The sequence below is a fragment of the Ammospiza nelsoni genome, chromosome 6 (genome assembly GCF_027579445.1).
Source record: "Ammospiza nelsoni isolate bAmmNel1 chromosome 6, bAmmNel1.pri, whole genome shotgun sequence".
In the NCBI taxonomy this organism is placed as follows: domain Eukaryota; kingdom Metazoa; phylum Chordata; class Aves; order Passeriformes; family Passerellidae; genus Ammospiza; species Ammospiza nelsoni.
The window spans coordinates 24,175,759-24,319,584 of NC_080638.1; the positions used below are offsets into that span (position 1 = coordinate 24,175,759).

Here is a 143,826-nt window from a genome sequence, read left to right on the forward strand (position 1 = left end):
AGTGTAGATTTGGGATATTTCCTTACTGAAGTAGTGTGTTCCAGCAGAAAGTGGCACATGACCCAAATGTCCTCTGTCAACGAGAAAGCCCAGTACGGTTTTGAAAAGGCACATGGGACTGGAGAACGCAGATGCGTTGGAAAGCAGGCTGGTGGCAGCTCATGGGAACAAGTGTTGCACAGGTAGATGATGGCTGAGGTGCTCCCCATGCCCTCTCCGCCGGGAGAAGCTCCCATCCCATCCCATGCCATGCCATCCCATGCCATCTCTGTGGGGAGACCCCCGCGGGCCGGGTCTCGCTGCACGCCCGCCCTCCGGCCGCGAGAGGGCGCTGGGCGGGCGGGGCCGCTGGGCGGGCGGGGCCGCGCGTGCGCACCGGCGGGGGCGGGCCGGGGGCGGCGGTGCGGGCGGGCCCCGCGCGGAGCGGCCGGGGCGGGCGGGGCGCGGCCGGGCGGCCCCGGCGACTGCGGGCGGCGGTGAGTGCGGGCGGCGGGGGCGGCCTGTGCGGTTCCGGCGGGTGGGCGGAGAGCAGGGGCTGCGGGGGCCACAGCGGGGTGGCGGCCCGGCTGCTGCCGGCCGGGTTCCGTGCTGGCTTGGGCCCGCCCGCCGCGTCGCTCGGAAGGCGGCCCGTCCCGTCCCGTCCCGTCCCGTCCCGTCCCGTCCCGTCCCGTCCCGTTCAGTCCCTCGGCCCTTGCGGCCCGTCACGCTGTTGCCGCCTCTGTGTGTGCTGCGTCTTGCTCCCGTTACTTCCCGCACCCCAAGCCCGTACGGCTTGTGCCGTGCTTGCAGCTGCCCAGGCGGATTGTTGCTGTGTGAGAGGGAAGGTTTCCGTGCATGGAGGGGTGCCTTCCATTGAGGGCTCTTCCAGCCGGGCTCCGGGCTGGACAGGTTTGAAATGCTCGCTGCAGAGTGTCATCACGTAGCTGGTTCTGGTGCTGGGTCAGAATGAGGAATAAAGGACGTGGTTAACAGTCGGAAGCATATGGGAAGTTTTTAGTTGTAAAGCTGACTGTAATGTAGCATTCTGGCTTCTGTCCTGATAACAGCATGACACGTGTATTGCCTTGCACAGGAGATTTTAGAGGCTTCCTCCAGAATCAGATTGTGGCCATAAAGTGATGAGAAGAGCCGTTAAAAGTGGAATGTTTATTAGCATCTGAGATTATTTTAGTGCTACTGTGTGTAAGTACAGTCAAGTCATGCATTAGCCACCCCATCCTAACAGTCTTTTGTTAAGAACACAAAATAAACATAATTCAATTTGTTGCATCTTTTGATTAATAATGAAATTAATGCTTTTGTTCATTTATACTTATTTTATTCATATTTGATGTCTGCTGGATAGTTGACATGTCAGACTTACTTTATAGCTCACAGAGCAAGAAAACATCCCATTTTTCCAAAAGAAAAACACATAATTATACCATTCACATTCTTTTTCTGGAAAACATGCTTACTACTCTTCAAAAGTTCTCATTATGGAGAATTCAGGTTGAATTTACTTATTATTGAAAGTTTTAGCTGAAAACCTAAGCAAGTTGTTGCTTGCTGATTTTTCAGTCTGTAGTAAATGTAAATTGTCTTTTGCAGGAACTACAATTCTTTGTGTAGGAGCTTGTAAGAAATATCGAAGATGACAGTAGTTCGTGATACTTTATATTACATCATGTTTTTCATTTCAGCTGTAGTTCAGGCTGTAGTGAACTGATTAAATGCTTTTCTCAGTGTGGCTGCAGTGGCAGCTCATAGAACACTTTTGTGCCCCACAAGGCACATTTACAAAGATGACAAATCAATTCGTTTTTCTTGCCAGAAGTAGTTTGCCATCATTTTAATCAGATATGGTGGGACTCCTATGAAATTCTGTTTAGAAGCACCTTTACCTTAGAAACAGTATCATGGTCCTACGTTGTGTGTGATGCCCCGTTATAAGCCCTTTGTAGGTATCCAGGTTGTTTCTCCTGTAGATAAGCATTTTGTTTTTTTATTAGCATTGCCTCTGACTATGCTTTGTTGTAGGCATAGTGGGACTTATGAGGCCTCACCACTTCTGCAGTGTCTGAGATTTCCTCTCCCTCTCTCTGCCCAAGCTGTGCCTTTTTCTGGCCAGCGGTTGTTGATTGGCCCTCATCATTTCATTCGAGCCAGGCCCAGCAGATCAGCCTCAGCTGGTGCCTGCCAAGTGGCAGGCCTGCTTGGCATCCTGTGTTCCAGTGGGACTCATGAGCATCTGAAGAAAGCCTACTTCAATCTGCTGAGGCAAAGACCCTTTCCTGAAAGGAGTAACTGCATCTTTCTCTGCATTGTGGTAACTGTGTCTCTATTGTAGAGTTCCTCCTAAAACCTCTCTCTCTGTTTTATAGTGACAAGAGATAATTGGTGCCATTATGTGTGCCTCGGCCAAATACAACACCCGGGGTCCAGCCCTCATCCCAAGGATGAAAACCAAGCACCGCATCTATTACATCACTCTCTTTTCCATAGTTCTGCTTGGCCTCATTGCCACAGGAATGTTCCAGTTCTGGCCTCACTCCATTGAATCATCCAGTGACTGGACCGTTGAAAAGCGCAGTGTCCATGATGTGCCTGTGGTCAAGCTTCCTGCCGATAGCCCCATTCCTGAGCGGGGAGACCTCAGCTGCAGGATGCACACCTGCTTCGATGTCTACAGGTGTGGCTTCAATCCCAAGAACAAAATCAAAGTGTACATCTATTCACTGAAAAAGTATGTGGATGAGTATGGGACGTTGGTGAGCAACACCATTTCCAGGGAGTACAATGAGCTGCTGACGGCCATCTCTGACAGCGAATTCTACACAGACGATGTCAACCGGGCCTGCCTTTTTGTGCCATCCATAGATGTCCTCAATCAGAACGCCCTCCGGATCAAAGAGACAGCTCAGGCTTTGGCACAGCTATCCAGGTATGTGCTGAAACTTCAGTGTGTGAATGTGAAGAACACAAAGTGAAAAAAGTGAGTCTAATGCAGGAGGGGAGAACGCAGTGAGTTAATGCCAGCAGTAGGCTTTGACAGAACTTGTCTCTATGTAGAGAACACCTTTCTAACTGCAGTTTATTTCTTCTTTTGCTGTAGGTGGGATCGAGGCACAAATCATTTGCTCTTCAATATGCTGCCTGGAGGGCCACCGGATTATAACACTGCCCTAGATGTTCCTAGAGATAGGTATGTGTTGTGCTGTGTGGTGGACAGATCTGGGTTTAAGTGCCACTGAAGAAGCAACAAGCTCAGAAGGGCAATTGGTAGCAAAGGAGATGTGCTCCTTAAACTTTGCAAAGATAGACTATGACTTGCTTGCTTCTCAAAAAAGGAAAGTAAAGCCTTGTATAGAAGAGGTATTTACTTTTGAAATTTGATAGTTTAGCCCCATCCTTAAATTTATAAGGGATGTGGCTGATAGTTTGCTTTTAACTCTTGGACTTGCTATAAAGTTGGAGAACCATGATCTGGTGTGTAACTGATTATGAATGCTTTACAGAATGTTCCATTTGATGCAAATTAGAAATTCAAAGATGACTGTAGCAGCAGCTTTCTAATAGAAGTCAGGTTCTTCAGGGATATTTTAAAGCAGCTGCTCTGCTTGACAAAACTATGCTGAATTTCAATAGTTTTTGTTGTCTTAATAATTAGACTATATTAGTAATTGAACAAGTGCTCTTAGTTATTCTCTGGCAAGTGTGCTTTAAAAATATTTACCAGGAACTTAAAAGGCATACATTCTGAGCTCAATTTTCACTTGCAGGGTAGTTTAGTTTTGGAAGAGGAAAGGAGGTTGCAAGGCAAAGAAAATTGGAATTAGAGCAAGGCGATACTGTTGCTGAATGTTTCTAATATGTCAGCCTGTGTGTGCTTAGTTCTGCTGAGTTAGGTCCATTGTGACCAGGGCTTTTCCTGAAGGTCAAACTTAACTTTCTTCTGCCAAATGTTAATAAAATCTTTCCTGAGATATGGGATCTTTGCTAAGATGGTGGTCTGTGAAGTGTATCTTGTTTTCTTTTCAGCAAAGACAATTTAAAACATCCTCCCGTACCAGAACAGATTTTTTTCCTGCACATGTTTAAACAGTAAATTTCCTCATTGTAATTACATCACTGTGAAATATGTGTAAGTTTTTTCCTCCTCTGTATGAAACATGCTATATGTATGGATTAACCTGGAGAGGGCAGTCGTGCATCAGTCTCCTGCAGACAAGTCTGTTAATCTGTTAGTAAATACTTGAATTTGTTACCTTAGATTTATACTTAAGGAAAATTTTCATTTGACAGTGGCATGGACTGCATGCTTATGGATACGTGTGTCTATCAAAGAATTGAATATATTAACTGAAAGTAGTAGATATGCTACAGAACTTTTTATTTTTACTTTTTGATCTCAAATCTCTGTTTACATTTGGCCTTGCATGCCTTGGCTTAGCAGGCAGGAAGCCTATTATTTTGGTAGGTGTTTCTCCTAAGTATTTGTCATGCTAACATGGAAAACTGAGTAATTTAAGTAAAAAACTGAAGTCTTTTTTGGCATTCAGCTGATGTAGTTTGCCAATCTGACTCAGTCCACAGCTGTATGATCATGAGCTGTAATACATTAGAGAGGCAATAACAGTGCTTGGGATGGAAGAAAAAAAAGGATATTCCTTTTTGTAGGCAGTCAGCAGTTGGGCTGTTTGATGTACAGAACCTATTCTACAGGTCACAGGTATGAAGACAAGGGACCTGTGAAAGAAGTTGGGAGTGTGGACCTAGTCCTGGGGAGGCCTGAGGGTGCAGTGTGAGCTTTCAGTATGATTTTAGAGACCTTTGGAGTTCTTAGTTCATGTCTAACAGAACAAGCAACGTGGGTGTGTTTCCTTAATTTGAGAATATTTAAAGGTGTTAGGAATGGGTACACCTATGAAAGACAATTGTTTGTAGCATCACAGGGTGAGAAGCTGCTGGCCAAAATAAAGGCATGCTGGCATGGTTCAGTTGGTTTTCAATGACTTCTCTGAACTCTACCATGACAACTCTAGAAAGACTGCATTTGTGGGAGTTTGTGGATCACTTGTGAAATCCACAGGTAATATTTGTGTAGTTTGCACAGGAGTGTGGCCTGCCTTCTAATCAACATGTCTGAGACAGTTGAACTGTAGTGGATCATGAAGTTTAATAAACTTGTGTTCCAATCACTTGCTGCAGAATGTTGATTCAGATAAAGTAAGACCTTATACACAGGGGAGCAGTTCAGTTATATAATAATTTTACATCTGGAAAAATTCTTGGCTAAGATACTTCACTAAGGGGTTGTTTGTTTATTAAATCTTTAAATCCAATTTCCAAAGGCAGTGTAAAAGTGCTTTATTCCATAATTTCAAAGGTGAAATTTTGCCTTGTGGGCATGGAGTTTATGTTGCTAGTATTAGCTGCCGTTTACATTTGTAATCTCCTGCCATAAAACCTAAAAGATAAGCTCTATATTGTCTGTTAATTAGTGCTGTTGGATTCAGTACAATGATGAGGTTGAAAGGATTTCTTTTGCAGAGAAATTCTGGTGCTGTAGAATTGAATTTATGAACTAAGATACTTTTTATTTATTTCTGTTTCAGTCCGTGAATTGGGTTCAGTGCCTTGTGAAGTTTGGCAGAAAGCTACTGCAGATGGCATTGGACAGAAACATTTAGAGTACAGGCCAGCTGGAGCACTTCATGGAGAGAAAGAAGGATCAATATTTGAAAAGTGGTGAAAAGTTGCTCAGGGACAGTCATTCCTTGCTGATCAGTGCAATTTAAAGATTATTTGTCTTGAGTACATTAGGAGTTAATATCCCTACTCTCTTAACGCACTGTACAATGAAAATCCAAGTGGAGTTACTTAACTGGTGTTGGTTCCCTGTGGATTTATTTAGGTAAAAGTCTGCATGACACACATCTGCTTTCTCAAGGCTGATGAGGTGCTGTCGTGTTTTCACTGGATCCTATTAAGACAATCTGGTTCTGGTTTCCCAGTTTGGGAGGAGGGGGTGTAAAAAAGAGAAGGGAGATATAAACTGCAAGAACAGTAACACTCAAGCTAATTTTTTTTTCTCTCTTCGTGTAACTGAATTAATATGGATAAGATATAGAACATGCAGCTTCCACTGTGAGACCTAGTCATAGCACTGTTGTACATGTCACCAAAAGCAGGGGGATGGGGGACATTGGAAAGAAATTAGAAATTATTTGGAACCTAAACTCAGCATGTACTTAATTTATCATCTGGTTCTCAAGTTGATTTTTGTTCCTATCATAGTTTGTGTTCCGAATGAAGAGTCACATTTATGGCAAAGTGTGATCATGGTGTTTGAGCACTGAACAATTGTGCTGCAGGTCAGAGCAGGAAGTGAAGTATCTGTGGGCCATCTGATGGGGATTAGAACAGGCACAACATACTGGTGTTCATCCTGAGTGTCTTGTTCTGATGGGAAAAATCTTGGGTGATAATTCGGTATGATGGTAATCTCTTGTCTAACATTTGTGGAAAACTGCTTTTCCAAACACCTTACCAAGGATTTCATTCAGTGATATCTGAAAACAAGAATAGTAGCTAATGGATTGTTGGTGACTCTTCCAGTCTCATGCTGACATTTTGTTCCTGTGTGTGTCCTGATTACTGAGACCTGTGCCTGCTCTGACCTGAGCTGTGACAGTAAGGCTTCTCAGTGTAATCATAGCTGCAACAATGGGTACAGCTCCTCGAGATCATTTCTTTAGTGCCTTGTCTAGTAATGTATTTGTGTCCTGCTCCTTTCCACAGAGAAGGAGACAAACTGGAATTGAGAAATATGGTACCTCAAGCAGAACCAGTATCCCAGAAGCAGCTAAAAGTATAGCACACCCTCCTGTTGAGTGGCAAAGGACTGAAAGTTTGATCAGCTCTTTGAGAAGTCTCACAAAAGAAGCTGAATCTGGGCTTCTTTTGGAACTAGGATGATGTGTTCCTGATGCCACCTGGTCACTGGACATGAAATGACAATGGAAAAACTGTTGTCCTGTACTAGCATATTTCAAAGAGGCTTGGTTTGTGATAGGAGATAGTAGCAAACTTTTTTTTTTCTGGAATTCTGCATGATATATTGCTTTCTTCTATACATATTGTTCTCTTTTGTTTCTTAAAGCACTTCTGTGTGGCAAAAGGTTGTCCCATCTAGGAAAAGGCGCTATGCAGGTCATCCTTTTGGAAGGTTGAATTGCATTTTAATTTATCAGTCCTTGATTTTTGCCTTGCTGTCTAGAATATAGTGTCACAAGCAACCTCTCCTGTTGGAACTTAGTGTCATAACATACAGATTTCTTGTTTTCATGTTTTCTATTTATAGAATTTTTGTGTAATATAAAAATGAAATAAATTTCACTATTACGATAACTTTGAAAATACAGTTGCAAATAATTTCCATCCTGAGACATCCGAAGTCACTATAAGATGCTAAAATACTCTACTGTGATTTGTATCTGAAATACAGCTTGTCTCAAACAATTTGAAAGTTGTGCTATACCCAATTTTAGTACAGGCATCAAGGAATATCTTAACTAGTACAAATAACTCAGAATGTGTTTCTTCAGATTAAAATTGTCTTAGGATATGTAAACTTGGAAATTGCAACAATAACAGCAATATATTAATTTCCCTATATTAATGCAAAAATGGTCCATTCCTCAGTGATCCTACACAATTGTAAGCACTCTGTTAGAATGCTTACAATTACACGATCCAATTTAGCAGTAAACCAAGATGACAAAAACTAAAGTCAGCCTAAAACCAACATGAAAACATGCCACTGACAAATGCTGGGGGAAAAGCTTGTCTCGGAGCACGTGCCTTCTTGTTCTGGCAATGACAAGCAGTGAATCACTGGAGTTTGAATGTTATACATTGTCAGTTTAAACTTTCTTGTATTTTCCAGAGCTCTGTTGGCTGGTGGAGGCTTCTCCACTTGGACTTACCGGCAAGGCTACGATGTCAGCATTCCTGTTTACAGCCCATTGTCAGCAGAAGTGGATCTGCCAGAAAGAGGACCAGGGTAAAATAATACCCATGAATTGTGCAAAGTATATTCAATATTATAGTCAATTCAATATCATATTTCATATTGGTGATTGTGAAATATAAATATAGCTAATAACTTTATGGTGAGCTTGGGCAATTTTGTGTTGTTTTTAACAGCTCTTGCTGTTAAAATAGATGATGCTTTCAATGCTGATGGTTCCAGTGGTGATAGTTCAATTGTCAACTGCTCCCTCTAATAGCTTTATACTTTTCTTATATTGTGGTGCCCAAAACTGTGCAGAGGACTCAGAGTGGAGCAGTCCCCTCCTTTGACCAGCTGCCTGATGCACTCCAGGACATGGCTGGCCACCCTGGCTGCCAGGGCACTGCTGACTCATATTCAGCTTGCCATTGACTAGGACCCCCAGGTCTCTTTCCACAGGGCTGCTCTCCAGCCTCTCGTTTCCCAGTCTGTCCATACATCCAGGTTTGCCCTGTCCCAGGTACAGCCTGACATTTGTCTTTGTTAAACTTCATACTGTTGGTGATTGCCCAGCCCTTTGATTTGTTGCAATCTCTCTGCAGGGCTTCTCTGCCTTCAAGAGAGCCAAGAGCTCCTCCCAGTTTTTTGTTGTTGACAAACTTATTTAGTATCCCTTCCAGTCCCGTGTCCAAGTTGTTTATGAAGATGTGGAAGAGCTCAGGCCCTAGGCTGGAGCCCTGAGGAACCCCACTGTGACTGGTTGGCTGCCTGATGTAACACCCACCATTTGCACCTGACCTGTCATTGAGCTCATAAAAAAGAAGGACAAAAACTTGTATGTGTGATTATGGGAATACATACATCTGGAGCTTAGAATACTGATTTGATTTGTTTCTTTTTTTAAAGTAATGGAGTAAGAGATAAACACAAACAACACAACCCTCCCCTACCTGAACCTTGTAGTTGGAAATAAAGCAAGACAGTTGGGAAATAAAGCACTGATTTTCTAAGAACATGTAATTAGCCATTGAAATTAACTATCCTGGCAATGGTGGCTTCTCTAATCTGTTCATGTCTTCAGAATAAGAGGAGGTAGAGGTTTGGAAGACATGCTTTAACTGGTTATGGAAGGTTCTTTTTATATTTCATAAATCTTCTAATTACACAGCTGGAAAAGTTCCACTGTAACAAGGTCTTACTCTATTATGGTTTAAAAGATGAGCAGACAGAGGCAGTGGGGATCAGTGATCTGTCTGCTCATTGTCAACATCAAGTTTACAAATGTAGAAGCTTTAGGTCCTTTTCTTCTTACAGTGTTCTGAAGAGAATATGAATTTTCAAAATGGAAAACTGATTGAAATGGTGCACCCTGTGTTGGACACAAAAGTTATCAGTCTTTGGGTTCAGTTGTCTTTTCTGGTAAGGGCAGTGCTCCTGCTGTTGCTCTTGGCTGCTTCAAGTACAGTAATGCAGTCAGTTAGGACAAACTTGTGCAGCAGTGGTTTACTTTGCTCACACCCTTTGTGTCCCTGCTTTGTGATGCCTTGGACCAGGCCAGCGAGTGGCATCTGGTTGCATCCCAGCTGATTGTTCGTAGGTCTCAGGTGTCACTACATTGTGACACAGAGTGAAAGCAAGCTTTTTGTTTCTGTCTGGGGAGCAGAAATGTGATGATAGGCTCCAGCATGTACAGAGCCAGTTGTAAAGAGAGAAGCAGTCATATTGTTCATGTCCATGTAGTCAGATAAACTCTGTGTCTCGTTTTGGGTCGAATAAGAGAAGTAGGTCCTGTGTTCAGTAAAGGTTTTGGAGATTCCGTTTCTCAAAACTGGTTTGTTTTTTTTTTTTTAATAGTGTTGGGCAGCCTGGTGTCCGGAGTGCCATCCAGTGGCCACTCAGCGTTACTAGTGAGACGGGTTCCCAGCCTCGACTGCTTTTTGCAGGAGGGATGGGATGGGGACACACCGCCCAGAATCCAGGCTTGCTTGGGATAAACCTTTTCATCACACTGTGTTAGTGTGTTGTTTCTTGGGAGATGGCCTGTTCTTTCCTTTGTAGCAATGTTTGATAAGCTAGATTTTGAGTGTCATAGAGTGATGACAGTTTCAAGGCAAAATTTGCTTTTAAACGTGTACACAAACAGACCTTTTTTTTTTTTAGCTGGTTATATGCATTTATTATCACTCATCTGTATCATTATTTCCTTTTTTTAAGGCCTCTTACAGAGCTGAACTGAGGGGGTTTGATTTACTTGCCTTTTTATTTGGATTGCTTAAAATCCACTTCTGCTGGTAGCAAGTTGGTAGCAGAGCAGCTGGAGACTTGTGAGAAAGAATGTTTAAAAAAAATACTATGCATCTGTTAATTGGAGCAACTAGAGTGACCAGCATGAAAATGAGTAGAAGAGGTGAGAAGAGCAGCAGGAGAGGTCTGACTTTATAAAGTGTGTATGTTTGTGTGTTTTCAGAGCTGTAAATTAAAGATAGCATCACATGGAGTAAAACTGGAACCCTAAGTACAGGCCTCGTGCTTCCTGTGTTCTTTTGGCAGCATGAGGGCACTCACTCACTATATGTGTTCCTTTCACTGGGGAGTGGTTGGAGCAGTCTGACTTCAGCTGACCTGTTTTAAAAGAAAACCCAAGTAGATGAGTATAACAATTATATTACATGCTATTTTCCAGTATTAGTATAACTTTTTTAAGCAGCAAGTGCCTAATTTTAGTTGTATTCCTGTATGGTTTACTTCCAGTGTTTTTAAACATGTCAGTATTTAAAATGTTCAGCACATTTTAAATATTCATGGTTTTAGAGCATGGTATGAGTTGAGAGTGTATGAGATAACATACACCATATGGACCTTCAACTTTTCATTGGAAGTGTTGCCTTTATATTGCCCCAAGGGATAGAACTGAATCACAGTTAAAAAGATGAGCTTGTGCTATTGCTGCTGTCACCATATCAAGACTAAATAAGCTAAATACTAAATACTGAGTTGTTAGCTCAGCATCTTTTCTCAAGTAAAATTCATGAGAACATATATGGGAGGAGAAACTAGAAGCACTCAGCACTCAGTGTCCTATCTACTTTGTTTTAGTACACAAACACCAAACAAAAGTACAAACAATCCTGGCATCAGTAGCAGGCTGATTTAAAATGAAGCTAAATAATGTTTCTCTAAGTTTGTGTAGAAGTTATAATGCAGGTGCCTATTCTAATGCAATAAGCATTCTTACCAAGTACAAATAAATTCAGAATTGTAAATGATGTTGAGCCACTTGCTATCCCAGACTTTATTATATTTCATCATTACCCTTTCCAGTGTTGTCTGAAAATCTGGTCTTGGCAGCATATCCACATTTAGTAAATCTTGTTCTGCTTCTCCAGAATGGAGGGAAATGTGTTCTTGAGATCTTGGAAGTAAACTTGCAGTGCAGTCAGGTGACCTGGCTGTGTGTTTTCAGCCCTCGCAGGTATTTCATTCTCTCATCTCAGATGGCTCTGCACCCAGAGTACCGCCTGGAGCTGGAGGCTCTTCAGGCTGAGAATGGGGAGTCAGTGCTGGTCCTGGACAAATGCTCAAACCTGTCAGATGGAGTCCCTGCCGTTCGCAAGCGCTGCTACAAGAATCAAGTCTTTGATTATCCTCAGGTGCTTCAGGTAAGGCTGTCTGTCCTGCAGACTCCCCTTCCCAGCAGTGTCTGTTTTAGCTGTGATTCTGTTCCTCTTTAGCAGTGGTAGGGTACTTCCTTGTATTTAATTAGTATGCTGGATATCTTTTAAAACTGCATAATTTGTTATGTTAGCTTGAGTATTATGTCCTAACTTCATCCTTATTTTTAAGAGGGCCAAAAACGATGTGCTCAAACTTATATGTAGACTATGATTATATGAGACTGGTCATGGTGGTTTAGTAACACAAGACAGTGTTATGTAAACTTAAAAAAATTACACAGAGGATGCTGTCAAATCCAACAGCAATGGGATGCTAAAATGGAGGAAGGGAAGGAAAAACTTTTAGAGGCAGATAAAGTTGCTCACTTCAAAACTGGAGAGGAACATTGGAATCTACATCTTCCAAAACAGCTGACAAAAGGGCTTTCAGCAGGCATGAATTTGTAATTAATTTCTCAGCTATGACAATCCAGGCCTTGCTAGATGAAGCTTGGAGCTGAAGATGGCTTTGTCAATTGGATAGAAGGTTAAAATTAACTCTACTTACATGTAACACTCTTGCTGTTTAGAGTTAGTCAGATTACATTTTTTGTATGCAGCTTAGTAGTTAAATTGTACAAAACTATCTGTGTAGATATGACAGACTGAGCTAGAAGGCTTGTCAGCATGCAGCTATGAAAACATCTAGGTGAAATGTGTTTCATGGCCTTGGCCCAACTTCCAGAGGCCTTTTGATGTGTCAGTGAAGATAAAACTAGATAGTGTTCTCAGACCCTTGTGTCTCTTGGCAGTTCACTAGCAGAGGTGCTTTGGCATGCAGTGTGGTGAAGTGAGTTATGCCATAGGCCACTGTGCTCTGTCTGTGGCCACCAGCATATAATCTGTCTTTGAACTTCAGCAAATGATGGTAAAATAACAAACAAGCTGAGGAAAGCCAAAGTTTCCACCCCTCCTGTTATGTTTTGTAGGAAATATGTTTAAAATTCCATGTGGAGGAGGAGGAGAGGGAGGAAAGGGTCACTATGAGTCCTAAACTTTGAGTAAAAAAAAAAAAAAACTTGTTTGCTTTATTTCTTTAAATACAGATTGAATTGCTAAAGGATGGCAAGTCAGGCAATCTCTATCTTGCTATATATGATTTTATAACTCAGAAGAGAGCTGGCACATGCCGAGATTGTTAAAATACTTTCCCCTGCATTTCCCTTTGGAATGTCTGGCTGATAACAGTGGTGATGTGAGGAGATGTATTTATAGTAACCTTTGTCTAGACAGGAAAAATGGTTATCTGGGCAGATGAGCATGTGTGTCCACATCTGGGCTTTTTTTTTTCCTTTTTTGTCTCTCCCAGACCTTACTAGTCTCTTCCACCTGCTACTGTGTGATCTAGTGAGTCAATGGTTAAAATGTGTGTTCATTTTCTCTGCTCCTTCCCTTCCCCACACCCTTCTTTTCCTTCTCTTCCTGTCTAAGAGTGGGGGAAGGGGGACTGGGATCACAGTTCATCCTTTCCAGCACTGCCTTTACAGATGTCTTACTAGACAGACTCTTGGACTTCTGGGTTGTTAATGCTTCCTGTTTGCAGTCTTCTCTTGGATGAGATTTTCAAGGCTCTTCGTGCTCTATGGGTATGAACACAGGTCTTATGATTGCATCAGGAGACAAGTGAAGAGCCAGCAAAGCCCCTTGTATTTCCTAGTTCCATCTTGATGTTTTGCTGCCCTGCTGAGCATTCTGGCTCCTTCAGGCCATGGAACACAAGCTGGAAAGATGTTTTCTTATCTGTGGGAATCTCTGTATCAACTTTATAATTTTTCTTTCTTAAACTTAGGGATAATACTGACTTGAGATTTTCCCTGTTGTGTAGCTGAACTCTACTAGCATTTGGTTTGAGACCTTGAATCTGTAGCAAGATTCCTCAGTGGCAGTGAGAACCAAAGTCCCTAAATACAGGGTGAGGGCAACATAGTCAAGAAGTCTCTGCTGGAGGTTAAACTCAGTGCACTTTGTCTTGTTTGTTGTGGACATGAGTAAATGTCCACATTATACTCTTCTCTGTGACAACTTTTTTATCTTTGAAGCTCCTTTCCTTCTGCCCTCATTCCTTTAGAATAAGTAGCATTGATAGAGTCAATCTTTCCTTGTAGATTTCCTTTCAAGGTAAGTAATCATCCTTTATTTACCACTGGAAGTGCACTGCCCAAGACTGAACCCTGCTCTGAGTTTTGTTACTGTGAAGAGTAAGTGAATCCTTCAGATTTCTTCAATTGTACATCTTTTTGGGCTCTAATATTACCTGTGAATGGAGTGGTTTGTTTTTTCAACAGTACCACATTTCTATCCCATGAATACCTTTTATTTTCCTGTTCTTTTGTAGGAAATGTCCTCTTCTGCAAAGTGCAAATCTTAGCCAGTTACTTCATGTTTTGTATTTGTGCAGTTTGCTATTTTTCTCTAGGTGTTGAATTCTATATGCATCAGTATTTCTTAGGTGATTTATGCATATGATGTCAAAGTCTAATCCTGGTATCCATTATACCTGCTAATCCCACAAAATCATAGGTAATGTGAGCTTTAATAAGTATGGCCTTAATTCTGCTACTCAGTTAACTGAGGGACACATTGAATGCTGTTGTACTTAAAAAAGATTACTTGGTCCATCACTGTTTTATTTGTGAGCCACTGCTACCTACTTTATACTTGGAGTTCTGTAACTGGAGTTTTTGCAACTGTGGAGCCTGTAAGGGCTTTATCTAGCCCTGATTTCTTAATTTGCATGGGAAAATGCTGCCAAACATGTCAAGTGAGTTGAGATATGAAATCTGATACTTCCTCACTATCCATAGAGCTGCACTGCCTTATAACAAAAGAAAATTAAGTTGTCTCCATACTGTTTATACTCAAATAAGTTTATCTTAATTGTTGTTCATCTTGTTGTGGCAGACCTTTGAAATGTTTGAAACTTATTTTTCTCCTTGAGTTTTCTCAACTGAATTTTAAAGTTTGGCCATTAAAATAAAGCACAGAATTGTCCTACCAGTCCATTTCTCATTCCTCCACTTGTGATATTTTTCCTAGCCTCTGGAAGATAAAATTGTAAAATTATTTTGAATTAGCTAATAATTCAGAATATATTGATTGCACAGAGCAACTTGGTTTTCCTTTTGACTTGTTTTTTTGTTGTTTTTTTTTTAATGAAAGGAAGGGCAGGAAAACATAATGCATATATACATACACACACATAATGCAAATATAACATTTCCTTTTTTTCCTCATCTGTGTGTCATTTGTTGACAGGAGTCTACGTTCTGTGTTGTTCTACGTGGAGCCCGCCTGGGACAGGCAGTGCTGAGTGATGTTCTTCAAGCTGGCTGTGTCCCAGTCATCATTGCTGACTCCTACATTTTACCTTTCTCTGAGGTTCTGGACTGGAAGAGGTCTGTGCCCTCACTGTTGTACATTGAACCACTGCCTGGGATACTTCACTGCCTCAGTGATTTGAATCAAATCTGTGCGATAAGTCAAGTGTACTGTGGGTTACAGGAAATGAAATACAGAGGAAGATGCACACTGTCTTTGCTCTTGATCTATTATGTATCAAAAATAGGAGAGGAAAATAAATGAGGCTGATATGACAGAGCATTTGAATAGCTTGTAGCCCATCATTTTTTCTTCTAAAACAGATTTGCTGTATAATCTTGTGCTTGAATTCAATGAGGACTGGTTTCCATTCAGGCTCTTTTAAGGAAAATATATACTAAATATTGCATCACAGAAATGCAAATTTTCTGTATTGCACTATGATTCCTAAGTTTATATGAGATGGAAAGATATCGTTACTTTGTTACTGAGTACACTGCTAGGAGTTTAGATTGTTTTTCTATGCACTGTGCCCAGTTATATGGTCTTGGGATAGGGATAATATGTACAAAAATTATTTGGTTTATTTTTAACACTGTATATGCTATTACTGTTTGATTATTGTCAGCAAGTCAGTGGCAATCCAGAGATGAGAATTCAAGATTTCTGAATCTCTGTCCCTTCCATAGTTATTTGATTGTCTGGACAGATCAGTCTACAGACTTTGGTGGCATTATCTTTGGGCAGACTGGCTGGTGTTGGGAAGGAACTGCTGTGGAGTATTTTGTTACACTGAAAGAAAACTGCTTCTTTTTGCTTGTGTTTTTTGAATATGTCTTGTTAAAATAGGACAAGATTCTGGATTGGAAAAGCAGTCTTCTAATGAAAATTTCTTCTGGAAAACTTCTTTCAGTGTAGAATTTCTTTCTTCTCACCTTGCCATATGTTTTCTTTCCTTTGCTTGTAGGGCCTCTGTTGTCATCCCTGAAGAGAAGATGCCTGAAATGTACAGTATTCTGCAAAGCATCCCTCAGCGACAGATTGAAGAGATGCAAAGACAGGTAAAGCAATGTACCATGGTCAAATTATTGTCCTTGCTTTACTCTTGGGGTGTAGGTTCATACACCTGCCTTGTTCTGAAAGCTTTGGAATGCAGAAATATCCACTGTACTCTCATGATAATATTTTTATTATTTGACCCTGTTCTTTCTTTGTGCTAAACATCTGCATTTGGCATCACTTTTCAGTGGGATGGAAGCTCTCCCTGAGTGTACTGCCTACTGACCTCTATTAACATATTTCTGATGAAATCATGCTGTATATTTGTTTTTCTACATGGTATTTAAATGGTAGTAAAGAAGTTCAAGAGTCTGTGTTTATTTCAAAGGAACCTTTGGTTTGTATAAAAATTTTAGTCACTTAAAATGTGAGGGGAGCATTAAGTCCAAAATATTTTCAATATTTTATCTACATTGACAATTTCTCTGAGAGAGAGAGATTTTTCTTATTTGATGACTGCAAGAGCTGAGACCCTGAATTGTCAGGCCAGCAAAGAAGATATTAACATGTAATGTGCACTTGTATCTAGGATATTTCATCCTTGACATCTTAGTGTACTTGAGCATATATTGTCACCAGGCAAGATAGTACTCTTATCATTGCCTCAGTTCCTCATCAGGAAAATCATAGAGGAAGTAAGAGCTAGGTATTTAAGGAAAAAGTAAACCATCTGATTTCAAGTGACTTTTCAAGATGCATGGAATTTCTGTAGTCAAATTTCTGCAAGAACTGTGAAGTCATGTGTCTGAAATTCGCTTACACAACCTTAGTGACAAAGTGGTCCTTTGCATGGTCCTTGTAAAAAGTGACCCAAGACATTTTTTCAGAATGTAGCCTACAACAGTCTAGTTATTTCTACTTAGGCAGTGCTGAAAACTGCACAGTGTATATTAATAATAATACATGGGGAGAAAATAGATTCTCAAATTTAGATGCAGATATCTTTCATACCTGAATTTTGTTGCCAGCTTCACTTCATTCTGTTCTGAGTCTGCAAATACCACAGCAGCCATCAGGGGTCTCCTTTCTCTTTAGTGCCTTCACACAAATGAGCCATTTTGATGGGGCCTGCTGGCAGCACCAATGTGCCACCAAAACCAGGAGGTGAGAAAGTAACCTTGGTGTTACAACTCCTAGAGATGTGATTTTTGGTTTAGAGATGTCAGCGCTAGGGAATTTTGCCTAATAAACCTTTAAAAATCATATTAATAGTCTGTCAAAGTGTGCAATAATTTTCTTGTTGACTATTTCACTGATAATGCAAAATAATAATTTCAGGATAGTGTTCTCCAGCTATGGACAATGCACATGACATTATTGACACCTTAAACTCTAAAGTAGGAAATCAGGCAACTCATTTGTAAAAAAAAAAAAAAAAAAGCCAACAAAATAAAGACAAAGGAGCAACCCCCCTAAACATTCACAACAAAACAAACCAACAATAACCCCCTTAATTTGGGTTATATATACATTATCTATATTACCTGTAACTGTAAAATTAACCTAAAATAGATGATATTTTAGTGCTCACAGTACAGATATAGTCTCTGTTCAGAGGGAGTTTTTGTTGGACTATGCATGGTTTGCAATAGTCATTGTCACTGGGTTAAAATATCACTGAACATCATTGGAAAGTGTGATTCTATTGACTGATTGACTGAAGGTGTGATGTGTTTTTCTAAAGCTTCTTCTCACATCTTCTTGCTTTTATTGTGTGTTTTGATAGTGAAAGTAACAGGATGAAATCACAAGGAATTAATCTTTATAATTTTATCTCTGTGTACTGAGGATACTTAAACATGTTATCCATACATTTCATGTCCTGTCAGCTTCATTTACAAGGCAAAATCCCTGTGTGTCTCTGAAATTCCCTTGCTGAAAGGTGTTCTGTGTTCTAGCCACCTAGAATGGTGAAAAGTACTAAATGACTGAAACTGTGGGGACTACCAGTAACCTGACATGTATGGTTGAGATAATTTTTTCTAGGCAAATAGAACAAATCCTTGCTCTGAGTTTCTCCTTGCTGAAAGATGCATTTATCATATCTATCAGACTTTTTGGGTCTGATAACTTTTGTGGGATTGGAGCCTTGCTGTCCAACTGCATTGGTTTCAGTTGTTATCTTATGATATAATTCTTATCCTTATTTGGAAAAAATCAAAATTAAAACAAACATTACTGTAAATGTTAGCTTGCCAGTTTTCTTTGTTGATTACTTTGTACTTTTTCCAGTGTTTTATCACCGGAGATTCTCTGGAGATCATACATCAAGCTTAAAATGTAGACATAAACATATAAGCACACCTGTATATAATTTTTTCAAGTTGAATATATACCTGTATATAATTTTTTCTAGGTGTGTGCTTGTAAACATATAAGCACACACTTACAGATACCTGTATATAATTTTTTTCAGCTTGTCTGCTTTTAATGAGTAAAATTTTCTCTATGCATATTTTTTTCTTTGTTTCTGGAGGTACTTATAGCTATACATCAGCTGGGTATAGAAGGGAAGTTTTGTAGAGAGAAGTCATTACATTTAAGTTATATAAGAACTCATATTTGAAAGTGTGTTCTTTCAGTTTGCACACTTGTCATGGACATCACATAATACTGTCATGAAGAGGATAAAATACAGGAGTTTCAATTTTGGAGACATCTGCTAGGATCAGGGGCTGGTATGACCCCAGCTGTGATTTCCTACAACACAATTCTGTTTTGCTCAACTTTTTATCAGACAGTACATGGTATAAACTGGGAAAGAGATTAATTGGTTTGAGCAGAGCTTGAGTGTGGGAAATCAAAATTAATTCTACTGTCCTACATCATCCCTGATTGCACTGAGATCTCTGGAGATCAGCTATATTAACTTATGCTTTTATTGTCAAACTTGCAGAACGGTTTGCACTCGACAATTACCAGTCCAGTTTCCTGTCTGTCCTCACAAAAGGGAATAGTTTCTATGCTTGTAGCCTGATCTGCACAATTGTAAAAAATTGATACGTATTTTCAATACTCCAGGTACAGCCTCTGTCCCTGAAAACCAGATTTTCACATACAATAATATATAATAAATATAGTAATAATAGTTCTTATTATTATTTTGACCATCAAAACCAACCTCTGCTGATTGAGCTGCTAAAATTAATAGCAGTCTGGATAAAACTTATGTATCTCTGGGATTGCTGTCTTATCTGTTTTCTACAGTAACGTTGTCATTCTCATTTTCTTTGAAGCTTCCTTGATCCACCCCCCTCTCACAAATAGTTCCATATGGAGTCTGAAACACTGGCAGAAGTGCCCAGGGGCAAGTTGATAAGCAGCTTAGCTGCACAGGCTTGATGCTGCATCCTATGCTTTCATTTTATCTGCACCTCTAACCAGCATCCAGGTAATAGCAAAGTTCTAGAAGTGGAGGGGAAGAAGTAGATATAACGGGCCTGTATGATAGAGAGTAAAATTTGAATTTTTCTCTTGCCCCTGCAGAGTGAAATAGATAAAAGAAAAAAAGCTAAACAAAACTTTGCTGGTATTACCTTGTCTCACTCCTTGTACTTTTTCCCTTGCAACAGGTTTTGGTTTTTTTGTTGTTTGTTTTTATTTTTTAAGGTTTTGCTTTGGAAACCTTTTCGTCTCTGGAAACATGTTTCAGCACTGTAGTTGATGCATAAATGTCTTTAGTAGTGTGAAAGTTTTCCTCAGCTTATATCTCAGCCACTGTGCTTTTTTCACCCTCTTTTTGTGAGGTGAATCTGTCTATACAAATAGACAGGCATTTGTAAGTACTTATCTTCACTTAATACCAACATACTTAGAACTCTTTTAGCATGGACAGACTCACTAAGGCACAGAATCAGAAGTACTATGTAGTGGGAATAGAAGACTCATTCTTCTGTTTATTTAGGTATTCTTACTCTCTGCAGAGATTTTAGGTAAGGAGTTTGTTTTCAAAATGTGGCTTTGTGTGCCTGTTCCTTTTTGACGTTGTAACATTCCCCATCTCCCAGAAATAAAACTTCTGGATTCAAATCTGTTCTGGAAGATTGGATGACTGTGTGTGCTCTGATGGCACAAGGATGATGAGCTGGTGTTCTCAAGTGTGGGAATTCTTTTCATCCTGGTTTTCTAGGGAAATGTGTATGATCACATACAGTGTGCATGCTGATTTCTCTTCTGATTTCTGATAGTGCCCAATTTCAACTAAAGTTACAGAGAAGTGGAGAGGTTGGAGATAAGAAATTCCCTGAATTTCTTATCTGGGCACCTGTGTAGGAGTTAAGTACCCAAGAATAGCATGGCCTTTTAAGAGAAACTTTGCGGCTTGAGCTAACAGTTATAGAAAACCATTTGCATTTATCCATTATGAGTTGTCTGCTTTGGGAAAGGTTTTATTTGGAACTGGCACACCTTAGGCCACAGAAATTCAGGTACAAAATGGCCAAATGATAGAGTGATAAATTAAATTCAGTATACAAAGGGGTATATGCAATTTAAAACAGGCTTCTCATAGGCAGTTTTGGCCTCTTAACTAGCTGCAATCACTTGGAAAAGAGTTCTTAAGAACTGTAATAAATAGTTATGTGAAAGTATAAATTCCATAGTCAGTTATGTTAAAAAAATACAAAGAATTTTTAGCAAAGAGAGAACAAGATGGAAAATACTCTGCCACCATGTAAATCTGTTGTATGTCTGCACCATGAATACAGTCTGTAGTTATGGTACTCCCATCTTGAAAGTTATGTAATAGAACAAATGTGATCAAAAGTTTCAAGAGGAGACTGATGAAATAGTGTAACACTCTTCATCTTTAAAATAAATGATTGGTGATGATGAAGCAGGAATATAATACAGAACTAAAAAATAAGAAGGTAATGAAAAAGTGACTGGATGTGACTGTACATTGTTGAATACAATTTCATTTGATGTCTCACAGTACTTTTATTATTTGGAATCTCGTCTAAAAAAAAGGAGATGATCTCACAGAACTAAAAAGTAGTCTATGAGAATCACTGCTTCATAATTTTGTGTGAGTGAAGGGGTTTTATTGACATATAAGGCAGAATGAAGAAATCCAGAGAAGGAAAATCTGTCAGAGATGAATGCAAAGATATACCCTCTGGCTTAAAAGTTCCTGCACTGCAGACTTCTGGAAGCTGGAGAGTACTTTGAGGAAGTGGTGGCTTATGCCTGCTGTGTCTGTGGGAGGGGGATTCCTGAGGTACCTGCTGTGGAGCTTGGTATGGGAACACAAGGCCATTTGGTCAGACCTGGCAGCTTCAGGACTCATGTTTACAAAAGACTTGAGTATTATATTGCCTTGTGTAATAACATTGTCAGATAATCAGTGGGTTTTAAAATGCATCTTCACTAGCTGCCAAACACTTCAGTGGGACACTATTGAAAGTGATGTATAGTTTCCTTCTTTGGGTGAATGTGTAATTTACTTTCCTGAAGCCCCACAAGGTACCCTCTCAAATAGCTGGCCACATACCATTTTTGCTTTTCACTAATTAAAGTTTCAGATAATCACAGCCTCTTGTGTTTTTTAGCGTGAGTGGACAATTGAAGGCTAAAACAGGATGTTAATTCAGGGTAAAATTTGTGGATAGAAAACATGTAGTTTGCAGTGTTTGTTCCCACAGTTAGAATACCTGGACAAGCTGTTGTAGTTTTTCTTGGGCAGATCCCATGTGCCTCGGCCCTGAACTGAGGAGAAGTTCAGAGTCCAGGTCAAACAGAGCTGAAGACACAAGCATAAATCAATGACTTGTTTTAGTGCCACGTTAAAACAACATGAGTGGCTGGCTTTTCCGACCCTCCTCCCTTTCATTTAATGTGCTTCTTTGGCTCTTCTTTAAAGAGGGCTCTGTAGAGTAATTTCAACTCTTATCAGCTTGCTGACAGCTATATGAGTCTTTCTGTTGGCTCCAGGCAATCACTGCCAGCGTGTGAAACATCCCATTCTTGCAGTGAAATGGTCTTGGATAGAGTTAAAGCAAATGGGTGGTGGAGTTTTCCTGTGGGTGGTGCAGCTTACATGAAAGAGATGGGATTTAGTTCTTGTTAACCAATTAAACAGAAATTCATTTCAATATCTGGACACTAGATGCTCTTTGAACATACTTAGGCTTTTACAAGTCCTTTTAATGAGAATATTAAATGTACAGCTGCAGTTTTTTCCCTGACAGGGGACAGCTTCTGTCTCTGGGTTCTGTAGAATCATCATTATCAAATTTAAGAAAACTTTCATCTGTCTGCCATTTGTAGCATTTTAAGGAGTGTGACTGCAGAGCCTAACCCTGCTTTAATCCTCCCAGAGTGCTTCAGTGAAGCTCTGGGTCCCCCATAAATGTCAGGCCTGGACAATTTGCCATCTTATCAGATGCAGTGAAGTTAGTTCCAGCCTTCTCACCCCTCCCCCAGAGGAAAGATTTGTTGCTGCAAACAGCAAAGGAAAGAAAAAAACTTTTTCCTGGCTTACTGCCAGGATCACCATGGGAGTTGTAGAATCCTTGGCATTTATATATGAGACCTTCATTGCTCCCCTCTCCCTTCAGTTGTTGCAGAGAGTATCCTTATCCTAGATTTTTTTTCTTCTTGTCTGTCCTGCCTTGTTGTTTTTCAGAATGAAGAAAACTGTCTTCGTGGCATCTCTGAGAAAGAGCTCTGAAATTTGAGACCAATCAGCACCTCTATGTACCATTTTTAAAGGATACATTTGGGTTGCTTTTGTATCTACATTGGCAAATTCTAAACAGTAAAAGGTTAAACTTTACTGTAAGAGGAAAATTATGCTATTCTGAGACAATTTTATTTTCGTTTTCAGATTAGATTTTAAGAATCTGTGCTTTAAGAGTCTGTATCACGTTGCATAGTGGATTTTTGGATACCCTTTGCAGATTGCTATACACAACTTGAATAGACTACAGATAAATCAGATGATTCAGAAACTGGAAAGGCATGTACTTTTAGAAAGAATATTTGAAATTATTCTGTCATGCACATGAAGCAGTTAGCTGCAGACAAATGGATGATTAAGCATGATCTCCTGGTGTTGGACTCTTTCTTTGTTACTGTATGCTTTCCCTCTGCTGCTGTATAGTCTGTACCACATCACATTCCTTATCAAAGCTGCTTGCTTTGTTTGCCCCCTTTAATTGTTGAAAGTATTACAACTTTAGCATTTATCTATATAGCATAAATACACTTCATGGCTGTAGTAGTTTGCATGTGAGTATATTAAATAGAATAGTAAATACACCTTGGTCTTGTATCCATTTTACTGAATGTAATTAACTTATACAAGGTCAAATCATAATATTAATAATGGAATTTAGAAATCTAGATCCTGTTTTAATGACTGTATCAAATGTATGTTACAGTACAGTAGGAACATCTGGCTTTTAAACTAGAAAGGTCTTACATTTTCTATAGAAACAATTTGCTGACAGATCATCTTCAGCCATCTTTTCCTTTAATCTTTGTCTGTAAATTATGCAGATATATTGAATAGTTTCTTAGATGCCTGGAGGTAGGAAAATTATGAGTCTTTTTTCTTTTTTGCAAACTGAATAGTGGGCTGTGTTAGGAATATACTGTAGTGTCCCTTGGCTTTCAAATGCTGTAATTTGTGTCTGGGGTTTGGCTTCTTCATTTTCCTTTTTTTTTTTTTTTTCCATTGGGAACAATTTTGAATGCTCTTTAGAAATTAAAGTGGCAGCTGGCATTAGTTGTCATTGAATTCTGGTGACTTAGCTCTGTAGAGATGCTATGAGCAGAAGGATTGTAGAGGGTGTGCGTATTCCAGGATGCTAATGTTGGTAAGGAATCATGGATAGAAATTTGGTTTCATATAGTAGAGAATAGAATGCTATTCCAGATGTTTACCAAGAAGAAACAAGAATAAATAAATAACTCTTTTTGATGTCTTTCAGTGATTTTTGTCATGTTAATTTATTTTCAATCCTGTTTCATTGTGGTGTGACTACCACATACTATTATCACAACCTGCAGTTAATATTCACCTTTCCCATTTCATCAGATAGCCATACAGCCATGTGCACTTTGAGCCATGAAGGATGAGGTATTTTTATATAGCTCAAGCTAAGATCAGTTATTTTTAAGATGTGGAGGAAGAAAGCAGTGCCATGTCCTAAATGGAATTTTTCCAGTAGATATGGAAAAACCTGCATGACTGCCAGTCCTTCAGATTTATCCTCTGAGAAGTCAGTAAGATGTATTTGTATTCAAGCAACGCTGGCAGTAATGTCTGTGGTTAAAGTTGTCCAGTGTTGAGAACTGTGTGTATGGGGGTATGTGTGTTGTGTTTGTGCTTATATAAAACAGAGCTGTATAGCTTACAGGAAACTGAGCAAAACATGCCTTCATCAAAAGGGCGAGTTCTTCCTGGTATGGAGCTTAAGCTCTGAAATTGAGGTATGTGCTGATTTTTGACAGCTATAATATAGTGGTAACCTTACCTAGATTTTTTTTTTTTCATCCTTCAAAAAGCTGTCCTTTCATGTGTGTGATTGGCACTGGGCTTGGTTTGTGTTTAGCTTCTCTAATCAAGGTAATTTAAGCTTCTATTCTCCCAGCATTAGTACAGCAGTCATGGGAAATCTCAAACAAGCCAGATCTTATTGCAGCAGTTGACACAAATAAAAGCAGTTGTGCTTTTATTTATTTATTTTTGATGCTGGATGCTGATTAAAAGTTTCCAAGCATCCTTTAGCTATGCTATAAAGCCAACCAGCAGAGAGCAGGGCAGCTGCCGAGGAAGGGAGATGCTGGTGGACACAGGACAAGATCACAGTGGGAAGCATCAGTGTGTATAACTCAGAAAGCTGGGAAAGGTGTAAACAGATCCCCAATTTATCTATAGGGTGGGCTCTCCAAACACTGTTTTATTGGCCAGTGGCTCCTGCTTTACTAACCTCTAACCTCAGCAGTACTCAGAGGTGCTGCCCACCAGCCAGCCTTGTCTTTGAACCTCCCTTGGCTCCTGCCACCTCAAAGACTTGCAGTCAGATTCCTGTGTTTTGCTTGGGACCTCACCTCTCAGCAGGATGCCTGCAGCAGGGAAAACTGATCTACCCTGAGAACATAGACATATTTGAAGGCAATACCCCTAGGAATAGAAACCTATTGCTTTCAGTTTCAGGAGCTGTCTGTCACTTGTCAAGAAATGTGGATAAAACATCTTCCCACCCCCCAACTTCTGGGCATGCAGTATTTGAATGTTCCCTGCAATTACATACATTTATATTTGTTTTCTGTTGTTTTCCTGTTGAGTCAGTGATAGCACAATTCTAGCTCACTGTAGGTCTGGTTTTATGTTGAGTGTGTTGGGAACAAACATCTTAATAAGGATGATCCAGGTTCAATTATTTTTGACTACTCCCCATATTAGGTGTGCCTGCCACTTCCTTTACAGTAGTGGCCTGGTGAAATTGGAGTGATTACAGAGCCATGCAAACTCCTGGAAACTGGAGGGATGAGAGTGGGCTATTTTTTGTGTTTTTACATCATTATTGATGACTATGTAGATATAATGGCTTATCTGGAGGCTAGAGTAGTATCTATTTCTCTTTTTCAGCTGTGTTATTTCTATGGTGTCAACACATGCCATTTGCTTGTAAATAGCAAGACAAACTGAAAGCCCTTTGGGATCAAAGGGAATTCAGAAAATGGTAGTAATATTTTAATATCACGTTTTAAAAGCTGTAAATGCTGCATAAAATTTTGGGATTTTGTTTGGTTGCGGGGTTTTTTTGAGTTTTGTTGTTTTTTCCTCTCATCCTGCTGCTTTCTTTGCTGGCTCTGTCTCCACACTTTGTAACAGTATTCCCAGCCACAGCTGAGAATGGGGTGGGTTCCTTGCTGCTCATAGTGCTGGTAGCTGTTTGTTGGCTCCATAACTGAAAAGTATTTTGACCATAGATTTGTAGGGTGCCAGGACAGTAAGTCAGGTTTCCTGGCTGGTGCAATGTTGCCTTCTGCATAAGAGTTGCTAAGTTGACATACTCATTAATCAAAGAAGCAGATTGAGGTGCAGAAATATATGGAGGGAGGAGAGAGCACCAGTGCCAGGTGATATTTTTATCTATTCAAGTCTTGTGTTCTCGCTATTTTTAGAATTAAGTTGCTATTACTAGGACAAGGAATAGCGGAAATCTGTATTTTAAGGGTAAAGATAACGCAGGATTTCAAAACTACATAAAAGTTGCCATTTAGTGAGAGAGAATGAGAGCTCTTTTATTGAAAGTACCTTCTTTTGTGTCATGTATTTAAGCAGAAGAAGGCTCTTCATGAGAAGATTAAAACCTTAGAAACACCAAAGCAAGGAAGCTTCCAAAACCCACCACCCCTAAAACAATTCAAAAAACTCCTCAAACTCCCAAAGTTATGTATGTAAAAGTATGGAAGAAAGAGTGAAAATGTTAACTTTAACAGATAAGGTACTAAGAATTGTTCTTGTATATGCATGGTATGTGTTGTATGTATGGATTACGATGATTGATGTGATTCTTTTCAAAGCACCAAAGAGGAGAATCTGAGGAAGGCTGCTGTGCAAGAAGCCTAGTTTTAATATCTGAGCTTGCGCTCAGATTTTCTTTTAACTTTTTCTTTTAACTCTTCTAAGAGTCAGCAAGTAGTCTCCAGCAATAAAACTGAGAGTGAGTAGAAGTGAGTTATTCCCAAGTGGCTGCTATCTGAAGGGTAAGATTAGCATTTCGAACTCTGACCTCTGTCCCCTTATGAATTGGCAGCTTCAAAAAGAAAAAGGAAAAAAGGAAATTTGGATAATGGAAATATTCAGTTTTCACTCTGTTGTATCTGAAGGAGGCAAATGTACTTGTTTCATAGCTGAAATTACTGCAGCAGAGAATATTGAGCCAAAGAATTAAATCAACTTACTGCTTCACTTTTGAAGACACTGTTTTTGAAGCTGAATTACAATAAAAAACAGCACCATGAAAAGTCTGTCTAGAATCTCTTTCTTAAAATATTTAACTGTAACGATACAAATTATTGATTTGTTTGCTCATACTGCTGAAGTGTCCTGTAATTAAGGAATATTCCTCTATAGGCTACTCATATAATTTGTATAAGTTAAATAGAAGAATTGAGTGCTTTCAGAGCTTTACTTGAGAATTGTGCATAAGTCAGTAACATGGAATGAAAGTTCAGAAATAATATTGAAATAATGATGTCAGATTACATTAGGAGCAAACCTTAGTTAACTGGAAACAACAGTGTGTGCCCTGCATTGTTCTACTGTTCATTCCTTTTTTCCCTTGCAGAGGAGCCTCTGGTTTGAGGTTCAGATAACCCCGATGCTGAATTATGGATTAGTCTTTATCTGAAGTGATCATGGGCCTCCAAAACTTCAATTCCTTGCCTATCTCCATTTTTAGCTTTAGAGGTGACATGTTGTTACTCTGAACACTCTTTATATACTGTCTGCACTACTGCTTTTCTTGGATAGGTCTGCAGTGAGAAACAGATGCAACACAGTCAGTTTAGGTTGAATTTGAAAGATGCTTTTAATCGGATATTCTATAAAAACGTGAAAATCAGAAAACTTTTCAGTTTCAGGCAATTTAGCATGATTTTACCAGTATTTAATTGATTTAATGGATTAGCTTTTAAAATTCTTACATAATCCATGTATGGGGACAAGAAACTAATTTTTACTTGCAATTTCTAAAGAGTTTACCTGCAGTTTCGTGTAATTTTGCTGGCACCCTAAAAGTAAGATAACTTTTCAGAGCACAGCTCTCTTACTGTTTTTCATGGGCTGAGAGTTGTTTTTGAAAAATGTAACCTAGATTTGTGTAGCCTGGATTTGCATTTCAAGTCCTCATCCCTCTCTAGGAAGAATGAGACTACTTCAGGTCACTATTGAAAACAGAACTTTAAGGGAAAGAAGGACCACGGCCTACAGCTAGTCACTTATTTTGTCCTCTCCTGATCCATTACTAAGAGAGGAATGGATTTATTGGAAGTTATTTTAAGGTACCAGAGGTCTAAATGTCTGTCTGAATAACCCTATTTTTTCCTGCACTGATTACCAAGAATAAGCCAACCTGCCTTAGGTTGAATGTGATCGAGTGATATCACCAAGGGTCCTAAACCAATCAAGCACTTTTTTTTAATCCCAAAATATTACAATTTTTTAGAAACAACAAAATAATGTTTAATTCTTAATAGTATACAGTCTTCTGAGGCTTTCTGGTAAGCCTGTATAAAAAACCTAAACATATCACTGGTTTTAGCTGATACAAACTGGTATCATCTCTGCTGGAGAACTGCTTACTAAAAGTACTATGTGTGATCAGCAAGGAAACTGTTGAAGCAGGGAACCAGATGTAGGAACAATAAAACTGTACAGAAAGAGGGTGCAAATTACAATTCATCAGCAGAAAAATGTGGGAACTTGGGGCTATAAGTTCCTCAGTCTAAACCCAAAATTTATCTTGAGAAACTTTTTCTGAAATGCATATTGCTCCAAAAGAGTAATTTACCTTCAGTCCCCTTTTGCACAGGAGGTCAGTAGGGCTCTTGAAGCTCAGGTTTACTATTGGACTATTATATAACATCAGCTATATTAATATGCATCTTGAGTATAGGGCAAACATACAAAAATTCAATTTATCTTGAACCTCAGTAGCCCATTTAATTCTGCTGCCCAATGGCAATAGTTTGGGGGCAGGGGAGGTTGCCTGGGACCAGTCTTAGTAGTTTACTTGATATAATAATGTGCTGTGTCTCAGTAACTTAAAATATGTTTGTTTATATTACAATAATGCATAAAACTTTAGCAGGCCTTGTGGATGCACTTCCATGTCCAGAGCTGTCAGATGCACAGCTGAGCTGTAGATATTTACTGTAATATCTTTGTATCCCTGTTGAAGGTACATGTTTTAGCAAAGGGTTACTGCAGCCAGTTACTTCAGTTACTTAGCTAAATATTTTATTAATTTAAAGTTTCTATTTACAAATAATAAGAGAAGATAAAGTTAATGGGGTTTTTTCTATTCTTCTATCCATCCCAAAATTTGAAAGGTTTAGAGTGGTTAAGTCTCATAGCATCTCTTTGAGGTCAATATTACACATACTGCTGAGATGCTGAAGTAGAAGCAAGAAATCTAATAAATGCCAAACTTTTATCTGTAAATAAGTAACAGAACCAGGATTAAAAGTAAGATCACCAAGTTTCCAGGCCATTGCTGTTGCAGCAGGTAGGCCACACTCTTTTGCTTGCATAGACTTCTCCAATCCAGCTGGGAGTAAAAGCCAGGAACACCAAGAGCCATTAAGAAGGGAAAGCATTTAAGTAGAGTCACCATAGGTGGTGTGAAAATGGTTGTATTTCAAGGCCTTGTAAACCCTTTCAAGGCATTTTGGAAGCACTGAACTGTTGCAGTGGGGCAGAATCTCACAGCATCATGGCGCCTGACCTAAAAGTTGAGAAAAGTGGTGGTTTATGGGCAGTTAAATTTTACTACTCTTTTGCGAATTTTTTTCCCCCTCTTGCTACTTTTATGAACTCCCACCAAATCATGGGCTGTGAAAAGCCAGAAGGCTAGAAAGTTCCTTTCATGGACTGTTTTGCCCTTGATCTAAATGTTAAAGAAGATAGTTCTTTGCTTACCTTATGCCCAGTGGTTTTTTTTGTCAAAAACCAATCGAAAGATTTACATTGATCTGTCTTGCACTCCACACCAGAGCACCATTAATGGCATTAAAATTAGAACTTATAAACATTATATGAATGAACTCTGTAACCTGATGCTATGTGGGCTTGTAAAGAGCTAATAAAGAGATGCTAGTCCCCCAAGTGTGTTTATTTCTAAGGAAAATAACACCTTACCTAAATAAATGTTACTTTCTATGAGTAGGCTGCCCGTTGCTACATGCTGCTGCCTGATGCTTGGTATGAAAATAAGTTCAAATGCTCCCTTCCCAAGCTCTTGCCTGTGCTGGTATGTACTGAATATTGGCAGTTTAGTTTCTTCATAGTCTGAACTAAATCCTGGAACTGAAAACAAGTGGAATTGAACTTTTGGGTTGGATGCTTGCTTGCTTGGTTTAAGGAACAGCTGTCTTGCAGATATTGCTAATCTTTCTCAAGGTGTGCATGTGTATTTGTAGAGATAAATTGGTAACACTATATTACGTTAAGAAATTTTGGCCTTCACAGAAAGTGGTGGGTTTTCATGGCTGATTTGATGAGGATGTAGCAGTTGGAAGTGGGGCAGGAGGAAAGAAGAAAGGAAGGGCAACAACTTAGAACTGCTTACTGGCATGCCCATGTTTGTGAACTTAGTCTGCAGTGCTCACTGCTTGGCGAGAGAAGAGAATTTGGTCTCCGATTCCTTCAGTCTTTGGCTTCCATAATGAAGTTGTCATGGCTTTGTTAAATTTACTGCAGAAAGTGAATTCAAATGAACTAATTTCATGGGCAATCTATTGTGTAATGAGAACTTCCAGTCACTTCCAACCCACTGAGCAACCCGATAAGATAATGTATTTCTCATTGTCAATCAAGTTGTATGGTATGCTTGATTTGACTCTTCAAAGCATTGGTAAAACTGTTTTCAAAAGTAATGCTTTTCTGTCTTTCATTTTTGATCTATCCTAGATCTTCTATTTATCCAGAAATTTAGAAGGAGAAGAGAAATTGGATTTCTTCTTTCAGTTTTCAATTCCTTGTAAACCATAATGGTTAATGTACATTGATCTTTTGTTGTCTTGGCAAACAAAGTACAAAGCAGATGTTTGATTTCTGTTAACCACGTAGGTTGCCCATGGCCTAAGCAATATTTAGGTGTATACAAAGTTAGTTTTCTGTACAAGTCTGTGTGATTCCTAAGAAAAATCTGGAAACTTCATCAGCAATATTTAGGTGTATACAAAGTTAGTTTTCTGTACAAGTCTGTGTGATTCCTAAGAAAAATCTGGAAACTTCATCAAAGAGTACTAGAAACTAATTTCAGTTCAAGTTGAAAGGAGGAGTCTGACTTCATCATAGTTGTAGTCTTGTGTAATCAATTCTATGTGAAAGCCAAGGTCTGGACTTACGGATTGTTTATTTCAAGATCCTGAAAGGAGTTCAGGTAGCTCTAATTAGTGCATTACAATTACCATACCTTAAAAACATTGCTTAGTGTATTAAAGTTACTCTTGAATTTCCTGGATTCGTAGATAGAAAAAAGAGGAACAGAGAGCTCATTAAAGCTGTGTAAGAACAATAAGAAAGTTGGCATAAGAGTCTGGAACAGAAACCTTTTCCTTTTGTTGTTCTTACTCTCCCATATCACAAATGTGTTCATGGGATTTCTATCTCCTCTATTTCTTACATTCCAACATAAGATTTTCAGCCTCACCAAGCAGAGTAGAAAATAGATTTCAAATGGAATCAACATATATCTTCCCAATAGAAAACTTTCCCAAAATATTTAGTAACTCAGCATGTGGAGCAGCAGACACTAGCAAGCCATGTTAATCAGTTCTGCTTTATAAAAGCAAACAAGGTGGGGAGGAAGTAATGAGACCCTGAAACATCTGTTTGGGGACTTCAAATCCCCTTAGAAGGTTTTGAGTTCTGCCTTAAAGAAACACAACACCAAAAATATTACAACTAACTGTGGGAACATTTTATGGCTCTTTACAAAAAATTAATTACATAAATATTAGTCTATAAAACACAAATTCCCTCTGCCCCCTTCTCCAGATTTGCTTCAGGTATAAAGGTGTAATCTTCCCTGACATTACAAGCATTCTTTAAGTAAAGAGAAGCTAGATCAGAGCCATCCTACTTTTGCTGAAGAAAGAAAACCATATTTGATTTTTATGAAGTTAGATAGCAATAGATATTGTGGTATTAATAAACAGTCTTAGAACATTATAGGAATCCTGTCATTTAATGACAATGGAATACATAATCCTGTATTTCACACTATTAATAGTTACTTAATTGCTTATAAAGTTGTATGCTAAAAGGCTACATAGTTTCTCCTTCCTACTTAGTGCTGCTTGCAGCAATTGTTCTAAACTGTTGTCTATCATGAAAATAAAATTTAGAATCCTTTTTGTTTAGCATACTTGAAAAAGGAAATTACTGTTGTGGTCCATTTTAATTCTTGATCTGCTTCTGGTTTTCTTTTTAGATAGTTTGCTGTTTTGATAATATATTTTTCTTCAGGGATAGGATATGGGGAAAGAAATACTAATGCTTTTGCTTAGCATGTGGTGTTTGCTTTATTGTCTTTTTAGTTATTCTTACCCTTTTATGTAATTCTTCTGCTTTTACACTTGAATGTGGAAGTAATTTTGTTCCGTGTTCCTGGTAATCAGCCTGTTATCCAGCTGTTAAGTGCTATCAGGGAGAGAAATAAGGGGAGGGAAGTAATTCTATTCTAAACTGAAGTTGCTTTGCACTCTCTCTGGATGACAACCTCCAGAGTAGTGTCATTTTGGACATACCCATCACTCTATGCATGGGTGTCCAAACTCTATGCATGGGTGTCATGGGTGAGTTAAAATTTAACTCTATGCAGTTAAATTTTGAAATAGCCTGAAATAGTCACAGTTACGGCTGTTTGCACAGTAAACGTAGTACTTCAGAGAGCAAACACCTCTTTCCTGGTTTATTTTTAAATTGTAACATGGATTTTTCTCATCTTAAATATTTGCAGAAATTCTACTGAATCTGTTTTACTAATTTAATTTTTTTTACTCACAGAGTAGAATTCTAGGGCTGGTGGTTCAGCAGCAAGACTGTAGTCCTAAACCCCATATCTTACACTCTGAGTAAAGTACAGGGTAGCATAAACATGAATATGTGCAAGTTTGTGCTTATAATCTTTCCTCTATACTGTTATTTAGTCTAGGAATATCCAAAAGAAAGTGTAAATGCAGGAATCACTATGTGTCTTCTGTTAAAAAGTACTGACCTTCAGAGTGAGATCATTTGGCATTTGTTAAAAACAGATAAACAAGAGTTATTTTTGGTCAATCCTAAGATCTGTACCTCCAGAAACTTGGTGTTCTTTCAGTAATTGAATAAGGTAAATAATATGGTAACTAAATAAGGTAAATATTATTTAATATTTTCATAGCATGCTATTTAAACTGCTAAACTCTAGACCCTTTTTTGCTATTTAAGAAATCTGTAGCAAGAATAAAATAGCATTTGCCCAAATTTGTGTATTGTCTTCAGCTGTGTCCTGACTCGGAAAACTTCTAAAGTTTCCAATTAAAGAAAAAGTGCATTTATTTTAATTGCTCTACCTTCTAAAAGCAAACACATACTCTTATAGCTGGTGATTCACCATAGGGAGATTGCAAATGAAATTAATTTCTTGAGACTTCAGTGTGCTGCAGTTTCCTGAAGAAAAGTAAGATTGAAAAAAATATCTTTTGGGCCAGAACTCTTGACCTACGTGGTTTGGTTAAGCATGTTTCCTTCTGGGTTGGATAGGGACCTACGGGATCATTTGATAGTTCCAGGGATTGAAAAAGTATGTTTACATCTCTTAACAGAGAGTCAGATAAGTCAGCATTTTCATTTCCAAACCTCTGCTTTTCTTCTGTAATTCCTGTCATACACAGAAACTGGGACAAGAGGAAAACTTGTATGGGGCCTTAGTTTTGGAGCAACTCATCTGTGAAATTCGGAGCACCTGTGTATAACAATCTCAGGCTTCATTTCACCAGCTTTACACTGTGCTAGAAATTAGCCTGGATTAACAATTGTAATAAATTGGCATGTACATGTATATTTCTGTGTAAAAATAATGATCATTTACTTGTATAAATAATATTAGGTCTCTTGGAAGCTATTAGTCTGGTAGGTTTTGTGAATATGGAAATTCTCTATCTGATCAAGTGTTTTAACATCTAATATTGATGTTAAAAATAGACTTTTAAGTTCTGCCTTTCAGGCAGAGTGCTTTTATTTGACTATTTAACTGTACTGTGGATTCCTTTACCTTAGAAAAAATGGAGTATAGGTAACTTATTTTTTTCTATGGTCAAAATGCTTTTGACATTTTTCAGAATGAAAATGTATGATCTAAGTGTGAAAGTACTTGATTCCTTCAAATATTTTCATTCTGTTTAATCTCTTGCAAAATAATGCTGCTGCTGCTTTTTATTGGCTGTGAGTCCTTTTAAGGGGTGGAGTTGAGTTTGAAGCCTTCAGGCATTATGGAAATACTCTATCTACAATAAACATGCCTCCTAATTTAATTTCCACCTGACATGTAGACTGCATGGAACAGATTGTGCATGGCAAGCCAAAATTGATTATTAAGCACTGGATCTGGCAGTGTGAAAGTGAATTTTATTTTCTTTACAGGCAAGGTGGTTCTGGGAAGCATATTTTCGATCGATGAAAGCAATTGCTCTCGCTACTCTTCAGATTATCAATGATAGAATTTACCCATATGCTGCCATTTCTTATGAAGAGTGGAATGATCCCCCAGCTGTGGTAAGCAAATTCATTTGATTTACTCATAAAACAAATTGTGGTTTTGGTTTTTTTTTTCTTGTATAAAAGGTGTGTGCGCTATGAAACTCGGTAATAATTCTGTGTCTGACTTTGTGTGTGTATGTGTTGTGCTGGTAACTTGCACAGATGAAGCTAATATATTTTATGACAACTGGCAAAATAACTAGCAGTTTTATGTCCTGGCACAAAGATGAGAACTTTTAACTTTTGCTATTGCACACATTAAATTGCTTCCCTGTTTAGATTTTTTTTTTCCTTGATGCACACATGCGCACACACACACACACACATGCTTTATTTTTATTTAATTCAGAGAGAGTTTGGAGCACTGTATATATTTGGACATAGTCTGTATAATGCAGAGAAAATAGTGGAAATGCTGAAGATCTCAAAAAATCTGGGGGAATATTTCATATAATTCTGTTGAAATAGCTAATTTTTCTTATGCCTAAAATTTTCTCTATGTTACTTCTTAACAATTTCTCTAATACAGAAACTGATGATCAAAGTTTTACTGGATTTTTTTTTTTTTGCCTGTTCTTGGTTTAATTTAAAGTTTCACTGGTTGAACTCACTTCTGTTAAGAAAAAACAGTGCAGTATTAATTAACCTCCTGCACCAAGCAGCTGGTTCTGATTTTTTACTATATAAAAGCCTGTAGATAATTTTCACTCATAATCAGTTAATTTTCTCTGTGTCAAAATATAAAAAATAGTTTTGTTTTACTAATAAAACCAAACTTGTTAACTGTCTTGCTTTATGATAGTTTAGAACAAGAAAGCTGGGTAGGAGTATTGGGTAGGAGTAAAGTGGGTTTTACTTGAAACTTTTCAGACCCATGGAGTGTGAACAGTTGCTGATGAAGAGTTAGAAGCTCATTGCTGTGTTTCAGAAGTTCTGTTTCCATTGCCAAGCCAAAGGCATTAATAATCTCCTCTTGTCCTTTCTCAGAGAGGAAATGTGGCCCTGATCAGTATTAAGGGAAAATTAATCTGCACAAGTGTGTACTCGACAAGAAGGGAATCAGAATATCTTAACACCTTTACAATTATGGTAGCAGAGCCAAGCACCTTTAAACATGCTTAGTAAAATGAAGAAAATGCTTTAAGGATTACTGAGGGAACCTAAAAACATATCCTGGATTCTCTCCTATACTTTTTTTTTAAATGCCCTAGTCACAGTCTCAAAATTGTCTTCTTGTTGGGCAGTAATAATCTGCTTGAGCCTGTGTCTCATCTAGCTCCTGCGTAATATCCACTCTTAGCACTGTTACAATTTCTAGTCAGCCTGGATGAAACATTATAGTTGGAAGGACTTAAATATGTACATTTGAGGTAGCAGAAAATGGCAGCTGTATCCTCTAACTTTGATAAGAAGGCAAAGTAACTAATGTCCTTTTTGTTTACAAGAAAATTGTGGTATTCTTTTTTCAATAAACTCATGACTGAAGTTTTTAAAGAAAATTATTTCAGTCTCGGGGCTAGGATATAGCTAATTGTTAAAATAACTCACAGTATTTTGCATAAGCAAAATAATGTGAGTTAACATTAATACCACAGTGAAAATTGTGAGTAACTTTCATAAATTCTTGTGTTACTGGCCAGAACTAACTTCCAGAACTTGCCATTGTATTCTGCCTTCAAGGTCACCTGAGTGCAGCCAGTTCCTTTAGCTCTGCCTGTTGCTCCATGTGGTGTTGTGGTCAGTAGGGATTAGGTACAATACTCTTCTGTACGCTTTTGTTCCTGTTACCTGTCTTCCATAGGAACACAAAGGTGTAGGGTGTGTAGAAGAGGTGCAGAGGTGCAATCACTGTTTCAAGGGCTTACTGAAATTAGCCAGACATTACTTTAATCAGTACAAGGCTGCTCAGATCCCTGTGCTCTGGATAGTGAGGTTTTGAAAATGAGAGCACAGATTTGCCTATGGAATATCTATACAGGAGAATGCCAGCTTTAAGGAATTTGTGCATTTAATTGCTAGGACAAATTCAGCTGTATAACAGAAAGAAGAGCTTGCTGTGCAAGTTCATTATGCAGAGAAGGATACTTAGAAAGAACTTTTGGCCATGATTTCTTACCTGCCCTCTTCCTTGGTTTGAGGTGGGAATTTTTTGTGTGTAATTTTGCTTAGTAATTCACAGAATCCTGGGAAGTAATAGAAGAAGTTTGGTAAGATGTCCTGGTTCCTAATTGTTGTGCTGTTCAATTGTTACAACTGCTTCGTGTGTTAGACAAAGCAGTATAACCATTATTTCTACTTAGACAATTAGAATGGCTCATAACTCTCCAAGGTGCACATTATACTTTGCATTTTGTTGAAGTATGGTAGCTTCATGTGTTTGCTTCCAGAACACCCAAAGTAGTCCTGCACTCTTCTACAGTTGGGTCACAGTTTCCTCTTTCATGTGCAACCTTTTTTTTTGATATTTCTATTTCACTTGTGGTGAACTAACCAAAATAATATTCCTTATATAAAACTTAGCAGGCAAGAAAAAAAAAAAGAGTGGTGGCGTGTGCAAGGGAGGGACTGCGTGGCTTGAAGGCTGCTTAACTTGGCATTACTCTGACTTATATTGGCTCAAAATATTAGTAAGACTGTTGCCTGAGTATCTTCACCAGAGTGTCCATGCAGCAGTGGTACAGGAGGGTGTTTTTCCAGGAGGGAGTTTGCAGTATGCAGAAGATAAATGCATATACAGTTAATTCCATACTTAGTATATTGCACAGGGGAAGTGATCCAAGCAGTTTTATGTGTTTTTATGGGCTGACTGAAGACTGTTGGCCTTTCTCAAGCAAAAAAAAAGTAATAAAGTGGGTTATTTTTCTACTTATTCACTGTCCTATTGAGGAAATGGAAGACTAGTAGCATATAACATGCTAGTATGTTATGGAATAATACTTTGAATAAAAATGCATTATGACATATTTCTTCCTTTTAATGAAGAGGAGCAAATGATACTTTTGGGGCCTGAAATTGATTCCGGTACTACTGGAGCCCTTTACATCCCAGACAGTCTTTTGATGCAGGCATGGAAGTTTAATGTCTTTTATATTTTTTGGCCCAACCATTAACCATTAGGCAGAGGCAATCAGTTACATCCAAGTAAGCCAGAAAATGAGTGATTCTACAGTGTGCATTTTGATGGTTACCAGTTTGGGCTGGATTAGAAATAATGACTTGGGCTTGAGATGTGATCTGTTACCTTCAATTAAGTACTTTGTTATGCTCTAATAGAGGTAAATTACTTCCTCACTTATGCTCCGTTGTAGATTGCTGAAATTCTCCTCTTTGCCTTATACCTCACTAATACGTATGGGTTTCTGAAAAATGAGTAAGACAGGTTTTTTCAGAATTCTTCAGCTGCTTTTGCTGAAATTCTTTCAAGCCTGTTTATAATGCAGACCTATGAAACATTAGATGGTTTTTTTGTCAGGGGCTGCTTTTGAGCTCTGACCTTGGATGATACAGACCAGAGCTTAATAATCACTTGAGAATATCAGTATGTGAACAATAAACATACCAGATTTCATTTCTTCCAGTGAGGCAGAAAACAGCACCATCATTTGGTGTAAGCTAAAATAGCAGAGTTGTCTTAGTGCCCAGAATGCCATTCATTTAGCAAAGCCTAAGAAGAATGTTAATTTACAGAATACTTTGTGGGTCCTGCCAATTACTAGGAACTTGACACTTGTTAAAAAAATAAACTATTCCTAACTTCTTTGACTAATATTTTATAGTCCTCGGTCTACAGATAGTGCTACTGTTATAACTATGCTTCCTTCTTAGTTCTGTTTGTCATCTCCAAAGCATTAAGCAAATATTAGCATACACTTTTTTATCTACCTGTAAATGAGAGCAAGCTAGCACATTTCTGGGCAGTGCATATTTGGTATTTTTTCCATTGAACACTATTAGATTTCTGTTTCTGCTGTATTTTCCAGCTACTTGTGTGATGGTTTCAATCAGCTGGATCAAATCTTGCTTTATTTATTATATTAGAAGATATGTATTTTTAAAATATTAAATAAAATTCAGTTTATTGATGGCTTTTTTTGGTGTTGGTATTATGGACTGGTTGAACGTCCCACACGTATTCAGATGTAAACATTGGTATTTTTATGTGAGTGTGAAACATGATTTAACAGTTGGTTCTTTAATTTACCTGCCCAGAGTTAGGGTACTTTTCTTACACAGTGGATTATTCTACACTAGGTAGAAGTTCCTGTATATCTTGTGGCTAATTTTTTATGTGAGGAGGGTTTAAGATCTTCATTGAAATATGAAATGATGGCCACTCAACTTTGTAATGCTGTTGGGTGTAAGAGCTTTGGTTGGCTCTGGACAAATAGGGAGGGTTAATTCCTTTGGGTTTGCCCTGTGACCACTTGAGGATGGGAAGCATGATGAAATACTTTCTCAAAGTATTGAACAGAAACTTACCATAAATAATTGGAGGAAAATAGAATAAATCAAGGCTTTTTTTGGTCTGGTAATTCATAATTGAAACCATGTTGAGGTTAGATTGATTTTAAGAACAACCCAGCTGAAAAAGCCTTAACCACAGTGGCAGGGGATATATCTCTGTTTTGCTTAGATGTGTAGGACTGCTCAGCTACTAAGTTCAGCACACTGCTTTCCTTACCTCTGTGTTTTTAAAAGACGGTGAATTGTTGTTCAGACTATATGGTTTCAGTAATAGGTAGTTTACAACAAGCAGGCTAGATGTTGAAAATAAAATAGGTGGGAAAGCTCACTGTCTTGTTCATGGGAGCAGTGAAATTTTATTTTTCTTAAGTGCTGTTGCTGAGTTTTCCCACTAAATGATAGCTGGGAGGTTCTTGATTCTTCTTTTATATGGAACATCTTACACAGCCTTGTTTTCCCAAAGACCATTCTGTGATGTAGTTCCTAATGTGTCTACTGTTCCTTTCCTCAAGTCTCTTTCAGTGGTGAACAACCAGTTAAGAAGTTTTGGGACAGGACTGAGTCTTTGTTACCTCTGATGTTTTACCAGTATTTCTGAGGCTCCATAGAATTTAAATATTAAGATTGTCCATTTCTCAGTCCAGCTGTATGTGTTCGTTGATGCTGTGGAGCTCCCACCTCTCTCCCTTCTGTACCCTGCTAAGAACGGTCTGTTATAACCTTCTCTGCTAAGTTTAACCTGAAGACTCTACCTCAAATCCAGCCTGAAGCCTCCCATGTCATGAGAATTCAGCTCCCTTAGTGCATCATGCCTAATGTATTTATTTTTCCTAAAGTAGTATCAGGTTGTTTTTGATGACCAAAAGGGAGGACAATATTTGATTGTAAAGGAAGGTGCCTTGTTTCTAAGGCATTATCACACATGCACACTTGTAGAAAGCATGCACAGGACAGCTGCATTAGTCTGAATCTTTTTGTATATACAGAACCCTTCCTGACTTCTCCCTTCTTCCATCTTCAGGCTATTCCCAAGCTCTCACTGTCACTCACATTCCAGTACTCTGGATTTTCATAGGAACTGCAAAGAGCTGTCAGACAACTGAGACTGCGAGACTTAAGTGACATGAAATTACTCTTAGGAAACTAACATTTCAATTTGATCCTTTTTGCCCATAAAAATGATTCACAGCAAGTAACCTATTAATCTTGGATTAATTATCCTGGCTCTTCTAATGATATTAGCTGGGAGGGTGATGGTGAAGGGTTGTCTTATCTGTAGCTGAGTGTCAGCACTTTGTCAAAGAAAGGTGATGGATGCTCAATCTACTGTTGCTGTTTGCTCTCCTCTCTGAGAGTGAAAGTTCCTGTGAATTTCCATCAAGAATGTTAATAAAGATGGGAATAGAGCAAATGTGCCTTCATCGCTTGGTTGTTTGAGCAGTGACTGGGAGAACCCATCCCTATGTCATTAGCCATTTCATGCTTTGCTGCCGTAATGGAGATTTAATTAGGTTGCTGTTGTATTAATTGCCTGTATGGTTTTCTTTTCCCAAGCAGAAATCTGGAAGACTTTAGCAAATTATGGAGGCTTGAATTTGCCTGATTTCCTGCAGAAAGTGGGGTCAATAGGTCTCAGACTGTAGACGCACTCTTCAGGCAGGCAGCAGGGGGTTGGCTCTTAATGGCACTTGAGAGATGCTTAATTGCCTTTTTGAAATGTTTTTCTCAAATGAGAGGCATGGTTCTCCCATCCATTAGTGTGTGTCTACAGGCTTTTCCCTCCCTCCACCATCCTTTAGTAAGTGCAGAAGCAAAGCCTCCTTTAAAGTTGCTTTATTTTCCTAAGTTATGACCAGCAGGGGAGAATTTTCATGCCTTTCTGAAAGTAGTAGAAGTTGGGATTTAAGGAATGTACCTAAAATTTAACTTTAAAAGAGGAATTCATGACCATTTTAGATACATGTGCACGTGCTTGCACACAAATGCATGATATATTTCTTTCTGTAAGTACCTAAAATAGTCTTAGATTATGGAAAAGGAATAATGCTTTTCAAAATATATGATAGCAAGCAATTTGTTAGGAAGTGCTGTGGACAAAGAGAAAACATTTCTAGAAAAACTTCAAATGGGAGCCATCAATCTAGGTAGCAATTTTCACCCGTAAGTAATAAATAGAACATTGTCTGCAGATGGCTCTACCAGTTATTTCTTCTTGTAGGACAGAAACATAATATTTTCTTGGCACTCTGATTATGATGTTAAACCTCTGTTTCAAGTATTAATGAAAAGAGGTTTCTGAGACTTGTGGTAAGAAGCTGCTTGACATTACCAAGGTCATTCAGATAATAAGTCTTGGGGTGGGGGTTGTGTGGAAACAAGTCTGTAGTCAAGCTTTAATGAGGTGGATTATGCTCTGGTAACATTTAGATTGTGAATTGCTGTAGGAATTATTGGAGCTACAGCAAAATCAGAGGGCTGTCCCCATCTGCCACTAGTCATCTTGTACAACTAGCAAAGTATGTACAAAAGCTTTAATTTTAGAACATGTAATAATCTGAAAGCAGATTTTTCTCAGCACATAGCAGTTGCTGAAGTAATGGATGTATATTTTCCGAATTACTGAGTGTGATTTCACTGGTAACCATGTCCCTTTCAAGAACCAAAGTTCCATATTGTACTGTTACTGTTCTTACATTATCCTATTACTCCTCTTGGGTAAAAACTCAAACTTTGTGTTTTCCATTAGGATCCTCACAAAGAGTTTAAGATGAATGCTGCTTTTACCAGACCTGATAAAATGTGTGTAGCTGAAGACCAGTCTGTCTTTTCAACTACTTCAGGAAGTCTACTGAAACATATTACTCCTACTGACAGGTCCTTGCCTGGAGCATACTCTTAGACTATCCTGGAGAAAAGAGTGTGCCAGTGCTGTGCTTAACTTTTCTGCCTCACATATTTATCCCCTCTTCAATTTTGATTTGTTCATAGAAGGAAATCATATTCACATCCTTCTTTTTTCTTCTTTACCAAAATGTTGTGATGTCTTTCAGTAAATAGGCTCTTTATCCTCCTCGTCCTTGAAGTCATTGTAGAGATGTCTAACCATTAAACATGAGGAATGTGATTGTTGAGTGTATAAAGTTAACAAAGACTAAATAGGGAAACAGAAAATTTCAACGTTTACTTCCTACAAATGTGGCCTTGTAACTGAGTCTGTAAAACTTGCTTTACTCTGATACAAGCAGGCCTATGGTATGAGTTTAGCTGGAGAATTTCACAGTATTTCTGTAAACTGCTGGCACTTGCTAACCTCTTACAAGTCTTCATAGTTTTTACAGGCTAGGATTCAAAACTTCCTTGCAAAACAGCATCATTCAGTTTCTGCTTTCCCAACTCCCCTTTTCACCTTGTCCCAAAGGGCTTGGTTTTTCCCTTTGCTTCTCTGTCCGACCCCTGATTGGAACGTCAGTTGGAATGGAAAATTTGAGACTAAAATGCTGGTGTTTTCATTCTGTCAGATGGTCCCTTTACTGCTTCTTCTCCCATGTTGTCAGCTCCAAAGGGGGTTGGCACATTCAGTGGGAATGTAGTTGTCTGTCTTGTCTCTTGCCATCTGGGCTGACTTCCCTATGCTGTGTATTGAAGTAAGATCTTTAAAGTCTCAAAAGGGATGCTCTAGTTAAAATTCACAAGGAGCAGATAACTCTGAAATTCATTTTTGAATCTCATATATTTTAATTTTTCTTTTAATGTAATAGGTGGGATTTCTCCACCATTGACCAAACTTTGTGGAAACTCGTACGTTGCTCCTCTTTGTACCTGCTTTTTCCCTTTTTGTTTGGGTGCACATTTTATGCCAAGCTTAAGGGTTTGTTCCTTTGCTTTTGTTGTTGTTTAACACTTTTCACTCTGAAATTGTAGTGCTGATTAAGTTTCCCTTTTTTTATTGAGTCCTGACTCTAAATATAAATATCTTGAAATAGTGATTAGTAAATGAGAATTGAACCATGCTGGCTGGGCTCAGTTTGCCTTGGTTTTCCTTCTCCACAAATCTATTTACCTCTTCCACTTTAGTTTTTGCCTTAATCTCTATCTGGTTGCAAAATTACAGTCAGACATAAATGAAAATTTAAATAAGGAAGAGATTGGAATAAAGGTTTTGAGAAATTGCCAAAGTCAGAATTGGAGAATTGCCTGATCTGAGCAAATTACAAATCTGATGGTTAGGGTCTGGCTATATGAATTAGTCCCTGTTGTGATAATTTACCTTAAACAAATTGCTTTACTGTTTTCTTGTCTTCCTTCACAGAAATGGAGCAGTGTGAGCAACCCACTCTTCCTTCCACTGATCCCACCTCAGTCCCAAGGTTTCACAGCCGTGGTTCTGACCTATGACCGAGTGGAGAGCCTTTTCCGAGTTATCACCGAGGTGTCCAAAGTGCCCAGTCTATCCAAATTGTTGGTAGTCTGGAACAACCAGAATAAGAATCCACCAGAAGGTAAAAACCCGTGGAAGGGATGGTGGAGGAAGGTGAAACTGGGCATAGCATATCTATTGACACCTGTTACAGAATGACCTCTCTTCTACATGATTTATATTCAAGAAGTATTTCATGGTTCTTTCAAAATAATTGGTTGGGATTTTTTGTGACAAAGTGTTTGAAAGTAAAGTAAGAGAAAGCAAAGTAGATAACAAGAACAAAAGCATACCAGTGGTTGTGTTGCTAACTTCTGAATCAAAAGTTATATAGTATTGCAGAAACATTTCTGTCCTCAACATTTTTAGAGGGAGTAGTAAGGAGAAGCTTATTTTTGATCTGTCAATACTTGCTTTTATTTCTTTGTAGACAGACTTTTGTCACAGTGTATATACTGCTGCTACTGGACTGTTTCTAGAGCAAATGTGGTTCAAAGCAAAGTAGTTTGGATGCTTGGAGCTATAAAATAAGTGAATATGTTGATTGATTGAGAAATGAAATGAAAATTTGGGTCATTTCAGGTGTCCAGAACGGAGTCTCCATATCACTAGAATATCATGTGAAAATGCTAATGCTTGCCCAGTAAGACAATACATAAGTGCCTATTTTAAACTATTTCTGTTTCCAATACATTCAGTATACTGTGCTGCTCTCTGTAGTATGTGAGTGAGTCTGGTGTCATCTGCATGGTTTTTGAATTGTTTTTAATATGTGGTTATTTTAAAATGAGGACTCATTCACAGGGATTTTCCCGAGTTATTTATATGTGTAGATTTTTGGAATGAGGTTTGATTTCAAAGGTATATTAATTACTCCAGTGTGAATTCAATGCTGTAAATCTCTCAATTATTTTGTTTTCAGTAGCTGAGGTGTACTTTGCCAGCCTGGCATACTGCTGTACTCTATCCCCTTGAACCAGGTCTTAATCTCAGTCTGCCCAGTCCTCACAGCTTGCTGCCTACATTTTCAAACCAAAGATCCCTATCCCATGTTTTTTTGTCTCCTTCTATGCAATGTCATTGTACACTCCATGGGCTGCTCTGTGTCCAACCAACTCCCTTCTTTCCCATCTTAGGCTGCCTGCCTCCTGACACCGTGCTGCTCCTAATCTGTTCCCAGGTCCTCAGCTCGAAACGCATGTCCTGACATTAGTGAATTCCATTATGAAATCACCATGGAATAAATGGGAGGTCTTGCCCCATGTAAGGGACACTAGCTAGGCTTGGCCTTTGGTAATCCTCTCCAGTGCTAGACAGACTCTCCAACACTGCTCATTTTATTTCTGTGCTTACTGTACTTACCTTCCCTAGGGCGACTTTCTCCAAGGTCTGAACACCAGTACTAAAATCCTGAGTATTGTGCTGGGCAATTAAAGCCTCCTCATTCTGGATTAAATATTGTAGCTATAGTAGCTGAAATGAAACTGGTTCCCATGTGCTGTGCATATGGATCTGTCATTCTCATCTGAAAATGTGGTGATTTTGTGGGACAAGAAATGTTGCCTTCTAGGAATACGTTCAAAAGAAATGTTGTATCGTGGATTCTTCTGAAGCAAATTAAGTGTGTTGTTAGGACTCTTCACTTTATAATTCTCTTTCCAGAGGCTTCAACTGCTGCTTTGTTCTACTCTTCAAGGTTAGTTATTCTTCATAGCAGCAAGATGCAACATAGAAATTAATCCCTGACCACTTGTCTCAATTTACCATCTCCTAAGAGCTGCTTAGAGCCAAGCTATTGCTACCATTCACTTGGCTCATTTGCCATTTTGGCAACTTGCTGCAGTTGGAAGCAGAATAACTTTATTGCTTACTTTAAAAAGTGTTCTTTATTACTTCTGGGCTAAATACCTCAAGTTTAGTCATATTTTAAATGTTTTGCAACCCTTTAGAGTAAAAATTGTAGTGTATAAATTGATAGCAACAGGAATTTTTGAAGTAAGCAGTTATTTTCTAAAAGAAAAAAAGCTTAGTGATATATACATTTATGTGATCGAGTGTGGGTGGATTCAACCCAAATGAATTGTTTTCACATTTCCTTCAAGTGAGTCTGAGATACAGGAGAGCTGAAGCAAATAGATCATTAAAATGACCTTTTCAATAATTGTTTTCATCCTGAAAATCAAAGTGTGTTTGATTTTTTTCTGCCTCTATTACCCCTAAGTTATAAACTAGTTAAAAAAAACCCAACCTGTAGAACTTAAAATTGTGGACTTGAGAGCACAGTTGAAAGCATAAGCAGTTTTGTCCTTGCATTAGCCTAAGCATTGCATTGAAGCGAATAACTATTTGTTTTTAGTGTCCCTTTTCCCTTTATTGCTGTTATAATCATTGTAATCTCTTGGCCCATGGCTAGAGAGAGGTCAGTTTGATTAAATGAACTTGTTTTATTCCAGATCCATGCAGGGCATTCCACTTGGCTCTTCAGCCAGTCTCTCGTTCAGTCTGTCTATTAGTGATCCTAATCCTCGGACTTCAAAGCTTCTGCTGTTTATAGCCTGTTAAAGCCAGGAAGTTTCTGATGGATTAGAACAAGGAATGAGTTTGAAGTTTGTAATGTGCACCACTGTCACTGATAAAGTCTAGTTTATTACCCTACAGTAGTATCTGCACTTTTATGGCTATTCATTTTTAATTGGTTGTAGTAAAGCAGAGGTGCTTAACCTTCTAGAGCATCAGGTGCTTTATTTCTTGGTCCTTTCCACGTAAGAGACATGTTTCAGTACAGAAGCAGATCTTGGCATTTGTCATTGCAGCTTTTCATGTCTTCGTTTTGTTTTGCATGTGTAAGTGGGAGGGCTGAGTGAAGAACATCCAAATTGCCTTCCTTAGTGCGTATGTGTGCTAAATTGCAAATTGGGCTTAGGTTTCCTGGGATGCAGCTGGCAAAGTGCCACACAAGTGACATGTGGCCTATCCTTTCTTTCCTCTGTCATCACCAGAAAATTATTATAACTGAAAATACCATTATTATCAAAACAATATGATATGCATTTGCAATAGTGCCTTTATGTAATGATACGACTTAGGAGGAAAACTGGGTGAAAATTATATACTCTAAAAATTGTACAAAATTTAAGATCATGGAGTCACAGGTGGTCACTGCCATCAGTAGTGCTGAGCATCCCAACTAAGAGGTTGTAGCTGATTTCAGCTGCTGTGCAGTGGTAACAAGTGTGGGGAGTGTGCAAGGTGTCTGGAAACAAACTCTTTTCAAACCTAAACCTTTCAGGGCAGATGCAGCTCTGATGCAACAGAATTTTTTTGATATGTTGGCTGGTAAAAAAGGTAAGCAGGTAAGAGGGCAATGGATTAATTACTTGACTGGAAAGTTTTCAACCAAGTAATGTGAAAAATATAAAATTGGAGAACTACATGTATGTGAGTGGGTTAGATATCAGTAGTAATTTTAAGATTGTTTTTTGCTTAGCCTTAAGAGTTTGCAAGGGTGATTTTTTTTAACCTAATGTCTGAGAGCTGTCTGTGGAAGTCTGAACTGATGGTTCTGTGTTTTCTTTAGAATCAGTGAAAAGAAACAAGATGAACTATGACAAACACAGATGTCTTGTGCAAAGACAACAAAGTTTGAAGTTTACGCTACATTTTTGATGGTAAAAATATTGAATCTTATATGTGAAATAGCAGAAAGAAAATATCACATACAGTGATGATTCTACTTTGGAACCTTAAAATATTATAGAATCAGCTTGTTATCTTAAGTACTCAATGCATTTAGGGACGTGATCTCTGCTCAGTGTCTTTGGCTGAGTTTTGATTATTTTCTGTGCCGTGACTTGTATGCAAGAAGCCCATCAATGCAGCAGTAATGTCAGTAGGCCCATAACTGTGTGTATAATACTAATAAAAATAGTAAAAGCCTTGAAATACTAGAGGAAAAAAATCTATTTTTTCCCGTCACAATGGATCAATTAAAATAAACATTGTGGTCTAAGTGCCTGCCGCTGGGAATATTTTGTAGAAATTATGATTTTCTCCATCAGCCAAATATTTTTTCCTTTCATTTGTGTTTTTTCTAAATTGCTAGTTCTGAAATTCAAGAAAATAGTCTGTAATAGAAATTCCCACCAATATTTGTTTCAGACAAGTGAAGAAACCACTTTGTCTACCACATAAATAATATTATAATGTAAAAATCTGTTACTGTTAGTAAAGATGCAACAAGCTAGAAATCATGTGTGATGGACTGATTCCTTTGGTTGTATTATAAAAATGAAAAATGTATTTTAAAGAGTGTGTATTTTCTGTTTAGTTGTGGATCCTGGAGCTAAGTTGCTATAAACTTCTTATAGTATTACTGAAATAATAATCTTTGTATTTCTATTTGATGCTGTTAATGGACAACATTGATATAAACTGTTGGGGCTAAAGAAAGTGAGTATCCTTTGGATTGCTGTACCTTAAGGAAGTATTATCTAAAAACAAATTAATAAAAACAACTGCAGTGACAGGTTTGGGATTTTTTTGAATACTGTGCCTTTGGAACTCAGCACTGGTTTTTTAACCCAGGAATGGATTTTTTAACTTCTAAGTTTTTAATTAATTTGGCTTCTTGATGATGGACTTAATGCCATTTTCCTTGATTAGCTAGAGAATTAATTCATGATGATTTTAGTCTTCCATAAGGCATATTACAAGCATTTTGCAATACTGCTTCCTAGGGAAATCTGGAAAGTTAGCCTATCAAACTGATCTTAAAATACTGGGCTCTTGTGTCCTAGAACCAAATGTTCTGTTTTGTTATACACAAGAGAAATTCTATGGATTTCTGTAGAACAATATAAACACTTTATTGTGAGTAGAATGCACCTGTTTTGAGTTCTAAACAGACTTTTTCACTCAGCCATAATGAAAGGAATTCTGATAATAAGTAGATCTGCCATGCCTGATGTTGCTTCCGACAATTTTTTTAAACTTCATACTCCGGCAAAATTCTGCCATTCTGTATCAGAGACTGAAAAAGTGTTAATTAGGTTTCATCAGCAACGTTCAATTAGCTACATTCATGCCAACTACTATGGACTAGCTAGAATAAGCATCAGATGAGAGCTTGTACAAAAGTTCAGGTATGAGTATTGGTTATGCTGTATGGGATTCTGTGCAACTGCAAGTACAAACACAGCATGTTTAGAGATGTTTTCTGCCAGTTTTTTATCAGTCTTTGTTTACCTTGCAAAATTTCTGGAAGGGTTTTTCCTTTTTATATTTCCAAATGGACTCCATAGAAGTTTTGAGAAGTGAGAGCGTTATATGAATTAATGTTCTGGACCCAGATTATCACTAGTCATGAGATATTCTTAGCTGTTATTGAGGCAGTAAAGCAGAAAAAAAAAATGTTTGTACAAATGTCTTTGTATGAGTCATCAAAATGCCATGATTTTAGCCAGTAAGTGGATTTTTAAAAATTTGTTATATTGGTTTTCATACTGACAGGCATTCAGTTCTTTCCATCAGGAGTGTATGCTGTGTTTCCAGTTCCTCATTATCCTTACCTGCTGCTTCCAATTGCAAATGCAACAAACCATCTGCATTCAAGTATTACTTGCTATTTTTTGAACTTGATACTACTTAGAAGTGGTGTCCCAAGAATAGTGGTTAGCTCTGTACAGCTGCTGTACTGATTCTCATTTTTCCTACGCTGAGTGTTGAAACTGGGAATGGATGATAAGTATGCAGAGCAAGTAATTCCCTTTGTAAATACACTTCTGTCTGCTGACAAGATCAGCAATAATGTTTGGGCTGCAAAAGGACTTGCTGAGATGTTATTAGCTTCCCAGTTTCTCAGAAGCAGGGATACAGAGAATGGTACTATTTTACAACATGATGATGTGACCTGGCTCTGGCTGGGAAAGGGTTAATTTTTGCAGCCTGTACCACCTCACTATTCTGTACTACCTCTCTCAGTTCGAGGGAAAGGGAGTCTCTTCCAAGGAGAAGGGCTTCCTTCTGGTGGAAAAAACTTGCTGGGAGGAGCTGTCTGGTATTGTCTGTTGTTGGGTTTTCTTCCATGAGAATAGTTTCTTTTCCTGTACCCTGTTGTTAGTAGGTTGCCACTACTGTTCATTTTAGCTCATTGCTGTTTGCAGTAAGTTGCTTTTACCTCAACCTGTGATCTTTGCCTTTTGTGCCTCCAATTCTCCTCCTCTCCATCCTCCTGCAGCAGGTAGGGGGAAGGGAAAGAGGGAGAGAGTTGTGTGGTTTGGAAAGTCTTGGTGGGGTACTGAACTGGGGAGCACCATTCCCAAACCATGGCACAGTGCCATTTCTCTTTGAAAAGAAATAATACATTCCATGGAAATATTGCACTCTATTATTTTTAATGATCCCCCTTTTATGTATGATGTAACAGTTCATTCAGTATTGAAAACAGGGCTGGATTTCAGACTAAGAAATCATTTTTTATATATGAACAGTGTGCAAGCTTAGTTACATTTTCATTACAAACATCTGATCACAAGCCTAGGGAGGTGTGGAAAGTGAGAGAGGTTTTTTGTGAGAGGGTATTCCTTTAGGTTATAATGAAATTGCCTCTTTCTCATGAGTGTCCTCCCTTCTCTTATCTGCATGTCTCATGTGATTCACTGGCAGCTGTAGCTGAGAAACACATAATTAGAAGATGGGATTTTTTGCTGCTCTTTTATATGGGAGTGTTTTAACTGCAAATGTAACTATGGCACCTTTTTATCCTACAGTTTAAATCATCTTGAAATCATGCTTGAAAATTTTGCTGTGAGATTTGGACTTGCAGGACCTGTGGGCTGGCCAGAATCACCACCATGTATGGGTTGTTAGGGTCTGTAAGCCCATTAGAAGAGGGAGCTGCATTGGACAAAGTTGGGAAACTGATGATTTTGTGTTGAGAGGACCACACACTGTTTCTATGGGCTTCTCTAGCAATCAGTGCATCAGTAGTCCTAAATAGCAGATAATTCCAATCGTGACCTGAGTCATTACCAGAGAGCAAGTGTAAGTGTTATTCACTCTACTCCTGATTGTTTCAGTATGACACACAATAGGAGATGCCTGTCATTCTCTTCAGAATCCTTACATACATAGACTTGTATTCACTCCAGAGAGCTCTAATTCCATAATTTGCTTCTATTTTCAGTTGCATCACAGAGTCCTCACTGATTTTTAAAAAGTAAGAGTAGTCCCCAGTCCAAACATGCATTTTTATTTTTGTACAAAGGATCTTGTGCCATGATGTAAGATTCTTAAGCTTCTTTTGTGTTTGTCATACTCTATTGTATGTCTGACTGTAAGAATACAGCCTGTGCTTTTACCTTGGTTATAACAAAATCTTATAAACTGAGAATTTCCTCCATATATGTTTTGCTAGTGCTGAAGTTTCTCAGAACTTTCCAAGCAGTTTCTGTAAATTCAAAGTCTGATATTACAGAAGTGGCAAACCTTTTTCTAATTGCTCTTTAAATACATATACTTTTCTTTTGTGGTCCTTTAAAATAAATATTGGCAATTTTAACCTTCCTGATAGATTCTAAAACTTTGACTTCTGAAGTGACTGTTGTCTTTTTTATATATGTATTTCTTTTGGAGTTCCTGTGGCAGAGCTAATTTGTAATACTTGGATCTCTCACTGGAGCCTGCTGTCCTTTATGATAGCAAATTTTGCCAGGGTTGCCATTTGTTACCCAGGTGCCATTTTGTCCTAACATCTCCCATGTGCTTCCACCTCTGTAGGGGCAGCAGGCTCCAGTATCAAGTCAGCCTCTAGGCAGCAAGTAGCCTTGTGCATTTTGCATGCTGCAGAGTAACTGGTACCCTGATGTCTTATTCAGAGTTTCTCCAAAATGCTTGTATTTTCTTTTCATTAATCTAAGGCTAAATTCAGAAACTTTATATTATGTTTCTCAAAGCACAAATATTTGACAGTAACATACCCGTTGTTGAGAACTGGTCATTTTGAGAGACTTTCCAAGACCTTAGTAAATCATGTGGATTTAAGAGGATTTGCTGACATCTGAGATGCGTGCTGATTATAATTAGATTACATCTTCATTTTTCATACACTTTTCATTTTTTTTTTCTTCTCTAACTATTTTTTATGCAAGTGACATGTCTGTTAGTAAGCTATCAAATAGTTGATTTTTCAGAAGAGCTGGAAGTTTAATACTTACATACATGCTTGTTTTTCCAAATTATTATTTTTTGATCCTAGTGATTTTTCAGTTTCAATTTCTGTTTCAATCTATTCCTGCACTTTGTTGCAATTTGGTTGTCATTTTTTTTTCAAAATGTAGCAGACACAAAAAGAATAGAAGGCTGAATAAAAGAATGCTTAACATGTACCAAATGTAAACTTTGATGCTACACATAAATACAAATTTACAAATTCATGCCTACATATGACACTTCTGATTGCAGCTGAAACACTTGTAACAGTATTTTTGGGATCGTTCAGGCTGCATAAAGTTATTTTATACTAATTCTGGGGTTACATTTGGATAATTATAGGCAATTATCCAAAGGTCTTTAAGAAGCCTGCAAACATTACACAGTCTGTAGTTCTTATGAGGCAATGACATCTGTCTCTGTGAGGTACCTGTAAGTGTCTGTTATCATTTATAAAATGGCACTTGCACATTGTATGCTAAACCAGTAAGAAAGCAGTGAGTGAAATCAAGAATACTAATTTGCAATAATCACTTCCAGTCATTCAATGCTACTGCCTCCTAAGGTTACAATGACTAGGAAGCTGAAAATTTCAGAATGTCACTGGTCTCCTACTGGAATCATCATTTCAGATTGTGATTCCTGCAGGGCTTTTAAAGACCTTATGGTGGGTGCTGAGAATAAAATGAGCTTGTAATGCTGTAACTGGAATCAATGCTCCATTTCTGTAGTGGCCCCAAGGAGCTTGCTGTATGTCCCCAGCTGGTGGCTGACTGTGACTCCCCTGGAGTCCATCAGTGATGGGATTGAATCCTTCCAGCTGACTGCTGGTCAATATCACAAACCACTCAAACGTGCTAGGGCTAATGCCTTGCGCCTTCTAGTAGAAAGACAAGGGTTGAGTGAAACAGGACAAGAACATGCATACGTGTCAAATAAAGGCCATGGTCTACAAGACCACACAGATAAAAGTAGATTTTACAGACATGGTTTCAAACTTACAGGAAAAACCTTGGGGTAGGAAACTGAATACTGAATACAGATTTGGCCAGTAAATATCACAACGTGTTTCTTTTTTTTTTTTCTTTTTTTTTTTTTTTTGGCCACCCATGCCTGCCAATCCTTTCTAAAATACAGCTCCAAGAAAAACTGACTTTTGAAGACTTTCTGTGGTTTGGAAATACTGCTTTGTTTTCCTGAGTGAAGTAGTGTTCAGACTCTGGTGTCTTTTAGCAGTGTGCAGATTTGTGAGGTTTTTGAGTATTGTGTGAGCTGTTAAGTCTGAGAGGCCCAGTGGTGATGGAGATGGACACTTCTTCCTGAGAGCAAATTTTACTTGTGCATGTGGGAATGAAGCAGCTTCTCCTCTTCTCTGGTACTCTTCCTACTGCAACAGACTGACAGTGGAAAGAGTGCAGAACTGTCTTGGAGGCAGACCTGATTCAAGGTGATAATGGAAGTGAAAGTGTGTGCACATAATTGTATCCTATTATTTCTGGTGTTTGTCAGCCAGCATTCTTCAGATCCTTCTGTTGAGAACAATTCCAGAATATGACCATATGCTGTTGTTTAAAAACTTAAACCATTTCCTTAGGTTAGGATTTCTCTTTATTTTTGTCCTTACAGTGGCTTTTTTCATTGACACCTGTTTTAACTTCCACTTTTTATTCTCAGAACACAAAAACAAGGATCTTATTTCCTTATGCTCTTTTCTGAATTTCTGTATTTGCTCCCCATGTCCTAGTAGTTTGATTCAAACTTCCTATTTTTTCCTGGTGACAGTCAACCATCTTACTGTTCATGGAGTTTGAGGCAGAAGGTGCAGTAAGACCATCTGGGTTGACCTGTGTGTCATAAGTCACCACATTGCCTTTCTTTTCAGTCCAGTGACTTCAAACTTGACTGCATCTTCTATAATAATACCCAGCCTTGTTGAAAGACAAGATGTACAGAACCAATTGCTATCCTTTTAAACTTTTGCCAGAGGTTAACCACTGTTGCTATTAAAAATGTGTGCCTTATTTATACTTTGAATTTGTCTGGCTTTAGATTCCAGTCATTGTTTTTTGTTATGTCTTTCTCCAATTTGTTGGAGGTACATGTCATTTTACTTCTTGTGTAGGTGCTTGTTAAACTTGTTAAGCAAATCTACTTTTTGTTCATTCTTTTAGTAAACTAAACAGATTGATTTGCATGTTCTACTAAAAGGCATTTTCTCCTGACCTCACATAACTCATGTGATTCTTTCTCTACCATTTTCAGTGTTTTAACATGGTTTGAAATATAAAAGCGCCAGAATGAAACAGTATTTTAGCTCTGTCTTTCTGTGTCTGCATATAGGTAAAATTGTCCTGCCCTTTGCCCTGACTTCTTACTACATACCCATCTATACGTACAAAAATTATATAAATCCATTCTGCTGCAGCAGCATGCTGAGAACTAGTGTCTGCTCTATCCTGTTAATCCTTTTCAGAAGCTGTTTTTAGGGAGAAAGTTGCCTTGGTCCTAGTGTTTAATTGTGTCTCAAAAGTGTCAGTGTGTTTTTTGTTCAAATGCACCTAGTTTTACTAAGCAGTCCTGTCATATAGAGTTCAGTAAGCTCTGTGTGACTTTATTGTGCTCACTGTTTTTCATGTCTCCAGGCTTTGTGTCACTTGCAAACTGCACTGAAAATTTATATATATTTCAGACATGAAAATGCCAGTGCCTTCAGGCCCAGTATCAGTTCCTCTAGACTCCACTTACCACAGAATCAGAGAATGGCTAAGCTTGGAAAGGACTTCTGGAGATCAGGTGTCCAGTTCCCCTCTCAAGCAGGAACATGCGCTCTTCAAGAGCAGAGATTTCATTACGTCATTGGGCAGCCTTGTTAGTGCTCAGTCACACTCACTCTGGAAGGGTCTCCCCTGATGTTTGGAGGGAGCCTCCAATGTTTCAGTTTGTGCCATTGCCTCTGGTCCTTTTACTGGCCACCAGTGAAGGGAGTCTGGTTCTCTCTTCTTTGCATCTTCCCTTCAGGTATTTGTTCATAGTGGTGAGACCTTCCTTGAGCCTTCTCTAGACTAAATAGCCACAGCAGTTTCAGCTTTTTTTTTTTGTAGGGAAGATGCTCCAGTGCCATCATTACCTTTGTGGTTCTTTCCTGAACTCTCTCCAGTTTGCCCATGTCTCTCTTGCTTTTAATTAAAATACATTTTCACAAACAGTTGCTTTTGGGATGCATCATACTGTAATGACTACTGTTAACCTTTGTGCTAGAAATTGTGCATGGTTATATGCATTTGGAATGAATGTTTAATATTCAGACCTTCCGTTTCCTTTAGCTTGGTGCTCTATATTTACACCTATAGTTATTCTTTTGTAGGAATAGAATAGGGTTTTGAAAATTTTTGAATATATGTAGAAGCTGTTAACATGACACTTAAGGTGCTACATGTTAAACACATAGGAAAAAATAGAAATGATACCATAGTATTAATTGGTAGGGTGAATTTGATCCAGTTTTGTATCTGTGGGGGGCTCTGTTGCCATTTAAATCCTCATCTGACTTGTGAATTTAATGGTTGTGTACTCCAGTGCTCTATTCTACTTGGATGAATGCTATAGGGCACAAGTTAGAATCCATTTGTATTTATCTAGTTTTAAATTATCACTGTAACTTAGGACTTTGAAGATGAAAGAAATTGTTGAGACACAGAATCTACTCCTTAGCAATAGTCAATAGTGCTAAACATTTAATTAATATAATAATTTCTTTTTTTGCTTAGCCCTTGATAGAACTAACATTCTTAATCAAATTATTTATGATCCTAGACTTCCAGTCAGTGATTGCATACTGCAGCTTCAAATTATTTTAGTTGCAGTTGAGTGAAGTATCTTTTCACACTGTGTGCCCTGAACCAATATGTATTATCCCTGCACTTGCTCTGCGCGTGTTGCAAGTTGCTGTTTGGGGCAAGCTATCCTCTGTGTAGCTGCCCATGAAGCTCTTTGTTGAGAGATACAGAGGGAAATGCAGCTGAACTTCTGTCTCTTGCCTTCGTTGCTCTCATGTTTGCCAAACCGAAACTGCTGTAAATTCACCATTAAGAAACATTTGTTTAGGAGCAAAGAAGAAAAGAGTAAAAAGCAGCTAAGATGGATATGCATATTCAGAAGTAAAGTATAACATTGAATTCTATTTCTTTCAATTTTTCTCTTTAGATTCCCTCTGGCCAAAGATTCGTGTTCCCCTGAAAGTTGTTAGGACTGCAGAAAACAAACTTAGCAACCGCTTCTTCCCTTATGACGAGATTGAAACGGAAGCAGTGCTGGCTATTGATGATGATATCATTATGCTAACTTCAGATGAACTCCAGTTTGGCTATGAGGTAAGAGAATTGGTTTTCCCCTGTCTCCTAGGCCATCCACTGCAACATTGCATATAAAGTGGAGGAAGCACTGTGCAGTCTGTTGATTCAGATTGTTGCTCCTCTCTTTACTACAAGAGTTCAATGCTGACTGAAACAGTTTTCCAGATAGTCATTTCTTTATTGAAAAACCTGCCAGCTAAGAGGTTTTCAGTAACTGGCACAGGAGTGCAAAAGACTCCAGAAAATGTAATGGAATAAGTGTAAGGGAAGCAGTCTGAAGACTGAGCTGCATTCTTCTTAACTTCAGATAAATCAGAAATGCTAGGCAAGGGAACATGTCTTTATGGGCAAGACAAGTTTCAGAGATTAAGTGTTGGGAACAGAGGAGGGGGACCATGTCCTGGGGACATGCCGAAGTAAGGTGAAGTGCAGTGAAAGGAAGAACTGAAGAATTTCAAGGAGGTGACACATGGATCATGTGCTTGAAATGGCAAAGCTTCAGCAGCTGCTCTTGTGATGAGGGTATGGACAAAAAGAGAGCTTGTCCAAATCAGTTACCCATGGCAGTACAAAGAAGTGACAGTCTTCCTAGCTACTTGAATTGTTTGTTAAAAGTACACTTGAAGCAACACTGTTGGCTTCCTTCTAAAACTCTGTTTTGAATTAGCTAATTTTTTGTCTTCCATTTGTATTTGAGTGTATAACTGTCCATAATCATTACTGTTATATGTGCATATTTAAGATAAAGATGCTCTATTTGTAAACAAATCAGAAACATTAGAAAATGTAATACCATACTTTAAGAAAACTTTGAATTATTTAGTCACACCTGTACATGCATTATCAACAGCAAAACAACACTGGGCTTCCTAAGTGAGAGCTAGAACATGATACTGTTACCCAAGTTGAATGAAATTATGAAAACTGCTTCTCTGAGGTGGAGAAAGCTAGTGAAATGTGATAGTTGTCCAATTTTTAGCAATCTTAAGTGCAGTTAATACAAGATGATATTTTTAAAAAATACGTTGAATGTATTTCTTTAGCGTATGTACATGTGGGGTGAAATATTGCTCTTTCTCCCTCTTGAGTAAAAGAGACTGTTAGCAAGTAAAAAGCTTTTGGACTCCAGAAATGTCTTGTGATGATGTAGGTATGCTGAAGTAATAACAAAGATGTTAAGTAGTGGAGACAGAGGTTTCATCTATCATGTGTGTTTCCAGAAAGGAAACTTTCCTTGCCAGGTTAAGAGTAGTGAGTTAATACATGAAGTGTGAAAGATGGAAGGAAGAGAAGACATCTGAAGGAAGGGGATTTTGGCTACACAGACCTTCTCTATACTTTGTTGTCTACACTGAATGTTTTAAGCACTGTACTGCAACAGCAGAGCTTACTTTTGCCTTTGTTGGTGCTTATAACTACTAGTTCTGAGAGTGATCTGATGGGATGAAACATAGCAGATCCATAATGTGCATGCTGCATAAACCCTTGCTCCATTTGCAATTTAACTTCCCTTTTCATAAAGCTGTCTCAAAGTGCCTAAGAGTAAGGAGTGACTTAAAGTCACCTAAATGACTGTGTAAGTAGTTCTGCTATTGGCAGAGCAGGTTTGAAGGGCTTTGAAGCAAAGATTCAAACTGCAGCTGAGTTCCAGCTGTGTCAGCCAGAAGTCATGTGAAGCAGAACCCTGGTTTTTTGTGTGTCTGAACTGTTGATTTTAACACCCTCAGTGGATAATATTTGTAACATCACATGTATTGAGTCTGGTCACACCAGAAAGGAATTATCCTCATGAAAAACAAAAATAAGGCAAAGAAAACTTGATGTGAATTCCCCTGTGGTTGGTGTAACTAGGGGATAGTCAGGACCTGAAACTGTTTGTCTCCTAGGATTAAGTCCAACAGGTCTAGAAATTTGATTATGCTGGCTCATTTATTGGCCTTATGGCCATGTGCCTTGGTTGCAGGGACTATTTGAGTAACAGTCCTTATATTCTGTGTGTGAATGTAACTGTTTGGACATGAGATTGTTTAGTTTGGCAGACTGGAAACTATTTCTTTTGCAGTTTTTTGCATTTTATTATAAATCCTATTCCTTTTTAATTCTGGGAAGTCAGCTTACTGCACAGTAACATTGATGGAAAATTGAAGTGCTGTATTGAGAAGATAGCTGAGACAAACCTATGAGTGATTTGAATCCTTGTATTTTGAGTTTGGCTTCCCCCCACTCCCTCAGTAAATTAAATTAATAGAAATGTCTTTGAATACAGAAACAGAACAAATTATTCTAGAAATACACAGTTTTCCTCGTATAGGGAGTGGGTGATGTAGCTCCTACTCTCTGGCACAGAAACCAGGGGCTGAAGATTGATCTTTCCTGTCCTTGAGTGTCTGTGACTTGCTTGACAGGCCTGAGCTGGCTCCCAGATGTTTAAATTGTCCTCAGCCTGTGATAATTTATTTATCTGTTTATGTGTGTTACCAGAAAAGTATCTCTCAAAGTCTTGACTCATTTGCAGGGGAATCCAGAGGGAACAGTAGCAGCATATAAGGTTACTAGAAAGTTTTCTTTTAAAAGTAGGTCTGCTTCTGCTTTGGTCATATGAAGGGCTGGAAACGTGACATTCAGTAATTTTCTTTTCTCTACGGACATCCTTGAGACTTTGCATTTAAACATGTGACAAAACCCTCTCTGTCACACACTTTTCTGAATGCATAGAGCAAGCCTAAAAAAAAAAAAACCCTGAAAACTTTGATCTCTGTACACTTTCAGCCATAAAAAAATATAGTAACACTCAAAGTGTCAGACATTTTTTACTTGTTAAAAGTGAACTATTACGGTACAGTGATTTATGACCTTGCATAAATCTATTGGAGCAAGCAGAAAAATAGTCCCTGTGTGCTGCTGTATTAAGGTAGCAGAATACTCATGACATTCTGACTTTGAAAAAAGTAGTTCTGTTAAGTTACATGACTTTGGATGCTGCAAAAAAAACTTATGTCTAGATAATTTTTTTCCCACTTACTGAACTTTGTTGTTCACAGAGAGAGCATCAAAGAGACCCAAGAAGTGGAACAAGTATTTAGATTATCATAATCTTAAAAAGTTAAAGCAGAACCAACTCTGAAGAGTTTGGTGTTTAAATACATGACTGAAATCAAGCATTGTAGCATTCCCACCTCTGTGTCTCAGCTCGCCTTGAGGCAGATGTCATAGTATTTAGTAATTTCTTATCCTATGCTTATGTAGCAGTTTGTCCTTACAGAGACAAAATATTTCTATTAGACCAATAATAGAAATAGTCTAAATGGGTATTATTGTTCTGGGCCTATATTTTTCACTCAAAATGTGCAGTTTGGTGCATTGCTAAATCTGCATTTATTCTGTTGAAAACTTTTGGCCTTCTGCTGTTAGATGATCTTATTCTGTCTCAGAATTTTTTTTCAGTGCTTCATGTCCCTGTCACTCTTTAAAAAAATCTATTCTCTATTGCATTGCATATTTTGCTAGGCTGAAATTTTCATGAAGTTGGAATGACTTCTTCAGAGGAATTCTTCCCTGCTCATTTTGACGTTAAAAGGTTAAAAGTTTAGTTTTCAGCATTCCTTTGTAGAACAAGTACTCCAACTCTGCTTAACAAAAGAATTCTTCACTGCTGGCCACATTTAAAGCTCTTCTTCAAACTAATGATATTTTACAAAATGTGTGTGTGCAAAACATCTTGCATCCTTTAATGGACTCTGTGTTTACATTTTACTTAATTTTTTTAGTAATAGCACAAGCCATTCCTTTGAGGACTGGGAAAGAATTAAGAGTGGATGGGGCTCTGGAAGACAGAAGGAGTATGATGGGTTGAGTTTGTTTTCATTTGTAGAGAATAATCAGTGTTTCATTCTTAAAATGTCATGGTAGCTTTGGAAATGCTGACTATTTTTCTGTTCATTAAGTTGTTGGAATTGCATGTGACTTAATATAGTCTACTGAATTTAATGCATAAATGTTTGAGAATGTTTTGTAGAAGGATATGCTTCCCTGTCCTTCCGGCTACATGGAGAGTTTGCTGTTCTGATGGCACAGCAAATTGCACAGAATAGCTGAGGCTGTGAGGCAGAAAGAGCTCTGGAGAGATGAGGCTGGAGGGTGTTTTAGCTATACTGTTTATGTCACTTGAGAACTTGACTTGGAAACAAAATTACTATAATTTCCTTTTGGTTTTCCTTTACAAGACTTTTAGTAAAACTACTAAGTCAGAACTTCTTTTTGACATTTCATCTGGGAGATGCTTCATCCAAAAATATTTATCTTTAGGGTTGACTACCAGAGTCTTTGGAATGACTTATCAGCAAATAAGCATACCTCCTCTTCACTTGGCAATAGGATTTTCCTTGGATGGGTCCCTTACCAGTATTAAAGCAGACCATCCTTCTTAGTCTGAGAAAGCTAATAAGATCACTGGCTAAAATGAAATGTACTCCTAACAGACTAATAAATTATAGGCAACCATCAAACAAGAAAATGGACAGTAATACAAAATAGAGAGTAGTATTAGAATCATTACCACTGTTTTTATTCTGAAAGCTTCCTTATATGCAGTAGCTGTATATATTAATTTTGGCACAAAGCATATGTATGGATTTGGGTAATGAGCTGGATGGAGCCACTGGGAGCCTTTCCAGAATTACCATTGAATGAGCTAGTGGTGAACGTTGTGAAAAAGCCAAGCTTTTCCACTGACTTCAAAAGCATTACTTTTAAAGGGAATCTTTGTTCAAAACACCATAGTTATTTTTTAGATGCATCGAACTGACAATTGTCAGAGGCCAGGACATTTTTTTACAGAGTAGAGTTGATATTTAGAGTGACAGAAGAACATCTGTATGAGTAATGTGCATTATAGTTGGCTTCTATTTTATTTCATGTAGACTCTTGAAGATGACACCAAAGGGCAAAAACTATAAGGGCTATGAATCCAGGGTTCTGTGTTGAGAAGGCACTGCACTCCCGTGGGAAGCAGTAGCTGACTTTAATCTTTCTTTCAGCTGCTGTTAATATGCATGCCATTTCCTCTACAAGAATTCTTAGCCCAGTACGGTGCAGATCTGTGGTGTTCCATTAAATCCTTTGTTGAGCCTCAGTAGCTTATGTGGTGGTGCCTTCCAACAGCTGGGAGATAGACATTTTAATATTCAGGTTTAAAACTAAGTCATTAAATTTTTGAGTCCTGGAGAGTGAGGAATAAATTTTTGAGTGTCGTACATTTAGTTTTGTGTTCTTTATTAAGGTTTTCTACATCATATCAAAATAGATATCTCAAGGCCTCACTGGCTTGCCTGCCAGAAGTCTGTATTGTTTTAATTACCTTATGGCATCAACTTGTAAGTGTCCTATGAATTCTCTTCCTTCAGTTCCAAGTTATCTTTGCTTTCAAGAACCCTCTGTGTTGGAGCGTTGTCATATCTAAATACTATCCCAGTACTTGTGCCCTAGAGCTGTCTAGAAAGATTGATTTCTGGATAAAATAGAAGTCGAGGAGTCAGAAGATCTGGTTCCCATTCTTGTTTCCTGTATGATTTTGGCAGGTTCCCTCATCTGGACGTTTGAAATAATAACTGCTCTCATCATGGGATTCTGAAGCTGTATTAACTGACAGCAATAAAATGTGTTGAGATGTATAGATGAAAAGGTATATAGTAATGAAAAATCACAGAAACGTAGATGCAGAAGCAGTAACTTAAAACTGATTGTTTTATCATAGTTACTATGACAAAATACTTGCATAGAGTCCTTATAGTCCAGGCCTCCCAACTGAAATGCACTGACACATAGGAAGTGGCCAAAGTGAACTGCTGATGGGGTGACATTTGCAGGATGGTGGAATTCCGGATAACACTTCCTTTACTGTGCATTCAACTGTAGGGTTTCCTTGTCTTTTGTACAGATGAAAGAATTTGTGAAGGGATCCTTGGGGATTTTTGAGGTACTTTGTTCTTGTTGTTGATCTTGCATACAAAAATTTCATTATATATGCATCTGTTGTTTATACATTACCAACCTAAACCAGAAACTCTTGTAACCTGTTTGTTAGAAAGTCAAGATTCATTCTTCCAAACAAGCCTAGCAGTTATTTGGATTAGACGACAGATTTGGAATAATTTGTCTGCAAATAATGCAGACAAATTGTATCTAGCAAACAAATAGCATTCAGACCCCTCTAAACAATTATAATCCTTCCTCCCTTTTTCTCTAATGCAAAAATTGTCCATTATTTAATGTGGCCAGCAGTGTGGAGAACCGGGGTTGCGTTAATGATGCCCTTCTCCTTGTTCTTGTCTACTGTATTTGATCCTGTAGTCAGCTATAAAATAATGTATGGAGTGTCAAGGATGGTATCTTGATTGTATCCAGCTGTCTGGAACAAGTCAAGGGCAAAGCAGCCTTCCATGTAGCCAAGCACCCACTAAAGAATACCAGAAATATTAAAATTTAAGCCAGTTCCTGACAAAGGAAGCAGGTTGGTTAGATCCAAAGCCAGCTGTGAAAGTAGTTAGGTTGTAGTCATATCTACTGAAGTTAACATCAAAAGTTTCATTTTAATTATGCTTGGGTTTAGTTAGAATTAAAATCTTTTTGAATAGTCATTTGTGTGTTTCTGTAACAATTATTTTATTAGTCCATTAGTGGCCTTTTGCTCTGGGACATGATTTCTCTGAGTTGTAGGGTCCTTCCACAGCAAGCTTATTCTTTTTTGTACTCCTTCTTGGCAACTCTTTGTTCCAAGAATTTGGACTTAGAAGAATTTAAGTGATCTTTGCCCCACTGAAACTCTACCCTTCCAGATGTGTTGCATTTGCTACCCTTCCAGAAAGCAGATGTGTTGCATTTGCTTTCTGTGCAGGCCTGGTTAACAGCATGTCATGTTTTTTTCTCTTCAGGTCTGGCGTGAGTTCCCCGACAGGTTGGTTGGATACCCAGGTCGCCTGCATCTTTGGGACCACGAGATGAACAAATGGAAATATGAATCAGAATGGACCAATGAAGTCTCAATGGTGCTCACTGGGGCAGCCTTTTATCACAAGGTGATATACAACTTTCTCTGCACTAATGTACAATGTGTACATTAGAAAAGATCTATATGTGCTTCTGTCATTGTTCCATCAGTTTTTGTGGTGCTATGATTATGTTCTTTAAAACAGTTGTAGAACTGATTTTAAACTTTCCCTAGACCTCTTTCAGTTGCTGTGAAAACCACTGATTTGTCTCTGACAGTGAAATAAAACCAGTTCTTACCTTTATGAACTTAGAAAACTCCTGCCAGTTTGTATGACCTGAAAGTACATAGCAAATTTTGCAGGGAATGTATCTTTGTAGCTGGTAGGTTCAGAAAAGAGAACCAATTTTAATGAAATTTCTGTGGTCGTTAGGAAAGGAATAATAAGCAGTTTAGCACCTAAAAATTATTTTCTATCTGCTGAAGTAGTTCTTGTATGAAGGCACTATCACTTAGCTGTCTGCTGTTCCATGACTGAAATATTTAGTCTTATAGTTACTGTATCTGTATTTAAAATTATCTTTTCTTTCACTCTCTTCTCTGCAGTATTTCAACTATCTTTACACCTATAAGATGCCTGGAGACATCAAGAATTGGGTGGATGCTCATATGAATTGTGAAGATATTGCCATGAATTTTCTAGTAGCAAATGTCACTGGAAAATCAGTCATTAAGGTGGGGCTTTTCTGCTGTTTATCTTTATGAAATTAAAAAATATGAGATACATACCTAAGTTTATTCAGTAGGCTTTAATATGTTACTTAATCCTCCATTTTTCTCTAATTGTCTCCCAGTATGGTGTCTTGGTCTCTTTCTCATGATAGAAAAGCCCTTCTGGTAAAGTTTTTGTGTTAACCGAGAACAGAGAATTATTTTTTACCAGTTGTTTCTGGTGGTTATTTTAACCATCTAGATGAGCTATAAAAGAAGATAATTTAAATGACAGCTGTACTTATGTGTGTGTATATGTACAGGCCCACAGACATATATTTTAACTATTTGAGATCGCTAGAGGAAAGAAATTGCCAACTGTCCACAGCTCGCTCTATTGTGGCCTGACAACAGCTGATTTATAGGAATGTTAATTGCAAGAACATTAATTGCAAGATCAGCTTTAAATGAACTTTTTATCCCTGAATTAATTTCCTGACATGTTTCGACACGTTTTCAGGTCTAGACATTCACTCCGTACATTCATTTCAAAGTGTGTCAGCTTGGAATGAGATTTAGAGGCCACCAGGCATTACTTCAATTAGCAGGGTCTGTTCTCCCTTCTGTCCATCATCATTTACTGGGACTGGTGGCTGCATTTCCTAGAAAAGTCTTTAGAAGATAAAGTGTGTGCTTTTGCTGAAAAAGTTTCCGAGCTGTATGAGGGCAGAGCAGAGTAATTTGGCACCTCTGTGCGATTCGGAGAGTCCTGCAGGGTTTGCCAGTCAGCTCTTAACTGGAGAGAGCGAAAGAGCGCCTGTTGGATTAACGTTACGGTGAAGTATGGGAAGCTATATTTCATCGCTGTTATGGCTGCAAGAACAAATGGTGTTTATACAGGGACCTTGGCAGTGAGAAAACAGTCATTAAACAGGAATTAAGGAGCTTGTCATCGCCACTTCTTTTCAGTTACAGAAGGAAAAAACCCTCCAAGCCGTTTTTATTAGGCCCCTGTGAATTTTGCAGTCAGCCGGGCCAGATGGAGCTGAATGCAGGAATAGAGTGGCTTTTTTTTTGTACACCCCCTCTTTTTGAGACAGCTCAGCTTACACTGCAGGCATGTTCAGAGGTATTGCACTGCTCTCTGTGCAAGGAGATTAATGTCCCTTCTGTTGATATTTGATAATATCTGGCGTGCCTTTCTTCAGGTGACCCCACGAAAGAAGTTCAAATGTCCAGAATGCACAGCAATCGATGGGTTATCACTGGACCAGACACACATGGTGGAAAGGTGAGTGACCACTCTCTATTTCTCTGATTGCCTTGTTCTGATCCCTAAAATCTTATCCTGTGTCTCATTAAATTAGGACCCAAAATTATAGTGTTTTTATAAATTACTAATTTTGAAAGAATCTTACATGGATTCGATGAACATAAGTTATTCCTATGAGGGGTGATGTGTCACTGAAAGGTAGACTACTACAAAAAAGGACTTTAGGAGTGTACAATTTTTAGCAGCTTTGCTGTAAATCTTTAGGACAGATATATGAAGTTCAGGTTCTTGGTTGGCAGTACTGTCAGTAATACCACATTTCTATTTGCCATGGAATATCAACTGTAATAAGTATGAATTCTTTTTTTAAACTAGACAGTTGGTAGCTTACCAAAGACCAGAAAGGATATAAATTATTAATAAAATAATTTGAAGTGATATTTGTACATTGTCTTCTTTCTAAGGATTGTGAAGCACATTGCTTCCACTAGTGAAGGGCATTTGCTGCACAATTCCATGTTGTGTTTTTTAACAATGTCAGCATTAATTCCACCAGTTATTTGGTGGAATTAACCTGAGATTTAGGACCAATGAAGGCATCTCACTTTAGGCTTCTTGGTCTGTTGCATTTCTCCTGCAAACTTTGGGGAAAATTATTTCCAACAATAGAATAGGATGAGGTAGATAAGCAGGGGGAAGAAGTCACCAGGAGATACAGACAGTTGGACTTGATGATCTTAAAGGTCTCTTCCAACATTTTTGATTCGAAGAGGTGACAAAAAAAATCTGATCTGCATTTAAAACAGGCCATTTTAGATTTGCACGGAGAGGTATAACATGGTTATCTTACTAGTCATTAGTAAGACACTTATCATTTTAACAGTCAACTTTTTTCTGTCCTCTGTAGAAATCAGAAAATTTTAAGTGTTGTATGGGCTTTAATAAGACTGAATTAAAAAAAGGAGTATGCAACTCAGAAGTAAAACATACCCCATTAAGATGGTAAAAATTACTCTGCAGGAAAATACTTGAGAAAGCGGTGGGAAATTTTGTAGATCTTAAATGTTAGCTAAAAGGGAAGCACAAAAGGTTCCCCCATACCTAAGAATTCTGACTTGGCTTACAGGATGGGCTACCAAGCCAGTTAAGCTTTCCTGTGGTCATAGCAGTAGTGCTACAACAACACATGGGAATTTTAGTTATGAACTAGGTTCTCATTAAGGTAAATGCTATAAAAACAGAAGATGAAAAAATTGCTCTTTGCCTTGAAGTGCATTATGATGCTGGGTAAAGGTCATGTTTCCATGTCTATAGCAGTTCTTGTATCCTCAGAGTAAAGTGTCATTGACAGTTTATTGAGAACATGTTTAAGCTGTTATTTTGCTTGTCTGCAATTTTGAAAAGTGGGGAATACTGGGTTGTGGGAAGTGTTAGATGGACTGCAAATCCACATACTTTTATTTGTCCAGCTAAAGAAGTACATGCTGAGGTAGAGTCTGAGTGCAGGAGAATCTGGAGAGATAGACAGTTTAGGTATATTCAGGCTTGATTTTGAAAATCCTTAATGTCATACTGAAACTGCTTGCTAGACCTATTGCCTTCTTGCCCTGTGTTATCATCTACCTAAATATAAGGGAGTTATTTGAGAACCTGAAAGGGTTTTTTTTTTTTTAAGTTTTATGCTAGATATTCATTTAAAGTGGATAATAAATGGTAACAACTCCTAGAGCAAATTTTCCTAACTTAGTAGTGAGTAAGGCTCTCATATCTATCTATCTATCTATCTATCTATCTATCTATCTATCTATCTATCTATCTATCTATCTATCTATCTATCTATCTCTCTGTCTATCCATCCATCTATCCATCCATCCAATCTATCCACTAACTATTTTCAGGGTCAGGAGAGAAGCTGAATGGAAAAAAGTGCATACATCAGGGAATACTTGTCATTATAAAAGAATAACTTTGTACTGATAACTTTACAGTGTTGGGTATCAGAAACAATACCTCAGGTGTCAGGCAAAGAGCCATTTTCAGCTTTACTGCAGCTTCCCCAAGTGCCTGACTCCTTGCTTTCTAGCATTCAGAGATAACAAACAGGTAGTCTGAGCTAATTACTTGCCCGGATATCCAGGGATCAACCTACAGTTTGTGAAACAAACAGTTTATCAGGGTTGCCAAGTACATGCACAACATTTAGTGTTAGGTTTCTGGTTCAGAAATAGCAGAGGGATGCCCAGCAACTGCCTGTTGGTTTTTGTAAATGGAAAAGGTTTGAGAATTCAGTTGTGGAGATCTGTCCAGAAAAGATATGTAACTAATTGGTTTTCTTGGGCCTTTTGACTCATTCAGAAGAGACAAAGGAAGATGGTGTAGTTGAACTCTGTCTCTTATTAAGAAATTTTATTATTTTAGCAATACACTGAATCAAGGGAAAGCCAACTTTTATTCTTCCTGCTGTCTAATTTATTTGAGATAAATAGAAGACTTTAGTCCCCAGGGTTATCAAACTCCATCATTAAAATATCTTAACTGAAGAAAACTTTGAACCAAGTCTTGTCCTAGGTTAGCCTTCACATCAGGTTACAGAAGAAACTGCAGGATGGTCTTATAATCCCTGTATTTACAGGTGTTTAAGTAGCAACAAGTTTACTGCCTTTAACATCTTTACATCTGGCTCTCAAAAATGGACAATGCTTTAAAATGCAATCTGGAGGGCAACTGCCAGTACAGTAAATATAGGAAAGGGCTGAGCTGCTTCTGCAGCCGCAATAACAGCAGTGTTTTATTTAGGAAATGCAAGTATTTGTCAGAGTCAAAGTAGGAAGCCATTTCCTTAAGAGGCAAACTGCCCAGGTCACAGTTGGCCAAAGGTTGCAGGTACAGGGTTACCCTGTTAGGTTAGGGGTGGTCTCAAGGAAAATCTGTGGAGGCAGCCATGTTGTGGCAGTTTTGCGCTCCCCTTAGGATGTCTTTGGCAGCCACAGTGCGCCTGGAGCTCTGATCTTCCTGGTTTAAAAAACCCTAACCCTAGGCATAACCCTAACCCTCTTCAGGTAAATCAGCTGAGGATTTGGGATGGTCCCAAGGTAAAAGCTGAGGAGGCAGCCATGTTGTGGCAGTTTAGCGCTCTCCTTGGGATGTCTTTTGCAGCTGCAGTGTGTGTGGACCTCGGGGCTTCCCCGTTTTCAAAACAGTAACCCTAGTCGCAACTCTAACCAAAACCCCATATAATAAGAAAAGACTTAGGCTATGGCTAGCTCCAAGGAAAAATCTGTGGAGGCAGCCATGTTGTGGCAGTTTTGCACTCCCCTTGGGATGTCTTTCGCAGCTGCAGTGTGCCTGGAGCTCAGGGCTTCTTGGTTTAAAAAAACCTAACCCTAGGTATAACCCTAACCATAACCTTAGTCATGTAAATCAGCCTAGGATTTGGGATGCTCCCAAGGTAAAAGCTGTGGTGGCAGCCATGTTGGGCCAGTTTTGCATTCCCCTTGGGATGTCTTTTGCAGCTGCAGTGTGCCTGGAGCTCTGGGCTTCCTGGTTTAAAAATCCCTAACCCTAGGCATAACCCTAACCCTAACCATAGTCAGGTAAATCAGCCTGGTAGGTAGTTGGATTTTAGCAGTGAGGAACCTGTTTAAGAGAGACCTTAACAAATACCAAGTTCATCCAGGGGTAATGTGGCTCTCAGTTTCGAAATTTATACAATCTTAATGTCTTATTGAGCTGAGTACAACTGCATATTGCGAGCAATGGAAGAAAAAAAAATAATACTTGGAAGCAAATATGCCTCTGTTACTCTGATTTTGAAAAACTATTGACACAACTAAGGGACACACCTGCCCTCCATATTGAGATGACAATACATTCTCTTGGCTACCTAGCTTTCATTGTTTTATGTTCTAGATATCCCTTCTGGTTTATATTGTCCAAAAGTGGCAAAGACTTCAGAATTCAAGTGATTTAGTTCAGTGCTAGAGATGAAATTTTTGGAAAGTATCTTTCTTTCGAAGACATTTTCTGGCTTGTGCATGACATGTATTTCCTTTTAAAAAGTCTGTTTCTCATCTTTGAATTTGATATTTATTTGTGGAGGGCTAACTTCTGCTTCAGCCAGAGTGTTTAGAACATACTAATTTTTCCGTTTTTAATTTTTGCCATTTCTTTAACAATGAAATGGTTTCCTGGTGGTTAAAGATATTGTACTGGCAGGCTTAAATGGACTTTACACCAAAATAAGTTCAGCTGTAGAAGGATCCCATATTGATATTTTGTCATAATACCTCACTTTTGATTTGGGAGTATAACCTCTGGAGGGAAGAGGTCAATTTTGTCTGCCCTATGCATTTAGTTTTGTCTTTTGCTCTGAGGGTGCCACTTAGTTTTGGTTGTGACAATGGCTGCTCTGATGTGGACACCTGCCTGCCAGGCAGTAGGCTGAGATAACTAATTCATTTCACACCAGCCACCAAGCAGCTGTTACATTACAATGTCTTTCAGTCATTACTGGCAAAGGCAGGATTTGAACCAGTAGACTAAAAGTATTCTTGTATTCCAGAAACCAGTGAAGGCCAGCAGCTGTGCAAACCTCTCACATGCACATCTCCCAGTGCATCTATCTCATTGCCTGTGAAGTTTGTGGGTTTCCTGCCATAAGTCTTCCCCAATACACATCCACATCATGGATTAGTTAACCACATTTCTTACAAGTAACAGATTATTTGAAAGTCTGAATTTATCTAAAAATCAGATGTGTTTTAAGATGTCTTATGGTGGGCATTCTGTGGGCATCCTGCTGTCTGCAGGAACTACTGCAATGAACCTTTCAGTGCTTGTGGTCCAAATCTCATTCTCTTGATGGTTCACCTTGTTACTTTAGATTATTGAACATCTACCTGCATCTTCACTTAAGTCCTCATTGGTGGCTCCTTTGCTATTTCAGATCTGTGCTACACTGGAGCAGATAGTGCTTGTCACAGGAGTAGAGGTTGTGTCCCACTGTACATGGTTTTCTCTTACACTCTGAATTTCTTTTCATTTGTTTGTGGTCCCGATGATTTGGATCTGAAGATAGAAAGGTATGAGGTAGGATGAAGTATGAGAGGATGGGAAGGTATCAGAAAGTGAAATGTCTGCATTTACCTGTAGTAATATTTATTCAAGTATCACTTCATATGAAGTAGTTTTCTGACACTTTTCTCAGGACAGAAAATGGTCTGAATGATGACCATTATAGTTTGAAACAGCTATGTGGTTGAGGAAATAATTTTGAAAACTTCTCTTGCTGTCCTGTCTACTTCAAAAGAGTGTTTGGGGCAGCGTTCAGCAGTCCCCATCACAGAACTGTCACACTCAGTTGGTGTGATTGACCAGGTCCTGATGAGGAAAATTATCCTGGAGCCGTAGTGACCCCCTAACCCTCCAAAGGGGTCGGGAGAGGGTACAGTGGTTGGAGAGTGAGAGACCTGCTCTGCCACCACCTGCAGCACTTCAGTCTCTGCAGCTGAGTCAAAGTGCTCACTTCGTTGTTTGTTTTCCCCTTTGAATGGCAAAAGAAATGTCACCTGTTTCCTTGTAGCTCTCTGTTAATGTACAGGGAACTGTTGTCATGATTCTTGGTATCTGACTTCCTTAAAAGCTGTTTAATGTAGCAGTCAGCTAAAGTTAGCTGAGCATTGACTGAAGTGAGATGAGCCAGGTTTTCTCTGCCTTGCTTCCACAGGTATAGCCCGTCAGTGAAAAAGTTAAAGGAGCAATGTCACGGTTACACATCTGCTTGCTTGTTTTTTGAAGAACGTGGCTGTTCCTTTCCACATTACTGACACTGAGATTATTGAAACTGAAAGAGTCACCAGTGGTTCAGTTTTTTTGTGCTAATGTAATGTCTTATTGCTCAATATATCTTTATTTAGACAAGGAAAATAAACTAGTTAGTTTGTTTCATTTTATAGTTTTAATTCAGCTTCACCTTTAAATTACAGTACAATCAGCTCTGCCTATTCTCTGAGGCATGTTTATTTTTTTTGTGGGAAAAGATAGAGCTTCTGAAGAAGCCTGAAAAAAGACAGACTTTTTGTTTTTAGAACTGTGTTTTCACAAAGCCTTGGTTTTTGCAAAACCTTCGTTATAAACGAAATTGACCCAACAGTGGCCCTTTAAGAGACATGTTGGCAGTTAATCTGTTCTGGTTTACCACATGTACATTGCTTTAAGAATGACTGGAATTCTAGGGGGAGGGAGAAGGGAAGCTTTGACCTCCATGTGCACATGTGCTGCTGCCAGCATCCCCTTGCTCATCTCTGTGATTAAATGGGTAAATCAAAGAACACCAGCTTCTTTTCTGTTCTCTCTGCAGTGAGGCTCTCTCTTTATTTATTAGTAGCCAGCATGGCTGAAATACTTCCAAGTGCAAGAGGGAAGGTTTCTACCAGTTATTTTGGTGTGGGAGTTGGTAGCCTGCCCAGTTGTTGTTAATTATACTGCTTTCCTTTTCCCCAGATCTGAATGCATCAATAAGTTTGCCTCTGTCTTTGGGACCATGCCTCTCAAAGTGGTGGAGCATCGTGCTGACCCCGTCCTGTACAAAGATGACTTTCCTGAGAAACTGAAGAGCTTCCCCAATATCGGCAGCTTGTAAAGAGTGAGACAAACCTCCATGAGGAAAACAACAGCTGAAAAGGTGCTATGAGGAATATAAGGCCCTGAAGACAAAACTTGCTAGAGAGTGGGTTTGCATCTGAGAGAGATGAGGATTAATGTTGTTGTCTTCCTTTTACATTGCACAAAGTTGTATTTGAAATGTGGACAGCTGCTTCTCAGTTGCTCACAGAGAGTTGAATCTATTTGTGGGTTCTCCAAAAAATGTCACACTTTTGTCCAGAGGAGGCTATGCATCTGGAAGAATAAAACAGAATCTTGCTCTCTGTGGTCTGACTGGCATGACTGACCTCTTCTATCAAATGTGCTGCAGGCTCTCTGGTTAGTGAGCACCCATCCATTTAAAGCAACTGTCTGCCACGTACAGCTGTTCTCTTTTGGGAGGAGTTTATTTCCTGTGTGGCTGGTGGGCCTCTGTCTTTTGAGCTTTAACTGTTGTCTTAAGTAACTGTAACAAATATTTTCTTCTGTAATATGAGACAAATGTTTATTTTTTTACAACATCACAAAAATCTGTTTGTTTTCACCTAGTTTAAAGAACAAAGCAATTTGTGTTACTTAAATTATTTTGATGGAGATGGAGACACAGCAGCCGGGACGATAGTCTCCTTCAAAGCAGAGACCTGCAGGACAGAACTGCAATTGCTGCACTTCCTGTATAAATCTCAGGTTTTCTGCTGCACTCGTGCAAAAGACTGACTCTTTATCAGAACTAGTTGTATTATACAGAAAATGATTTGTCTTTAGTCTTATATTTTTATCTGAATTATAAAACCAGCAATCAGGTTACACTTTTACTTTGTAGCCATCCATAGGGAAATAAGTTTGTTATGTCTGAATCCTCTTCAGCAAGCTGTGTACTAATTTGTAAAATACTTTCTATATTTGCAGAAATTCCCAGTTCCGGCTTCAATGTACAGGCACATGTGTATGTGTAAGACACTCTTAACGCACACTTACAAACTCCTGTAAGTTACCATTGTTGGAAAAACTATTGTGTCTTTGGTTGTAATTTAAGGAACCCATTGCCACAGGCTGAAACATATAGCTTAAGAAGTCTTTTGGAGAAAATTTACATTTCTTAGGAACATTTGTATTGTTTCTCCATACTGAAATGAACCTGAATGAGAAAACAAAATGCAACAAAATTAGAAATAAAAGTTGCTTGGACTGTTACTCTTGCCCTTCAGTATTAACGAGGGTCCTAAGTTGGGCTGAGGAAGCAATCTCTTTTCTAGCTCCACTGATAAAATGCTTGCTGCTAGATAAGTGTGATTTCACTGTCTTTTGAAACTTCTGTTGGTGCTGGTTACAGACACATCCTACTTGACGGGCTGTTTTTCTGTGACAGTGCAAGCAACCTTATTCCTCAGATCTGCCAAACCCCAAACAATAGGACAAGTGTTAGACATCATGGTTCACCCCCTCTCCTAAACTGGATACGCAGCAATGACAGAAACCAAATGAAAGTCAGGCTAGAAACAGGAAACATCTGCTCCTATTTGTCTCACCCCCACTAAGACTTATCTTATTGCCCAATGCAGTGGATGTGCTGTGAATAAAACTCATATTGGAACAATAGCTTTGAGGGGATGCTTCACTTCATAACCTCCCTGGGATGTGCCTGTAAACTGTATCATCTGACTCTCTGGGAGTGTTTAATTACTAGTAAATGTTTTTTGCTGCACTCTTTGTTTCATTCCTGAGTTGCTATGGGAGCTAAAAGGATAGCTGTTGCAGTGACAACTGCTGTCTGCACAGTGGCTGTCACAAGAGAGAGGAAGGTTTGTTACTCATTATATCTCCTTTGCAGCCTTTCAGGTTTATTAACATGAACCTTCTTTTTGAATCTTCCCATTGATTTATGTGCTGGTGCTTGAGCATCAGGAGATACCAGCATATTTCCCTTGAGAAGTTTCCTTTAAAAGGGTACCTGTAACCGTGCAGTAGTCAGTTTTAGCTGTCCTTTTGGAGCTGATCTCAGCTTGGCAGGCCTTAGCAGCTTAACTGAGTTATAACACCTTCCTTACAGAGTTGTGAAGCTTCTGTGATTTTTTGATTCTTTCTCAGTAAGCCAGTAAAAGGTTCGTTTTGCACGGAGTCTTTTAAGACACTGAGGATTTGAAACACTTGGTTGAATATTTTTAGATGTAGACAGCCAAACCAGTCCTGATAAGCTGAGGTATAATCTCCAGTCAATAAAAAGGTAACATATCCTTGTGTCTGCATCCAGGAGCATCTGAGTAGTTTCCCCTTGCACAAAATGTCCAGTGACCTCTAACAATAATGTTTTATCCTTTGGCCTTTTACATATAGCTCATTTACAATCCTATTTGTCTCTGTTTAATGCCATGGAGAAAATTGGGCGATTGACCATAAAGAAAAATTGTAAAATTGCCTTCTTACTTGCTCTCTGCATTTATTATTGTGATGTTTTTGATGCAAATTCTGTAAAGGTAAGATTTAATTGTATGTCTGATTTACAGCGGGGGTTTTGTCAATCTTTAAATTAGGTAATTTTTAACTTTTCATTGTATATATGATATCCAAAAAAGCTTGATAATTGTATATTAAAAATTAAATCACATGAGTGTTTATTGTATTTCACTTCTGGAATGGCACAAGGAAACATTAATTAATTCAGAAGGGAGAATTAAAGTGACAAGCTCTTTTACTACATAAATCTGTGTTAAACTTGAATATTCACAATGCATTTCAGAAAGGTCTGTCAATATTTTGTCTTTCCCATAACTGCAGTTTGACGGCTGTCTTGAAAATAGAAGTTTGGTCTGCATCCCAGTCACCTTTTGGGGAGAGTAGTTGTTACTCTAATTTTCTGCCAAGATTTGACAATAGCATTTATCTTGGAGAAATATAGAACAGGTTGGTTTTTTTTTTTTCCTTGCAAAGAGATACAGCAGATGTTAAATAACTGTGCCTTTGAGAAGAGATTTTTGGCTGAGTCACTGAGATTATGGAATCCAATGTGGTGGCAGCTTTTTGTTTCCAGAAGCCCTGTGGATCATGCTGCAAAAGGGCAGTGTGTGCATGGCACACCTTGCTGCGCGTGCATAGCAAGGGGAATGTGCTGCAGGGGCTGCTCTGCCAGTCATGGGGAGTCCTAAGGATGCCTTTTTAGCATCACTAACTCTTCCTATAATGCAAGAGTTTTTTCTTCCTCACGGCTCCACTGTCTTATTACAGGATGTGAAGATTCAGGCCCTAATGTTTTGAATGACTCTGTCCTTCCATCTCTAACTCCTGCTCTGGAGCCTCCTACCATCCATCATGCTTCTGCTGATGTGGTTCAAATATGCTGTAGCAACAAGTTTATCCCTCTTAATTATCCATTCAAAGGTCTTTTAAACTCAAGGACTTTGGAGACACATTTCAAAATAATTGTGAGGTGGGATTTAAGTGATGCTCAGTACTTCTGACTCATTTTGATTTTAGGTTGTATTGGTGAGTATTGAAGCATTCTGAAAAGATGCTATAATGAGACACATGAAAATGGATTTAGAAGGGCAATTTTAATGTTAAATATGTCTCCAAGATTTGATATGAATGCCCTCCGTAACAAATGTCTGATACATTGGGTACTTCTCACAGGTAGAGCATGTTTTGATCAGGAAAGTTCTCAGAATGGTTAATGGGTACTGCATAAATCTGTCCAGCCCTCTTACATGGAAGCTGCTCTCACAACCAAAGCATGATACATGGAAGAAAATCTAAATCGATGGTGCTGATGAAGAAATGGAATCAGAGTGAGTATGAATCTTTTCATTTTTCTCTTTGAAGATTTGCATACTTAAATTTTACCAAGACTGCTGCAAAACATGTTCTTTTGTAAACTAAAATGTAAACTGTGTAGTTCTTGTCGTCAGGGGTAGTCTCATCCACGTACTTGAATCACAAAAAACAATCGGTAACCTTATGTTTGATTAAATCTGTGCTAGAAAATGAGCAATTTCCCAATTCCAATTGGTCCAGTTGCTAACTTCAGTCTGATCCTAAGAAGCTGAGAAGAGCAGAGCAAATCCTGGCAAGTATTTCACCTATACTGCCTTTTCATTTCAATTTTTAGGCTGAAAATAATTTCTGTGAAAACCTGCCAGAAAATACCAAACACAGTACTTCATGGGATCTGCAGGTTATCCCATGAGCAGGTGGTCACTTCAAACCTCTTGCTGACTTTGGCACGTGACACTTGCTTAGCAGAAAATTCAGGTACAACACATTTGTTTTGCTATTGAGTCACGGGTCCTTAAGTTGTGTCTCATGCTGTTGGGAGTGCCTGTAGGAAAGTGTAAGTTCTTTTTATGATGCCTGCCACTGCTGTATTTAAGTGCAAGAAATTGATCTTTATGGTCCTCCTGCATGGGTAAGATCAGCCTCTTACTTGTAGCTGTAGATAAGGAAACAGAGAGAGGCAGTCAGATTCTCTTTGGAGATGTGTGGGTAAAAACAAGATTGAACACCAGTATCCCAAGCCTGGGATTTAGCAGAACAGCTACACTTTTGTCTGAATTGTTGTTTGTCTGGAGTTTTGGGTTCCTCTCTACCAAGGCAGAGGACTGTTAGCCTTGACTTTAAGAATCAGCAGGCTTCAGCAGGCCCTGGCTTGAAGCCATTTAGAGACATTCCTGGTGCACTCTGTGTAATTTCAGCCTGATGGAAATGGCTGTAATGCAGTCCCACCTCCGCTGATCTTCAGGATTCCCCTGTCTGCAGCTTCTTGTGGTTGCTTTGAAAGTGAGTTATGTTTCCCATTAAAGGATAACAGGGACAATTGAGGCAATTACGTGGACTGGCTTGGAGCTAGCAGCACGAAGGGAGTTTTCCGACTGAAAGCAGTGCAGCTCAAACGTTCTTCCTGCAAGGTTGCCTGTTTGCTGTCTTCATTTGTCTGGAAAAGGATCCCATAATTGTCCTTCAGATTTCCTTTAGTCATGCTAAATGCCTGTTTACTTGCATAAACAGGAAGTGCTCCTGCTCCAGACAAGCATTCCAACTCTGACCATGGACAGAGATCAGTGCAACTTGGTTATGATTTTATTAGGTCTATAAACTTGTGTCAGTGCTCAGTACCAGACTCTGTGCAGGGGGGATGTTGTGACTAAGAAAATACCAGCATAATTATTAAGTCAAATCTAGTAGATTTTTTAACCTAAATTTCGGTTGAGGGGGTCTGGACAAAGGTCAAAGCTGGATCATTTGACCAATGAAGGCATGAAGAACTTGAGATATGCAGACCCAGATGAGGTCTTCCATGTGTCATTACAAGGTGTGGTTTCTGTTGCATCCTTTGCTTTTAAGGATGAAGCTTATCTCTTTTAGCCCCTACTGTCATTCTGTGCAGTGATGGGAACCTGTAAAACAAAAAAGCTTGGGACTGACTGAACAAAGTGCCACTTACAGATATCCAGCTGCCCAGTGTGAATACCTCATGCTCATCCAGGAGATAAGTCCATAATGCTCTGGAAAGATACCTGAGGTTTTTCAAGCCACCAGCTGTGTTCCCTCCCATGTGCCCATGTGTATATGTGCCACACACTCAAGAAAACCATTGTTTCTCACCTGCTTGGCTGCCTGTTTGTAAACTTACAGGTCCTTCTTTTATGAAACTTGTCTTTGAAGGTGAGAGGCAGGTCTCAGCTGGGTGCTGACCACAGTAAGTGCTGGGTGCCTTCAGTTGCAGACTGATGGGAACAATAACTGCTTTGCCACACTTCATACAAACAGGGAGGGGAAAAGTTTTTAAGGAGAAAGGACCGTAAAATGAGATCCAGGAATTCAGTAAGGCTACAGCAAAAGGAGCAGATTGCTAACTCAGAGCATCTGTCTTTGCCCTGTGAGTAAGTTACGAACTGCAAAGCAAGAGAAAGTGGAAGATCCTTTCACAAATAATAAACACTTGTTTGTCTTAGATTAAATGCAACACCTTTACATGTGGGCTCCAGCTGGCCATAAGTAGATGCACCTTGCATGGCTGTTACCTTCCTTGCCAATAAGATTATTGAACATCCATCTGCTTAAAGGTTAATAACCTGCTTTTAAAAAGAGGAAGAAAAAAAGGCAAATCTGTTTAGTTTACAGGAATAAAAAATTGTTTTTAATTTAAACTGGCCGAACTTTGCCCTGCCTCAAAGTCATATTCTCCAGCAGAGAAGGAACGCGTTAACCTAGGAGCTGTAGCCACATCTCCCAGAGAGAAATTTTTCCATGTGTTTTAAATAACTCCGGTAACTCCACTAAGAAGGTGCAGCTTCAAGAGGAAAATACACATTGCTAATCTGGGTTCTGCCACTCTCTAGTTTAGAGAAAGACTTTTTAGTTCTTTGGCATCATTTAGGCCAGGAGCAATTTCTGATGTAAACCCATACAAGCAGGATGTTACTGAAACTGGCTTTAGGCTCTCAACACTCTGAACTCTGCCAACATCTGGAGAATCTGGCTTTGAGTGCTTGGGGAGGGAAGGAATTTTTCTCCTACAAGTGAGAGGAATGGATAAGCTTGCAAAAGCACCTGCATTATCCATTTCTTTGTGAGATAGAAAACAGCCATGCACCATCTGAAGCAAGCTGATGCTCCCAGACAAGTGATGGAAAGGCCAGAGGGGCTCTGTGGGTCTTGGTGGGTTGTTGGCAGCTGCTGGGCACCTTCTCAGCTTTGCCTGGGCAAGACAGGCCCTTTCCAGTCCACCCAGCATCTGGGTACAGGGACTTGGGTCCTACTGGGCCAGTGCTGGTGGGTCTATGCAGTCTGAAGGAAACAGTTTTGCAGCTGAGTTTATTGATGGAGTGCAAGCCGCAGAAAGGGCCCTCGCAGAATGCAGATTTCCCTGCAGTGGGACAAGATCTGTGCCCTGTGAACTTGTGGGGCCCAGACAAACCCTTCCGTTTGTGTGGGGACAAGTGAAACCCAGAGGGCTCAGTCTGCCCCCCAGCCCACTGAGCAGCTTCTGGCTGCAGGCAGGCACCTCTGGGAAACCCTACAGACCCACAGAGTTCGAGAAGAGGGTGAGTGAGGCTTGGATGCCTCTGCTAAGGTGGAGATGAGAGGGAGTGTGATGGCCTGTGGGAATATGGGAAACACCGCCAGCCCCAGGGCTTCAAGAGACCTTGTGGTTGGTACCCCTAGCATGACTGTGCTGTGTAAAAGGGGTGGTGCCACAACATGGGGACCTGAGGGTCCCCAGTTCTGCAGCCTCTTGCTGCCAAGTCAGCTTCTCCCTGGGTCAGCTGGGATTACCGACTGCCTCATTAAGGACTGCTTGAGCAGGGCTGGGAGACCTGCAGGAGCTCTGTGAGGCTTAAGTTCTGCTGAAGCAGCAAGTGCGGAGCAGTAAGCCAAGGGGACCATCCTGCTCTCCAGCCCGTGGCCAGGGTGCCGAGCGGTGCCGAAGCGCTGCCGCCGGCGGCGGGGCCCGGTGAGGCGGGAGCGGCCGCAGGGCACTCCGGGCCCGCCCGCTGGCTCCTGCCCAGCGCTTTGTACGGCAGAGGCGGCAGCCCGTGAGCTGCCACCTGTTGTTAATCTACCCCCGGCTAATCCATTCTGGACTGCGTCAGCAGTTCAAAAGGGCACTGTTAGTATTTTTTGCCAGCTTCAATTAACGTGAGATTTTGGAGGCCCCTCTGATCACATTTCATCTGTCATGAGTCAGGAACAAACCAGCCAGATTGCAGTTGAGAGGAGAGAAGAGAAGGAGTTTATTGCAAACCAAAACTACAACAGTGTTTGTGCCCCCTTGGCCATGGTGGCTGGGAAGCAGGGACCTTCTCACTCCTTTCAAAACCTGGAAAAATAAAACTGGTGACTGGAAATTCCAGCCCTTCACCTCCAAAAAAAAAAAAAAAAATAGCTGCAAGTGCAATAATTTACTTCAAAAAAAGTTAAAAATAATCAAGCTGCAAGACTGTTTGTTCTTTTTTAATATTCCACTGTAATGAACTGGTAATACATGGTTGCATAGGCAATAACATTGCATGGCACAAACCTCATGTGGCAACATTTTAAATGATTTTTTTATTCTTTTTTTTCCTGAACATTTTAAAAACTTTTTTATTTTTTTATATGTTCTACCCCAGGCCGTTAAGCTAAAGAGAAGAAAAAAAAAAAGGTAGCATTTATACAAGGTTACAATATTTTACAACAAAAAACCAATAATATTGATTGAGGTTTGTTTTCTTTCTTTCTCCCAGTCTGTCTTTCAAGCACTGCACACCTAAACCAATATATTATCATACATTGAAAACTGTCCTTCAAAATCAGTAGTATAAAAGTCCTAGCTCTACCTACCTACCTAGCTATGTGGGGGGAGTGGAGAACCATGTTACCAGCAAAGAGTTAAGGGGGTGTAAGGCTGCTCCCTCGCCTCCTCCCAGCTCCCTTCGGGAAGCTGCAAAGGGCTGAATGACTTTCCATCCGATTCCACCCCCTTCCCATTTGGGTTTAATTTCTCCCTCGGTCTGTTTGCTTTTTGCTGTGTCAGTCAGAGCAGCAAAATAAACACAGGGCTCTGCCTCTACTTGATTATTTTTCAATCCTTTCCCAAGAAACTACCTTTTTGCCTTAGTTTGTTTGGAGAGTGTTTTACAATGTGCTGCCCGGTCTGAGTGTACTCTGGGAATCGGGGGAACACGCTTTCCACCCCAAAACACCTCCAGTGCAGGAGGAAAGCAGCAGGCAGCCCTGCTGGGCAGCACACGGGGTACTCCTGGGCCAGGCTGGTGATGCATCCCCTTGGCTGATGGGGCTGATGGGGCAGGTGAAGCCATGGGTGCTGCAGCTCTGAGACCTCACATGTGACGCCTTGTCACTGCGTGTGGCCTTTCCCTAACACCCTACCCATGCCATGGCTCAGGCCAGGTGTGGTCCAGCAAGGACGTGTCACCCGGCAGGGATGTGCATTCTGGCAGGGACAGACGCTTGGTCACACCCTGCCACGGCCTTTAGAGGACAGGGAGGGTGGTTCTCTTTTTATTTTGCTTGGTCTTCCTCCCTGTAGGCTCTACCCAGGTAGGGGCTGGGGCAGTGGGACCTGAACTGGGTGGCATATTCTGGAGGGGGCAACTGGAGCCTGGCTGGAGAGCCTGCTGGGAGTGCAGGTAGGTGGCACTGCTGGCAGTAGGTGACGTGCCAGGGGGCTGACCTGGCCCTTCTCCAGGAGCTTGTTGAGGCACAGCAGCCCTAAGAGTCTGGACCCCGCAGGGCCCAGCAAGCCCAAGCCTAGTTCCCCACTGGTTTCAATTGCTACCAAAGCACTAACTACTGCTTGTAGGCAAGAAGTGCCTCTGAGTGCTTGGCAGCGAGTGGTACCCAACCACTTTTAAGCCAGTGCCAGGAACCCATGCTGCTCTTGCTATTTGCATCTTCCTGGTCTCAAAGCTGTGGGACAGCTCTGGGGTTCCCAGCCATGGGCAACATAAGGCAGCCACCTTGTAGGATACCTGCTGCATAGCCAGGGCCAGGACTGCTTGGGAGAAATGTTTTTTTCCTCCCTCCATGAGGCTGGAGGGAGCATGTGGGTGAGCTCTGTGGGCTGCACCCACAGAGGATGCCACCATGGGCATGGCAGGTGTTGGGACAGCTGACGCTTGTGAGACATTTTGGTGGTGGATGGGGATAAAGCTTGCAGCTTTGAAGGCAAGTCCAAGCCAGGGAATTGTGATTCAATGTATAGACAGGAGTAAAATACTAAATAAGAAATAAATAGAGAAGAAAGTCATAAATAGAATTGAAAAGTATTAAAATAACAACAATAATAATAATTAAAAAAGGTATCATCATGGTAACGTGGGATTGCAAGAACAGCACTGACCCTGTGACCTTTAAGAAATGCAGTAGCTGTAGGCTGGCTAGGTTAAGATACACACACACACATATATATATACATATATATAAGTGTATATATATATATATATATATATTTATACAGTTTTTCATGTTAATTTAACAGCTAGTTTTAAAACCCTTTTAAATTAATTTTAAAAATGTGTTTTAAGTACAGATGCATGTAGCTTAAAAACTACCAGAACAACTGCTTTTGAAGGTTTGGGAGGGACACCCCTTCCAGCATTATCCAGAAGTGTGGGTGCAAGGGACTGTGCCTGAATGGCAGCAGCACCCGGGGAGGTGAGGCAGAGCCTGATGAGCAGTGGGGCTGCCTGCAGCTGGAGGTGGGAGGGGAGTCCTGCACAAGGGGGTCCAGGGAACAACATTCCCCTTGCCTCATGGTGTTTGCAGGCGGGCTGAGGGCTGGGCACACACAGTGGTGTTTAAATTAGACTGAGTCCAACATGTGCTTTCCACATGAATTTTAAGGTGAGAGAAAGTGGGGGCCAAGCTTCTCTAAATGCCAAGTCTGCTGCCAGGAGACTGTCCTCTCTCTCTCTCTAGCAAGACAGGGATACAGCACTTAATCCTCTGGGCTGTTAAACAGCTCAGATGAAATACTGGCCCCGTGGAAGTCCGTGAGGAAAAGCTACCTTTTAACTTCAGTAGGGAATGTAGCTAAGCTCTTGAATAGATACAGCCCTCCACTGGAGCTGCCTTCAGAGCTTGCAGGCTAAGTGAGACCTGTCCCCATATGCCTGCCTGCCCCACTGCCCTCTCCTTAGCTCTGCTTGTTGCTGATTTGCTTTGTCAGCAGTGGTACTGGACTGTTCAGGCAGCAGCCCTCCACTGATTGCCTGCTGACATTAGGAAGCATCAAGATCCCCAGTGTACCTGGGAAAAAGCTCAACACTGTGCTCAGCTGCCTGCACAAATCTGGACAAATTGCTCCTGTCACCAGTCCCTGGGTAGCTGTGAAGCTCAGTGGCTTCTGGGGTACTCAGTGGGGATGTACACACCTGCAACTGGTCAGCATGATACTGCCTGGTTTGGTGATCAGCAGCACTTTCAGCATCTAAGCCACCATGCCTGAGGTCTCAGCTGAATGTTTAGGCTGACATGTAAATCCTGGCTGCTTGTGATGGGAGAGGCCCTGGTTACGCAGATGATGTGGTGAAATGCATGCTGGCTCCCTGTGCATAGCAGGGAATGCATGTCTTAGCATTTCTGAGGAGAGAAAAGAAACAGTACTACTGGTGTTTTCTAATTCCAGTAAATATATTACTTTTCACCCAGCAATAGGGTATCATTAAGGTAGTGTATTGACGGTCTAGGCACTTGTATGGCTCATTAACCTGAAGCTGGACATTTGGTTGTAGCTTATTTGGAACTTTTCCCAAGACCACTAGATATTCCTGGACCTTACATGACAAGATCCCCTAACACTGAGCAGAGGAAAGAGGGAAGGGTGACACACCAGTTTTTCTGGGAGTAGTATCCTATAATTTCCTTGTAAATCTTGGAGATGGCTACCCCAGCTCAAGCCCAGCTTGCAAAGCCACACACTGTATGGCTGGTAGTGCTCAGCTGACTTTCAGCTTCTCCTTGGCGGTATTTCAGTGGGGTAAAAGGATGTTCCAAAATTATTATGCATTATGATCACTGAAAAACTTGTAAAACATTTAGCCTTGCAAAGGAGATCTTACTGAACAGCTCTGTGCAGGTAAGAGCACTGGGACGGAAAGGCAGAGAGGCATGCTGGTTCACACAAACCAGAGAAGCTCTGGTCTCTTCTACTTCCTCTGCAAATGAAGAGGATCTGAGGTGGCTGGAGATGGGGCAGGATCATTTTGTTCTCCCTTGAGCCCCTTCCCAGCCTGTTCCTTTGCTGTCCCTGGTGCAGAGATGCCCGCAGCCATTGTGTGCCCCAGGGCACTGGGGTGGAGGGCTGAGGGAGGGCCTGTCATTGCACATGTCTGACCCCAGCATGAGGTGTATGAGGAATTTGGTGGCCTTGTGCCACTGTGGTGGTGTGCTAGTGCTTGAGCTCTTTCTTAGAGCAGTCTTTCTGGGGACTTGCAGATTTACAGAGCAGTTGTGCTTCCCTGCCAGAGCTGCTGTCTCTAAACTGAAGTTAATAATTCCCAACCCAGTGAAAGACAGAGGGAATCTTTTCCTGTACCACCATACTTGTGAGGCTCAACAGAGAGCACAATTAGGGAAAGCAAAGCCCAGGGGCATTGAGCCATGCTGCAAAGCTTTTGTTTGCTGGGGTGTACCTCCATCTGGGTCACCAGAGGGCTGGCAAAGACTCTCAGCGTGATAACACCATGCTATGGTGGGTAGAGGGGCATCCCCTTCACAGGCCTCTACAATTCTGCTTCATCTCAGAGTACAAGATGGAGTGGGAGCGGGGAAGAAGGAGATGGCTTTTTCTGGCTTTGGTTATCTTCCCAGCCCTGTTCCCCACTCGGCTGTGGGAAGTCGTAGCTCCCACTAAAATGATGTTGGCAATGTGAGAGAGTCTCTTTGCTGGTGCTAGAGTCCCCATGCAGTCCCTTGCCCAGGGCAGAATATGTGAGAGTGTGTGTGTGAGTGTGTGTTGGTGAGTGGTGGGATGGGAGAAGCTGCTGAAAGGCCAGTGGGCTCTTGCTCTTTGGAAAGGCATGTCTAGTGTCAGATAAAAACAGTGGGAAGAAAAAATGCCCAGGTTGTTGGGGAGGTGGCAGCGAGAAAGGATGCATCCTATCCCAGATCTTGATGGAAGAGGTGCTGCTCCACAGCCTCCCTCTCCCTGCCTGATCCCAGGAAGCCGGGAGCTGCCACGTTCATGCTGGAAACACTCCACTTACATTAACATATGTACTTTATATGCCTAGGGTAGCTAAAAGTGCTGCATTCAGATCCCCGAGGAGGCAACTGCTGTCTGGAGTCCAAGCGGATGGATTGACTGGGCTGTCCCCACGTGCTCTCTCCGTGTCTGGCGCGCATGGGCCGCAGCCCTGTCATGTCGCCCAGGAGATCGCGGCGCTGTGCTCCTTTGCTTTCATCCTCAGGGCAGCGATGCTGGAGGTCTTGCGGTCCGGCTCGCTGTTCAGCTCGTAGCCATTGAGGCTGGGGCTCATCCCGGCTGTGCCGAAGAGGCCGCCCATGTGAGTCTGTCCCACGTGGCTGCCGGGCCCGGAGACCCCAAGGAACTCGGAGACGCCGCCGGCCGCGTGGGGGTGAGCATGGGGGGACATGCACGAGGGCACCGTCTCGCAGGGGACCACGCAGGCAGGCACAGGGGACGCTGCTCCATTGTTGCCGATCCAAGAGGGGTTCTGGATCTGGGGATGGGAAAAGAAGCATCAAGGCTGCCCCAAGGAGGATATTTTGGGCAGCTGGCCTGAGGGAATGGACTGTGTGCAGCCCCGGCCTGGCAGGGCAGCCTAGTGGAGGGGCAGCCAGTGAGATGGACATGCAGTCCTGTCTGCTGGGCCCTGCCAGCTGCAGCACCCTCAGTGCTCCTGCAGCCAGCAAATCCACTCCAAAACCTGTATGCAGCCTGGACAGGGGCAAGGAGTGCAGCAGGGTTACTCACAGGGAGCAGGATTCTGCTCCTTCTCTGCCATAGCATCTGCATTTATTCCTCTCCCAGACACTGCTCTTACTTTTTTTGTCCCATGAGCACTTTTCTCAGCACAGGAAAATTTGTGTCATCCATGGTGTTTCTGTGGTCCTACTCATTACAGAGGGATTAGGCAGAAAGCAGTGCTGTGAGGCTGCTCATCCACCGTCCTTCTCCAGCTCGGGGCAGCTTTGCCTAGGCAAGGGCTATTTTGTACCACACAGACATGCCTGTCGGAGCTGAGCCCCCAGCACAGGCAGCTTCATTGCCCCTCTCCCCCAACAGGGCCCATCCAGGCAGCATCACCCACCCTGCTGCAGAGCACAACCCTGCAGGGCCACCTCAAGAGACCATCTAGGATCCTGCAGGGTCACTCATAAAAATGATATTGCAGAAGAGAGGAGGGCTCAGTATTTGGTAGTGGAAATAAATGTGCTGCAGCAGGGGGCACATGGGCATGCAGGATGAAAGCAGGGAGGAGGTGAGCAGCTGGCTGGAGCAAGAGAGCTAAGGGCCCTTCATCCCACTGCCTCTTTCCACTGCTTGCCCTTGGGCCCTCTCTGATCTCTTACCTCCTGCAAATTGCTTTTCAAATTTTTGATCTCTTGTGCTGGGAGAGGAGGGCAGTGTATGGAGGGAGAGAGCAGTGTAAGTCACAAAGGCAAGAGAAGGACATGCTAAAAAGGCTGCTGAGAGTGTTCTCTGCTTGAAAAGCTGCTTTGGCATCTCAGCTGTTTCAAAAGGGTTTCTTGTTCAGTTTATGGGAGATGCCAAGCGGGAGAGAGGTCAAACACTCCCGGCTTGGCTGCAGGGTAGCATTGGTACAGCACTGGCTGGGGAGGCAGCTGACAGACAGGGTGTCAGGGAGAGAGGGCTTCCAGCAAATCTGTGAGGACAGTCAGGTTCAGAGCATCATGTCTGCAGAATTGCACCCTTGAGCAAATTCTGGGTGGTGGGAAGAGGAGTGGAGGAAGGCGGGAGTGCTTTCTGAGGCACACCCTAGCCCTGGAGCTAGCAAACCCCAGTCTGCCTGGCATCATCTGGAGCGTTTTGAAACTGGGCTGGCCCAGTCTTTCAGAGGCTAATTGTGCTGACAGGTTTTCCAAGACAGGAAGCTACAGAGGTGAGGCAACCCCATGACTTGCTTCCAGGGTCAGGGCAGGAACGGTTTCAATAGGACTCAGAAGCAGCCTCAGGTACCCCAGCATGGCTGCCCCCTCCCTTCTTCCTTTGGAGCATAAATCTACAACTCCCTTGGGAAGCATCCCCAGATGTCACCAAGTGTGCTGTGCGTACCACAGCCCATCACTGGGACACTGCTGTGGGAATTTGCCAGGGGAAAAATCCTTTTATCCAACCACCATGTCCAAGGGGCATGAAAATCAGACATGGTAGCAGGAAGCATCCCTGGGATCTGCTATTCTTTGGGCATGAAATAGTCTTTTGGATCTCTTTCAAACCAGTGGAAAGTTAGTGGGCAGCAGCACATGTGATAGGATGTGCTGAACGGGGTGACCTGTGCCCAAGGGTGCTGCTCTGTATCACACAGTGCTGGGCTTGGTACTTGCTTTAAAGATGACTGCTCTGGGCCAGGGCATGAGGGAGCCAGGCAGAGCACCTGACTAAAAAATTGCCAGCCCTTCAGTACAGCCTGGCAGTATAGCCCCGCTCCCTGCAGCCTTGCCTAAGGGCAGGCAGATGTGCCTGAGAAGTGAAGCCTGGCTTGGGGAGCACTGGGAGCAGAGGCAGCGTGTCCAGCAAGCACAGTGCCCAGGCAGGGGAATGCACTCACCTGGGCGTAGTTCTCAGCACGGGTGAGCAGAGGCAGCTCGTAGGCGGTGGAGAAGTGGGTCCGGACCTGCTGCATCTGACCGAACCGCTCCCGCTTGCGCCATTTGGCTCGCCGGTTCTGAAACCACACCTGGGGAGAGGCGACAGCAGGGCTGTGAGCAAGGGCAGCCCGGCAGGGGCCGTTAGCCCGGCAGCCCTGAAGAGCCCACCAGAGGGCAGGGCCTCACCAGGCGGGTGGTTTTGTATGGCACAGAGAAGGGCATCGCTCCACACACATGCTCTGCAGGGGAGAGACAGTCCTTCCCTGCTCTCCTGAAGGTCTGGGGCTAGCCTGTGCTCCTAGAAAGAGAACACTCCATGCAAACGGGGATGTCCATCTTCTGGTGCACAGCCCCTCTGGGGACATATCAAGCTCTTGCCTCCCACAGCCTGATTTGCCCTGGAATAGCCCTTCTTCCTCTCACCCCTAAATCTGTGTTACCCAGGCTCTGCCTGCAGCTCTCCTGCTGTCAGCCAGTCTCAGAGACATGTGAATACATCCATGTGTGCTGCTGCTGCCAGGCTGAAAACAGCAGTGGCGGGGCTTTCCCCAGGACTAATCCTAGCTATGATGATGCCATTGACTGCAGCTTGCATTTCTCACCAGCTCCCTCATTTTTCTTAACCGCAGCAAAAAATACAAAGCTGAACACCCCTTCCCTCCTTAGCTGCAGGAAAGGACAGGTGTCCTTCTATAACATCCTTTGGTTTACACTGAGTTTTCTTTGCAGGGTTTGCTACTCTTTACTTCACAGTGCTGCTCAGATCCCTTCAAGGCAAAGACCAAACCTCTGTTTCTTCTCTTATTTTTACTGGCTTGACATCAGGGTGGATTATTGCACTGTTGTCAGCACCATTGCTCCTGATTTGCATCAGCCTCAGAGAGATCACAGCCTGGCCCAGTGTCTTCAAAGCCTCTTGAAGCTCCGTGAGTCAGGGAAACACATCAATCAAGAGCTGCTTTGAAGGCACTGAGAGATGAGGGCGATCACTGGGGGCTGGGTTGTGCAGGTCACACCAGTGCATGAAAGGAGCACTCCTAGAGCCTCTCAGCTCTGCTTCGAGTTTTACACGGTGACTTGCTGCAGGGGGCCAGAGGGGGTATTGCTGACAAGCAGCTTGGCCCTTCCCACGCCTGGCCGTGGGGCAGCTTTGCTGCTTGCCAGGCACCTGGGCAAAGCAGACACCAGGTAGGAAGCTCATGTCTTCACAGGACAGCAGCACAAGCCAGGTGCTTGGCACAAGGTAGGATGGCAGGACAATTTTTGCAGGGGCAGGAGTGCTGTGGCACCTTCAGCCTGAGTCAGTGCAGCCAGAAGCTGCTGCTGGGAGGGTTAAGGGGTTTGGGTTTCTGGTCTGAGCTGACCTTCCTGCTTGTGCTGGAAGACTTGTTTCAGGCTCACCTGCTTCAGTTTCTGCCTCCCACCACACAGACAGCCTGGTGCTGGTCTCTTTCTGCCAGGCCTGTGGTATGAGTAGGCAGCTGAGGGTCTGGCCATGCACTGTGGTCTGCTTTGGGCAGGGAGCAGTGCAGCTGCCAGGCACGTGCTCGTCATGTGGGCTGTGGATAGCACAGGGTTTAGTGCCTGGCCCCATGGCCATGGCAATGCCACTGGCATGGGCCATCCACAGGCTGGCCAAAGCAGCGACCTGCTATCAACCCCCTATCCCAAACCAAAAACCCTGTGAGTGTTTTCAGTAGGTGCAAAAAGCATTGGGAGAAGCATCCTAACGTTATCCCAGCTGCAAACACGCTGCACATGCAGAGCGTCCTACTGGAGCAGGTTTGATGCCTCAGGCATCTGTCTGTTTTTCTTCTACCTCTTCTTGGCACAGCCACTGCAGCCCAGCTGCAGGCCAGTCCCAGGGCTGGCCTGGATCACGCCGCTTTGATCTGCAGATTCAAAGTTAGCGGTGGTGACCTGGTTCCTCCTCAGGCAGAGGAGGCCCCGCTGTGCACAGAGGGGTGCAGAACAGGTAGGGAGCAGAGGGCTGCCTGTGCAGGGCAGGGATGAACATGTGCCAGGCATACGCAGCCCCTCCCTGTGTGGGGAAGGCCCCGGCTGCCTTGCCCGCCTGAGCATCCCACCTGGGAGCAGGGCGGCCCAGCTCCGGCCCCCACGGCAGTGAGTGGCTCTGCAGTGGGACCTTCGAACACAGCAGTGCAGGGTCTGTGCCCTCTTCTTCCCAGGACAGCACAACAGCTGCCTTGACAGAGCAGAGTGAGGTCTCAGCCCCTGCTCTAAAGCATTTATGCATTGGATTGAACAGAGCAAAGTGATTTAAACAGGCAGCTCCCAAATTGCCACGTGGCTGGTGGGCTGGGACGATGTGACAAGTCATTGCATTAGGCTGAAGAAGAGTGTCTTCAGTCCAAGTGTTGGTGTCACAGGCACCAGAGACACTCTGAGAGCTGACAGTGAGCTCTGAAGCACTTGTGGCAAGGTTTCGACAGCTTTTTAAAGCTTTCCTTTCTCCTCTGGTCCAAGTCCTTATAGGCTTCTTGGTGTCTTGCAGTTGGGTTTCTCCAGACCTCCACAGTGCTCCGGGGAAAACAAGACAGGCATGGCAATGTATAATGTGAAAATGTCAGCAAAAAACCTCAACTAATCCTCAGTATTTCCACAGTCTTAGAAGACACCTGCTTTTAAAAAGCAAATCTAAACCCAAACAGAAGTTCATTTTCCTTTCATTGCCTGTCACTCCTTGTCAAGAGCGGCTGTTGTGGGATGGGAATGTGGCAGCAGAGGTTGCAGTGGCTAGTGCAGTATGTTCTCTGGAGTCAGGATGGGCTACTTCTGCTGTGCAGGGGCCAGCAGTCATTGTGGACTGAATCTCAGTGTAAGCAATTACAGCAGGAGTGTATGGTAATGGCATGTATCTGACTCCTGCAGACAATGCTTTGATAAGCCCTGATGTACCAAATCAGCCCTGTAAAAATCTACAGAACAGAGAATGTTTCATATCTCCATAAACATTCAGCTATATGTGGTACCTAAATCCATATGCATACACAGCTGACGTGCTGCTGGGGGTGGAGAGGCCAGAAGTGGCCTGAGACAAAGCAAGGAGGCTCCCTCTCACTCTCTTGCTGCCTCTACCCTCACACCCAGTGGGCACTGCCAGTCTGCCCCTGCCAACAAGCCCCGTGTGCCCTGCACTGGGCACAGGGGGATGGGCTCAGCTGGGACTTAACCCAGGCCACTGACCATGTCTGGATATCTGGGGCTGCATCACTGATTTGTCCTTCCTCCAAGTTAAAGGTGTTTTCCCCTCTCTCCTACCCCCACCATGGCAGCGGTGGGTGAGGCTGCCCTCTGCACATGTGGTGATGGACTGGTGGCAGCTGTGGGGTTGTGCTCATGCCCTGTGCTCAGCACCCCTCACTGCATCACTGCTCTGGTGCAGGTAAGAGCTGCCCGCCACGTTCAAGTCTCTTGTGCTTTTACTCTCTTCTGGCAGCCCCACAGCATCCATTCTCCCCATTCCTGTCCTCTCACCCTGCTACCCTCCTCTCTCTGCTCAGCCTCCATCTGTCTGTGTTCAGGACCCCATCCCTCTGTGAAAGGCCAGGCTGTGTCTCCTCTTGCTGGAGATGGACACCAGCCCTTTGCTTTTCAGACTGCAAGAACAGAGCCAGAATTCATCCTTGAGTGCTGAAACTGGACACCATTTTATCAGTGGCCTGGAATGGGAAATTGGAGCCTGGGATGAGAGAATTGAATAACTCGAGCTTGTTTTCATTTCATGTTTAATTTCCTGCAGGCTTAGCTCAGTCTTTCCGCTCCTTCCACCAGCCTCCCAGGGTTTTATGGGGGAAAAGGGATCAAGATATATTACTTCTTGCTTTGCTTTGCTTTCTTTCTCTTCTTTTTTTTCCAAGGCGGTGATTTTGCTGCAGCGGAGTTTGACATTTCCCTCTCACTTTCAAGCCCCCGCCGCATCACAGGGTCACCGCCAAAAACATTTCATTAATGGTCCCAGCAATCATAAAGCTGCCTCTGAGGGGGGCTGGCTGAGGGGTTATATTCCCTGGCTGTGAAGCCTCCTTCCAGTCCCATCCCCTTCTCCTCTCCCAGAGAGCAGTCCAGGAGGCAGATACTGATAACCCAAGAGAGATAAGCAGCCAGGGCCAGGCTGGGACATGGGACATGCCTGTGTGTGTTTCTGTGCAAAGGAAAGGAATAATGTGTGAATACACGTGTCTACCTTGTTTTTCTAGTGCCACTGCCTCAGACATCTGCTGCAGACCTGGATGAGCTGAAAGAGCCTCAAGCAGTTGCTGGTACCAAGCAGAAGCTCTCTGTGGGGCTCTGCAGCCCCAGACATGGAAGAGGAGAAGAAAGGAATGGGATATACATGATGTGTAGGACCTACATGAGCACAGACCCCCTGTGCACCCTTGCAGGTTTGTGGCTGAGCCATAGCAACCTCTTCCTGGCTGTGCCTCTGCACAGAGCTTATGCATGGCTCCCACTCTGGAAAACAGGGATGTGCAGTATCTTAATAGTACATGGAAACAAGGGGCAAGGTTGTGGGGAGTAGGCAGGAAAATTTGCATTGCATCACAAGGGGAATTGTCTTTGACATTGTCAGACACCAGTACAGATGGCTGGAAACTGAGGCAGGCAAAGAGATGGAACAGGAGAGGGGCCTGGCCATGGAATGCCACTGCTTCACAGACAGTATGGTCCACCTCATGTATGCTGCTGGCATGGGCTCTTCTCCAGACACCAAAATCTCTGGCAGCTACTTCACTAATAAGCATGAGCCTGGCAAAAGGATGGAAAAATCAGAGCGTGCCTGGGCTCTGCATCTGGTCCTGCCTGCAGTGCAGCTGGTTATGCTCGCCAGGAAGCCAAGCCTGCCAGAGGGGATGACCTCCAGCCAAAAGCTGTGAGAGGGAGCATCACACCTTAAACCTGTGCCTCACCTTTCTGCCATCTTGGTTTGCTTAGTTCAGCTTCGCAGGCAGCTGAAGCTGACCTCCAAAAAATCATTCCAGGGCAGGATTATCCCTTAGATGGACATATCTTCCTTGGCAGAGGGGCTTCTGAGCTTCCCCCAAAGCCCATGAGGCTGCAGCAGATGTGTGCCTGAACACGCCCAGCACCCCCAGCAGCCAGGGCCTTTCCCTGTGCCATGGAGGGTGTCTGAGTACCTAGCACCTGCTGCTCTGGGCACAAGGCTGCTGCTCCTTGCTCTCCAATGATAGCAGTGTGCTCTGCTGCTGACAGCACAGCAGGCCTGCATCACGAGGTGGTGGCCTGGTGCCAGCCCATGGCCCAGGTCACCAGGTCCTTCCTGGCAGAGCCAGGGAATGACTGAAATGCAAGTGCTTACCCCTTTCACCATGGGGTAAGTGCATGAGCAGCCAGGCCACTCAGACAGGCCCTTCAGCAGCTCTGTCACACGAGCCCTGTCATCGCCATCCCAAGTGAGAGGTGGTACTGGCAGGGAGGCTGTTCTTGGCTGCCTGTGGCAACAGGCTAGTGGCACGCTTTTCTCAGAGCAAGTTGAAATTCCTCTTTGCCAAATATACTCCTGGATACCTAGGGAGTTCTTCTGCCCTCAGCTGGAGTGTGATCCAGTAGTAAAGTGGGGAAAAACCCCAAAATGAAGGGTTATATGTAAGAATGTGTAGATTGCATCTGCCTCACCTGCCCTGGCTCTGATGGACAGCCCTTCACACTGCCTGGGACACACGGCAGTAGCTGCAAACCCTGGTTCAGAAGTGAGCAGGAGGAGCTTGCCACCCTCCAGCACCTCATTCTCATTCCTGAGCTGAAGGAATGTCATGCACTGTGCAGCCAGTAACCCGATGCTATGCTGGCCTCCCAGGAGACCCCATTAGCACTTGTGGTGTGTTCTTGGGAAATGAAGAGCTGCATGCACTGGCACAAGTAAAGAGCTGGTGTTTGTAGCACTGCCTTGCTCTGCCCATCCTGTGATGCTCAGCATGCTGCACTCAGGACCGATGGGAATCACACTGCTGCCTACTGAAACACAGCCATGCCCAGCCTGAAGAGAAACAGCTGTGGGGAAGAAGAGCACACCAGCCCTGCATACCAGTTTAGGCAAGCACACAGGAAAAATTCTGCTTCTGGTTGAATTCAGAAGTGAATGTACAAAGTAAAATGGACTTAAGCATGGATGTGGGCCTTATTGCAACAGCTACTTGTAAAGTTTAAAGAAGATGGCTGGGAGCTGGAAATATTCCTGGTATAAAAGATAGAATCAGGTGTCTCCATGGGCCAATTATTCTTGATGCTAGAGCAGGTTCTGGGGGTGGTGAGCTGACAAATGCCTGCCGATGGAAGTGAGAGGATTAGCTGTGCTGGAGAAGGAGCTGACCACCAAGGTGTGAGCTGCGGATGTCCGCCCCATGCAGGGGTGCTCCTTTTTGCAGATGCTTCTGAGCCCTGACAGAACCTGTTTAACCTTGACTCACAGGAAAGAGTGGTAGTCAGAGAATCATTCCCTCCTGTGATGTGCATTCTGGGTCTGCTGGACCCCAGGTTATTTCAAGGGACCTAATTCATGAGAGCTGGCACCTGTGTGGGTGGGGGTGATTGAGGCTGTCAACAGAGCACGGCTGTTTGTTTCTCCTGCTTCTCCTAAGGTGGTGGGTGCATCTTTTGCCTCCAGATCTCCAGCTTTCATGCAGTTTCAGCACCTGCCAAGCAGCACCAAGAGCTGCCTCTCTTGCATCACCATGTTCTTGGGCACTGAACTCCCAGTCACCCTGCAGCCCCATCTGCCAGAAAGAGTCGATGCTATGGAAAAGCTTGCTCTGACTCAGACTAATGGACCTGTGTCCCCTGCAAGCCTCGTGAAGAGAGCAGGTTTTGTGCAAACTTTGTTCAGGGTGGTGTTGAGGCTTACCCACCTGCTGTCCCATTAGCTCAAGGGCAAGAGGTGTTTCTGTGAACACTGGATTGTGGGACACCAGACCAAATAAAGGAGGTGACACCAGTGTCAGACGTGGATGAACCTCCTCGTGCATTCCCTGTGCCACAGGTTCTGATTAGGGCTCAGCTGCCTGCAGCTTATGGAGGGGCTGCAAGGGAACCTCAGAGGGTTTTTGGAGCTCATCCACCCCTTACCCAGTGGCAGGATTTCCCCCATACCTGTACACGAGCCTCGGTGAGGTCTGTCCTCATGGCTAGCTGCTCCCTGGCGTAGACATCGGGATAGTGGGTCTTCTGGAAGACCTTCTCCAGCTCCTCCAGCTGGTAGCTGGTGAAGGTGGTGCGGTTCCTCCGCTTCTTGCCCTTGTTGCTCTCCGAGTCAGCCTTGTCCATGGGGCTGGGGAGGTCTGTACTGGCCCTGTCCTGGGGCACTTTCACCCCGGCCTCCTTCACGCTGAGGTAGCTGCTGTCCATTGCTGAAGGGTCGGAGCTCGGCTGCAAGTCAGGCTCTCCCAAAGCTCTGTCCTTACCTGTTTCAGTGGGAGGCAGGGGAGGGAAGAGGAGGGCAGGTTTGACCAAGGGGAGGGGACAGGGAGAGAGAGAAAAGAAAACACATGTAAATATTTTGACCTATTTTGCCCAGCACAGATGGACAAGAGGAGGTTGGGCAAGCTCTCTCAGCTCCTGCTCCCTCTCAGAGACCCAGGTGGGAGGATGAGCCCTGCACACTCATGTGCACACACTCCAGCAAGATCTTCCTTCAATCTCTCAACACCCACATCAGGGTTGAATGTCATGGAGCACTACATTCCTTGGTTGTGGCCACAGGAAAGGTCTCTGAGAGGCACCTGTCTGCTCCCTGCACCATGCAGGTCCCCTGCCACCAGCCCATCTCTGCTCCCCTGCTGAATAACACAGCATAGAAAAACAGGAGTACAGAGCAGCCACATGAGGTGCTCAGTGGGGTCTGTTTCCTGCTCCTGCATCCTCTGGCAGTGCTGGTGTGTCAGCAGAGGTGCTCCTGACTGACACTCCCAGTCAACCCCACAGCCTTCTGCCAGGACTTGCACTGCTTTTGGCAAAGACGTTGTGAAAGGGGAAAAGCACAGTTTGAGACACCTGCAGAAACAGCACCCCAATGTGTGCAGGGCAGAGGGAAATGAGAGGAGTGTGACAGCAGTCTGGGGCACTGTTCCCACCTGGTTGCCCTCAACAATTAATTAATGAGACATGACATATGAGAGCAGTATGGCAGGCAGGAGGAAGAGGTTTCAAGCCCTGAACCAGTGAACAGGTTTCTTTCTAAAAACCACCTTTGAGCTTTGTAAATGAGGTGTATGCACCCTCAGGCACAGGCACTGTGTGTGTCCTCTCCTGCACACCTCCTGCCACCAGTGACAGGGTGTCCCCTTCATTAGCAAGAGTGATGCTATGCCAGCAGGACCCTGGAGGGGATCCATGGCTCTCCCTTATCTGATGCCACTGCTCTGCATGGTGGGCTGAACCCAGGACAGAAAAAGAGGGATCTGTGTGAGCAACTGGCTACCTGCCATATAGTGCACAGCTGAGTGTCACACCTGGCCACACTTCTGGCTGGGATCTTTGGGCAAAAGCATGGTAGCCCTACTGCAGGTTTTAACCTTGAGCCACTACACTCAGTTCCTAAATATGTGGGAAGTGATACTGTGGTATTTTCTATCCTCTATGCTCTCCTTACCAAGCCAAGAGCACATCAAGCATCTCATATTTTTTTGAAATTTCCCTTTAGTCTATTTTTAAAACTTACCAGGCCAGGATCAGTCTTTCTGGGAAACAGTTCCACTATTTAGTGATGTCCCCACTGGGAGCTTTTCCCAGGCAATGTGATAGTGTTATTAATGCCAGCTTAGGCATCTTTGCCTGTGTCTTTGGCAATACTCATCTCTTGTTACAAAATCCTTTTGCTAATTCAGTGTATATTTACAGTTTAGCCCTTCTGTGAACAGCTCTGTCACAGCCAAAAGCCCATGGAATTTTTGTGAGAAGGTGCACAGTGTACAAGTCCTTTTCCATCTCTCACTCTCACAGCTGAAAGGCTGCACTGAGATGATTGGGATGAAACCTGGAGGGTGAAATGTGGCTGTCACCCTCAGGCATGAGAGCAAGGGTGGCCCAGGTTTAGCCTGGGGGAATGAGCTGTGAAAGGGATTTGGGAAGAAAATTGCCCAGGTGGTACAGAGGGCTTGCAGGCAGACCTTGGATGAAAGCAATGGAGCTACCTGCCACTTTCACCCTACTGTGATTTCAGATGTATTGCTTTCTCTAATATTGTTCCTTCAGACTTTTGAGGAGCTCCCTACAAAGCCTACCAAAGCTTGATGTCTATCTCAGCGCTCTTTGCTTTGATCCTTGGGAACATTTTGTAAAAATTTATGCTCCCTGGGTTCCAGGACCAGTGTCTAGGCCAGTGACTGACACACTGCCTCCTCTTAGAACCTGCCTTCTCCAACTGGCTGACCTCTCCCACTGCTCCTGGGGGATGCAGGTGGACAGACCTGTCCAAAACAGACTGGGACAGTGCCCTGCCCCACAGCCTTGGTAAATCATAAGCTACAGACATGATATTTATAATTTTTACAATTGAAAATAAAATGGTTCCAGAAAGTCTGCAGCAATGGACTACCACCTATGAGACTCAGTAGAGACAGAGTAATAAATAAAGTATTCCAAGAGGTTGGCTTGGGGTTTTTTTCTCCCTTCTCTCTTTCTTTTATTATTTATGATGTCAGGAAGCTCAGTACATTTCCCCCACAGCTTTGCTCTGGCTGCATCCCTAACCTCTAAGCCTCCTGCAGCTCCAGCAGCAGCAAACACAAGACCTGAAGCCTATCCTTGGGAAATCCTCTGCTGGTTTTTTTCTGCCTCAGGAGCTCAGTTAGCTGGGGAGGGGCCTGCACAAACACACACAAACACAAACACACACAGAGAAAACTCTCTGTCTGTTCTAATTTTGTTGACAGCATAGCTCAAACTGCAGCTGAGAGCTGGGCCCAGGATTTTCAGCAGTGATAAGTTATCTCCATCACAAACCATCAGCCCCAAGGAGCAAGGACTGTCCCTGCTGCACACACAGGGGGTGTTCCCATGCCTGCTCTGCCAGTCCAGAGCCCTCCTTGCAGCTCAGCCATGCTGCTCTAGTGCTCCTGCACTGCAGCACACATGGGCTTCCTCACCTCCAGCCCCTGAGGGCCCTGGTAGGGACGAATAATTTCCATGGGAGGGGCAGAAACTCTGGGATGGAGGGCCTGATGGCAGTGCTGGGAGGGCATGGTGTGCATCCCAAGAAGCAACTCTCATTCCCTAGAAGCAGGCTCCCTGACCTTAAACAGTCACACTAACTGCTGAAGTGAAACAAATTGCATACATCTGCATATGGATATGCCCAGACTTCCTGTAACTGGAGATGGCCTCAAAGTTTCAGTGCAAAATTTAGGGTGTCTGTTTCTAATCAAACCTAGAGAGACCTTGAGTTACATATTGTGGAGATCTCTATGACAAGGAATTGATGTGAGACCACTGCACCCTTACAAGCCCGACAGCAGAGCTTGGTGCCTCCTTCACTGCTTGCCAATCCATCCTTGCCCTCATAGCAGTAGAAGGAGGATATTTTCTGACTTCCCACAATTATACCCTGCCCTCCCAGTGCCTTGGCTGCCTGCTAGACCATCAGAACTCCCAAGATCTTCCCTGAGTCACCCTGTGTCACCTGCCACGGGACAGTCCAGGATAACTGGGCATGTGGGCCCCAAGCATCCTGCAGCTCCTTTTGGGCAGGAGGGATGCCTGCATTCCCACTTCTGCAGGGGATATGCAGAATAATGCCTTTCAAATCTCACCATATCTGTCCTGGGAGCCCTATGGAGGAGAAAGAGGGTGCAGGAGACACAAGACCGTGTTCACCTGTGGTCATGAGGTAAGGCCCTGAGACAGCAAGGCATTGCACTGCTCTGTGGACACACTCCTGGAGGGAACAGTCATCTTTATCTTGCTGTCAGAATGTTTGGATTCACAGCTTGCATCTGTTTTGTTCCTCAGGTGTCCTATTTTGAGAGGGTGCTGTGTGGGATCTCAGCACCTCAGGATGGAGGTGCAGAGTGGCCGAGAACACCCTTGGGGGGCTCGGGAGTCCTGGAATGTTGCCAGAAGTGTCTGGTGGCAGGACTTTGATCCGACACAGGAGACGACACGTGTATGAGGACTGGGAAGGTTTCACTGGGTGAATGGTGAAGGGATAAGTTAATTAGAGTGTAAAACACAGGGTTTAGGATTTCTGTACAGGGGGGTCTAAAGAAGTAAGATGGAGGAATTGGGGCATGTCCTGTTCTTCTTCTTCTTCTTCTTCTTGGCCTCCATCTTCTGTGGTGATGGTGGCACTTTGGGATTGGTTATTACTAGAAGTGCACCGGTTAATAAGGGTAGAAGGTATTGGGGAAAAATTATAAATATTGTATATGTAACTTCAGGTATAAAGATAAGTGACCGCCCCGGGGGCTCGCAGTGTGCCCATGGCTGGCTTGCTGTGCAGACCTCTGTTGGGCTGAAAGAAAATCTTTTAGATAAACAATTAATAAACACTGAGTCCGAGAAAAGATCAGAAGTCTCTTCTCGTCCTTTGAAGCGTCGGCTCTTCAAGGCCATCCCTGGGCCTTTCCAGGCCACCTAAACAGCCTAGAAACCGACAGTGCTGAAGTAAAATCTTCGCTATGTACAGTCTAATCCATGGAATTTAATTTAGAGCAAAGTCAGTTTGGTGCATCCACAGGGATGGAGACTGGGACATTTCCAACACACACCTTTGGGTCCAACTTGAAATGGTAGATCTTCTTTGCACAGCAAATGCATGGCAAGCCACAGCTCCTGCCCGATAGGCTCCTTCACACAGATCTTGCGATGGCAGCTCCACAGCCCACAAGGCTGCTGGAGAGCAACATGGCCAGCACAGGGCAGGGACACAGCCAGCACAGGGCAATTTCCCCTGGGCTGCAGGTAAAAGAGCCTGCTGGGTCTTGGCACTGCTAATGTACTGCTCTGGCAATATCTTGTCCAAGTTATTACAGTCTCAGTGAAGAGCTGATGCTATCCCTGTCCTGGGAGGCTTCAAGAACAGCCTGGAACTCCTACTGGCTTGTGGCAGCTCACAGACATTGTCTGCCTGTGGATAACCCGTGGCCAAAGAGCACAGCACAGGTAGGATGGGCTGCACCAGGCTGCCCCTCTGCTCCCTCACTAAATGACATTGGAGCCTTCTGCCTTCCTGTCCAAGTGTGGGCACAGGGGTGTTCCCCCCTGCCCACCCCCAAATTCCGTGGCCTCCAGTGCTGGCCACTGCAGGGTGCCTCTCCTTGCCTGCACAGGCATGGTCTGACTCTTCATAGCAATGGCCCTTTAAAATAAAAAAGCTCTTAATGTAATTCTCTCAACTCTTGCTTACATACCAGTGCTAAAATTTTGCCTAGAGAGGGTTCAGGCAGTGCATTTACACTTCTTACCAAGGAAGATTTGCACCACATCCAGCCAGCACACCTCATGGACTTGGCCAACTACAGGAACCTTATCCAACTCCTGTGATCTTGCCTTAGCACATGCTGAAATGATTATACTTGTTTTTAAGCTGTCTGTTGCAGTCTTCTGCCTCCTATCTGTCATTAAAGTCTAGAAGTCAGCACAAGACTATTATTTAAAAAACATCCACATTTTGAGTTATATAGGAAAAATCAAAGTTACTGAATTTTAGACACATAAAGACCCAAATATTTAGGTTTATTCCTGTTCAGGGAGTCAGTAGTCTTGCAGTCTGCACATGTAGAAAAGATTTTAACACTTTTTTAGTTGTATGTGGCCTCACTGATTTTATTTGCAATGATCAGATGCTTAATCATACTTTCACTCTTGTGCCCAACTGAAGTGTAAAAATGGGCAGCATCCATCTCTTAAATGCAGGTGGTATCATTCTAGATAGGACACAAACCATTGACTTCATTCTGGGAGCTGCAGTTATCATTTGCTGCTAAGCAGAAGCTGGTTGGAGCATGTCCATTTCAGCTCTGGATAAGGATGAGTATATGGCCTGTCCATCCCTCCCAGGCTGGACCTCCTTTGGCTGATTCTGCAGAACCTGAAGGAAGGCTGAATATGGTCTATGCTGTTCCTCTGCTCAAGGTACAGCATTCACTGACTTCCCTTTGTGCTCAGGAGACCACTGCATGAATGTTCTCATCTGCATGGACACTGTCCATCTCTGCTGAGCTTGTCAAAGCTGCTGGCACTGCTGCTCTGCTGCTGCAGCCTCCTGAGGCTCTGCAGCAAAGGCGGGACACACTCAGTGGTTACTCACAGTGGAACTCACAGACTAAAACCAGCTGTGAAATACCTGATCACCTTGGGAAGCTAATTATAGGCAGAGTGAAGTCCCACAGAAAAGTCTACTTGTAAAAGAATGAAAGGGGGAAGGAGTGTTTCTCTCTACTGTGCTCCTCCTCACCACACCTAGGACTCTCCTCTTTGAGAACAGACTTATTTTACTGATCAGAGCATACAGCAGGAGCAATACTAAGGCCTGGAGCAGAAAGGTCTAAAAACCTCCTTCTGTTGCTGAAAAGCAATCTGGAGACAGTGTCAAAGGTCCCACACAGTAAGTCCATGGGTGGATTTTTGGTGGCCCTGAAGCCAGTGTATAACTTGAGTCTCTGGCTCTACCTCCACTGTGTGCCTGGGAGATGTTTCTGTGGGACTCAAATTCACCTCATCCCTGGCTGCACTTAAGTCCTCTTGTTCCTGGCTGGCTAGTTCTCCTGGATTAAATCACTGTATGAGTTTGGGGACAGACAGCTTGATAAACATTAGCTCTAGTGCTGCTGAGAAGTTTACATCACAGCAAGCCTTGGGAATATGCACTATTTACTTGGGAAAATTTCTGTTCCTCTCACTTTTATTCTGAGCTAGCTTTTTTTTTCCCCAATACAAACATCTGTTTTTGAGGGCATGTGTTGCTTTATTGCCTGATTAGCTGGATTCACACACCCTGTGGCTACTTGGGGAGAGCTCAGCATTGTCTGTACAAATGCAACATGTTCTGCTTGCTCCTCTTTCATGTTTTTTAAAGGACGCTAACAAAACTGGCTTTTACATAAACAAATCAATTCTGAAAACTATGCATAGAAGCTGTGGCTAGAGAAAAAGGCACAGCTCATTCCCCAAGTCCTTTTTCATGTGGCACATCCATCTGAAAAGCAGGAAAGTGCTGACTAGCAAATTTTGAAGGCACAAAAATGCTTCTAGCAACCTGCTGCAATTGCAGTTGACTATCTGGCTCCCAGAACATGATATAAGGAAAGAGCAAGAAAATGTACTGCCATTGCCTCCACGGGGAGAAAATGAAGCTGCTCCATTGCATGGGGGTGGTCAGCTACAGGTTTGCAACATGCCAGGCCATGTGCAAAGTTTGAAAGTATGACAGACAAGATGGGTCAGCTAATGCATTGTAAAATGTCTCATTTCCCACATGTCCCACTGGCATGTCACAAATAGCTAGGAAAAATGGTGGATTTCTGCTCCATCCTACTTGGGTCTCTGCCTAAAGCAGTGCATGTTAACCCAAAGCCATCTAGAACCTCTGAACTGATATATCCCCAGTGAGTACCAGCCAGGGAAGATGGACAAGGAAGACAACTATGAGAAGGGGGCTTGAAAGGGCTTTCAGTTTAATCTTGGCTCTGGTTTTGATACCTCTTGGATAAGTAGTCTCCTCCTTCCCAAGCAGTCCTGCATGCCTTGCCATGACAGTGATCACCTGAGGGTTTTGGTTTTTCCTAAGCTTCTCAGAACCAGATGTAAGCACCTAACTGCTCTGAAGACTTAGCTCAGTGCTGAATGGATGAAATATGTGATTTCATTAAGAAAAAAAAATCAGCATCACTAATATTGGACAAAGTATTAAATGGTGTCATCTCAGTCATAGACTCATACCTAGATACAGAACAGACAGGTCCTGTTTGCTGAAGACCTATGTTCTCCACAGACAGGCACTGTAGGGTTTTGCACACCTTGATGCTCTGTCCCAGTGTGGGAGCTCTGTTCTGCTCCTATCTGAGCTGAGTTCTCCTCCTGGGACATCCTTACTGGCTTTCAGCATCTGGAGCAATGTCTGCCCAATCCACCAGGTCTTTGGGATCATTCAGTTATCCCTCTGTTGTATTGCTTTTAGAAAAATCTAGATCCAGCAAGGTTGCTGCTCCTCTGCTTGGCTGCTATCTCCAGCTGCTTGACAGTAGCATCTAAGGCAGCTGGGATTCAGCTCCCTCCCTGTGCTAGGGCCCTGGGAAGTCAGTCCCTGCAGCAGAGAGAGGTAAAACTGTGGAGCTCTGGGGCTGACAGCAGTCACTGAGTGCTGTTCACTTGTGAGCAACAGCTGAGGTCAATGCAGGGCTTAGGGCTAAGCTCTCACTCTGAAAGGAAGAGCATAAGAGTTCCCATCAGATGCAGATTTATGTATTCATCTTAACCTTACCCACATCATTTGGCCACTGCAAGGATCTGAAAAGATCCCTCCCCTGAGCACTGCAAGAGAAAAGGGGGGTCTTTTCCACAAGCTGTCATCTTCTCCAGAGGTTTCCCCTACAACCAGTCAGTGCCTCTCTCTTCCCCACATTTCCCCTACCATTTCCACCCCAGGCTGTGTGCTGGATGAGCAGGACCTCTGCTCTGACAGGGTGAGAGGGAGGTATGAGGCAGTCATGCAGCCTTCCAAACTTCAGTGTGTGTGTTGCCTTCCATGCTAACCTTCCATGCTAAGACACTAAGTGAGTCCCCACCAGCCATCACCTGTGACTGAAGGTATAAATCAGCCATCTGGACAAGGAGGGAGTGGGGGATTCCACTTCCTGCTGGTGAGGAAGGCTGGGGAGACAAAGCTGCCTGAAGGGAGATGATCCTTGCTCTGATGTCTGGCTATGGCACAGTTTAATTCCCTGCTGCCAGCTTGCAGAGTGATTCACCCCATCCTGTGGGTCAGTGCCTGCCTGGATGCTGTTCTCGTCATTGGGTTGGTTGGTCTGTCTGCCTCTCTCTGCATTCTTCTGTCTGTCTGCTTTGCTAAAGCAACCTCTCTGCAGCAGAGACAGCCAAGCATTGCTGAAGTTTAGCTGCCTCCCAGAGGTGACTTCTAGTGGTCTGTTCTGTGCTGCTGGTAGCAGGGCCAGACCTGTAACCTGAAAACTGCCGACTGGGAAGAGGGGCAGTGGGAGGGAGGTCAGGGCCATTTTGTAATGGGCTGGGCAGGAGCTCAGCTGGACCTGCATTATGAAGTCCTGGTTCAGATTAATGGCAGATGAACTTCAGTGGCTTGTGGATCCTGGCCAGGGCAGGGTCCAGCAGGCTGTGCCAGGCTGAAGCAGCCAGCCTGTGGCCCTAGTCCAGCAAGGCACTGCAGCACATGTGTGTCCCTGGCCTACCCTTGTGCTAAAGTCCAGTGTTATGTACTTCAGATGGGCAGTCAGGCAAGCCCAAAGAAATCTCTCCAACACTGCTCCCATGGTGCTCCTTGTGCTTGTCAGTTTGGGCCCTCAGGTGCCCCCACGGAGAAGACCTGGGGACTGCTGAGTCTGGATGAGGTGCTGTGGCAACCCCACTGGAACCCAAGTACAATACAACTCAGGGGGATTTGAGTGCTACCAATTACACTTGGAAACTGGAAAACAGGAGTGATAGAAAGCTGGAGTAAAAGCAGAAAACAACCAAAGTTGGCTGAACCTCACAGAACCACAGAAAGGGTTGAGTTTAAACATTGAGACAAAGTTTGGGCAAGATTTCTTAGCAAAGCAGTTCTGTTGTTCTTTAGCTTTATGCAGCTGATTAGTAAAGAAAGGCCCAGACAAGGAAAAAAAAAAACTTTCAGCCCTCCCTAAACCTGCCTGTTCTTGGAAGAACATCTATAATTTAATTCCATTCCAGCTGCACATTGCAAAACTCAAGGCTAGCCAGGTCTGGGAAAATTCCTATGAGCACTACGCTTTTAGAAGCATTCCAGAAAGAAATGAGGTTTCTGGCTACCAAACCCACTAATTCACCATCACTGGGCCTGGGCAACAGACTGGCATCAGCTTTTACTGGCAGAGAGTAGTAGGGCAGCAAAATCCCAAAGTGAAGTAACAAGCAGCACAGTCAAACTGGGAACTTGCCAGCCAAGAAGCGAGACACAATAACCAACAGCAAGACGCAATAACCGATCCAAAAAAGTACCTGAGAGCAGCAAGTTGTTTCCCCTGAGCTTTACATCCTCACCATGAGGTGGGGGCAGTACTGCAGCCTCACAGGAGTTTCCTGCAGAGGAGATGCTGATGCCAACTGGGGTGGGAAAGCCCAGACTCCTGACATGATGTGAAGGTGGCAGCAGCAATGACTGGTACCAGGGACTCTCATCCCTGGTCTCCATGAGCCCACGTGCAGTGCAGGGGGTACATAATGACATCAAAGTCTATCTGAGCTTGAGAGTTGTTTTGAGGTATTGAGGACACATGGCTGCACTGTGTGGCCTAGCCATGAACCCCAATGTGTCTACACCATAGCTGTGGAGAAAGGGCAAAGACAGAAAAATCCATCTAAGACTGGCTTGCTTGGAAACTCCACTTGACCCTGACACAGTCTAAACAAATATTTTTTTAAATTACTCAGAATGCCCTAGTCTTCTTATATGTATCCCCAAAGACTGTCATAAAATGTCTGCAGCAAGGACTCCGTGAACCTCTGCTGCCCTGCTCTAGAGGCACATATTTCAACTCCAGTCAAACTGAAGTTTAATAAACCCTTGGCCTCTGTAGGTTCCCTCCAGCCTCTGCAGCAAACAATTCTCCCGTGCCTCAGTCAGGCTCTGGGTCTGTGTCCACCACTGGTGTTTGCCATGAGCTGCCAACACCGCTGCAGCATCTGATGGGAGACCACCATTAGTGATGAGTGCTATGCTCTTGCACGTCACTGTTTTTTCTGCTGGGGCTGTGAGGAGTGAGGAAAAAGTATCTGAAACTCTTCCTCATTTGCCATAAGCTCTGAAACATATATACCAACTTAGGACTTCTCTGGGGCTCTAGCTCCACATCCTTCATAACCTAGAAGAGAGAAGGTATATGTTTACTAGGGAGTCAGGATAATCTAAGTGCATTATTTTGAATTATTCCAATAGTTGACACAAGCTACTGTACTTGGTAAAATTCTGGGAAACCCTGCTTGCATCATGGTTTAAGTGCAATGCTTTCCTCATCCGAAAAAATACTTATGTATTGTTCAATAATCCTCCTTTAATGAACTTTTGAAAATTCATCAAGGAGTAAAATTGATACTCCATGACTTGACCAATTACTCTCATGAGACACTTGTGCAAGAGCCCAAACACATGGTTCCCAAAGGAAAAGGATGGAAATCATTTACAGAAGCAGTGAGGCAAAGGTTTATTGATAATGAGGCACCAAGAGGAAATGAAATGTATGTGCCTAAGATTCCTCTAGTAAATGAACAACAAATAGTATTCACAATCAGCAACTTACATTTTTAATTTTGAGCTGAAAATAGCAACATTCACAGACTCTCAGATTATTCTGAGTTAGAAGGGACCCACAAGGGTCATTGAGTCCAAGTTTGACGTGAATGGCCCATATGGGGATTGAACCCAAGATGCAGGTCAAATGACAGTTATTAAGGAAAAAAAACCCATTAAGTAGTACTGAGCAAGGAAAACATCCACAAAAGTGTGCTCTTACTTGTGAAAGGGGAGTCATTAATTGCTCAAAGGGTAAACTGTGCTTGTCAAGTAATTCAGAGAGCTATGCACTCTGAGGTCAGAGAAAGGGATTTCATTTCACTTGAGAACTACTTCACCTTGCAACACATATAATTGTCACCAGGGGGGAAAAATGAAATTAAAAAAACCCCAAAACAATAAAAAAAAAACAGAAGTAGGTTTGCATGAGCCAAGAGCATTTGACCTTTACTTTCTACTCCATCTCTGAGAGTCAGTTATTTTCCCAGACTATCCCTGGTGAGCTGCATCCTCACAGTGACTGCCCATCCTGCACATACTCTCCAGCTAAACACTTCTTGCTTTCTGGGTCTTTGGATCACAGACACTGCACCCCTCTCTATGGTAAACACTTCTCAGTTTTCTCATCATCATCCAGTGTTGGAAGGTGATCATTATTTACTGCCTGGCACCCACACCCTGTTCAGCAGTGTCACCTGGGCTCCCCACAGCATCCACAGAGCTGTGCCAGAGAGTCCCACAGCGATGCCCGAGTCACAGCAAGCCCCGAGAGCTGAGGCACTGCTATTTCTTGTGTTGTGTGGATGGCAAAGTGAGACAGAGAACACAACACACACTCTATCTAAACCTGAGTTTTAAAAAGTACTAAGCACTGTCTAATATTTTTGCAGCCTGGAGGTGAAGGTCCTGCGCCTTTCAGATGCCCTGAATCATGCACTACCTTTGCATCCTGGTCAAGTAGATCTAAACCCCCATTCAATCCAGCACACTCCTTCAGAACAATTTTCTGCCACATCAAAATTCCTTATCCTCCTCCCAGCCTTTGCTCCCCTTCATTGCCTGGGTCCAAGCAAGGCTGGACCAGCTACCAGGGTAAATGGCCACTGCAATAAGAGTAAGTTCAGACCTGGCTGAAAACACTTCCTAAAACATGAGAAATCTGCAGTGTCTTTAGGTGTGAAAATCAAAGGTGTCACTACTGAGACAGTTCAAACCACAACTCCTTGTGGCTAGTTGTTGGATAATCTTTCAGAGGAAAGGCATAAAGCACTTTTCCTACCCAAAGCCCAGCTCCACTGTAAATCTGATGATCTGGCTCCACAGCACAGTGCGGCAGAACTTAGGAAAAAAGTCATCATTGGATTTTTCCTGACATGGAGAAAACAAAAATGTGCTTAGTTTTATTTACATTCTCGGAAATGTCTTAACTGATTCGAAGAACTTAAAAAAAAAAAGTATTATAAAAACAGCCAGAGGCAAACAACTGCTGTGGGAGCTTTTAGGCAAGATTGTTAAATTTTGATTAAGTTAGAAGAAACTGGATGCAGGATTGTGGTATGAAGTGTCAGGCAGTAGACACAAACAACAGTGACTCTGGTAACACATTTTCCTAACAGAAAACAAAAAAAATCATGACCCTTGGAAGGAAAGGAACTCCTGGAGCACCACTAGTTCTCAACCAAACTGGATGATTACATGAAGGATAATGACCATGAAAATCAGCCTAAATTAGACAGCTGAGTTCATGCCCACTTTTGTGTTTGCTTCCAGTTAGCATTCCAGAATGGGATCGTATTGACATGACTGACTACAAATGTGAAGTAAACATTAGCAAATATTTACAGAAATTGTCTTTAGGAACTTGTGAAAAGGAATGTTTGTCCCAGAAACCTGCTTCTGCCAGAGGTGCTCATCCAATCAGGGAACAAGGGCTCATCCTTTGTGTCCACCTTCCACTCACCACCACAGAAGCCCTTTCAGCTGCCTGCTCCTTGCACCAGCTCACCCATACACACACAATCTGCTGACCAAAGATTACTCACAATCATCATCCCAACAACAATCCTGTGTCCCAGACAGACCTCAAAAACTCACATCTTGCTCACAATTTGCAAATAAAACACACAGGGTGTTCATCCCTCCTGCTCCCTGTCTCCCAAAATACTTCCTTAGGGGAGCCCTTATTTTGGGAGATACCTCATCTCCATAAAGGTGGCTGTGTGCTGACATGGACCACAACTCAGAAAGTCTCTGCCTAGAGACATCATGATGCTGGTGCCACAAGCAGAGCTTCAGTACTTAGAAGCTGCCTTTTCTAGCAGGGTGGGAAGCAGCAAGAGGTATTAAAAGCAGATGGAAAGAGTGACTACAGACAGGATGGCCTAGAGAGGAGAATAAAATACACAATCAGAAAACATGGGCTGGAATCAATACACCTGGAAAGCACTGGTTGGAAAGGTACGTGCTCTTTCAGTTTTCTAGATGAGAGCAAGATCCCTTTTCACCAGCTCTTTCTTTTCTCTTCAGAAGCAAGCCTGTCTGCAAGGGTCTGGAAAGATTAAAATTTAGGAAGAATAGATAAAAAACTTCTGTTTCCAGTGTCTGAGGGCTCCTGGAATTAGTGGGGCCACTAAGCACCAACTGGCCTCTGTTTCCCCGAAGCATCTTCAGCTCATAGGCTCAGTGTGCTTGCATGGAAAGATGCTGGGGGCTGCAGTGGGCTGCTTTCTCCTTCCTTCTCATCTCAGGCTAGGCTTCCCACACACTGCCTTCTCAGATTTACTATCTCACAGTACATTTGGGTCATGGTTTTTTGGATTCATGAGGAGAAAACACGCCTGTGTGGGAATGTGTGATTTCTTCTGCAATTCATTTGGTTTATAGGGCTCTCAGGAGAAAATATACAGTTGGATGTAAATAATAGGACTCCAAACTCCAAAACCCCCTCAGCAAACACAGTTATGGGTATGTAGCTTCCAAGAAGCCAGGGTTTTAGAGCCAAGGTTTTAGTGCTAGAGGAAACTCTCCATCCCAAAGAAGGGAGCACAGCCCTGGGCAGTGCCTGCTGGTAATGAGAGATTTGCCTGGCATCAGGGACCCTCTGAGTATTTGCTGCTTCTGGCCCCCGTTTTCCAAAGCAAAGATGCAGCTTCCTGACTTGGCTTAAACCACATTGTTCTTGCCACTGGCATCTCCTGAGCTTATGAAGCTAGGCTTATAAACTGCTATACAGTCAAATTTGCTTCAAACTGCAGTGCACTGTGGACTACATTAGTTTTTAACTTTGTCAAGAACATGATCTAACAAACAGAAAATTAAACGTCACTTCGTCTCCTGTCAACTGATGGACTGTGGTGTTTGGATGCTACAGTAGGAACCTTCATAGATTATTACCAGGCAGGGAGAGTCTGGAAGCCTGTGTACTCTCTTTTTGTTTAATGGTTTTTGCCCCAGGAGAAATCTGGGACAGGAGAGCTGAAGGTTGTGGAGCAGGACTGCCTGCCTGGAGAAGGGGTGGTCTGACATCCTTTGGGCAGGGCACCATAGGGTGAGGAGCAGGTCACCTCTACCATGGTGCTACACTGCTATCACTGTCATGCTGCCAGCTCCCCTGCTTTCCCCTGCCACCTGGGCCAGGCATGCTTTGGGATGTGCTTTGGGCAGTCCTCAGGGCCCATGCTCACACCACTGTGTTAATACTTCTGGCATAGGACTGAACAAAAGGGAACTGCTTTGCTCACCTCTGTCAGGGATACCTGCACAAACATGCCCTGCTCAGCCTCCTTCCAGAAGAACACAGAGCCATGGACCTACTTCATGCCAGGCATACAGGGAGGAAATGCCAGAGCAACCAGGGTAGCTATTTACACACTCATATCACATTTTCCTATTGGGACATTTTCACAGAGCTTGGATTGACTTTGCTCCCACTGAGATGTCACCACAGGCTTTCAGCTGCTGCTCCCTTTTCTTTTGAAATCCTGAGGAGGAGTTCTCAGCAAAGTTCTTGGTTTTAATAAAATCTGTGGGCTAAATGAGGCCATTCCCTGTTTTTCCCCAGTGGGGAACTAATTTCTACCAGACTCAACACCCTTGGCTGCGTTCTTGGCTTTCAGGACCCATTCAGTTACCCTCATAACTTCTCCTTGGCCAGGACCCAGTGGCCTCTTACGTGTTAATGCATGTATGTGGTCAGTGCTACAGACCATGGTTTATCTGCTGCAGGCTCCTAGTATCTCCATCCCTGTGGGAGGTGCAATCAGCCAGATTAACACACAAAAGCATACATCAGAGAACATTCACAATATTTGCATCAGATTTTCTCTAGAAAAACCTAGGCTGTTCCACTTGATTTTTGCAGAGTCCAGATAGGCCAGACTTACAAAGTCTAGATTTAGGAATTTCTCATAAAGGCTGTGCTATGTTTCCTGGCTAATGTCTGAAAGGGACAACTGGGGTCAGACAGTGCTTTCCCTTTACTCTGAAAGTCATTAAAACCCAACAGAATAGACAAAGGGCTGGATCATCCTGGTCCTTTTGTCACTCTCTTGTGGAGTGTCTGGGGTGTGATTCAGTTGCACACTCATGGGGTTTTGGTGCTGTGCAAAACACACTAAAGTCTCTCAGATGCTGACACGGGGCAGGTACCTAAGCCTTGAGGAGCAGCACAGGGAGAGCAGGGAGTGTAAATGGAGGCATCTCAGGCCAGGTGGCACACAATTGGCTCAATGCCTTCTCTCAGCACCAGCCAAGCTTCTCCTCCCTACTATCTTTAGGATGCTGGATACCTCCTATTGCCTTTACTAGCATCTGACAAACCTGTCTAAATACTTTGGCATCAAAGCCTCTGCCTTGTTCCATGCTCTTTGTGTCTTGGTCCCCAAATATGGTGAAAAATTCAGCCCTTAGAAGCTTGGTTGCTATCATAGTCTCTTGGTTCCTTTTTGGGTAAACTTCAGGTCATTTTCTAAAGAAATCCATAGCTACCAACAAATATTGTCTGGCAGATTCTGTCTCAGGCAAAGGCCCAACAACATCAATGACAATGAATCACAGTAAGGTCCCCAGGAGCCACTGCTCTGCATGGCTTCTCCCCATCTTTGGGGACCACTTCAGAAATACAACACATGCAAGAATAGCATCACACCTCCTTGTAGTAATTTGACATCATCTATATGTAATTTCTTCAAAACTGACTCTCTCATGGCTTGACTAAAGACTTTACAACTTCAAGACATCACAGCAAAATATCAGAACCTCTTTTTTGAGTGTTTTGGTGATAATGAGCTCCCACGAGCACTTGTCATATGTTGTTTTATTTTCCTATCTCCTATAAACCATTTCATCTTTAAATTCCATGCTTTCCCTCCATGACCAGAAGGCTTTTGCCTCAATCATCTGAAAAGAGTCAAAAAGCAGAGAAGGCTGCCAAGCGAGGGTTTTTTTTTTTAAATCACACCTGGCTTGACACCAGGAGTCTTTTTGAGGAACACTCCCTCTTAGTTCCATGAACTCTGCTTTTGCAAACTTACATCTATGGATGAAACAGGAGAGTTTTCATTCCTGCACCCTGTGGAAGAAGGAGGTAAAAAAGGATGTAGTCTCAGTTTTTTGTTGCTGCCCTGCTGAGGGAGGTATCTGCACAAAAAAAAAAGCCTTTGAACAAGGCACTGGCAGAACTAGTCTTTGGTGACTGTGCTCTTGTGTCAGCGCTGTTCCGACCCCACAGGCACCCCCAGCTGTGTTCAATGGAAGCTGCTTCAGCCTGAAAATGCCTGGCTGCTCTCCTTTTACTGCCAGGGCAGCTTTCTCTTCTCACAAGGGGCATGTGGAGCTTTTGTAGTCCTGGCAAGCCTTCAGCTGAGCCTCCAGGAGCAGGATCAGTGCCCTGCAAGGCCAGACAGGCTGACAGTTCTGTGCTCCCTTCCCTGGCATGCGGGAAGCACTGCATTGAGTTTGCCCAGGGTGCATATTATGCCTCTCTTCAGCAGTTCACCTTGCTCTGGGTTCCATTTAGCTTGGCAGCCTGGAGCTCATGACAGCCTGTTTATAAATCATCATTGGTTCCTGTCGAAGGGCTCACCCCTCACCAGGACATGGCCAGCTGTACCACACATGGCTGCCTGTGCAGGGCCTGCTGGCTCGGCCTCCTGAGGGAGGGCTGCTCTACCCAGGGGATGGCAGACCCATGCTACAGGATTTGATGGACTTGTGCTAACATGAAAGCCATTTTCACCTCCAGATATTCACTGTGGAAACCAAAATGAGCCTAGTAAGGCACATCCCAGATGTTATCTAGTAATGGTAAGACACAAGCACCCTCTGGTTAATGTATCAAACAGAAAAGCTCTTACTGGCTTTCTTCTCTAACCAGGACAGCTGATGAGGTCCAAAAAGCTGCATAGAAACTCAAAGAGACAGCTCAGGGCCTGCCCACTGAGGCAGGCACCACCAACAGACTGCCCAAACCTCTTTCTTTCACATGAGCCGTGTTTTTGAAGGAAAACACTGCAGGCTGAAAGCCCTGGTGCTTTCAGGACTGACCAGGTCCCAGCCCCAGTGATGTGTATGCTCAGTGTTAGTTCATCTCCCACCTTGGCTATGCTGAGCAATTTCCTGGATCCCAGCAGCCTGGTCTGCTGCATGCATTTTTTGCCAGCAAGGACATTTTCCTCAGGCCTTGCCTTCCCTCAGACCCATGTTGGACTGTCCCATCATCTCCCCCTCTGGTTTCCATCACCAACTGCAGTAGGGTTTCTCCCCATCTTTGAGGACCCACTTTAAAAATACAACACATGCAAGAAAAGCATCATATCTCCTTGCAGTAATTTCCCATTATCTGTCTGCATTTTCCTCATAAACAGTTCTCTCATGGCATGACTAAAGACTTTACAACTTCAAGACATCACAGCAAAACATCAGAACCTCTTTTTCTGGGTGTTTTGGTGATCATGAGCTCTCAAGAGTGCTTGTTGTACGTTGTTTTATTTTCCCATCTCCTATACAACATTTCTATACAACATCTTTAAATTCAACACCTGAATGAGCACCTGTGGTGCCTGTGAATTACACAGGTGATAAACCCCTCTCCTGCTACTTGGCTATTCCCATTGCCCCCCCTCTGAGGTGGACTGCTGACAAATGGAGAAAAAGCTTGTTCAACCAAGAACTCCAATTTTTACTACTCAGGCCAAGGAAAAGGGGATTTTCAGGACAACCAGCCACAAACCCAAACTAATTAAAAGGCACAAGGGAACAGCAGGGTTCTCTGGATACCAGCTTAATATCCAAGCCCAGGCACAAATATTTATTAGAGCTTCAACTATAACTTAAAACCAGCATCACCCAACTTTGCATGTACAGCTACAGGTCCCTGCTTTTCCTGAGCTGACTTTGGGCCTTTCATGAATTTTTTATTTTTATGAGGCTCTGTCCTGACCAGCCATGTATTTATAACAACTCTCTCTGTGGATATTTCCCCTTGCTAACAGAGCCACAGTTAACTGAGCTGCTGTGCTCATGTTTGATGTTGCAGACAATACCCCTTTGCTTTCTATCCTTCATAAGTCCCTTTTTCTAATAGCTTGAAGTGGTATGATCTGGATGGAAATACTCATTTCTCTAGCACAAGAGCTCATAAATATATAAAGCAACCAGCTTCCCTCTCGTCCAGTAGCAGCTTTCCAACTTCTGTTCAAGAGCTGAAATGCAATATGTAAGCTCTGCCATAAATCCCACAGCTTCGTGGAGTGTTTCTGGCCTTCTGCACACTCTGTCTAACTGTCTGGTCCATCGGCTATTTATCTTGGAAGTCCTCACTGGAGATGTGAGAAACACAAAATGTCTGCAGCTCCTCTGCCAATCTAGGTAGGTTCTTCTTCCTCTTGCCTTCTAGCATTTGGCTATGTCCTGTCTAGCTCAGAATGATATCTGGCTCCAATCTGCTTATGAAGGTTCAGACCAAATCTTGATAAGCCAGGTTATGTCTATAGTGCAGGGCTCCTCAGCTCTCAGCTATGGGTCCTTGCCACAGCTGTGCTCCTGATTCTACTCCAGGAAGAGGTCTGGGCATGCACCATCCCAGGGAAGGCTGGAAAGAACCTCGAGGTGCTCCAGAAGGTCTCCCTGCCTCATGAAGCGCAGCACTGTGGCCCAGGCTCTAAGGCATACTCTGCCCCACTGTTTGCCCTGGGGCTCCCCTCTGGGAACAAGCTCTGCAGAGCAAGGCTCTGCCCATTCCCCTTCCCAGCTGCCCTCACAGTGGGAATGGACATGTTCCACATGTTCCCACTGACAGTACTCAGTAATTCTTGAGTGGCATCTCTGGGGCAGGAAAAACCTGATGCTGTGGGCTTGTGCACACACACACACTGGAAAAGACCAGTCTCTCAGGTGACCCATCCCCACCTGGCAGACCCAACAGCCTGAGAGCAGTTCCATGCCCAGCAGACAGGTACCGCTGTGAGCCTGTGGTATGATTTTTAAAGTGCTTTTCCGTTCTTTCAGAAACCTTGCCGTGGCACGGGTCTTGTACTAAGTTTTGGGCTGAGCAATATTTTTCTGTTTCCCCTGTTTTGTAAAACAACTTCTGGCCTGTGTCACATACATTTCTCAACACCTTGCAGAGTCATGGTCTTGCAGATGGGGCTTCAGATCTCTCTGAGGACTGTTCCAGAACAGAGTAATTCTCTGATTGGTTTTGACCCTTTCTGGGAAAATTCTCAATATTGCATTCTTTCCCTTTGCATACTGTACAACTTTGGTTTGCTTTGATTTAATTTTGGTATGAATTTCTTTTCACTTCCCACTGCTCCTGAATAGATTAGATATCTGCAAGCACTTTTGTTATCTGATCTCTCTTGCATCAAAAGAATGAATACAGTTCCCCATTTCCCTTTTTGGAAGCAGCATCCTACCCTAAAACTGATGTACAGCTCCCAAGTGAACCAGTCAGTCACTATCCAAAGTCCCAAGGGGATTGCTTCCACTGCAGGGAGGAACTGATGTGACACGAGATATTTCTTTTAAGCAGCAGTGCTTGCACCTAGAGCCCAGATGGGGAACAGCAGTCAGATAGGAGTTATATCGAGATCTTAAAAATTTATTTTATTTCCCCTCAACACCAGTCTGCCCAAAGCATTTGTACTCTCATTCCTCATTGATAGCACTTCTCTGATGGGCCTTGATGCTGTTGACTCCCTGCCCTCTGGTTTTGCAGGGTTATTTTTCAGACTTCCACTGAATAGAGGTGGCTGCCATGTTAAGTCCCACAGAGTTTGCAGCCAGACTCAGCATGCAGTGCACAGTCTGTTGGTGAGTAAATCAGCTTACCTTTCAGGCTGCACCACCAGCTCACCCACTGCCTTACAGCTAATGAACCTATTAGTTCTTGCTAATAAATAATATACTTAGAAACAATACTGATTCAACCATCTGTTTCCAATAAGCAGATTAAGTGTAAAAAGGATAACATGTGAACTGCATCTTCATTAAAAAAAAAAAATAGATACAAACAGACTTAAATAGACATTTAGTACTGACTTGGATAATGCAACAGTGTTCAGTCAGTGCAGATGAGAGACCATAGCTCATGATATACCGACTTGTCATGACTAAGTCCTGCTGGGACCTGAAGACAGCAGCTACAAAAAGTTGAATCACAGATATTCTCAAGGGAGTTATAAACAATTTTATACTAGTGGGTTCATACTTAGATATGAACTTAGATAGTTCATAAAATCTGTTGCAGACCACCTTCCATAATAATGCTGAGTCTGTCACTGCTTATTACCCATTCAAGATACCTTCTCTTCTTCTTCTTCTTGCCCTGCCTCTCCTCATTCATCTCTTCTCCTTCCTCTCTCCATCAATTTACCCTATTTCTCATTGGTCCCTCTCTTTGACCAAAAAATGACCTTTATCATGACAATCACAACTGCTCTTTCACATTGTATCTACTTATGTGACAGTCAAAATATGAAGATGATTTACAAGCATGAATGAAAAATATGGCTAAGCAGATTCACCAGTATGTATAATAGCACCGAATCATCTGAACTTACACAGAAAATAAAGTGGAGATCATTTATTGATTGTATGTAAGTAGCTTTCCTCCTTTACTTATCAACTTCCCTTTACAAGTTGAGGCTGCTGAGACACATGTAACTATGATTAATTGCTCTGACATTTTATTAATATGAAATATTTCCATCCATCTCCTAGTAAATGTTTCTCAAGTCGCAGTGGTCCTATATCAGCTGCATTACCACTCAGGCTTATCCTAATCCACAACTATCTCTTTTTTCCATTTGAAAATGTATCTACATAAAGATGTTAGACCTGTGCTTTCCAACATGATTAACAATTGAGATGGGATTTTTTTCAGATGTGTAGGAGGAGTACCTCAGAAACATATGACTTTTGGGGCAGGGATTGCTCAGAATTTTCTGAAAAGCATAACTCATATCTTGTGTTGGCCAATATAGGTTGCCTACACTGAAGAGTTACTTTTTAAAGATTAGACCATTAACGTGGATTGGCAGGTTGAGCCTATTTTACATACTGAAAAATCTGAGGATATGAGAACATACTGATTGCTTACAGCTTTTTGCACAGAATAAGGACGTGGCTGTCAAGAAACACAAGTTAAAGCCCCTACAAAATCACACATGGGACCTCTACTCCATGAGTTTCTGACTCCAGCAGTGGCTCCTTCTCAAGCTGGCTGAGTGCTTCTTTCTGCCTGAGCCACAGCCCTGCAAAGGTCACACTGATGCCACTGAGTGGCCACAGCTTCACCTTGCACAAGCCACTCGGGTACTCCAAGTGTCAGTTTTTCCAACTGCAAAATGAGAATAAAAACTTCTTACTGCCCCAAGACACATTCACACTTTTAACTTGAGAATTGCTAAGCTGCAAAAATGCCCTGAACAAGTAATAAAGCATCTTAAGGGCTCCAGGGAGCAAAACTGGCTAAAGGGCCAGGAACTAGGGTGACCAAATGGACAGGTCTGGAGATGTCCTTTAGCAGCAGACCTTGGCTCCGAGCCTCTCAGACATCACCTCCCTCTTACAAGGGAAACTCATCACGGCTTTGAACGCAGGGCTTGGAAAATGAAGAAATCCTCACGATCTGAGGGATTGAAGTCTGCACATTAGCTCCCCTTAAACCGTGGGTACATTTAACTTGGGAGGTTAGAAACCACAGCCAAAGAAATCTCTTTTGATTCACAACTTGTTTTGAGCAGTCACCCATAAAGCAGCCAGTGAATCACTCCAGCCAGTTAGTCATGCAACCACACTGAATGTACACTCAAAAGGCTGCACAAAATAAACAGCCTGCAGCTCCAGATAACACACACAGAGCTCATTTGCGCTATCTGGCATCAGCATATATTGTTAATAGGACTCCTACACCAAACCCTTAGGAAAAAAACTCACTCAAATAAGCATCTCCAAATCTCTCTCTACATCAGTATTTTTCTCGTCTACTTCGCTCTGTGTTTCTTTCAAAATAGTTAAGACTAGTAAAAGTTTTAAGACTCTTTCTCTCTCTTTCCACACCTTCTTCTTGCTGGTAAGGTCCTGCTGGGTTTACAGGCGTGCGCTGCTCAAGTGTAGGGCTAAAGCGGAGTTAATTCCAATCAGCAGCGGACAAGTCGAAAATAAACAGCTCTAGTGCGAAAAGAAATCTTCCTGCAAGGAGGGAGCGGCGGGGATACAGGGGCAGGGAGTCTCCCGGTCCTTTGACACATGAGTGTTATAAACAGCTCGGGTCAGGAATCCTATAAAAACCTCCAGCCAGATCTACCAATTCTAGCGTCCGATTCAAGAGAAGCTCAAAACACCTTTTGGAAAGAGCCGCGAATAAACCTTCCTGCGCGGCCCTAGGGGTAAGGAACGTGAGCCCTACCTTGGCGTCTGGCTGCCTGAGGAAATCCCGCAGGTTTCCGCGGAGGAGATCCCGCACCTCCAAGTGTCTGTTCAAACAGAGGCTTAGCCAAACTCCCGGCGAGAGCTCCCTCCCCTCCCTGGGAGGGTGCCGGAACCCTTGAATGGCAGATCTGGTGGCCCTATTGTGGAAAAGAGAGGGCTATTGCCAGGGCGGCGTCAGCAGCGCGCCGGGAGCCGGCGGCCGAACCTCGCCGGGAGCCGGTCCCACATCAGCGGCAGGGAAGGGCCGGCTCTGCCGCCCTGCTCCCTGGAGCTCGCCTCGCCTCCCGCCCTCCTGCTCCGCTGGCCGGCTCCTGCTCCCCGATGCCAGCTTGGATCACGTCTCCCCTAGTCCCCTTGCCCCGCTTCCCCACTCGTGCCTGCCTCCAGCGCACCTTTCCCCTTTATATCCCGTGTTGCTCCCCGCGGGGATCCCGGCAGCGGCATCTCCCCACCTGCGCGGAGAGAGCTGCGGGGGCAGCGGCAAATCCCCACCCCGGCGGAGAGAGCTGCGGGGGCAGCGGCAAATCCCCATCCCGGCGGAGAGAGCCGCAGGGAGGCCGCGCACCCCACCCGCCCCCCGGCCGCGGCGAAGGAGCCCGGGCAGGAGCCGGGAGCCGAGATCAAAGCCGCGGGAAGAGGGAAGGGGAGGCAGGACCGAAGGGCCGCGGCAGTTCGGGACACCCCTCCCCAAGCCCCCTGCACCCCGGCCTCTCGGCGGGCTCGGGGCAGGGACCGCCACCCCCCTCACTCCTGGCAGAGCCGCTCCTGCGGAGACCCTTGGCGGAGCGGCCCGATGCCGGAGCGGGGACGCGGCATCCCCGAGGTGGGGGAGCCCTGCGGGAGCCCCGAGCCCCGGCAGCGAGCGGCCGGTCCCTGCGGGAGGCGGACAGGGACCGCCAGAGAGCTCGTTCCTGCCGTGCCTGCAGCTTACGTTACATCGGGGAACGAGGAGGAGGAGGAGAAAACCATTAAAAGTGTCAATTTCAAAAGCACGCAGCGAGCCTCCGATTCCTACAGCAGTGGCTTTCTGTACTTCTAATAATAACGCACTTACGGCCGCACTTTTTATTTGCTAGCTAAATAAAAAAATGGTCTTTATTTGCATAACGGGGTACTTAAAGAATTTCCTCCGTTAGAGAAAGCCGTTTCCTTTCTCCTGTTTCCTTTGAGCAAACATCCCCATCACGCTGGCCTTCACTCCCGAAAAGATTTTGCTCCAGCCGGAATTTCTAGACAGCAATATACGTATACATTTCTTTGTGTACAGGGGTATGTGAATACACATGTTTCAAGAAATATAACTTCAACTCCATGCAGTAGAAATATCAAGTCAGATTACTAGAGCGCATAAATCGTCTGAAAGCTTTTGCCCTCCTAAGCCAAGATATATAACCTGTTCTCAAGACTAGATGATATTGAAGGTCTCTTCCAACCTTGAAGATTCTCTCATTCTGTGACTTTTTTTTAAAGAATTCGGCTTTCACTGTCCGTGGCGGTTTGTGAAACAGGCCGTACCCCTGCTGGAGGCAGGGAACGCGGGGTGAGCAGGGCGAGGCTGCCGGCCCGTCGCAGGGCAGGGGCAGCGGGATCGGCACCGAAGGAGCCGTGCCCGGAGCCCCATAGGGACAGGCTGGCAGCCGCCACTGCGAGGGGCTGCGGGGAGCCCGGCCGAGAGCCAGGGCCGCCGGTGCCGCTGTCCCTGCCAGAAGCCGGGCTGGAAGAGCTCCGACCATTGCCGTCCGTGTCCTCCGTGTATTTACGGCCGCCGCTCTCCCTGGCCTATATTTATCCGTACAATGCAGTGGAAGGTCTTAGATCTAGAAATAGAAGCCGAGAGCAATAGATGGCAGGCTCGGGCTTTTTATAACTCAAAAAGACTTGTTTATTAAAGAAATAAAATTAAATAACTAAAAAAAGGAGGGGACACCCTGTCACTGCAGCAAGCGGAGTGTGCGCCGTGCCCGCCGTGCCCCAGCCCGCTCGGCTCCGGGCTCTCCCGGGCCTCTAGAGCCACCGGGGGAAGGGCGAGGGCTGCGGGGCGGCCGTGCGGGGAGCAGCACCCCAGGAGGGACCGGCCCGGGCGAAGGGCCCACGGCAAAGATGGGCGCGGGGGGAGCCGGCAGCCCGGGTATCGCCGGGCAGGAGAGCCTGCTGCTGGCTGGCCTCGGTTTCTGTTTGCTTGGTTGGGGTTTCTTTCCTCTTATTTTGGGGTTTTGTTGTTTTTGAAATGGAGGGGTTTACAGTCACAGCGCCCACCAGCCCAGCATCCTGCTCAGGCCCGGAGAGCAGGGGACGCGGGGAGCCAGCGGCTCCTTCCCCTCGGCGCACCGCGCACGGCAGAACCAGCATCGCAGCTGCGGCGGGCGACGGCGGGAAGCAGTGGGACAGTCGCCTGTCCCCGGCTTCCCGAGGGAACCTCTCCGGGCAGCTCTCCTCACCGCCGGGAGCGCCGCGGATGCTCTGCTGACTGCGCCGGTGCCCGCTGCGGAGACCGAGCGCGGCTTTCGCCTCCCCGGGCTCACCGCGCCGGGGGATCTGCCCCGACTCCGAGGTTTCCCCGTCCCTGCAGCCCTCGAGGGGGCTCCTCGGGCACAGCTCCTGCGCCCGGCGTGGTGGTCTCGCGGTTTGGGAAGAGGCGCCTATGGATGTTGCAGTCGCTCTGCGAAACCCCGATCTGTCTGTTATTAGCGAGTCTCTCCCTTCAGCCATTAAGCACTATTATTATCGCTATTGCTATTAATTATCCTTGCCGAACCATGTGTCTCTCATTACAGCCCACCGGCCCCAGCCACATCACAAGGGGCTCACAACGAGCGCGGGCCGGGCCGGGCCACCCGCCTCCGCTGCGGGGCTCCCACTGAAGGAGAACCCCGACCCTCGCTTGAAAATAAATCAGGGGAACCCCGGCGGGGTTAGGAAGGCAATAAACTCGTGTCATTCTACCGGGGGGTTTTAATGTGTCATCACAGGGCGCCCTAGGCCTTGCAACCTACAAAACAAGAGAGCCGGTTAGCAGAGAGAGGATGTCGGGGCAGCGGGGAAGGCACGGGGGACTGACCTTCCATCCCATTCCCAGAAGGAGCGGGGAGCGGTTATCTCCTGCACGGGCCTCAACCCCCCGTGTCTCCTTCCCCGCGGAGCCCGGGCTGGCCCCAGAAGGCCTCCGCGGATGCGGAGCGGGCCTGGCGCTGGCGGGGATTGTCCGCCCATGGGGAAAGGGCAGGGGAAGAGAGGGAGCGTAAGAGAGGGTCAGCTCTGGTCAGCGAATGAGCGTAAGTAGCCCTCAAATAGAGCCCTGACGGCGGTGCGCGGCCCGGTGAGGAGGCATCACCCGCGGGAGGATGGCTGCGCCACCAGCAGCGAGAAGGAGCGGAGCTGGGCTGTGCCTGCGGCCCCCAGCACGGCTGTGTGGAGAGGACCTAATGTCCTTTTCTGTGAAGGGGAGTCGCCTGTGCACGGGGGAGCTGGGGCTGTGGAGCTGGATCCGGGGACGCCTCAGCTGCAAGTCCGGGGCGAGAGATGGCGCCGGAAGGCGACCTGGCAAGCCGCGGTTTGAGAGACAGGCAGAAGTAAGTGGGGCGCCTCTACCCTCTTTTAAGTCTAGAGATGGAGGAAAAGGGTAAATAGAGCAAAGGGTGCTAAAATGACGGCGGCAGCCTAGAAGTGGGATTGCTGCCTGACCCGGACCTCTTCCACCTCCTCCGTGCCCCCAGTCCGTAGTCACTGTCCGTCTTAGGGTGTCCCTGGAGACGCAGTCCTGTAGATGTCCTTGCCTTTGGGACTAACGCATCGAGAATGGGACTCCGTCAGCGGAGACGCGCTCTGAATCTAGGCCGGGACAGCCTCTCTGCCCACAGAGAGATCACCGGGAGGGAAAGAAAGAGCTTTCATTTCCACCTTCTCTTCTGAGGAAAACTTAGCGAGTTTATTTGTTTCATTGTTGAATTTTTCTGTTTGTTTTAAGGGGGAGCTGTTTGTTTGTTTTGCTTTTCCCCGATACAGCGGAAACCTCCCGAAAAAACCTTTAAAAGGCACGGTCGGAAACGACATGAGAAGCGCCCCCGTTCCCGGCTGCACTGCCGAGCGCCAGCGCGAGGGAGTGTCTTAATTGCAGCTAATGACCCGCGGAGGGGATGCGAGGGGTTATCTGCAGCCGGGCAGAAATCAATAGGGGAGTGGCAATTAGGGGAGAAAGTGAGAGACAGGAGAGGCCGTCACCGCAAAAATTATCATTTCGGCGAAATTTTCCAGAAATTCTTTCTGCGGAAAACGGTCCCCGCGGAGAGCACATTGCACAGCCCGGCGCTCCGCTCTTTCTCTCTCTGTCCCGCTTTCCGCTGAGTTCCCCGCGTTGTACAAGAGCTAACGGGAGCGCATCGCCTGCCACCCCAAACTGCGATTAAGATCGCGGCTAAGCGGGCCCCGGGGAAAGGGCGCTTCCCGCGGGCATCGCGGGCTCCAGAGCCGGCTGGGAACGAGGATACTCGCGGGGCACGGCGGCCCCCGCTGCGGGAGCCGGAGCCGCCGGGCAAGGTCTCCCTGACCCCGCGAGGGTTCGTCCTGCCGGGCAGCCGCCCCCCGCATTCCCGGGAGGTGCTTCCCAGGCCCGGGAGCCTCTCTCCGCTCTCGCCTGCAGCGCTCCCCCGCCGCACGCCAAGGACTCACCGTAACAAGGGACCTGCAGGGCTCCGTTGTGGCCGCTGCTCTCCTGCAGCTTGATGTTGCTGTCCGGGGGGGTTTTGCAGGGGCCTCGCTGCATATAGAGGTGCGGCGGCTGCTGCTGCGGAGGGTATTTGTTAAAGGAGGCCGGGGAGCCGGCGGAGCCGGGAGCCTGCACGCTGCCATCCAGGGACTGACATTCCTGCTGGCTGTAGCGGCTCCGGCACTTAGTGCCGCTGTCACCAAAGCCTTGTCCTTTGCTGGCCAGGAAAGTAGGGCTGAACTTGTCACTTGCTTGAAATGCCCTAAAAGGCGAGGAGCCTTCTGTGTCCTGGGAGGCTGCGTTGTAGTAGGAATCCATGGCAGCCGGATCACAATAAGAAACACAAGTATCAGCATTCATTCCTAAAATTAAAAGGCCCGAGTGTCCTTAATGCGCTTGGAGGGGCACCAGGAGCCACTCTTTCTCTCTCCCTCTCGCATAGACACACACTCACAGCTGGGCCGGGGAGCTCTAAGAGGATTCAGATGTTTGTGAAAGCTGACCAGATCTCCAAACCCCCTTAAGTTCTCGCACAGTAAAAGGGGTCCTTTTCTTTCGCTCCCTCCCTCTCTCATATAAGCTTGCCCTCCGTGTCTCCCTCCAAACTACATTCTAAAGAGGCTCTTCTCTGCTCTTTCCCCCCCACCACATAGGAAAAAAAAAAAAAAAAGAGAGAGAGAGGGAGACCTCTCCCCCAATTAATATGTAGATGATGACAGTGGAGGGGAGGGGGCCTAGGAAGGGGGTGTGTGTGAGTGTGTGTGTGTGTGTATGGGGGTGTGTGGAAGCAGAGGGAAGATGGAGGTCACATCTTTTGCGTTAAAAAAAATAAAATAAACCAAACCAGAAAAACAAACCGGCCCCAAAATTTTTATGATTAGAAACCAGAAAATCGAGCAGATGACATAAACTCCACGAAGGGATGAGTGCGGCATCCGCGTCGGCGGAAGAGCCGGCGACGATTTAATGGTCGTGACACGCTCTGTTCACTCCGTCCCTTCTCTGCTCACTGCCCCAGCTGTGGAGACCCTCGCCTCTGCGACCCCCTTCTCTCTATTAAAGGCAATGCGGATTTTCCCCGCAGCTATCTGCCTTTAAGCCTCCCCTGCCCGTTAACCCCTTAAGGGCCGACAGCTCTGACAGCGCTGCCCTGAGCCGTTTCCCTGCCGTGGCACGGCGGTGCCGCCATCGCCCCGCACAGAGCCGGGCGAGCTCTCCGCCGGCTCTCCCCACACTCTCCCGTTTATGACGGTCATTATTAATTCACCTCTAAAACCGTGCTCTCCTCAGGTGTAAAACTACTGCATCCAAAAGGGAGGGCAGCAGGGACGGATTTTAACAGGGTCACCAATCACGCAGAATTGGACCAAGCTTTTGGGATTGCCAGAAGTGACTTGCGAAGGGACAAAGGCTGGCAGGAGCCCTTTTTGGTTTGAGGGGTCAATTACAACCCAGAAAGAGCTTAAAAATAAATCAATACTCACCTTTCGTCGTCCTTCCCCCCCCCCTGCCCCCAATCAACCTGATTCCTCTCCTCCCCCAGTTAACTCCTGCTACCCCTTACTCACTCTTACTCTGCTTTCCTCCCATCCCCACATCTGGTTTCTATTGCTCACTTACCTTGAAGTTTTGAGTAATAAAGATATTACGCAAACTAAATCTACAGTTCTTGGGAAGAAAAGAAAAGAAAAGAAAAGAAAAGAAAAGAAAAGAAAAGAAAAGAAAAGAAAAGAAAAGAAAAGAAAAGAAAAGAAAAGAAAAGAAGAATTTAACGAAATAAAGGAAAAAACGAGTAACAGAAGAACGGGAAAACAAGAAGAACCTTAACCCCTTCGGGAGCGCGGCCCGCAGCGGAGCCGGGCGGGGAGCGGGGGCCCGGGCCGCTGCTCTGGGCTCCCAGCGGGTCCCGCCGGCCCGAACCATGAGTGCTGCCTTCCCCGCGGAGCTCCCCCTCGCCGTGCAGAGCAGGGGACTCGAGCCTCTCATCTGTGTGTGTGTATCTGGGGGGAGCGGGATGCGGCAGAACGGGAATGTGACCCCCGAGACGGCGGCTCGGGAGGGGCCCGCGGCCACCGCCACCCTCCAGGCCTTTGCTCCACGGGCAAGAGCGGCACCGCCGTTTTCATTAGCTCGGATCTGACAAGAATAGGCGCCCATCCCTCGCCCCCCAGAAGCAGAAGGGGTTTCTAGCGACGTCGTCATTAAAAATAGCCAGAGACGGATTCATTTACGAGATTTTAAACCATTTTGCGAGTTTCCCTCAGAGCAGGGCCGGGCTCGCTGAGTTTTCTAGTCCAAGAAAGCTTTCAGCGGATTTGCCTTCCGTTTTCTCTTTATTACCTCTACTTAATTATTTTCCCGTCCTTTCTTTCTCCCCTCCCAAACTCACCCACCCCACTGCAGGCCCCATTCCTTCCCTCGTCCACGACATAATAAAAACCAAACCAACTCAGTGCATGAAAGCCTTTCTAAAACCAGCTCCGGGGCGGCCAAGGGAGCCGCGTACTGCCGGTACCGGCAGCCTGGGAGCGGCTCCGCCGAGGGGCAGCTGCCCTGGGCACCGGGAGTAGCGGGAGCACCTCAGCTCCCGCATCCCCCGCTCCTCCGCAGCCGGCTCGCAGCGTCGCTCACGGCGGAGGAGCGCTTTAAATACGCGTTCCCCTGCAATTTGTTTGGGGGAACGAAGAATGAGCCTGAAAGAAATGATGTGAGGGCAGTTCTCGATGCTACAGCATTATACTCGGCCTCGGGATTTCTCCTCGGCAAAGTTAAACAACGCAAGAGCGAAAAACTAAAGGGAGATATTTGGAGATTATGAACACACATATGTGTGTATATATATATATGTGTGTGTGTGTGTATTTATATATGTGTAACATTTTTATTCAGAAACGCTGCAATGCAGTGACTCGCAGAGGCAGCGCAGTGTGGCCGACCCGAAGGAGAGCTGCCCAGGGTTCCTTTGGTCACAAGTCTCGGCTAGTCCCTCCTTGCATTAAATTATAACGAAAAATCCATTAACTTCAAATCAGGGCTGATCCGCAGCCCTCGGAAAGGACAGCAATGGAACCCTCTGCCCAAGAGGCAATTTGCATCCCCAGAAGCGGAAGGTTAATTCGGGAATCGTTACCGGGGGAAAGGACGCGCGCAAATACCTGGCGATCTAGCGGGCGTGGGGGGGAATAACCGGGAAATCACTTTTCCTGACTGTTTTCGTTTAGCTGGGCTAGGTTTGGCGTGCAGATCTCCCTGCTAGCGTGACGGGGGATTCCCCTCGGCCCCCGTTAGCCGGGAGCGGAGCCTTGCGAGTACAAAAGCACGCAGGGAGCCCGTGGCCGCCCTCCCGTTCAGCGGGGCGATGGAGCGGCGTGTGGCGGTGCAGCCGGGACGGCCGTGTCCCTCGGGCCGTGTCCCTCGTGTCCCTCCTGCCGTGTCCCTCCGGCCGCGGCGCTCTGCCCGCCCGCGCTCTGCATTCTCCTCTGCAGGACCCGCGATCCGCAGAGCAAGGCGCGATGGGACGCGCACCGTTTGAAACACGGTCTCATCATTTCACCGTCTGAAACAGGGTCCCATCATTTTTCCTCCGAGTGACCCCAAATCTGCCCTGTCCCTGCATCAAATGCATCCAAAAGGGAAGGGAAAATGAGCGGCCGACAGGTCTGCGCTCCGTAGGAGCCGTTTGCCAATCCCATGTGTACATGGGCTTTACACCGAGGCAGTTTTCAGGTGTGGTCCCTGTCGGTTTTGGAAGAGGTCACTTCCGAGGGTCCCTTCCCCCCCAGAGCTGCGGGAGCCCCTGTGAGAGCCAGCCGGTCCCGCCTTTACGCACGGCAGCTCACGCCGACCGAGTGATAGATGCGGGAATCGCCAGGAATCTGCAGTTCCGGGCGGTCCAGGTGTGGCCTGCCGGCGACACCCCGGGGAGAAGGGACAGCCCAGGGCAGCCCTGACTAGCTTGTTTCCGAGGAGCTGTCTCCTTTACGTCGAGGCAAGGGCGGGCGACACTCCCGGGTGAGGACCCGGAGCGAGGCGCAGGCGATGCCGGGCATATCCCGCATTTCGATTTCTGGAAGAAAAATAAATCTTTATTCCCGTGTGATTTAAGCACTCCGGCTTGTGTGAAGTCCGGGGAAAGGCAGAGGTTTCCGCCGGTCCCCGCGCACCGGGCGCGGCGGCGCAGGGCTGCGAGGAGCGGGACGGCGGCTGGGACGAGCCCGGCTCCCGCAGGAGGCCGGGGGAGGAGAGGAGGCAGGAATGCTCTTCCCCACTTTCCCAGCCACCTCCGAGGGAAACCCGCGGCTTGAGGCGTGTCCCCTCAAGCCTCCGCCGTTCTCCCGGTATTCCCGATGGCTGCAGCCAGAGCGGCGGCGGGATGGCTGAGGAGAGCCACGGCTGCAGCCCGGGGTGCCGGATCCAGCACCCCGAGGAAATACCTCGGTTTAGGGAGCGGGGTCATTTCACTGGAGAGGGGGATGGAGAGAGGGGAGATCTTTCACACCGTTCCCTCCTGGCACTTCGGCAGAGCCCTGCTCTCGAAAACTGTTTCGAATTTTTTCCCCCAACGGATTGGTTTGTGTGGTCACTTCAGACCTGCGGGCTCCTTTTGTACTGGACCGAGATCTGAAGGCAACCTATTTATAACACACTGCGAGGGGGGAATGAGGGGAAAAAAGTACTCGTGCTAATCTCCCCTAACATGTATTTTTTTTTTTTTTTCCCCCCCAGCGGAATGAAGGCTGCATCTTTATTTCAGGAGTGGAGCTTGCTTAGTGACCGTCCGGCCGGTACCTGCCGCCCTGCGCTCCGGCTCCTGCTTCTTGCCGGGCACCGGCCGCGGCCTGAGCTGCACAGTGCGGGGGCTTTGCTCCCCTGCCTGTTGAGCCTTTCCTCGGGGATAAATATCGAATGTTGCCAAAACGCGTTTCTCGTGCAAAGAAGGCCCTTGCCGAGAACTGAAGCTGACCAGCTCCCCTCCTTTCCGGGAAGAAGGAAGGACCAGGCTCCGACCCTGGCCAGGCTAGCCTCTGCCTCTCCGGGCTTGTACGGGCAAAGCTTTTCCATCCGCCTCCTTAGATCCCGCCCCGCTGCCTCTTACATCCACCTCAGCAAGGGAACCCCGCTTCCCGCAGGCTCTCACCCCCAGCCCCGCTTTTCGGCCGTGCTCTCCGCAGCGCGGCCCCTCCTGCTGCTCCGGGCCGGAGAGCTCCGTGAGGATCCCCAAGGCCACCTGTGCCTGTGTGCTGTCACCAAAGCGGGCACCTGCTGGCTGAGGGCCCCGCCGGACCGGGGCTGCCGCCGCTGCCGGGGCATGGTGGGGCCCGGTGTCCTCTCGGGAGGAGGGGGCGAGGCGGGGTCCCCAGCCCTCTCCGTGCTGGGCACAGGGGGCGGCGGCAGGAGGGGGCCAGAGCCACCGTGGCCTGCTCTGCTCGCACGATGCCGGGGTCCCCAAGGTGCCATAGGGTGCTGCTCCGGGCCGCAAGGGCTTTCCAGACGAGAATGGTGTTCCCTTAGTTTTTATTTTAATTTTTAAATTTTGTTTTATTTTCCATACAGTGTGGATCTCGCAGCTGCGGGCGGGGTACGGCATTCATGTGCCCGGTCCTGCCCGCAGACCCTGGGGCGGCCGCGGCCGGAGAAGGGCGGCGGGGCCCAGGGCTGTGCCCTGCACTGTCCGGGGCTCCGCGGAGCTGTCCCCGGAGCAGCAGAAACCCTCGATCCCGTCCTTTGCCCGGTGTTTCCAGAAAAACACGGAAAATCACCTCTTTTGGCATGGCGCTCGCGGGGCCCCGGGTGACGCCAGTGTGTGAGGACCAATGGGAGGATGGAGCAGGGGCGGCCCCGGCCCCCCGTTCCGCACCCCGTTCCGCACCCCGGTGCCGCCGGGCGCGGGGAGCGCACCCCACTGGCGCCGTGTCCCGGCCCGGGCTGAGCTGGCTCTGAGAACCACGGACTGGCTTAGACGGCAAAGCTGGACCGAGCTAAATCCCTGCCGCTCACTTCGTCCCTCTTCCAAGCACCCCGGACAGACCTGGGATGGTGGAGGGACGGGGTCTGTATTGAATATGTCATCTCTGGTGGCAGTCAGTAAATTCCTTCACGCGGGGAAATACGCACTTGCTATTAATTTGCTCGATACTTTCCTTTTGCGGGTAACCTTACCAGCCCCGGCTCTGAAATCAGCGCTATTTTTTGCGTAATTCACAAGCTGGGGCGCAGTGAAGGCAGGGCGGCTGTGCCGTCGGGGGAAGCGCTGCCCCTCCGAGCGGTGATGCCGAGCCAGCGGCTCCTGCCGAGGGCACGGCGGTGGGAGGCGGCACGGCAGCACCCCGGGAGCCGCGGGAGGCTCGGCGGGGCAGCGGAGCCCCGGGGATGCGGCACCGCGCCCCCCTGTCCCGGGAATGTGCTACGGAACCGGGCGGACCCACCGCCCCAAGCGCCCGGGCACTGGTCCCAGGAACAGGACAAGGACTGCCCCGACACTGGTGACCTTTGGGGTCGGGGCCGCGATGCGCCTAGGGATTGGCATCGCCCCTTGGGGAGCGCCGGCCTCAGAATGTCCTCCTTGCCCTGCGCTTGAAACAAAGAGGTCAGGGAGGAGGGAGCTCCGGGCCGAAGGCATCCAGTGGCAGCTGGTGCACCTGTCAGCGCGGCGAGAGCGGCTCTCCCTGACCTTTATGAGCAGGGACGAGCTGGGACAGCCCGCGGCGGCGGGGAGAGGGAGAAGGGACGGGGACAGGCCGGGGCAGGAGGGCAGGTTGAGCGAGAGGGAGCTCGCCCCGGTCCGTCACGCCTGGTATGAGACCCGGCCTCGCCGCCCAGGCCGCCGGCCCAGCCCGCAGAGCCACCTCCAGCATCCCTCGGAGAGCAGCAGCTGGTGCCTGCTGCCAAGGGAGGATGAAAAGCCCTCCCAGAGAAGTGTGTATTCTTGTTATTACAATTATGAGGCAAGGGCAAGGCGCTCCAGGTCTGGGAGAAGGGCGGCAGATCCGCGCCCGTTCCCGCACTCTACGGGGCTCTGCTCGGCGCCCCGAACCTTGGGGCTGCCGCGATGGAGCGGCCGCCTGAGCCCCGTCCCCGGTCCCGCCTGGCCCTTGGATTTCGTTTGCTCCTCTCCCAGCCTTTCTCTCCGGTAGATATTTCCGGGGTTGTTTGTAACAAACGCACCTTTCTCGTTGCAATGTCTAAGCAGCCCCCTTAAACCAGCTGTAAACCAAAGGAAAATAGATATTCCCAGACAAAGCAACTCCTGACCCAGTACTAGGAATTATAATGGTGACGATTTTTCTTTTCCTGATAACAATTGCGGACCAATCACAGATATCACAGCACAATTTTAGGCGGACAGGGCATCACGCACAAACTTATTTTCCTTGTGATTTGCACCAAAATTTGCTGCCCAGTTTAAGTACTCAGGGCAATGGCTAAATGCTTCGCGGAGCTCCTGAGCTCCTGGCCCGGGTGAGGAGCGCCCGCGCTGGGCTCCCACGCTTGCTCCGGGGCCACGGCAGCGCCTTTCTCCCGTCCCGCTCCTCAGAGCGCTGCTTTCCGAGGCACTGCTGCCGCAGGAAACCCCCTTTTATCAGCAGGTTCCTTGGAGGAGGAGTACAGGAAGGGGGACGTGTGCTTTTTGGAGGGACTTAGGCAAGCCCTGGAAAAGTCCCTTCCAGAACTTTCCCGAAGAGGGAAGGGAGAAGGACAAAGGGGATTTGCAAATAAAATCTCCGGTTTCTCTGCACGGTGTCTCCTCTGGGACACCCGCAGCCCCGGCAGCCGCGGGCACACAGCAGCGCCCGGCCCCAGGGCTGCCCGGGGGCGCCGCTCTCCGCCTCGGCCGGGTCTCACAGCCGCGGGATCTCTGATAGATGTGATTCCCAGCAGGGGCTTCAGGCTGCTCTTCCAGTCTCCTGGACCGTAGATATGACTCGTTCTTTCCTGTTACTCGTTTGCTTATTTTTTTTTTTTTAAGCCTTTCAGGAACACTGCTATTTTTTTTTTTTAATTCGTAAAATATCCTATCAAGGCTTATTGTGTCAGAACCATGTCTAATTAAGGGGGAGTCGGTCCACAGGGCTCACAAGTTCCCTCCACAGGATGGTCCAGGATTGGTCTTACAGAGACATTTTGCAAGCTGTGGAGCAGGCTGAGGACACGCCTGCCTGTAAGGACATTCCGCAGCGATGTCACATCCTTGCTTTAAAGTCTCACCCTGAGGGAAGCACCCTTGATTTAAGGTAGAGAAAATGTAGAAATGTTTGTAGCTGCAAACAGTGATTCCTTGAACTTACACCCAGCCACAATATCTGCTGTCCGCTGGATGCTGGGAAAGAGCCCCGGAGTCCTGTGGGTCTCTGCCCCTTCCTTCAGTGAGCAGCTGAGCAGCAGCCCAGGTGACAGTATGGCCAGCCTCTGAATTTCAGGCAAAATTACCTTATCCACTGAATTTCAGGCAAAATTACCTTATTCACTGAGACACAGGGACACAGTGTCTGGTATTTCTCTAGGTCCTGAGCTTCGTCAGCTTCCCTGGAGCCTGTATTAAGTACTAAGTTGGCAGCCTTGGTGAAGTGCACCCAAGTCTTCAAATTACGTGGTGACAACCTTGCCCAGTCACAGCAACAGACCTCTGCCCAGCTGCCATCCTCATCTTTTAGGGGTCGTGCACTCATGAACACTTCTCATCAGGACACACTGCTGCCAGGGCCCAAGAGAAGGTCACTGAGAAAGTCCGAAAAGGAACAGTGTTTGAGTGACATCATTAGGAAATTTGCTATCAAAGCAGGAGCAATGACAGCCTGACTGGTCATTTTTGGTGGCTTAAAAATCAGAAGGACAAAAAGAGGGAGTAAACCCAACAGCAATAACAATAACAGCAAAGAATCATAGAATAGTTTGTGTTGGAAAAGACCTTAAAGATCACTCAGTTCCAATCCCCCTGCCACTAGCAGGGACATCTTTCACTAGACCAAGTTGCTCACAGCCCTGTCCACCCTGGCCTGGAACACTTCAGGGATGGGGCATAAACACCTTCTCTGGGCAACCTGTTCCAGTGCCTCACCATCCTCACAGTGAAGAATTTCTCCCTAAAATCTAATTTAAACCTACTCTCTTTCAGTTTAAAGCCATTCCCCCCTGTCCTATCACTACAGGCTCTTGCAAAAAGTCCCTCTCCCTCTTTCCACTTTAGGTGCTGGAAGGCTGCTGTAATGAGGCAAAGGCAGAGCCTCCACAGCCATTGCAGCCTGTGATGGAGACAGCCTGTGGCTGTGCTGATGCTGGGCTGGCGTGGGAGGACAGTCAGACAGACCTTCCCCAAGTTTAGAATGACAGTCCAGTCAGCTGAGCCCCGGGCCCACCTGTGTCCTCCCTGCTGCTCAGATTTATAGAGTGCAACATTTTAATAAAAAACACACACACCTCTCCACTTTGGTGCATTAAGAGATTTCTAGCAAAACACAGTAATGTTGCTATAAATTTCCCTCCCAGCACCCTCACAAGTAATAACTCAAGCCCCAGCATTTTGCATTTAATGTTTATTTTGATGGCTGCATTCCAGAAAGAAAAGGGAAAAAGAGGCAAAATCTACTCAACTACTCTCCCCATTGCTATTAGCCTGATGTTTTCAATAAAATTTAGTGCAAACTGGGAAACAAACACTTGGAAAAAGAAAGGAGGAAAACAAGCACACTTGGGCAAAATTCTCCTAGACATCTGCCAAGGCCTGGGTTCAAATCCTGGCTTAAATTAAAGATGCCCTGCCATGGGTTCTCATTATGTTCCACTCCCTTGGCATGTTTGAACAGCACCCCGGGCAGCCATACCTGTGCTAGACAAGGTTCAGTGGTGGGATGCTCTGAAGGACTGAGACATATGGAGGCTTAAGGTCGAAATGGCCAAGTCTGGAAGCTAAAGGCTGAGGCTTCTTGGCCAAATAATGCAGGGCAGAATACTAGGAGTGCTGCCAGTCATGTTTGAAGTATGTGGCAGAGCTATTTAAAGCTTTCAGAGCACCTGCTTTTCTGTGAAGCCACCAGTCCTTCACGTGCACCAGCACTAAGCCCTCATTTGCCACTGAAAAAGGACAAAACCATGCAGACAGATGGTGATACACCCAGACAAGCCATGGGCATTTGCTTGATGACTCCTGACTCTGCTGAGAGCAGCTTAAACCCACATGTGATAGTGAATATTTACGCAGATGCAGTTTAAACTTTTGATTGCTTACCCAGAAGCAGTAACCCTCATTCAGGTGTGATCAACAAAAATGTGCTGAGAGCAGCAGCACTGTGTAACCAGGCTGCTCACTACTGAGAGGTGTGTCCCAGGCCCATGGTGAGACATGTGTATGCGTGGGCTAATCATGTAGAACTGCACATCCAGAGCATGTGAAGCACATCCTTGTGCATCAGAGCAGGAGAATCAATGGGTTCCAGGAATTATGAGATTTAAATGTCATAAAAGCTTTTGGGCTGTCCCTTCTCCAAGGCACCCTTCACCTTGCATTCCCTGTCCAGGGACTCAGACACATGCTGGTATGGCTGTGTCTCTGCCTTGAGGTGTGTATTAATCCAGCTGTGGCTAAACCTGAATTTTTCAGATTTCCTTCTCTCCTCATATCACTCTAGACCCCAAGCAGATTCAGAGAATGACCATACTGGGATGTTTCACTGAACAACCAGTGCCTGTACACACTCCCTTGGAACAAATTCCATTGGTTCACAAAGGCGCCACCAGCTCAACCAGCTCTCCCTTTTCCACAGGGTATCTCTGATCTCTGAATACTTTTATATGGCATTCACTTCTCACCATTTTTCAACAGTGAAATCAGAAAGATTCTCTGCTCTGGGTCAAGGGGACCAAATCCACCAAATAGTTCTGCTACAGTGGCACACAGTGACTTCAACCCCTTTTTGCAGTCTGACCGTGTGTCTTTTGAGTTCACATCCAACACTTGAGGTTTCTATGGACAAAATGACTGTCTTTTGTTTGGCTTATGATATCAGATTCATTGGGCAAATGGTATATAATAAATTAGATATTGTGGCCATGACTTCCATATGTGGAAGAATCTGTTCTCTCACACTAATTCTTATATTTTGACATAAATGACCAATTTGTAAGTGTTCACAGTATCCAGATTCTCCTAAAAGAAACTTCATGCTCTCTGTGACTGAAATTTCCATGCTATCTGGTTGAAACTCTGCATTGAATCCTGTCATCAAGGGCAAAACCCCCAAATCATATAGAGACAAAATAAATCACTCTTGCCCATGGCATCTTGCGGTGTGCCTCTGTTTTCTTCAGTGGCATGAAATGACCATCAAGACTTGGTCCTGAGCACAGTGCTCAGAATGAAGGTGTCACTGCCTGTAAAGGTCAATAAGATTTTTGATCTCCATCTTTGAGCTAATATGATTATTTCTATTTGAATTATCCCTAGTCACACAGGTCATGAGTGCATGAGGCATGCACATGATTGTGAACTCGTCTGCTTTACTGGAAACAAAAGGCTCATGGCAATGGTGAGCTGCCCACCAGCAAGCACTCTGCTGACAAGAATGGGAACAACTCTCAGCTCCTTGCCAGTGAGGGTCAAAAATATATTTGCTGCCAGAACATGGCTAGAAAATGTCAGATTTTTCCTTATTTCAAGTTGTTTGCTCTTTTGGCTTCAAAGTGGTTTCAATGAGGATAATACTAGTTTTACACTGAGGAGCTGGTCCTTTGCTTCCTTTTCACTCTCCTTTTGAACAGGAATTTTATTAAAGAGCCAACAGCTCTGAGGGGCAAATTTTAAGTATGTTGGAAAAAGAGTATTAATCAAACAGGCCTTTGCTATTACCTGGAGAACATCTGCTCAGTGAACAGAATTTGTGACTTTTTGACTCCTTTTAAGAAACGCATCAGTCTGAGACCCCATGGGTCTGAAATATGAACCTGCTGTTTCTAGAGGGGTTAAGGCACATCTTTTTACCTCTTATATTTTCCCATCTTCCTTCCCAGCAGAACTGTCTATAGCAGCCTTAATGTTCTGAATACCCAGGTTGGTTTTTCACCTCACAGAAATTGACGTGGCCCTGATGGCATTGTGGCAATTCACACAAGGCATTTCACTCTTCAGTATTTGTCTCCATTAAAAAAAATCAATTTTGTTTAAAAAAAATAATGCTATTCAGAAGGAGGGCAGCTTGGGTTTGGGTTGATTGTATTTCAACAATCAGAATCAGCAAAACTTCCAGCCAAACTGGACAAAAGGAGAGAGTTCAGTGCTGTGTCTATCTGATTTCTTTTCTTATAGAACACACAGCACTGAAAAATATTGGAAGACGTATAGTAGTTCCTCTTCAAGGCCTCAAGCAGCATGAGGGAAATATATTCACTAAAAACCTTAAATTGACCCACTCAACTGATAGCCAGTTCCAAGAAAGTCAGCATTCTTTTTTTTTTTTTTTTTTTTTTTTTTTTTTTTTTTTTTTTTTTTACCTTGGTTAATATTATTTTTATAAGGAGAATGGGAATAAAAGTTCACTCTGGATGACTGGCAGGATTTACTTCAACTGCATCAGCACTCTCCCAGGTCATATTTGAGGCAGTTTCTTGGTGATATTTCTGGGAGGGCAATGGAGTTGTGTGATGCCATTTAAACAAAACAGAAAGCTGAAATATGATTTTTTTAGGTTCCTTGAGGGACAAGAAGAGATTTGTTTTAGAAACCTTCAGTCACCTTAAATCCATAAGTTTATTTTACCTTGGGACAAGCAGCAAGGATGAGATCACTGAACTGCACAGATGAACAGAGACCTCACAGATACCACAGAAACATGAATCCAGTTACTTCCATGGCTGAGGATGAAATGGAACTGCATCCAGTGCCTTGTGTCCAGTTCCTCCTCTCCAGGGGCATAATTCCTGTGTTACCCTGGGTGCAAGCCTCACAGGTGGAGTCAGTGCCGAGGCTTTGGCAGCTGCGCAGGAAACCTGGTGCAAGAGGCAGTGGGCATGGTTTGGTGGGGTCTTCTTGGACACTTGACCCCAACCTCTGATTCATACCTACACGTGACAAGCTGCTAAGCACTGTCTTGGTTTGCTATCAGAAGCTATATAGGGTTTGTTGAGCTGATCCTTCTGGACTGCCCTCTGAAATCCCTAAATAACTATAGCAGGAAAAGAAAAATACTGTGAGTATGACTGGGTCTGCAAGGTTATGTGCTTCTTTGAGTGGCAAGTGGGGCCATGGGGAACTGAATTTACCTGGAGATTAAATGAATCCCCTGGAGGAAAAGCCCTCCAGTAAAGTTTGCTGCAGTGGCATTGCTGCTCATGTCTGCTGAGGATGCAGCTCTTGCATAGTCACTTTACAGAAGCAGAGGCCATTTCAAGGCTCTTGTACTGATATTTCCATCTTCTGAGAGATTCCTCTGGTTAGAATACAAAGGACCACATACATGCAGCAGCGTGGACTCCCTGCCGCTGTGGCTGCTCACAGTGTAAAACCTCTAAAAAGATGTCTGAGCTTGAAGAGTGCAAGAACATGCAACATTCTGGGGAAGTGTTAAAAATACCAATTTTTCAGCCCATCTTTACACAAAAAAATGCACCTACACATATGTTCTACTAGTCCAGGTATGGGGACTATAAAGTTTGCTTTTCTATCACCTAAAAAGAGAAATATATATATGTATTTGGAGCTGTCCAAGAAGAATATGTGCAAGTCTGTGAGGGAAGTTGAGTCTTCTCTCAGTCATATGAATTGCCAGCATTTCAAGCATTTGGGTGGATGAGTTTCCAAAGGGAAATCTCCCTAACCTCTAGAAACTGCATTATGTTGGCTCATACAATCTAGATAGCAACTTTCCCTAATTTCTCTGTGCCTGGACCCAATCTAGCCTGTGCTAACGTCAATAAATTTTTTGCCGTTCAACTTCTTGGCAGCAGGATTAGGCTTTCTGTTTGTATTACTTCTTTATCTGTGATTTAGATTTTCTGCCAAGGCCTTTAACTATTGATGTCAATTGATGATAGGGAAAGAAAGAGGAGAGAGGATTTATTTTTTACTTGAAATACCATACACTGAGCGTTTAAACTTCTTACCAGTTGTGTACAAAACTTATGGTTCTATGCAAATGCCCACTTTCCTGGATTACAATAACTTGACAAAGTTGCTCTGTACTTCACCTTTGCATAAAGGCTCTTAAAGATACTTGTATGCCTTATGTACTTAGAGTATTATGCAAATAATTTAAGAGCCAAGAGCAGGAATATGCTCATGAATTGTTGTTAAAAAATTGCCTAAAGAAGAATCTAAAGTTAACTTCTTTCCTCTCTCTCTGTTTCTCACTGTCTCTGTCTCTCTCTGCCTCATATGGGCCATAAACCAATATTCTCTATTCTCCAGAAGCAGCAAGAACAGTGTCTAGTAGCACAAACATGCAGATATTAAAACTTGAGCTTATTCAACCATAATCTACCAAAAAGAAAATGAAGTGAAAACAAAAAGCTTAGTTACACAGCTAAGAAAAAAATAATGTATTTCCTGAACACATAAGGGTACAATTCTCTCTCTCCGATTAGAAATCCTCGGGAGATTTGGGTTTCAAGTGGGGTTAAAAGCTTCATGGTTTGTTTAGCCAACACATGTAAACCCAAAGGCTATTTTTGGCCAGGAGCGTATCCTTGGTGCAGGGAGCATTTGCAAACAGACAGGGACACTGTCCCCCCTGTGCTGCTGCCCAGCTGGGACGTGAACATCCTCCGTGGGCCATGCTGGGAGGCAGCGCCTGGAGAGGCAGCTTGGGAAGGGCAGAGCGGGGAGCGGTGTCTCTGCACCTCATGGGCAAGGACCAGGATGGCCAAGGGCTCTGAGAGGACACCGTGTCCTGGTGGGGACAACTGAGTTACACCCTGTCTGCAAGCAGAGAAAGGAAAACCGAGTGCCTGTGGGCTGCCTCTCAGCCCTTCCTCCCTCCTGAGCAGGAAAACTTCATGTCCAGTTCCAGGCTGGAGCCTTAATACAGCCCAGCTCCCCAAAGCTTTGACTGACAGACACTCTTCTATAAAAAAATCAAAGGACAAATGCAATTTTTCTCTAACATAGTAATAGACCTACAGGCACAGGAATTTCTTGTGGGTTTGGATCATTGCTGCAAAATGTTACTGCAAAAGCATCCTTGCTATGTCCCTTCTCCAGCATGGATGGTCAGACAGAACTGCTCTGAGTGCCCAGGCTGGGCTCTCAGTTACCCAGAGGTACATCTAGGGCCAATCCACGAGACTTTGTGAGTAAACAGTGCTGAGTCTGGGACTAAAGGATGATTCAGAGATCTATAGGCAGAGCAGTCTGATGTTGGTCACGGATTAAAAGTGCAATAGTTTTGGTAAACAGCAAGGACAAAAGTGTTTTGCCAATACACTGTTTCACAGGAATGGGTCTTGTGAGAGGAGCTACTTGTCCTTTTGAAACAAAAATACAGCTTGCTTGCTAAAGTCAATTTACATGAAATTCAGCTACTCATATTTCTTGACAATGCCTGTCTCAATACTGCCAGATTAAGAACTTACAGTATGTGGAATTAAGACGGAACTTTATAAATGGAAAAAAAAATTATTCATGTATTTTAATGAAAATACTGCCAGTGTGACACCAGCAGAAATGCGTATTTGTGGTAGCAGAGCTTGTATGATACTTGGTAAGTTTGCTACTCAAATGTTGCACCAGTTCTGCCTTTTTCTGGCTGGACAACAGCTGGAGGAAGTTGAAAAGATTGTCAGTGAGGCAATCTAATAAATTTCATAGAAGGAGGCTGTCCTGTTGGAGACAAAATATTGGGAGGTCACTGACTATGTGCACTTGCAAAGAGAAATATCCACCTGCATAGGGCTTTTCCATACTGCAAGAAAAATGCTTTTTGTGATGCAGTGGTTGGATTCTGGAGTCAAGGAAGTTCATCCTTGGAGCAAGATATGATCTTATTTTCACAAAGTCACCTCTGCCTATCCTGTGCTCTGTGCTGGCACGTGGGAATTTTAATCTTGGGCAGCTTTCAGAAAGAGAAGCTTTAATCCAGCTTGTGGGAGAAACCTATTGCCTGTGTAATACAGGAAGCAAACAAGATGATCACAGCAATCCCCTCTGCTCTGGGAGCCTGGCAATAGAAGAGTGGAGGTGCTTTGCTTTTGTAGTGGCATGTGGTGATACAAAAGCTTCTTGGTCGTTTAAGAATTTTGGGGTCTTTATTTTATGGGCAGGGATAATGTCTAAATACACATTATTTTTTTAACACCACCACCCCCTCTTGCGCTTTGTAGAGTCCCAAGCTACAGTTGCAGAGCTGTGGTCAGGATAAAAGACGACAGTGCAACCATAAATCAGCCAGAACCGAGTTCCTTAACCTTTCATATTAACCTCTTGCATTGACTTGAGTTAGGTGCTACGCTCTGCTGCTATAAATTGTCCTGCAGTGAATTTATGAGCCTCTGCACAATAAAGGAGTTTTTCTTTGCCCCCCGCCCCACCCCTGCCCCCCACTTTTCTCTTAGTGCATTCTAGAAATTATGCAGGAAAGGCCTAATGACTGGGATCTGTGAATATTGCTAACTCTCCTTCCCACCAAAGGGATCTGACAGGAAGATGTGGGGGTTGGGAGTGGGGGTAGAGAAATTCTTAGTTTCATGTACTGGTGACATGACGGCGAAAGCCTGTTCTGAAAAACCCAAGAAACTGTTAGCTGCCCCTTGGAATAAGGAAGAAAATTCCCAGTAATTAAACCCATTTGAGAGTTAAATTAACAATTTATTCACACCATTGCACTCATCACTCTGCTTCCCCATCTCCTCAAGTTATTTGGTACATAAGGACAGTGGGATGCTTTGCCCCATGAGCACTCTGCTCAGGTCACCCCGCACACGTTCCAAGGGCAGAAACTCTCTGTGCTCCTCAATGGCATGTGTAGGAACCAGCCTGTGGCAGCATGAGGGAAAACCTTGGAACAGCACTTTCCTCTCTGCATATCTCCAGCGAGGCTGTGGCACTGAAATGGGAGCAGCAAAACCCCATGGCTGGTGAGAGTGCAAATGTGCCTTTGTGCCCCCAGGCACCTGGGGGGAGAGCCGGGGCTGGAGATGCTGAGGGTGGGCATGCAGGAGAGATGGCTTTGCAGTTCTTCCCTGCTGTTGGGAGGGAGGAGATATTTTTGCATGGACATCAAACACCACGGATGCCTTTTGGTGTGAGGGGGGCCTGCCAAATCCTCCCTTCCTTCCTGCCATTAATCTGTAATGCTGCAGTCTGCTGTCTGCTGCCCTTCATCCCAGAGCTGGCTGCATTTCTGTGTTATTCAGAGGTTTGGAAGTATTTTGAGATATTTATACAGTGATAAAGTATGTGACTCACATCTGCATCCTGGTGTCTTTGAGCCTGTCAATCTGCAGTATTTCCATGGTGCTGGTGACTGCAGCACCTGACCCAAGAGCTACGAAGAATTTGGTGTCACTGTGCTGAGTTTGCTCCTACCTCTAGATGTGGCCCTGCAAAGCAATTAATGCTGATTGATTTCATATTGTCATATTGCGTGGATGACCAAGACCTGGTTGGCTTTGCAAACCCAGGCTCTCTGACCTCATGGCTAAAGGCAAGACATTGTGCCCTCTGAAGCCTGTGGGGGTTTTTGCACCCCGATATTTTGGTGGCTGATGTGACAGCTGCAGTCCCACACAGAAATACTGCAGGGGCTGGGGCTTGGAGACACGGCCCTGCTCTTTCCAAAGCAGCACCTCTGGGCTCCACACCATAAGCTGTGTGGGTCACAGGTACTCCAGCTGATTTAGACAGAGCTACCTTGGAGGCAAAGCATGAGCATCAGCATGGCCCAATACCTTACTGAAATATCTACTTTTCTGCAGAAAATGAGTAAAAAATGAGCCTTCTTCTGTCCTACCTCTGGTACACACAATTTCAGTGACTCTTTCAGAGATAAAATGGCCACTTCAAGTAAATAGAACTGGAGCTCCAGAAAGCCTTTTTTTTTTTTTCCTAAGGGTAGGTAATTTTATTCCCTTATCTGCATTTATAAGTACAGCTGGTGCTCCCTAAAACTGGAGTGACTTGCTGAGATGCAGGGAGCCATCTGGGCTCTCCTGTCTGGGTGATGGTGGGGAGCAGTGGCTGCTGGGGAGCATTGGAGCTGTGGATCAGTGTGGCACTCCCAATGGAGAGGTGCAATCCTGAGGACTCTGCTTCCCCACTGAGAGAGCAATGCAGCTGTTCCTCGGCTAACCAGGCAAGTGCAGCTGTGCTGGGGAACCAAGCAAATATCCAGCAAAGAAAAAGTTAAAAAGAGCAGCTCTCCTGGTTATGTGCAAGGTGGGAGTGAGGACCTGCATATTTTTATGTTGTTTTGGTTTTTTTTTCACATTGTGAGAAGAAAACTGAAGAGGGTTTAGTTGAAAGTTTTTCTTGTGCGTTCTGTTTCTCCTACCCTGGCCGCTACTCATCTCCCTGTGTCTGTGTCTGTACTTGTTGCTTCTCTCCTACCCCAGATTTCTCCAGAGCACCCCCAGTGTGTGCCTTCTTGTCTCTCCTTGGGCTGTGCAGCACGGCCAAGCCATGCCTGGGTCCCTCAGCCTGATGGGGTCCTGTGCTGAGGGAACCTTCCAAGCTGTGGAGGATCCTAGTGAAGCCAGCAGTAGGGGAGGGACTGCAGTTTGTGATGGTGAGGAAATGCTCCCGTTCCCCCACTATATGGTGGTCTCAATTTATGTTGTCCTCTTCAGTGCTGAGAAACATCTTGCGTCTCAAAAGCTCTGGTGCACCAACCTTTGGGGAAGCCCTGGGCTCCTCTGCGCGGTGCTGCCAGCCTTTCCTGGCTCTCATGAGCCCCACGGGGCTGGGCTGCCTCCCCAGCCCCTGCTCAGGTCCCCTCAGAGCCCAGCACGGGGGGCAGCTCCCCTGCCCCTGCCCTGGCGATGCGGGAAAAGGCGCCGAAAATAAAGGGAAAACAACAAAAGGCAGGACCCCTCCAGTCGGATCATTCGCGGGTCTATTTCCAGTTTGTTTACCTTATAGAAAAGTTAATTGGCTCCTTTTGATCTTACAGTGAAAACCACAAAGGAAATTTTGTTAGAGTAGGAGCAAACTGAAGCCTGTGAGTTTCTCCAATATTCATTAAAGCAATTCTGTTTGAGTCTTAATTTAAAGAAAACATTAAATTCTTTTCCCCCCTTGCTTATTATTAAGAGCCCACTACGTCCCTAGGCTAAAGCGCTCGCTCCACAAATAACCTTCCCGACAGCTGCCAACTGGGTGCACTTTATAACCTGCCTTTGGAATATATATATATATGTGCATGTACCTGGCAATACAGAAAGAGCTGTGTTTATAGTGGCATTGTCTTTAACATTTCCAAATAGGCAAGTCAAGAGTATTAGAAAGTATAACGGGCTAAAGGAAAATCACTATAAGTTTAGAGTATGCTACTTTATTCTTTTAAGTATGAGTCTTCCCAGTGTACTGAAATTAAAACAAATTTTTATTCCAAGTTTGAGGCAATTAAACTGAAAATGTGATGAGAAAATATTTCTTGAGGTTGATTTAATTAGCTGAGCTATATTAGGAAAGCAAGTAATGCAATCTATTTATGGACAGATGTATCTCTACATAATAATAGACAATAAAAATAAATTAAAGAGAATCACAAGGCAAAAATAGCTGATGTTTTTCTCAAGTCTCTTCTAGTAATTTCTTGAGGGCAGTAGGCAGCACATCTCTGCTGCTTGAAGGTTTTTTTTCCAAACAAAATTATTCCCCCATTCTTTTTATGAAATCTCTGTCTATTTTTATGAAGATAGTTGAAGAAAAAACAAGTGACCCAGCAGTCACCCTCCCACCCCTCACTTCATTTATAACTATTGTACAGCAGCAAAATTAATTTAGTGAAAATGTGGCTTGTGACAATTGATGACACAAAGTGAATAAACAAATAAGATCTGATCTCACGCTCTGAGGAAAAAAAACCCTCCACATTTTAAGCAGATAAATATCTAAAGGACAAACTCAGTGGAAACTTGTGTGCCAAACACACAAGCACCAACAGTGAACCAGTACGGCTCCAAGGCAGGGAAATAATGGAGCGGGTTCCCGTAGGATTTTCTTCTTTTCATTGCAAAACTGGACTAAACCCACTACTCATCCCTCTGTGTGCAGACATTCATGGGGACAGACAAATATGTATTTGCAGCTCGTTGTCTGGACGTGCTGCCCTACAAATGCAAACTCTTCTGAGAGCAGAAATACGTTGAGGACAAAAAATAAATTGCCACGTAGGGAAGCTATTGCTGTGTGATTATCAGAGAAGAGTAAAGCAGGGAGTAATTCTGGAAAGGGAACGAACGCACTGTGCATAATTACAACATCATGGTCAAGATATTTTATTTTCATTTTAAAAGGCTACATAAGTATTAGCCAAAATGTGACAAGTAAGCACTACTTAAATATGTAACATATTAAAGAGAGTTTTACAGCTCTCTTGTTGTGTGTTTCATTGGTAAATTTTAAATCAACAAATGGTACATATCAGACATTCAAAAATATATTGCAATATTTGTCCCCCTAGTTTTAACATGCATGTATAAGAAATATGATGCTGTCAAAATATAGTTTTAAATAATTAAAAGAATAAAAGCAGAACTAGGTTTGATAATTTCTTTGCGGGGGTTTGTTTTTGTTTTTGGTAGCAGAAACAGAGTTAAAAAACATCCTGGAAGATGTTACAATTTTTACAAAAATTCTTACACTTATGCTCTTTTTGGCATTTCTAATCGCCTTTTCCAAATCATGAATATTTCTCTTCTTTAGTCAATATGAAGATGTTTGCGAGCTATTATGTCAAGTAAAATAAAGGCAAGGAAATATTTTTGACTGGTAAAATGGGAAGGTATTTTTCAATATTTTTAGTGAAAAAAAATCATAATAAGAGCACATAAATGCTGTTTAATAAGAAGCAAAGCCTACTCTAAAAACAATTGGAGCTCTTCAGGTTTATCCCCTCCAAAATAAAAAATTGTTCTAAACAGATTAATTTTCCCCATTTTCACCAGCGAAGACAAGTTTGTAGAATTACCGAGAAATAACATTTTTTTTTTAATGTTAGCAGGAAAAAGGAAAATAAAAATTTCTGCAGGTTGGCGACTAAAACAGGATAATCCTTAGAAGGGAAGGAGAGAGGGAATGAGAGTGTTGAAAAGCACAATCAAGCAGCAAAATACAAATGTCTCTCTTGCCAAATCCAGCTCACCGTTAAAGCAAATAAGTTACTCAGCAAAGAAAGAAAAGTTTGGACCCTACCTTTGTCAGCTGAAAAGTAATGGGGAACGTCTTCCAATTCTGAGAATGACCTGCACTGCCTATAGGGTACTCCTTACCTTAAAATCTATACATTTCTAACCAAAACAGCTTGGAGCAATTCACATAAAACAGACCCAAATGTTGCCCATTCCATGTAAAAGATCAGGTTTCTGTCTCAGCTCAGCCTGTGATATCAGACTTGGGCTTTTTTTTTTTTTTTTTTTTTAAATATGTATTCTTATGTTTCCAATCCTCCAGCACACTTTTTTCATCTTAGTAAAGTTTGCTTTTTGGAAAGGGTGTGTGGGAAGGATTTTCAACTTGTCAGGACTCTCTCTTTTCAGTACAATTAAGCTTTCACTTGATCATTTTGCAGGCTGGAATGATTTGCTCTGGTCACCGGCTCTTTATTATTAATATTGTTTCAGATACATAAAGTTTACTGCAAGCTGTAAATATGTC

General features: G+C 43.8%; 2 protein-coding genes across 3 annotated transcripts; one reads left to right on the forward strand and one right to left on the reverse strand.

Annotated features, from left to right (window-relative positions):
- The first annotated feature begins 401 nt into the window (after positions 1–401).
- EXT2 (exostosin glycosyltransferase 2) lies at positions 402–74,326 on the forward strand. Of its 2 annotated transcripts, none has more exons than XM_059473828.1 (14): positions 402–476; positions 2,364–2,923; positions 3,095–3,184; positions 7,931–8,047; positions 11,460–11,655; positions 14,965–15,104; positions 15,995–16,088; positions 34,457–34,588; positions 43,347–43,536; positions 55,866–56,032; positions 62,944–63,087; positions 63,606–63,734; positions 64,919–65,001; positions 71,485–74,326. In XM_059473828.1, the coding sequence occupies exons 2-14, from the start codon at positions 2,388–2,390 to the stop codon at positions 71,621–71,623; spliced, it is 2,157 nt and encodes a 718-aa protein (XP_059329811.1). In that variant the 5' UTR covers positions 402–476; positions 2,364–2,387; the 3' UTR covers positions 71,624–74,326. The 2 variants fall into 2 exon arrangements, with proteins under 2 accessions (XP_059329811.1, XP_059329812.1); XM_059473829.1 differs by lacking the exon at positions 402–476 and adding an exon at positions 1,079–1,182.
- Positions 74,327–84,482: 10,156 nt separating this feature from the next.
- ALX4 (ALX homeobox 4) lies at positions 84,483–122,614 on the reverse strand. The gene is made up of 4 exons (XM_059475009.1): positions 121,994–122,614; positions 94,048–94,358; positions 86,880–87,008; positions 84,483–84,806 (listed from the first exon to the last, which is right to left on the reverse strand). The coding sequence occupies exons 1-4, from the start codon at positions 122,388–122,390 to the stop codon at positions 84,483–84,485; spliced, it is 1,161 nt and encodes a 386-aa protein (XP_059330992.1). The 5' UTR covers positions 122,391–122,614.
- Positions 122,615–143,826: the final 21,212 nt, after the last annotated feature.

Coding starts and splice junctions, on each gene's coding strand:
- EXT2 (XM_059473828.1), top strand. CDS start 2,388: ATGTGTGCCTCGGCCAAATACAACACCCGGGGTCCAGCCCTCATCCCA. Junction 15,105..15,994: donor GAGGTTCTGGACTGGAAGAG/GTCTGTGCCCTC, acceptor CTTTGCTTGTAG/GGCCTCTGTTGTCATCCCTG. Junction 63,088..63,605: donor GGGCAGCCTTTTATCACAAG/GTGATATACAAC, acceptor TCTTCTCTGCAG/TATTTCAACTATCTTTACAC.
- ALX4 (XM_059475009.1), bottom strand. CDS start 122,390: ATGAATGCTGATACTTGTGTTTCTTATTGTGATCCGGCTGCCATGGAT. Junction 87,009..94,047: donor TCACCGAGGCTCGTGTACAG/GTATGGGGGAAA, acceptor GCCTCTCCCCAG/GTGTGGTTTCAGAACCGGCG. Junction 84,807..86,879: donor GTGCTGAGAACTACGCCCAG/GTGAGTGCATTC, acceptor TCCCATCCCCAG/ATCCAGAACCCCTCTTGGAT.